The following is a 143,719-nucleotide window of genomic DNA, read 5'->3' on the forward strand; positions in this document are numbered from 1 at the left end:
ATCATGGGCATCAATCACGGGCACCCACCTGTCAAGTTGGCCTGTGGAACTAAACGGAAACACTTGGCAGCCAGGAGGGCTGACCTCCTTGGCAGGGTTGTGCAAGGGAGCCCAGGGTGGTGACCGTCACTGCCTCCCTCCCCCAGGGATGAAAGTGGGGAGGAGAGGAGGACAAGGGGCAAGAGGTGATGGAGAAAGGAAGGGTTAGGCAGGAAGAAAGGAGCTTCGAGGGTGATATTTTGAAGGAACAGCACAACTCAAATCCTTTGGCCACCTCATGAGAAGGAAGAAGGACTCCCTGGAGAAGAGCCTCATGCTGGGAAAGATGGAGGACAAAAGAAGAAGGGGATGGCAGAGAAGGAGGTGGCTGGATGGAGTCACTGAAGCAGCCAGAGTGAGCTTAAATGGACTCCAGAGGATGGTAGAGGACAAGAAGGCCTGGAGGAACGTTCTCCATGGAGTCGCAATCGGACAGACACGACTTCCCAACTAACAACAACAACAAGCATCTAAACAAAAGGTTTTGGACCACAAATCACGTTCTCCCTGCCAGTCAAAAGAGTAACGGCGGTCTAAAATATTTAAAACTGTGGAAGGTGGCATGGGACCGGGAGGGGGGGGTTGAGGGCAGCCCCCTTCCCCCAGCCACAGAATTTGGGGCCACATCCACATCACCCATGAAACTCAACAGAAGAAATTAATAAAGGAGAGTTTAGCTCCTGGTGGACATGAGGGGCTTCTTGGTGCTCTCTGAGCTTGGTGGTTTTCTGTAGATGTTTCATGACCCAACTAGGTAACCTCATCAGTGCTGGAAGGGAGTGGGGTTTGCGGGGGGAAGGAGGAGGAGGAGGAAGACAACTGTGGGGTCATTGATACTTTCTGGACCTGGTGGTTTTTTTCCCCAGACATTTCATTACCCAAGTAGGTAACCTCATCAGTGCCTTTTCTTTCTTTCTTTCTTTCTTTCTTTCTTTCTTTCTTTCTTTCTTTCTTTCTTTCTTTCTTTCTTTCTTTCTTTCTTTCTTTCTTTCCTTTCTTTCTTTCTCTCTCTCTCTTCCATTTCCTTCCTTCCTTCCTTCCTTCCTTCCTTCCTTCCTTCCTTCCTTCCTTCCTTCCTTCCTTCCTTCCTTCCTTCCTTCTTGAATGTCTAGTTGTATAGACCCCAGAAAGGAGAGAGAGGAGACCAGAGCCTCGTGTCTCTCTTCTTCTCTCTCTAAAGTGTCTCCCCTCCCTCCCCGCGGCTCTGTCTTCTATTTCTCCCTCCCCCCCATGCTCCCCCACCCTCTCTAAAACGAGGAAAGTCTATTTGCACCCCCTGAGTCGCTCTCTAGGGCTGGGGCTGCCTGTATCGGCTCAAGGAAGCTTAGGGCCTTGTCTCCTTGGATTTAGACTGAAAATTTTTATTTTCTGCTGCGCTCAGATAAATGTGGAAATCCTGATTGCCAATATTTCCTGTTTATCAGTGAAATGCAGCGCGGGTCCTGCGAAGGGAGGGGCGCTAAGAAAGGGATGGCGTCCTTCCCCCTTTCCTCCGTGTCACCTTTTCCAGCCTCTCCTTCCCGTCTCCATCCTCCCCCCACCCCACATTCCCCCCCCAAAAAAAGCGCTGGTGGAATTCAACTTTAAAGCAGACAAGGGAGCCAGCCGCATACATTTCCGCAGGCAGGGTTTGAACCCACGTAGCTGCCCATCGAGGGGTTCTTGTTTCCACAGGGATCGTTTGGGGGGGGGCTTAGCGGCGGAGTGGGCATGGAGAGAACTCTTTGTGCCAATCTGGAAAGGGGAGGGTTTGGCTCCTTGGGAGGACAACTGTGGGGTCATTGATACTTTCTGGACCTGGGCAGAGGACCTAAAGCAGAAGATTTGGAGAAATGGATGCTTCCTAAATTTTGGGTCATAACATCTGCCCAGAATTTCAGCCTGGTGGATTTGTGGCTTTCTAACTCACGTTTTGTGGATGCTCTTGGGTCAAAACTTTGCTCTGCTCAGCTGTCTCTTTATCGTCAACCATCTTGGTTTGGCATGGATGGGAGGGAGCAGAACTAAGTTGCCCCTGGATGGTCAGCCACACCTCTTCCCCAGAAGTGGGTTTCACATCATTTTACCCCCCAGTTGAACATGCACCGTAAATTTGAGCATGCACAAGCACGCATGCTTTGTGAGCGTGCATACCGGTGATGGGATTCCAAATCTTTTCCTATCGGTTCTATGAGAGCATGAGCATCCTACACGGGCACAGCACGCAAAGACCGCCCTCGGTGTCGGCACTGGTGAGCTGAGCTGTTTTTTTAGCTCAGCTGAGGTGTGCCTATCTGCTCTGCCACACAAATTGGCTGAGCTAACAAACAAGGGAATAGAGGACAGGGAACGACGGGGGCGGGAGAAAGAGGAAGAGAGGAAGAGAGAGAGAAAGGAGAGAGAAAGAGAGAGGAAGAGAGGAAGAGGAAGAGAGAGAAAAAGAAGGACAGAAAGAAAAAGGGAGAAAGAGAGAAAGAGAGAGAAAGAGAGAGACACAAACGACGGGTGCAGGAGGGCGGGATCAGCCAGAGGTGGCATTTGCCAGTTCTCCAAACTACTCAAAAGAGGGAGAGGAAGAGAGAAAGAGAAAGAGAAAAGGACAAGGGAGAAAAAGTGAGAAAAAGAGAAAAACAGAAAGAGAGACAGAAACAGAAAGAGAGAGAGAGAAAGAGGAAGAGAGAGAGAAAGAGAGAGAAAGAGAAAGAGAAAAAGAAAGAGAGAAAAAGGGAGAAAAAGAGAAAGAGAGAGAAAGAGAGAGACCAAAACAACGGGGGTGGGAGGGCGGGGCCAGCCAGAGGTGACATTTGCAAGTTCTCCAAACTACTCAAAAGAGAGAGAGGAAGAGAGAAAGAGAAAGAGAAAAAGACAAGGGAGAAAAAGGGAAAAAAAGAGAAAAAGAGACAGAAACAGAAAGAGGGAGAGAGAAAGAGGAAGAGAGAGAGAGAAAGGAGAGAGAGAGAGAGAGAAAGAAAAAGAAAGACAGAGAAAAAGGGAGAAAAAGAAAAAGAGAGAGAAAGAGAGAGACCAAAACGATGCGGGCGGGAGGGTGGGGCCAGCCAGAGGTGGCATTTGCTGATTCTCCAAACTACTCAAAATTTCCGCTACCAGTTCCCTGAAACCTGTCCGAACTGGCTGAATACCACCTTCCACGCATGCCTGTGGCCTCCTGTGCATGCATGTGCGTGACTTAGAAAACGTGGCTAAATAGGATGGCATTGAGCTGGGGCGGGTGGACAGGCCCATCCGCAGGTTGCCACTACCAAATTTGCTTGAACTGATCTGAACCGGCTGAATACCACCACTGATCTTTTGTACGTACGATCGACGCCTGTCAAAAGGAAGATCTCTCTCTCTTTTTGACCCCCCATGCAAGAAAAGCGAACCTCACCACCACATTTGCAATGTGATGTCCATCTACTGGACAACACAGTGCAGATGGTTGAGTCGTGGTGGCGCAGTGGTTAGAATGCAGTATTGGAGGCGAATTTTACCTACTGTCAACAGTTCGATCCTGACCAGGTCAACCAGGTTGACTCAGCCTTCCATTGTTGCAATATGATGACTCTGTAAACCGCTTAGAGAGAGCTGTATATAAGTCTAAATGCTATTCCTTCCTTCCTTCCTCCCTCCCTCCCTCCCTCCCTCCCTCCCTCCCTCCCTCCCTCCCTCCCTGTACCCCTGACAGCAGTTCGATCTTGACCAGCTCAAGGTTGACTCAGCCTTCCATCCTTCTGAGGTGGGTAAAATGAGGACCCAAATTGTTGGGGGCAATATGCCAACTCTGTAAACCGCTTAGAGAGGGCTGTAAATTCCTGTGAAGTGGTATATAAGTCTAAGTGCTATCCCTCCCTCCCTCTCTCCTTCCCTCCCTCCCTTCCTTCCTTCCTTCCCTGTGCCCCTGCCAGCAGTTCAATCCTGACCGGCTCAAGATTGACTCAGTCTTCCATCCTTCCGAGGTGGGTCAAATGAGGACCCAAATTGTTGGGGGCAATATGCCAACTCTATAAACCACTTAGAAGGGCTGTTAAGCCCTGTGAAGCGGTATATAAGTGCTAATGCTGTTGCTATTACTGATCGTTTTACTGATGCAATCCCCTGGCCAGCCGCAAACCAAACAGCCTCGCTTTACACAACCTGTTCCCTCCATCTCTCCAGCTAACCCTGGTTAAAAGTCCCCCAGCTTCAGAGGTGGTATTCAGCCAGTTCGTACCGGTTCACCCGAACCGATAGTGGAGATTGCGGGTGCGCCCTGGCTCTATGCCATCCTATTTCGGCACATTTTCAAGCCGTGCGCATGCGCGCAAGCCCCGCACACGATCAAAGCACGCCCGCGGAAGGCCGAGCGCATGCATGGATATGGGCAGGCGCGCTCACCGGTAGAGGAAGTAAGTGAATATCACCTCTGCATGCAAAACAGGTTGGCTCCTGCCTGTCTTGTTGGAGGATTCGTGCAGGGGTTGCCCACCCGTGGGAAAGGGCTATTAGCATCGGCTCTTTCCGCGGCAACCCCCCCTCCCAGGTCTTTCTCCGCTCCCCCCCCCCCGACTAAACCCGGAATGCAGGTGTTTCCCTGTGGACAAGGTGAAAGATAATAACTCAGCGCCCGCCCGGCCACCTGCACATTCACCAGCCTTTTTCTTTCTGGCGCATAATTAAACCGTTGCTGGGTTTAAGTGGCAACATCCGACACACCGCATTAGAGGGAGAAAGGAAATGAGGCGGTAGGGAATATTAAAAGAAAAAGGGAAGACGAGTCGGAACAGGGGAGAAACAGGAGGCAGGTGAGCGGGGAGACTCCAGGCAAACTCAGCAACGTCTAATTCTTTGCACGCATGCACACACACACACACACACACACACACAGAGGTGAGGGATTGGAGAGAGAGAGAGAGAGAAACAGAAAGAGAGAGAGAGAAAGAGAGAGAGAGAAAAAGAGAGAGACAGAAAGAGAGTGCGAGAAAGAGAGAGGGGAAGAGAGAAAGAAAAAGAGAAAAAGACAGAGAAAAAGGGAGAAAGAGAGAAAGAGAAAGAGAGAACAAAGGAGGAAGAGAGAAAGAGAGAGAGAAAGGAGAGAGAAAGAGAAAGGAAGAGAGAAAGAGAAAGAGAGAAGACAGAAAAAGGGAGAAAAAGAGAAAGAGAGAGAGAAAGAGGGAGAAAGAGAGAAAGAGAGAAAGGAGAGAGTAAGAAAGAGGAAGAGAGAAAGAGAAAGAGAGAGAAAAAGAAAAATTCAGAGAAAAAGGGAGAAAAAAGAGAGAGAAAGAGAGAGACAGAAAGAGAGAGAGAAAGGGAGAGAGAAAGTGTTTAAGAGAGAGAGAGAGAGAAACAAAGAGAGAAAAGAGAATAAGAGAGTGAAAGAGAGTAAGAGGGAGAAAGAAAGAGAAAGAGAGAAAGAAAGAGAGAGAAAGAAAGAGAGAGAAAGAGTGTTTAAGAGAGAAATAGAGAAAAAGAGAGTGAAAGAGAAAGAAAAAGAAGGAAAGAGAGAGAGAAAGAAAAAGAGAAAAAGAAAAAAGAGACAGAAAGAAAGAGACAGAAAGAGAGAGAAAGGGAGAGAGAAAGAGTGTTTAAGAGAGAGAGAAACAGAGAGAAAGAAAAAAGAGAGTAAGAAAAAGGAGAAAGAAAAAGAGAGAGAGAGAAAGAAAAAAGAGAGAGTTTAAGAGAAACAGAACCAGAAAGAGAAGAGAGAAAAAGAAAAAGAGTGAGAGAAAGAGAGAAAAAAGAAAGAGAAAGAGAGAAAATGAGAGAGAAAAAGAGAGAGACAGAAAGAGAGAGAAAAATAATTTTAAAAAAGGGCTCGGTTGCTCTCCTCGGCAGTTGAAGGCAGCCGCTTCTGAGGGAAAAGCAAGAGAGGTATTAAAAATGAAAAGGGGGGGGGGAGACCCAAGACACCCACGGCTTCCTTATCTCAAGGAGACACTTGTCAGGAATCACTCTGAGTGACTCGTTTTGTGTCGTTTTTTTTTCAATTTTATTTTTTTATTTTTTCCCCCCGCCGTCAAGGGGGCCTCAGGACACGGATCAAAGAAGGAGGCCGCGGAAGACACAGCAAACTTCTGATCCCTCCATGGCAGCAACGGCAGAGGCAGCGGCGGCGGCAGCGATGGGCAGGCGGCTCTCCTCGACATCAAAGGAGGGGAGAACAAATGAGCAGAGGAGGAAAAGGGGGCCTAGTTGGGGCGCAGGGAAGGGACAGGGAGGCGGGGGGGGGGGCTAAGGTGGCACCGGGAGGGGGGCTGGGTGGCATGGGCCGGCATCTCAGAAGGTGGGGATGAAGGTGAAGATGGAGAATGAGGAGATGGAGAAGAAAGGGAAGAAGAGGAAGGAGAGAAAGTGGAGGTGGAAGAAGAGGCGAAGATGGGGGGAAATGAAGGAGAAGGTGGAGGAAGAGGAGAAGATAGAGATTGAGATGGAAGAGGAGAAGGAAGGAACAGAGAAGGAGAAAGGCGGAAGAGAAGAAGATAGGTAGAGAAGAAAGAGAAGGAGGAAGCAGAGACAATAGAGATGGAGATAGAAGAGGAGAAGGAAGGAACAGAGAAAGAAAAGGAGATGGAGAAAGGTGGAAGAGGAGAAGATAGGTAGAGAAGAAAGAGAAGGAAGAAGAGAAGAAAATAGAGATTGAGATAGAAGAGGAGAAGGGAGGAAGAGAAAAAGAGAAGGAGATGGAGAAAGGTGGAAGAGGAGAAGTTAGGGAGAGAAGAAAGAGATGGAGGAAGAGGAGGATAGAAATTGAGATAGAAGAGGAGAAGGAAAGAACAGAGAAGGAGGAAAGTGGAAGAGGAGAAGACGGAGGAGGGGAAGCTAAGATGGAGAAGGACGAGGAGAAGATAGGCAGAGAAGAAAGAGAAGGAGGAAGAGGAGAAGATAGAGATTGAGATAGAAGAGGAGAAGGAAAGAACAGAGAAGGAGGAAGGTGGAAGAGGAGAAGACGGATGAGGGAAAGCTAAGATGGAGAAGGACAAGGAGAAGATAGGTAGAGAAGAAAGAGAAGGAGGAAGAGGAGAAAATAGAGATAGAGATAGAAGAGGAGAAGGGAGGAAGAGAAAAAGAGAAGGAGATGGAGAAAGGTGGAAGAGGAGAAGATAGGTAGAGAAGAAAGAGATGGAGGAAGAGGAGAAAGAGATTGAGATAGAAAAGGAGAAGGAAAGAACAGAGAAGGAGAAAGGTGGAAGAGGAGAAGACGGAGGAGGGGAAGATAAGATGGAGGAGAAGAAGGCGAAGAGACCTCCCTGCAGGTGGGTTTTGGACTCTTGCCAGGAAGAAGAGAGGCCTGCAAATGCTCCAGCCAGGCCTAGAGAGGGAATTCAGCCATCTCCTCACACCAACTGACCTTGGCGGGGCTGCACTGCAACCCAAATCCTGACCTCTTTGGGGATGGACACATCTCTGGATGCAAAAGGGGCCTTTATCAGCCCACAGTCCTACTTTGCACTAAGGAGGTGCCCCCCCTGCGCCCCTTGGGGTTCCCAGGCCCCCATGAGGCAGGCTGGAAGGGGACAGAGGCAGAATGGCCTCAGGGCGATAAAGTGGAGGGGAGTGCAGGGAGTGAGTGGGTGGTTGAATTTAGAACAGAATAGTATAACAAGAGTTGGAAGGGACCTTGGAGGTCCTCTAGTCCAACCCCCTGCCTAAGCAGGAAACCCTACACCACTTCAGACAAATGGTTATCCAACATCTTCTCCAAAACGTCCAGTGTTGGAGCATTCACAGCTTCTGGAGGCAAGTTGTTCCACTGGTTAATTGTTCTAACAACGGTCAGGAAATTTCTCCTTGGTTCTAGCTTGCTTCTCTCCTTGACTAGTTTCCACCCATTGCTTCTTGTCCTGCCTTCAGCTTTGGAGAATAGCTTGACTCCCTCTTCTTTGGGGCAACCCCTGAGATATTGGAAGACTACTATCATGTCTCCCCTAGTCCTTCTCTTCATTAAACTAAACATACCCAGTTCCTGCAACCGTTCTTCGTATGCTTTAACCTCCAGTCCCCTAATCCTCTTGGTTGCTCTTCTCTGCACTCTTTCTAGAGTCTCCGAATCTTTTCTACATCGTGGCGACCGAAAATGAATGGCGTATTCCAAGTGTGGCCTCACCAAGGCCTTATGAAGTGGTATTAACACTTCACGTGATCTTGATTCTGTCCCTCTGTTGATGCCGCCTAGAACTGGGTTGGCTTTTTCTCCATTTGGATGGAGAAAGACAGGCTGGTCTGTGAGTTTTTCTTTTGTGCCACCTGAGTGAGGCTGTTTGGCAAGCCAAAAACAGAAGAAGGGGGCAATTCGTCCCCCGGTGGGAACGAGGGAACCTTGATGCCCCACAGAAAAACAAACAAACGGTGCCCACGCTTGCTTACGGCGACTCGAGATCCCCCTGGCCAAAGACGAGCGGCATTTGATTGCCTTGTTTGCTGTCAGAGATGGGCCTGGGGAGACACACACACACCCCTCCCTCCGCTACCCCTGGCCCTCCCCTCTGCATGGCTGAAAACATTATTCCTTTGTCCCCGGGACTGCCCCTGTTTGTAACCCGCGTGGGGGCTACAGAGCAGAAGCCCGGATGGGGAGGAGGGTTGAGGGGAGGCTGGGTGGGAGAAGCCTGTTTCGGTCCCCTCTGGCTGCAGAGCTGCGATTAAATCGCAGGCCCCCCCCGCTCTCTGCTGGGATTCCCGGGGGAGCCGTGATCCGTTTTCAAGCCCTTATTGACTGCAACGGGATAGGCCTCATCCCTGCGCCCGATAAGCCTTAATACCGGCCTTATCGGGAAAGCTCCAGCTGTCCACACCTTTGATCAGTTTCCCTCCTTTCAGCCTGGCGACCCGTGCGTGCGGGGTGGGTGGGTGGGGGGTGGGCTTCCTTGTCTTGTCTGGCTGGAAAAGGCCCCGTTCTCCTTTGAGGGGAAGAGTCTGGCGCCCCTCCACCCTCTGCTCTTATTTTCAGGGGATGTTGTTTCCCGCAAAACAGCACCCCTTCCCAGCGACATCTCCAACTTGTACGGTGGACAAGTCAGTTTCTCAGTGAAACACTCCACGGTTCCTTCGCACTACATTCTAAGGATAGAGTGCTCTGGAGAAGGGAAGAGGGTGGGACTAGTGGTGAAATTCAATTTTTTTACTACCGGTTCTGTGGGTGTAACTTGGTGGGCGTGGCAGGGGAAGGAAACTGCAAAAGCCCCATTCCCTCCCCACTCCAGGGGGAAGGATACTGCAAAATCCCTATTCTCTCCCCACTCCAGGGGGAAGGATACTGCAAAATCCCATTCCCTCCCCACTCCAGGGGGAAAGATACTGCAAAATTCCCATTCTCTCCCCACTCCAGGGGGAAGGATACTGCAAAATCCCCATTCCCTTCCCACTCCAGGGGGAAGGATACTGCAAAATCCCATTCCCTCCCCACTCCAGGGGGAAGGATACTGCAAAATCCCCACTCCCTTCCCATTCCAGGGGGAAGGATACTGCAAAATCCCCACTCCCTTCCCACTCCAGGGGAAGGATACTGCAAAATCCCCATTCCCTTCCCACTCCAGGGGAAGGATACTGCAAAATCCCCATTCCCTTCCCACTCCAGGGGGAAGGATACTGCAAAATCCCCACTCCCTTCCCACTCCAGGGGGAAGGATACTGCAAAATCCCCACTCCCTTCCCACTCCAGGGGGAAGGATGCTGCAAAATCCCCATTCCCTTCCCACTCCAGGGGAAGGATACTGCAAAATCCCCATTCCCTTCCCACTCCAGGGGAAGGATACTGCAAAATCCCCATTCCCTTCCCACTCCAGGGGGAAGGATACTGCAAAATCCCCATTCCCTTCCCACTCCAGGGGAAGGATACTGCAAAATCCCCATTCCCTTCCCACTCCAGGGGGAAGGATGCTGCAAAATCCCCATTCCCTTCCCATTCCAGGGGGAAGGATACTGCAAAATCCCCACTCCCTTCCCACTCCAGGGGAAGGATACTGCAAAATTCCCATTCTCTCCCCACTCCAGGGGGAAGGATACTGCAAAATCCCATTCCCTCCCCACTCCAGGGGGAAGGATGCTGCAAAATCCCCATTCCCTTCCCATTCCAGGGGGAAGGATACTGCAAAATCCCCTTTCCCTCCCCACTCCAGGGGAAGGATACTGCAAAATCCCCATTCCCTTCCCACTCCAAGGGACAGCCAGAGGTGGTATTTGCCAGTTCTCCAAACTACTGAAAATCTCTGCTACCGGTTCTCCAGAACCCGTCAGAACCTGCTGAATTTCACCCTTGGGCTGTACTTCCATCAAATTCTGCACTGGTTAGAGAATTGGGTCCTGCCCTCTCCTACACTAAGAGGGCGACAGACAATTCAAAGGGACCTCTGTCAATCCTTCTTGGCATCACCATGAGGGTTGCTCACAATTTTGCACCCAGGCTGGGACAATCCACTGGACTTCCTGCCCTGCCTTCTCTTGAGGACCTTCTCAGGGATCGCTCCGCCCCGACAACGCTTTGCAGCTGGTCGTAAGGAGTAACGTCCCTGAAGCCCAGAGGTCACCAGGGGCTTGGCTGCGTTGCTAATTGCTAATTTTCTCTCCTCTCTCAACTCAACTCGTCTCTCCCGGGTTCCCTTATTAATCTTGGAAAGAAGGATAACAAAACAAAAACAAAAAACCAACAACCAGAGGAATATCATTTCAGCATTGCAATTCTCCATGGCCAAGAGCTGTGGACACCGTTAAGACATCTGGGCGTGGAAAAAGACAGAGAGCAACTTGAAGGGACAGGAGGGAATGATGGCAAATTTCTGGGGGGAAGGTTTTCCCCTCCCCCTATTTCAGAGAAGAAGGGACATTTGAACCAGCCGTGAGCGGCAGCTGCCAAAAAAGCCAACACAGTTCTAGACTGCATCAACAGAGGGATAGAATCAAGATCACGTGAAGTGTTGATACCACTTTATAAGGCCTTGGGAAGGCCACACTTGGAATATGGCGTCCAGTTTTGGTTGCCACGATGTAGAAAAGATGTGGAGACTCTAGAAAGAGTGCAGAGAAGAGCAACAAAGAGGATTAGGGGACTGGAGGCTAAAACATAGGAAGAACGGTTGCAGGGATTGGGTTATGTCTAGTTGAATGAAAAGAAGGACTAGGGGAGACATGATAGCAGTCTTCCAATATCTCAGGGGCTTCCACAAAGAAGAGGGAGTCAAGCTATTCTCCCAAGCACCTGAAGGCGGCACAAGAAGCAATGGGTGGAAACTAATCAAGGAGAGAAGCAACCTAGAACTAAGAAGAAATTTCCTGACAGTGAGAACAATTAATCAGTGGAACAACTTGCCTCCAGAAGTTGTGAATGCTCCAATACTGGAAGTTTTTTAAGAAGATGTTGGATATCCACTTGTCTGAAGGGGTGTAGGGTTTCCTGCCTAGGCAGGGGGTTGGACTAGGAGACCTCTAAGGTCCCTTCCAATTCTGTTCTTCTATTCTAAGTTTGAAAGGGTTTAGAAGGCATCTTTGGACAAAACGGGAAATGGTGAATGTGTCAGTGATGTTGGTTGGTTCAAAGTCTTTCAAAAAACCAAGCACAATGCACCAAGAAAACATGACCGCCCCATGAAGGGAGACTGGATGGAAGGAGAAGAGGAGAGATTCTCACGTTTTTGCTCACACTTGGAAAATTTGAGGGCACCTGCTGAAAAAGGCTGGCATTAGAAACCATCCCTGAGCCCTGAATGTTCAGCTACCTCTGATGGTGAGATGTCCACCTCCCTGATTCACCTGGGTCCACTCCTCAACCAACCACTGAACTGCCATTCCTCATTTCCAGAAAGACAGGACCGTTTCTGGAAAAGAAGATAAGATGGTAGAGAGGAGGGATGTTTTGCTACAAACCTGATTCCCTTTACTATTTTTAAAAAAGAGAATAATGGGGCACCTAAGAAGCTGGGTTTGGGCTCCTTCAAACCACCACATTGACAGGAGAAGGGGGTGTTTTTCTTTCTAACTAGAATTCAGGAGCGGCCATTGAGAGTGTCCATCTTAGGGAAAAATCTTTTTCTCTCCACCTTACCTTCAACAAAAGGTTCTTCTCTCCACCCTACCTTTATCAAAAGCTTCTGTTCACTATACCTTCATCAAAAAGTTCTTCTGCCCATCCCACCTTCAACAAAAGGTTCTTTTTTCCATCCTACCTTCATCAAAAGGTTCTTCTCTCCATCCTACATTCATCAAAAGCTTCTGTTCACTATACCTTCATCAAAAGTTCTTCTGCCCATCCTACCTTCATCAAAAGCTCCTTCTCTCCATCCCATCTTCAACAAAAGGTTCTTCTCTCCATCCTACATTCATCAAAAGGTTTTTCTGTCCACCCTGCCTTCATCAAAAAGTTCTTCTGCCCATCCTACCTTCATCAAAAGCTCCTTCTCTCCATCCCACCTTCATCAAAAGGTTCTTCTGTCTACCCTACCTTCATTAAAAGCTTCTTATCTCTACCCTACCTTAAATCAAAAGCTCCTTTTCTCCACTCTACCTTCATCAAAAGCTCCTTCTCTCCACCCTACCTTCATCAAAAGCTCCTTCTCTTCACCCTACCTTCATCAAAATCTTCTTCTCTTGGTTTGGTTTTTGGTTTTATTTGTATTTGTAGGCCGCCCTTTTCCCTGAGGGGACTCAGGGCGGCTCACAGAAAACCAAGGGAGGGGGGAATACAACATTGAGATTACAACACATAATAAAATAGCAAACAACATGCATACTACATTCGGGCGGGGTAACAGTCCTTATCCCCAGGCCTGACGGGCGAGCCAGTTCTTCAAGGCTATGCGGAAGGCCTGGACGGTGGAGAGAGTACGAATCTCTACGGGGAGCTCGTTCCAAAGGGTCGGGGCCACTGCTGAGAAGGCCCTCCTCCTTGTGGTTGCCAGCCGACACTGGCTGGCCGATGGAATACGGATGGAATACTCTTCACCCTACCTTCATCTTATTCTCTCCACCCTATTTTCATTAAAAGCTTCTTCTCTCCACCCTACCTTCATCAAAAGCTGCTTTTCTCCATCCTACCTTCATCAACAGCTTCTTCCCTCCACCCTGCCTTCATTTTTTTCTCTCTACCCTACCTTCATCAAAAGGTTCTTCTGTCCACCCTACCTTCATCAAAAGCTTCTTCCCTCCATCTACCTTCATCTTCTTCTCCCTACCCTACCTTCATCAAAAGCTTCTTCCCTCCACCCTACCTTCATCTTCTTCTCCCTACCCTACCTTCATCAAAAGGTTCGTCTGGCCATCCTACCTCCATGGATGTGCTTTAAACACAAAACCATCCTTCTCTATCTTCACAATCTATTATCCTGACTTTCAACCTGTCCCCAACAGTGACAGGACATTTCTGGGCCTCCGTTATAGGGCTGAAAGTCCTCACAGAGAGAGCTCACCTTGATGTCCTGGAAAATAAATGTCTTTCTCTTTTCACACGAGAAAGCTCATCTTTTTCCCCTCTCCTCTTCCCTCCCCAAGCCTGTAGCTGACACATCGAATTGACAGGAACAGATGGAAGAGGCGGGGTGGGGTGGGGAGGGGTGGGAGAGCGAAGAAATAGCAGCTTTGTGGGATCCTCGAGTTTAATAATTTACCAAACTTTGAGGCACAGCCAGAGAGACTCTGGGAGGAGGGGAGGGTCTGGGGGTAAGGAGAGAGCTGGGGAAAAATAACAACGAAAGGCTAGCTTCCTTTATGGAAGCCCAGTTTCCAAACAAGGAAAAGGAAATAAAGTGTTTTTGTTTTTTACAAAACGCGCAATTAAAAGAGAAGACCTCATCCACACACAGGATGGGTTTGAAAAGAAGTGGATCAAAAACACAAGGCTACAGAGATATTCACGTCTAAGGAACTCTTGTTTTGTAGGAAACACCTTCGGACTCCAGAAGGACACAACTCTTAAAATGTTTCCCTCTAATCACAGGTTTTCCTGGTCTACGGAGACTTTTATGTCGCCTTCCCGAACTAACGGATAAAACTTTTCTTAGAAATCCAGCTAAGCATGTAGCCACAATAATGGCAATGCTTGCAAAAAGCTTTTCGCCTAATGATCGGCGCAGAGAAGCAGGAACGAGGGGATGGGGGGGATAAAGCCAGGAAAAAAAGTATGTAATGTATTATTTGCAAGAGTGGTTTTGTTCAGAACCAAATCGATGCTATTGGCAGTACAGATATCTGCCTGTCTGCCTGCCTGCCTATTTTCTATCTTCATCTATCTGTCTGTCTGTTTGTCTACCTGTTTATCATCTATCTGTCTGTCTGTCTCCCTACAATGTCTGTCTGTCTGTCTGTCCATCTGACTGCCTACCTACCTACCATGTCTGTCTGTCTACCATGTCTGTCTGTCTATCATCTATCTACCATCTCTGGCTGTCTGCCTGTGCCTACCTGCTAATCTTCTATCATCTGTCTGTCAGTTTATCAATCAATCAATCATCTCTGTTTGTCTGTCTATCTATCATCTATCTATCTACTATTTCTGTCTGTCTGTCTGTGCCTGTCTGCTTATCTTCTATCATTTGTCACTCAGTCAGTCAATCAATCAATCAATCAATCAACCATTTCTGTCTGTCTCTCTGTGTCTATCCATCCATCCATCCATCCATCCATCCATCCATCCATCCATCCATCTATCTACCATCTCTGTTTGTCTGTCTGTGCCTGCCTGCTTATCTTCTATCATCTGTCAGTCAAATCAATCAATCAATCAATCAATCAACCATCTGTCTGTCTCTCTGTGTCCATCTGTCCGTCCGTCCGTCCATCCATCCATCCATCCATCCATCCATCCATCTATCTACCATCTCTGTTTGTCTGTCTGTGCCTGCCTGCTCATCTTCTATCATCTGTCTGTCTATCAATCAATCAATCAATCAATCAATCAATCAATCAACCATCTATGTCTGTCTCTCTGTGTCTGTCTGTCTATCATCTATCATCTATCTACCAACTCTGTCTCTCTGTGTCTGTCTGTCTATCATCTATCTATCTATCTATCTATCTATCTATCTATCTATCTATCTATCTATCTATCTATCTATCTATCTATCTATCTATCTATCTATCTATCTATCTACCTACCTACCTACCTACCTACCTACCTACCTACCTACCTACCTACCTACCTACCTATCTATTTAATAATTCTTAGGCTGTGGAACAAGGTTTAACCTGAAACATAAATCGCCCTCATTTACTGAGCATTTTTCAGAAGAGATTCGAGGCTCCCCACCCCAGATGACCGAAAAGACGCACTGCTTATCTCTCCCAATGAAAGACCCAGGATAGACAAAGCCATGTGACAAAATTGTGTGTCCCCCTCATTGACAACCCATCCACACTGTCCCTTCCAAACACCGAACAACCAGGGAAGGGGGGGGGGACACACATCAACCTTTGGGGATTTGGCATCGTTCTGCGTTTTTAAATTTGTTTCGAGGAAGGAAAAGTTTCGAGCCACGTCGTCGGGGGCTGTTTCTCCGCAACTAGAAAACTGATTTTGCCCAGTATTTTAAGAGCGTTAATTACAACTGCGATAAGGCTGGTAACGAGGGAGCAAAAAAGAAAAAAAGAAAAGAAAAGGAGGAGAGAGGGAGGTTGACACTGATGCTTTCGTTCTGCCACCCGTTGCTTGGTTTGGTCCAAGTGTCTAAGTGTATAATAAGCATTTAAAATTAAGTCTTGCCAGACAGGCAGGGAGGGGTGGAATAAGGAGGGGGTGGGGGGGAAAAGAGAGAGAAGGGGAGATTTGGAAAGGAGGAGGAGGAGGAGGGGGGGTGTTAAACAGTGAAGAATGAAGGGGGTGGCGGCGAAGATGCAAATCACTGCTGGAAAAGAAAATTATGTGCAATTACTCCAGAAAAACGGGCAGCTCTGCCCATTCCAGCCAACAAGATCTCATTAATAAGCAGAAAATAAGATTGAAATGGTATGTGAAAGAAGTGGAAAAATGAATTTGAATGCCGCATTTGTCCACAATTACCCCCGCGTTCACACATATTTTATTGCAATTTTTTTTATTATTCTTAATCTTTCCATCCCTCAAAGCAGATTGGGAACATCGCGCGGCATTATGGCGACACAAGGAGAAAGAGGCATTAGAGACCCCGGTGCGCTTGCCAATTTGCAAAAGGCCGGGGCCGGGGGAAGATCACCCTTCGTGGCTCCACCGGCTTAACGCCGTGTAGGTACAAGACTTTTGCAAAGAGAGAGAGAGGGAGGGAGGGAGAGAGAGAGAGAGAGAGAGAGAGAGAGAAAGAGATGCACGCATATCCCCTTCCGAAACCCACACTCTCAACCTTTGGCCGCATGGCTCGAGCCCCCTACCCTTGGAAAGAAAGAGAGGAAATGAAGTTGACATGGACAGAGGCCTGCTGTGGCTGCCAGGTTTACAGGGAAATGGTTCAGCGTCCAATTTAGGAAGAGGTCAAAAGACAACCCAGGAGGAGGATGGTTGAACAACTTGCCCCATCACAGCCAGATAGAGATAGAGATAGAGATAGAGATAGATAGATAGATAGATAGATAGATAGATAGATAGATAGACAGACAGACAGACAGACAGACAGACAGACAGACAGACAGACAGACAGACAGATGCTAATTGCAACAGGAGGATGCAATGAGAGACTTTTCCAGTTCCTCACCGTCTCTGAGAAAAGAGTTCTGTGAAACCTAAAAGCTGGCCATCGGCACGGCTGAATATAACAACAATAACAACAACAACAACAACAACAATAAAATAGCAATGGCAAACTATTTCTGGAGTTGAGTATGCTACACTATAAGTATTGTATACTCTATGGATGATTAATATTAGCGGTAACTTGAACACATAATGCTCAATGATAATAATGTATTTAGTTATGTTTGATGGATAACCAGTGATCTTATTTTTAATTGTAAAAACTGATGCACAGACGTTTGTAACCAAACAACATGCTTGACGAAATTGAGGAAAGTTTTTTGTATGTGTTGTTTTGTTTTTGTTAGTTTTAAAAATAAAAAAATATATTTTTAAAAAATGACAACAATAATAATAATAATTATTATTCATAATACTATGAAAATAAACAGCGTGGGAGCATTTTACTGGGAATAAAAACGCCCTTCATCCCCCGTGGATGGACATTCCCTGCCATCTTTTATCGGGATAAATGATTGGACAGAACTTTTTTTTTCCCCCTCCTAAAGGATTAATCTTCTAATTTCCCGGCAAGCTTTTCTACACCAACCCCGTTTAAAGGTGACCAGCGCTTGAAAGTAGTTTGACGTGAGCGCGAAGGCAGTTTGTAATTTATTTCCTCCTCTTGGCCAAGAAAATATCACAGATATCATCGATTCCCCCCCCCCTCGTCTGTTTTCGAAACAGACCTACCTCTCCGAAGGGTGTGATGCAAAATTGTAAAAGAAAATCTAAAAAAATGTTTTTCTCTTTCTTCCAATTTTGCAGGTTGGATCCCAAGCCCCCGTGTTTTGGAATGAAATTATTCTGATTTTTTTACCCCCTCCTAAATGGAAAATCTGGCAGAACTAGATTGAAAGATTATTTTTCTTACTGGCTAATTGTGTTGAAAAGGATCCCCTCTGCCTTGCAAATCAACTTCTACCGTGTTTCCCCGAAATAAGTGCTTGGCCTTATTTTGAGGGAGGTCTTATTATTTTGGAGGCGCAGGAAGATGGCAAGTGTGGTCACTTCATGGCTGCTGCTGTGTTGCAATGGTTCTGGGGAGGGATTATTTTACCGCATGCACTCAAAAGCCCGATTGGGCTAATTATGTGGGGAGGTCTTATTTTCAGGGGAACAGGGTAGGTGCCCGAAATCAGGAACTAAATTTATTTTTTTCCTATTTGGGGTTCTATTTGATACCTAAACCCTCCCTTCTCTCTTTCTGACTTTTCTCCGGGGTCCTCCTCTGAGCATGGACAGAATGACTTCCCCTCGTTAGAACCCACACACCCTGTTTTCCCGGAAATAAGACCTCCCCAGATAATAATAATAATAAGTCCAATCGGGCTTTTGAGTGCATGTGCTGAAATAAGCCCTCCCCAAAAATATTGCAAATAAGCCCTCCCCCTAAAATAAGACCTCCCCAGATAATAAGCCCAATCGGGTTTTTGAGCGCATGTGCTGAAATAAGCCCTCCCCAAAAATATTGCAATACAGAAGCAGCCATGAAGTGACCCCTCCTGCACCTCAAAAATAATAAAACCTCCCCAGATAATAAGCCCAGTCGGGCTTTTGAGCGCATGCGCTAAAATAAGACCTCCCCCCGAAAATAAACCCTCCCCGAAAATATTGCAATGCAGGAGCAGCCACAAGGTGACCATGCTCACCACCTTCTGCACCTCAAAAATAATGAGACCTCCCCAAAAATAAGGCCTAGCTCTTATTTCCTGGGGGGGGGGTTGCCAAAAGAAAATAAGACTCTGTCTTATTTTCGGGGAAACACGGTAATTAGGAAATTCTAATTTTTTGCACATGAAGAAAGATATTTGACTTTTCCAAAGTAAGGCTTGCAGGGAAGGAAGGTTTTAAAACAAACAAAATATGGATAAAACAGTTTGTACGCACACATTTGTGGTTTCACAGCCCTCCCCCTCATATCCAAACCAGCGCCTAAATTTTGGACCCCTTATTATTTTTATGTATGATTAAATTTCCTTTATTCCTCTTTTTGTAGATTTGCACTATCCCGTCAGATGAAAATAAAACTTGAAGAAGTAAGAAACTAAGAAGGTGTGCTTTTCCCAGTTTGAAAATCAGCAAAAGAAAACAGTTACGACTTTCCTTAGAACGGCAGAAGCGAGTACATCTTTAAATCCGTTACAAGACCATGCAGGAAAATCAAAATAATGTCAGACAAACACATCAAAAGAAGAGACACGTTCAGTGCTGTGGATTTCTCTCTCTCTCTCTCTCTCTCTCTTTCTCTCTCTCTCTCTTTCTCTTTCTCTATCTCTCACACACACACAACTCCATTTCTCTGCTGGCAATGGGGGACCCAAGTTTACTGCTCCATTGATAAACTCTCTACAAATTTGTGCAGGAGTAAAAAAAGGAGATTTAGCCCTGTCTCCAGATCTGATTTTTTCTCATGCCTCGCTCAAAACACCGGTAATAAAGTTTAATGGTGTGTGTAGAAAGCTGTAGAGAGTGGGGGGAGATTTGTTGACATGGGACAAAACAGTGGATGAGTTTTTTTAAAAAAGATTTCTACCTTTGCTGGTTCTGTCAAAGTGGGCCAAAATGGGGTAGGGGATCCCCCCCAAAGAGGCAGGAATCCACAGCTTCTCCCCAATCCCCATTTTCCTGACCAAATTCAAACAGCAGCATGTTTCCAATCTCAACTAAGAGTTTGTGAGTCGCGGGAAATTAAAATACCGGTTTAGGGAGACGTGAGGATTTCTGAAGATAGTAGCAATATCGGCCCAAAGTAAGGGCAAATTTTATTTTTGCAAAATCTGAGCGAAAAACTGAGCCCCTGTTGAGGGGAGCCGGGGAGGCTGATATAAGGAGGAAAAGGACAGGTGACGTCAATGAACAAAATTGATTTTCTACGCTGTTTCCCTGAAAATAAGACCTCCCCGGATAATAAGCCCAATCGAGCTTTTGAGCGCATGTGCTAAAATAAGCCCTTTATGAAAATATTTAAATGCATGCACAGCCAGTCCCCATCATTTCCTTGTTGGGGGGGGGGGAAACATGCCCCATATGCACCTGTCATCCACGTGGAACGGCCTTGCGGTGGCCACTCCCGCAAACCTTAGCTACCGCACCCCTTCTCTTAGTGGCGGCCGCAAAAAAGAGCGGGCAGGCTCAGCGACGCTGAGGCTGATAAGAGTGTGCCATAAACAGAGACAGAACTTCTGGCCCTCTGGATCAGGTTAAGGGACCTCCTGCACCTCCAAAATAATAAGACCTTCCCGAAAATAAGACCGAGCACTTATTTTGCGGGGGCCAAAAGAAAATAAGTCCCTGCCTTATTTTTGGGGAAACACAGTAGGCTCTTTGTAGAGTGCGATGCCTTGTCCACTGTTGCGTTGGTGGGCAAGAATTTAATATATCAGAAAAGCAGTAAGCCACCCCAGTTGTGGCCCTCTGATTCCCACAGCGCCCCATCACTCTTCCATGGGTCCCTGACATCTTTTGCAAATGCCTCGAGAGGAAAGGTAAGAATGACTTACTTGTGGAGACAGGCCATTACTGACGGGATTCATATGGTTGGCTGGAGCTGTGGGGTTCATGAAGCTGTCTGAGTAGCTGGAGAAACTGTGCCGGGCCCCATAGGCAGAGCTGGAGTCAGGGGTGGCTGCCGACAGGCCACCCTGGTGCATGGTGGACGGAGGGAGAGGCTGGGGCCGGTGCACGGTGCTGCCTCCGTCTGTTGGGGAAAGAAGGAGCCGTGAGCAAGAAGCCCCTGCAGTCAAACGCATTTCCTTGGAGAGCTGACTGAAAAGAAGCTGGAGGAGGACTGGAAAGGAGGCCACCGGGATTGGAAGGGAGACCACGAGGAAAGGGATAGGAGACCACCAGGTGCAGAAGGCTAGCTTGAGAATTCAGCGAGGGTAACGATTCAGAAGGGACCGTGCATTTCCTTGAGGATCTGATGGAAAAAAAATAAGGAGAACTGGAAAGGAGACCACCAGGAAAAGATAGGAACACCATCAGGAAAGGGATAGGAGACCACCAGGTACAGAAGGCTAGCTTGAGAATTCAGCGAGGGTAACGATTCAGAAGGGACCGTGCATTTCCTTGAGGATCTGACGGAAAAGAAATAAGGAGAACTGGAAAGGAGACCACCAGGAAAGGATAGGAACACCATCAGGAAAGGGATAGGAGACCACCAGGTACGGAAGGCTAGCTTGAGAAGTCAATGACACCAATAATACAAAAGGGACCATGCATTTCCTTGAGGAGTTGACGGAAAAGAATTAAGGAGAACTGGAAAGGAGACCACCAGGAAAGGGACAGGAGACCGCCAGGATGGTACGCTAGCTTGTGAAGTCAACAACACTAAGCAATTCAGATAGGAATTGCAACGCAATTTTGTGTAAACCCCATACACTTGTCTGAAGGCACAAGTGACCAACAGATTTGAGGCCATCACTCACTTCCTTGGACACCCCCCCCCCCCAACTGTAGTAAGGGGGTTCTTAACTTTGCACAAAGTTTGAGGAGGAAACACACCGGCCTCCTCAAAGCAGCCCATGTTCCTCGGCCTGGCCTGCTTTAAGACGAGCAGATTTCCACTCCCAGAATGCCCCAACCGAGCAAGGGAGTTTCGGCTTCACGCAAGATATGCTGGGTGACTTTTCACAGCTGAAACTCGACCCAAACTCGCAGAGTTGTTGTTTCGGTTTGTAGGAAGGGAAGAAGAGCCGAGGTGGCGCAGTGCTTAAGAGCGCAGCACTGCAGGCTACTTCAGCTGACTGCTAGCTGCAGTTCGGCAGTTCAAATCTCACCAGGCTCCAGGTTGATTCATCCTCCTGTCCTTCCAAGGTGGGTCAAATGAGGACCCAGATTGTTGCGGGCAAGAGGCTGACTCTGTAAACCGCTTCGAGAGGGCTGTGAAGCACTGTGAAGCGGTATATGAGTCTAAGTGCTATTGCTATCTTCCTTCCCTCCCTCCCTCCCTCCCTCCCTCCCTCCCTCCCTCCTAGTGGTTAGAATGCCTTATTGCAGACTAACTCTGCCCAATACCAACAATTCAATCTTGACCGGCTGCAGGTTGACAGCCTTCCATCCTTGGGAAGGTGGGTCAAATGAGGACCCAGATTGTTTGGGGCAAGAGGCTGACTCTGTAAACTGCTTAGAGAGGGCTGTGAAGCAATGTGAAGCGGTCTATAAGTCCAAATGCTATTGCTGTCTTCCTTCCTTCCTTCCTTCCTTTTCCTTCCTCCGTGCAGAGTGGTTAGAATGTAGCATTGCAGGTTAATTCTGCCAATTGCCAGCAGTTTGAATCTCACCAGGTTCAAGGTGGACTCAGCCTTCCATCCTTCCGAGGTGGGTAAAATGAGGACCCAGATTGTTGAGGGCAAGAGGCTGACTCTGTAAACCACTTAGAGAGGGCTGTAAAAGCAACTGTGAAGCGGTATATAAGTGTAAGTGCTATTGCTATTTGATGCCCTGACACCTTGAGTTGTGCAAATCAAAGTGGGCGATGAAACTGATTGTAAATAAAAGAGAAAATGGCACCGATTGCAGGATACGGCAGAACGGGCACCCAGATTCAGGATGTGAGAAAGATGTTGAAAGAAGGGGTGAAGAAATGCTGCTTAAGGGATGATTAGACAAGAAGCAGCATAGCCCTCAGCTGCATAACATTAGGAAAATAGGTGGAACAACAGAATTGGGGGGACCATGGAGGTCCTCTAGTCCAGCGGTCACCAACTGGTGGTCCGTGGACCACTGGTGGTCTGCAACAAAATTTTGGTGGTCCGCAGAAAAAAATTTGCATTTTTTATATTGCACTAAATCAGGGGTCCTCAAACTATGCCCCCTGGGATGGATATGTGCAATGAATGCTTGTGTTGCTGCAGAGAGTCTCCCCCTTCGGGGTCTTTTTGTGCATGTCGGAGGGGGCAGAAATTCCGATTTGGGGTCTGCTTCAGCCTCCTGGTGTGGGGTTTTGGGCAAAGGCTGGAGGGAAGTGTCACTGGTGGCAAAGAGCCGGAGGGCCTCGTTCCAGTGGGGCTGCATCATGGCCTGGAACTGGCTGACCATCTCAGCCCACTGAGCATCCGGGCACCGGTCCCTGGCCTTGCACTCTCGCAGGTCTTCCCTCTGCTTGGAAAGCCTATGCTCCTAGTCCTCAGGGAGGTGCTTCTGCTGAGCCTCCTTCTTGGCCAGATCCAATTTGAACTGAGCTGTTTTGCCAACTCTTTCTCATGGTGGCTGCTTAGCTCCAGCAACTGCTTCCTGTTGGGGCCCTAAGGAGCCTGGGCGGGCAAGGAGTGGCTGGGAGTGAAGGGGCAAGTAGAGGCTGATGAGGTGCCCCTTGACGTGAGTGACATCGAGTTGGCCACGCCCACCCGATCACACGGCCACCTTGCCATGCCCACCCAGCCTGTCATTAGGCATTAGTGGTCCGCGGGATTGAAAAGTATGAATCTAGTGGTCCCTGAGGTCCGAAAAGGTTGGGGACCCCTGTTCTAGTCCAACCTTCTGCTCAAATAGAAGACCCTGTAACAGAGCAGAATTAGCTCGGCCGCTCGTGTTTCCTGTTGGGCCTACCTGGGAAGACTCAAGAGGAGCTCACCTTGGGAGAGAGTGGTGGTCGGATACGTTGAATCGGGCAGCTGGTAGGGTGGCAACGTTGGCATGCCAGTTGGGGGGAAGCCACCGGGCAGAAGGTGGTTGAAAGCGGCCAGTTGGTTAGCCCCAGCCTGCTTGCGCCAACGGGCTCTTCGGTTGCTGAACCACACCTGGGGAGAAAGAGGTGGAGCCTGTTATGGGCTGCGCAACTTGACGGCGCCTGATACATCACCAATGGGACAAAGAAAGGCATCTTCTAACATGGGTCCCAGAATCTTCAGGGAGGCAGAGAATCATGGGAGCTGAAGTCCAGCAGGGCACCAGATAAGGAACGAGAGGCGTTGGTAAAAACACAGAGAGCAGTAACGGAAAATTAGGAAATATGGGTAGGTTTTTTTTTCTTTCTTTGCCATTTTTTGGTCTGGTAGTTGCTGGTCACTGACAAACTCCAATATTTCTCAACCTTGGCAACTTTAAGACATGTGGACTTCAACCCCCAGAATTCCCAGGTGGATTACAACTCAAAGAATTCTGGGCATCAAAATCCTTGTGGGAATTCTAGGCATTGAAAGCTACGTGGGAATTCTGGGTGTTGAAATCCATGTGGGAATTCTGGGAGTTGAAATCCACATGGGAATTCTGGGAGTTAAAATCCACATGGGAATTCTGGCCATTGAAATTCTCATGGGAATTTTGGGAGTTGAAATCCACATGGGAATTCTCGGCATTGAAATCCACATGGGAATTCTGGGAGTTGAAATCCACATGGGAATTCTGGCTATTGAGATCCACATGGGAATTCTGGGAGTTGAAATCCACATGGGAATTCTGGGAGTTGAAATCCACATGGGAATTCTGGCCATTGAGATCCACATAGGAATTTTGGGAGTTGAAATCCACATGGGAATTCTGGCCATTAAAATCCACATGGGAATTCTGGCTGTTGAAATCCACATGGGAATTCTGGCCATTGAGATCCACATAGGAATTCTGGGAGTTGAAATCCACATGGGAATTCTGGCCATTGAGATCCACATAGGAATTTTGGGAGTTGAAATCCACATGGGAATTCTGGCCATTAAAATCCACATGGGAATTCTGGGAGTTGAAATCCACATGGGAATTCTGGCCATTGAGATCCACATAGGAATTCTGGGAGTTGAAATCCACATGGGAATTCTGGCCATTGAGATCCACATAGGAATTCTGGGAGTTGAAATCCACATGGGAATTCTGGCCATTGAGATCCACATAGGAATTCTGGGAGTTGAAATCCACATGGGAATTCTGGCCATTGAGATCCACATAGGAATTTTGGGAGTTGAAATCCACATGGGAATTCTGGCCATTAAAATCCACATGGGAATTCTGGGAGTTGAAGTCCACATGTCTTAAAGTTGCCAAGGTTGAGAAACACTGTTCTAAGGGACAATCAAAGACTTTCCCCCCACATTTGCATAGTGATTTTTAAATAAAATATTAAATACACAATCTGTACGGAAAAATGATGTGCCATTTCTCTGCACCAACGCTGCAACTTCTTTATCAGAATCTGGGCTGGTTCTGTGCAACCACAATCTATAAGGGAAGCTTTAATATTGTTTTTTTCAAACATTGTCAGCCGTAAATTCACACAGTTTGGAGTGGAGGGTGGGTGGGTGGGAAACGGGACGAAGACGAACAATCGGCAAGTTTTAGCTTTTAGGAGTGTCAGCATTGCAGCTGCTTAATATCTCCGAAGGCCTCACAGGATGAGCAACGTGATTAAATTTCAGAGCAACTGGAATTTTTAGGGGGAAGGGGGAATAAACAGGAAAAATAGAAAAGAAATCCGTACTCCAGGAATTGGGAAGTGAGAGAAATTGCTGAGTTGGAGGGGGTGGGGGGTGGGACTGTCACATAAAACCTTTTCTGTTTTGCTGAAGGAGAATTGTTAAGCCAAAGAACGTGTGTGTGTGTGTGTGTGTTGTGTGTGTGTGTATAGGGATAGGGGTGTATATATTACCCCTATGGCTAGAATTTTGGGGTTTGGAGACACCAATTGTATCCATTAGCCCAGGATGCAAGATATTTCTTTCCCCAAATTTCTCCTGGCAAAGATTTTTGATGGATTAGTTGGGGTGGGGGGGAGATGGGGATGGAGTTTCTTCCTTTTGGGGGGGGGGTTGGGCTGGGCTGACATGTAATGGATAAGCCAGGTGCGATGCGGACGATGAAGCTCATCGCATCTGCAGGGGCTTCAGTAGTGGACAGAGAATAATGACGGCATTAATTTAAAATGGCATATATGTCTCTCTCTCTCTCTCTGTGTGTTTGTGTTTGTGTTTGTGTGTGTGTGTGTGTGTGTGTGTGTGTATGTATGTATGTATGTATGTATGTATGTATGTATATGTACTGTATATCTGAGATTTTGGGCCCCTGGGGATATTCTGCTGCTTCCCACACTCTGGGAAGGAATTATTGGTCTTTATATAAGCACACCCAGCCTCTCTTTTCCCCACCAAAACTGGCAGAGTCAAAAAAAAAAAAAAAAAAAGCCCAAATCGGGGCACAAGAAGTTTTCAAAATACAGAATAGCAGAGTTGGAAGGGACCTTGGAGGTCTTCTAGTCCAACCCACTACTCGAGCAAGGGATCCTATATAGACCATTCCGGACAAATCACTGTCCAATCTAGGTTTAAAAACCTGAGATGATATTAAAAGTGCTGAGATTAGAGCCTCCCTATTCAGGTAGAGTATATCCTTGAAACCAACTGTTGGGGGGCCGGGCGAAATCCAGGAAGCCGCTATCTTCCTCCGGATGGGTATTCTAAAAAAATAAAAATTGGCACAGCCACCATCCTTTACTCAGTAATCTTCTCTTCTTCAACTCTGCATCTTCAAATTCATGTATTATACACAGGGAGTCCTCGTTTAACGGCTGCCCTGTTTAGCGATGGCGATGCTGGAAAAGCAACTTGGCATCGGCGTTGGCGCTCGTCACAGCCAGCCTCCAACAAGCGGAGTTAATGGAGGAAACAGCAGTGGAATTGCAAGCCCCAACTAACAAGGTATCTTGCTTAATGACCGCACCACTAAGTGATGGGGCTGCCAACTCCAACTGCGGTCATTCAGCAAGGATTCCCTGCATAGCTTAAGGATAAAAATTGGTGCCCGCTATCCTGTCTCCAGGGGAAGAAGGCCAAGCTAACGAACAGGAGGAATTTAAATGAAATTAGGAGCGTTCCTGGCCGCTTCCTGCCCTCAAAGTTCCACTGCTCCTGTTTATGGAGGCTCCACCTGGCAAATCCCCATAATTTTAACCTTAAACTGTCTACTGTTTACCCTATTCCTAAGAAGTCCTTAAAGGGGGTATGCATAAGCGCACCATTGTGCCTACTATCCCTATCCTACTGTCCTCATTTCATTCATACTCATATTTATTCTTTATTCCTATTATCTTGTAAACGGTTGACAAATCAAATAAAGAAGTAAAATAAAATATCACAACCCTTATCCATCCTTCAAAGGACCGTGTCTCTCAGGGATGTAAAGCAGTATATATAGAGATGATTCAGTTGAAGGTTAACGGAGTTGGAAGGGATCTTGTAGGTCATCTAGTCCAACCCCTCTCCCTGCCCTGTCTACTGCCTTTTTTTTTTTTTAATCATTTTCTCCAGCTTGTATTGTTCTTCCTTTCTCATTTTTTTTCCCAACACAGAAAGGAAAAACTGGAGAGGGGAAAGCGAGGGGAAGAAGAAAGAAGGAAGGATGGAGAGGGGAAAGAGAGGGGAAGAAGAAGTAAGGATGGCAAGGGGAAAGAGAGGGGAAGAAGAAGGAAGGAAGGAAGGAAGGAAGGAAGGAGAGGGGAAGGAGAGGGGAAGAGGAAGGAAGGAAGGATGGAGAGGGGAAGGAGAGGGGAAGAAGAAGGAAGGAAGGAGTGGGGAAAGAGGGGAAGAAGGAAGAAGGAAGGAAGGAGAGGGGAAGGAGAGGGGAAGAAGAAGGAAGGAAGGATGGATGGAGAGGGGAATGAGAGGGGAAGAAGGAAGGAAGGAAAGAGTGGGGAAAGAGGAGAAGAAGAAAGAAGGAAGGATGGAGAGGGGAATGGGAGGGGAAGAAGAAGGAAGGAAGGAGAGGAGAGGAGGAAAAGAGAAGGCAGAAAAGGGAGGTTGAGAAGATGGAAGGAGCAAAATAAGATGGAAGCACGGGGTGGCAAGTAAATGACTCAAACTGTGTTATATATATGTGTGTGTAAAAGTGAGTATAGAGACTAATGGTGAATAGACAAATATTAAATAGCAATTATAAGAATGTATATCTGTGAATGAATTTGAAAGGAGGGAAAAATAAAAAACTTAAAATAAAGACAGAAAGGAGAAAACTGGGGAGTGACAGAGATGGATTCCTTGCCCACTACCCAAAGCCCCCTGCTGTTACTTAGAGAGGTGCGTGTGTCGGTGTGTAAGAAGAAATTGCAGACGATTTAAAATACAGCCCAGCGGTTCGACCATCCGTAATTCCCCCCCTCCCCTTCCCATGCCCCTTCTCCAAACGGTAGCGGACGCCTCTCTCTCTCTCTCTCTCTCTCTCTCTCTCTCTTTTAATGCTTATAAATCATTTTATGGGTGAATAAAATATACAGGCTGGAGCGGAGAGGGTAATGCGAGACCCACTTCAAAGCAAAGCTGTTTTCACTCCATCACTGTTTGAGGTTTTATCAGCCGCTCCGAGGAGCCTCGCCTGCCACCGGGATCCGTTTCGAAAAATAAACAGACTGGCGCTTGGATGGAGAGCCGTGGCTTCCCATGGGGCCCACCCTATGGGGAGAAATAGGAAATGGGGCAGGGGGGGGGGACAGAGCTGCTTGGAGTTGGGCCCCGGCTCCCACCCCAGGGAAAAAAATCGAGGGTCCCCCAGTTGAAGCCTGAGTGGGGAGGTTTCCACCACAACGTTGTCACTACTAAACAGAGTTTTCTCGATGTTCGGACTCCAGCGTCCATCATCCTCCACCACCAGCCCACCTTAAGAGTCACAGCTACTGCCATGCTGAATTTCAGTGGGCTCAAACTCGGTTAAATTCCCCAAAACCAATCCTTCTGTCTAAGGTAGGGAGTGCCACATTACGATGGCACGGGGGGGGGGGGAGTGACTTACGACCGTTTTGTTTCTTTTCGGCATCCCGAAATTCAGATGCTTGGTTCGTATTTACGACCGTTGTACGTGCCTCAGGGTCCCGGGGTCCACTTTTGCGACCTTCTGACCAGTCAGTGGGGAAGCCAGATTCGCTTACTAACTTATCACCTGCAGGGATTCGCTTAACAACGTGGGCGAGAAAGGTGGCAAAACAGGGCTGAACTCACTTAACAAATGTCTCAACAGCAAAAATTTCAATTGTGGTCATAAGTCAAGGACTACTCATAGCCGGGCAAGTCCTTAGCTCCACCCCCTCTCTAAGCTCCGCCTCCCACTTTTTAAAAATAGGAAACAGCCCCCTCATTGACACCCCACCCCCCTCACCCCGTTTCACAATTCTGGTGGAATTCTAACAATTCTACAGGTAGACCTCGAGTTACGACCACAATTGAGGCCAACATTTCTGTTAAGTGAAACATTTGTTAAGTGAGTCCTTCCCCCCCACTCCAATTATACAACCTTTCTTGCCACAGGTGTTAGTGGTTAAGTTAGTCACATGGCTGTTAAGTGTATCCCACTTTCCCCACTGACTTGGCTCATCGCAAATAAGGGGGAATCACGGGACCCCCCGAGGACCCTACGACAGTCACGCTAAAGGAACTGTTGTAAGTCGAGGGCTCACTGTATATATGAGTATGTGCGTGTGTACACGAGTGTGTGTGTGTGTGTGTGTGTGTGTGTGTGTGTGTGTGTGTGTAGAGAGAGAGAATTTATTTATGAAATTTATATTGCAACCTATTTGCACATGGCAACATGGAGACAGACAAATAGATATACACACACTGTTATACCAGCTGTGTACTCACTACTTTACATTGTAGCCAAGTGTCATTTCTTCAGTGTCACATCAAAAGATATACTTAAATATTTACAAAATATGAGTGGGTGTACTCACTTCTATGATTCTCTCTCTCTCTCTCTCTCTCTCTCTCTCTGTGTGTGTGTGTGTGTGTCTCTTTCTGTCTCTCTCTCTGTATCTCTCTCTGTATCTCTCTCTGTCTCCCTCTCTCTCTCTCTCTGTAGCTCTCTCTCTCTGTATCTCTCTCTCTCTTTCTCTCTCTCTTTCTCTCACTCTTTCTTTCTCTCTCTGAATCTCTGTCTCTCTCTCTGTATCTCTCTTTATCTCTGTATCTCTCTCTCTGTATCTCTCTCGCTGCATCTCTCTGTATCTCTCTTTGTCTGTCTCTTTCTCTCTCTGTATCTCTTTCTCCCACTGTCTTTCTCTCTCTCTGTATCTCTCTCTGTCTCTCTTTCTCTCTCTTTCTCTCTCTCTTTCTCTCACTCTTTCTCTCTCTCTGTATCTCTCTCTCTTTCTCTCTGTGTGTATGTATATATGTGTGTGTATATGTATGTATATATGTATATGTACAGGTATGTATGTATGTGTGAATATATATACATACATACATACAAACATATATATATATGTGTGTGTGTGTGTGTGTGTGTGTATGTTTGTCTGTCTGTCTGTTTATATATAGCAAGTGTATATGTGTGTGCATGTATATGTAGGGTTATTTATTTATTTTCTTTTGAGAGCAGACATCAACGTTTCGTTTTGTCGTGCTTGCCAGTGTGTGCACAGAAAAAAGGGACAACAAAGGTATGTCCTTATGTTCTCTTATCCTATCCTTCTCCGTGGCCATCCTACCACCTTCCCTCGCTCCTCCATTCCCAGGTTCAATGTTTAAATCTTAACAAAGCTCTGACTTTTTCAGCGAAGGACTCCAAACATCAGCAAGCAAACTAACAAGCAAGCCCCAGATGCATGGCTAGTTTACAGTTGGGTTCACTTGTCCCTGAGAGAAGGAAAGAGAGAAGGGTGGAAAAAAACCACACCCCACACACCCCTCAGTTTTGGCTCCTTGTTTTTTTCCACGCTGCCATCCAGGACACCTCTGGGGCCAGTAAGAAGATCCTTTTTGATACCCAGAAAATTTTAAAGGGGGCAGAGTGGTGGGAAGATGTGGACAGTGCCAGACGATGGGGGCGACAGATGAGAAAACCATGAGAAACGCAGGGAAACGAACAGCTGCTGGAAGTGGGCTGGCCAAGAAGGATGAACACGGAGGAAGGAATTCTGCAAATTGCAGCTCTGAATTTTGGAGAGAGATCTTCCCCCTTTCCCTACCCATACTCTGGACACTGACAGACTCCCCAAATTATGTGTACTGAAGCAAATGAAATTGCAATCGCAAATCTCTTGGATCACCAAACTAACAGATTTTGTAAGAAGCCTGTGGCCTTCCCGTTTCTTGTGTAACAGGAGAACAACTAAAAAAAAAAAAAAAAAGCTGCCGAAAGAATTAAGGATATAGGAGCACAAAATGATATAGCTATCCTTAGTAAGGTGGGTAACATGAAATGGCTGAGCAAAATACAAACGTCGTTTTCAAGTAGACCCCTGTTTGAAGTTACAACTGCCAAAACATCTTAGGGAGATATTTACGCGAGCGAGATTCGAACAACTTGACACAAGGGTCAGACATGGGAGATTCCATTCTATAGTCTGCAAAGGGCGTCTCTGCATTTGTGGAGCGGCAGAGGTAGAAGGCCTGGCTCACATCCTATTGGATGGTTGCTTGTATAAGCGGGTGAGAGACAGGTGCCTTGCAAGGATGAGCCATCGGGATCCCCATATCAAAACAACTTACCTTAAGTTTGGCCAGAACCTGAAAATAACATTCAACACAGCACAGTACTTAAACCAAAATGGTTTGGTTGAGATCTGCATACGTGGGACTGATTGGGGTAGATTGTAAGTGTTAACACCAAAATATAATTTTATGTCATTTTATTTTCTATTTTCTAAATTTATATATTAAATTATATTGCACCTTATCCTATCACTATTGTATTTTACCCTGCTCTTATTTTAAATGGTTCGTATAGGATTTTATTGGTAATATATGTTTGAACCTTGTGCTTTAATATGGCCTATAGGCTAATCAGTCAAGCTTATTATTATTTCTAGGAATGAAATAAAATAGCATTTTCTGAAACCACACTGTGGACAGTGAAATGTTTCAGGTAGCTGAAACATTCAGAGGCTGCCCTTGCTAAAAACATCCCCTGCCTTTCTCAAAATGGTGAGAAAAAGTTTCATTTCTCATTGACGATCATCTCAAAAACTCCATTAATAGGCCAATAAAGATGCTAGTTAGGTGAATGGCCTTTCAAAACTCCAAAGCACCATTAAATTTAAATTAAACTGAAGTTGCTGTTTTGTTAACCGTCCTGGAATATAACTCTGGAGCCTTCCCACAAGGTGGCAGAGTGAAGACCAAAAAAGTTTTCTCCACCCCACAAAACCCTTTTAGATGAAGAGGGAATTAAATTTATAAGACGCCTGAGTGGCCAAGCTGACATTCCCGTCTTCCGCCTTGCACAAATTCCTTCACTCCAGACAATCATTTCATCATCTGGAATTGTGCCACCTACGGTACGGTCTGACCTAAGGGTAGTACACAAAATTGTCTGCTATAAACGTCCTACCTGTCAACGATGACTTCAGCTTTAACCGCAATAATATTCGGGCAAATAATAGATACAAACTCAAGGTAAACCGCTCCAAACTCGACTGCAGAAAATACGACTTCAGCAACAGAGTGGTCAATGCCTGGAATGCTCTACCTGACTCCATGGTTACATCCTCAAACCCCCCATAACTTTCACTTCAAACTGCCACCGTGGGCCTCACCCCATTCCTAAGAGGTCCGTAAAGGGGGCGTGCATAAGCACACGAGTGTGCCTACCGTCCCTGTCCTACGGACTTACACTTACACCTGTTACCTTCAGAGGTGGGTTGCTACCAGTTTGCACTGGCTCGGGTGAACCGGTAGTGGTAATTGGACTGGGTTGCCAAACCAGTAGGGACGGCAGGCTGGCCACACCCCTAAACCGGTTCCCCAGTCGCCCATGCCATTGTCGGCATGTTTTTTTAGTCATTTTATCATCTGCGCATGCGCAGAACAATGGGCAAGCAGCTGCGCATGTGCAAGCAATGCGCAAAGTGTGCGCAAAGCGAACCGGGAGTAATACCGGCAGCAATCCACCCCTGGTTATATTGTATGTGTTTGACAAACCAAATAAAATAAAATAAAATAAATTCACAATCCTAACGTGTGTGGTGTTTGGACACTAAGGTGAACCCAGAGATTTATCAATCAGATTTTTAAAGTTGGAAAGGGTTGGCCAAATTCTTTCCTTCTCTCTCGGACTTGCGATCTGGCCGCGTCCCTCTATTTTATTTCATTTGATTGTTTTAAAAAATAAATTCCCTGTCATTCTGTTTTGCAGAGAGAAACAGTTCCTAATGCAATAATGAAATATATATATTTTTTCACCCAGGACATGGCGGGGGAAAAAGAAACTGCTCTCCACAATTTTTAAGAGGCTGTTTGCATCTGGGACGTTTCCAGTTTTCAAATTCTTGGCACCCCCATGGCATGCGTGTTCCCACAGCTTCCCTTCCAACCCCAAGGCAGATGTTTTCCGCTGACCTGGACCCGGGCCTCGGTCAGCTTTGTCCTCTGGGCCAGCTCTTCTCGAGTGTATATGTCTGGGTAGTGGGTCCTTTCGAAGGCTTTTTCCAACTCTTCCAGCTGCTCGGCCGTGAAAGTGGTCCGACTCCGGCGTTGTTTGCGCTTCAAAGGGAGGTCCGGTTCGGATTCGACATCGGAGCCGTCATCCAATCTCCCGCCTGATGGGGAGGGGAAAAAAAAAAGGAGAAAAATTGGGTTAAAAATGAGAGACACGGAACGGGGCGTAACTGTTGTGGACAATGGAGAGACAGGTTCACATTGGGGGAAAAAAACCCAAATCATTTCCATTTCAGAGGATGCTCCCTTAGTCACCGAACATCATCATCAGAGGATAATCAGAACCGCAGAAAGAATTAATTACTACCAACCTGCCTTCCATTGAGGGCCTCTATGCGGCACGAGTCAAAAAGAGGGCTGTGAAAATACTTAAGACACCTCACATCATGGATAGAAATTGTCTCCACTTCTACCCTCAAAACGACGCTATAAGACACTGCACACCAGAACAACAAGACACAAGAACAGTTTTCCCCCAAACGCCATTGCTCTGCTAAACAAATAATTCCCACAACACTGTCAAACTATTTACTAAGACTATTAGTATTACTATTATTCTTCTCTTCCTTCCTAGTACCTATCTCTTCCTACTTATGGCTATATCCAGGTTGCTTGCATCTTTACAATTTATATTGTTTTTATTTGTTTCCTAGTACGATCTGATCGCTTATTAGTAACCTTGACTATCACTAAGGGTTGCATCTTTTTATTCTTGACAAATGTATTTTTATTCCCCTTATGTAGATGGAGAGCATCTGCACCAAAGACAAATTCCTTGTGTGTCCAATCACATTTGGCCAATAAAGACTTCTATTCTATTCTATTCTATTCTATTCTATTCACCAAGCCAGTTTCATTAGCTCTTATTAATTAATTAATTAAAAATAAATAAATATTTTTTTTAAAAAAAAGGTTTTGGAAAGAAGAATTAGGGGTGACATGATAGCAGTATTTCAGTATTTGAGGAGCTGCCACAAAGAAGAGGGGGTTAGTTTATTCTCCAAAGCACCAAAGGGCATGATAAATAATGATTGGAAACCATTATCAAAAAGAGAAGCAACCTGAAGTTAAGGAGAAACTTCCTAACAGTGAGGACAATTAACCAGTGGAACAGAAGTTGCCTCCAGAAATCGTGGGCGCTCCATTACTGGATGTTTTTAAGAAGAAACTAGACAGCCATCTCTCTGAGATGGTATGGGGTCTCCTGCATGAACATGGGGCTGGACTAGAAGACCTCCAAGGTCCCTTCCGGTTCTATTCTATTCCATTCCATTCCTATTTCTATTTAATATTATTAATTAATCCATAACATTATTGGAATGCAGCAACACTCCCTGGATTCCCCCCAGATTTTTCCAGGCTACAGGCAGTCCTCGATTTACGACAGTTTAATGAGCGTTCAAAGGTACAAGTGACTTATGACTGGCTTTCACACTTTATGGCCCCTGCTGCGTCACATCATCAAAATTCAAATGCTTGGCAACTGACATGTATTTATGACAGTCAGAGTGTCCTGGAGTTACGTGATCCCCTTTTGCGACCTTCTGACGAGCAAAGTCAATGAGGAAGCCAGATTCACTTAGCGACTGTGTTGACTGTTAAGAGATTTACTTAAGAACTATGGCACGAAAGGTCATAAAATGGGGCAAAACTCACTCTGGTTAAGCAACAAGGCAACCTGCAGTCACCAAATCAGATTCATTGGCTCTTATTAACATTATGAATTAATCCATAATGTTATTGGAATGCAGCGACAACATCCCAATAGATTCATCCCGGCTTTTTCCAAACTAATTCCTCCCAGCCCACGTTACATCAACACTAATTTTGCATTTATATTATTACAAATTATGCAGTTTTATCTTTTAATATTATGAGATGCCCTGAGTGACAGGATGTGGGGGGGAATAAATGTTACAAATAAAATAAGTAAACAATTATGTCAACATCCAAGCCGCCTTGGAATGGGCGGTAAATAAATTTAATAGATTCATAAAAATAAGCCAGGCCAGGAAAATCCCCAGAAATGCAAACCAAAGCAATAAAGAAAAAAAAATGGATGTGAATAGGCAATACGTATAGTCAAAAATAAGAGCTTCCATCCATAATTTTGTTTCTTTACATGTAGTCCTCGACTTATGACTGTAATGGATGGTTGCACGTCATGACAGCTGTTAAGTGGAGCATCTCACTTAACAACCAATCCCTGATATCACCAAAACAAATTTTGTTAAAAGTGAGGCCTTTGGAGGGGGTCTTCAGGCCCAGGCCTGCCTGTCTCAGGCACACACAACCCACCTACCCCCCACTCCTGAGGCACTCGGGGGTCTTTCTATGCCCCTCGGGGTCCCCCTCCAGGCCTTGGCCTTCTCCTTAGCTGGCCATTCGGCCACCCACGGCCTAAGCTAGCGGGGTCCAACCGCAGCAACTTTAAGACCTGTGAAATGTCAACTCCCAGAATTCCCCAGCTGGCATGCAATGGCTGCTGCTAGGGAATTCTGGGAGTTGAAGTCCACAAGTGTTATAAATGGCCAAGGTTGGACCTCCTCGGCCTAAAGCAAAAAATAATAATAAATATTACAGCCTGTGTAGGCCTCGGCCTACTTCCCACCGCACACCCCTTCAGGGTCCCCCTCCAAACCTGGGCCTAAGGCAGCTATTTAGCCAGCCCAAAGAAACTACAAGCCCTTGGAGGGAAGGGCTGTTACAGCCTGTAGGCCTCGGCCTACCTCTACCCCCCCCCCCGGGACCCCAAGGCCTCCCCCTGCCCCTCAGGGTCCCCCCCCCCGTCCAGGGCTCAGCCTGCTTCCAACCTGGGCCTAAGGGAGCCCAAAGCGGAGAATCCCCCCCACCCAAGGGCTTCTTGCAGGCCTCGCCCTGCTCCTGAAGCCCCTCCAGGCCCCACAGCCCCCCCCCCAACTCTTTGTGCAAAAAGCAGCCCCACCGATGTGACGCCAGGCTCAGGTTCCCTCTGCAAGAGCATGTCGGCCTCCTGGCCTCCTTCTGCAGACAGGTGCAATTCTCACCATCGTTTCTTTTTTTAAAATTTTTTAAAAACATTTAATTTAAAACAAACACAATCCTTCTTTACATGCTGTAGAAAGTGTATCAGTTGGTTACAAAAAAGACTTCCATGCATCTCAACTCGCAAACCAGAAGTCCGTTCCCAGGCCAAAATTAGCTGGCCAGCATGCGCATGTGTGCTAGAGCTGACAGGGCCACGCCTCACATGCCCTTATACTATGGAGCCTTATAAATGGCTCCATAGTATTTCTACCTGTATATTCAATAGAGATGGTAGAGATAGTAGCCACTGTTATCGTGAATATAAAAATTTTGTATATAAGAAGAAAAGTGTACAATAAAAATATATCCCCACCCCACTCTCCAAAAAATTACAACAGCACGGAAGAGGATGATTAATAATATAATAAAAGTTTTTCACAATCATGGATAGTTCCATCTGGATCCTTTTCCCCTTCTCTCTAATCCAAGGGTGTCAAACTAGATTTCTTTGAGGGCCACATCAGCATTGTAGTTCTATGCGGACTGGCGGGGGGGACGACAATGATGACGGATGGACAGATGCTTCCTGTAGCACTTTGCCAGCCAAAACAGAGCATGGAGTGGGCCGCGCCCCATTTTGGCTGCCAGAGGCATTGCAGGCCAGTTATTTGTTATTTCCAGGCTGGCCTCACGGACCAGATTCAGGGGTGGACTTTGAAAATTTCAGGAAAGGGCTCTCTGCCCGGTTGCTGGGTGGGCATGGGCAGTGGTGGGCATGGCCTAGTTGACCTCCTGCATCATTGGGGGGGGGTGTTCACCTTCCCCAGGCTCCGGAGGCTTTCCAGAACTTCCAGGAGGTCTGTTTCCCCCCCTCTCCGAACCTCTGCATGGGCCCTACAGTTACCTTGCATCCAAAACAGGCCGTGTGGAGACTCCTGGGAGGGGAGGGGTGGGCGAGGCCAGCCAGGGATGAGATTTGGTGGTGCTCTGAACCGGCCATAATGTCAGCTATAGGAACCCAGGTGAACGTAGCAGCCCACCACGGGCCAGATTTAAACACCCTGCAGGCCAGCTGCGGCCCATGGGCCTTGAGTTTGACACCCCTGCTCTAATCCAACCGAGACTTATAGAAAGCTCTTCCGGATCTATTCCAGAATGTCCCTTCCTCCTGAGTAGCCCTTGCTTTCTCCCTCCATCCAATGTGAGAAGGAATAATTATTCCCCCCCACTCCCTGTCCTCCTTCCCTCTGCTCACACCCGTGCAATGCTTCCCTCACTTCAGAGGGACTCTAACCCTTGAAGTTAAATTAATCAACAGGATTAGGCAGGAATTGGCCACGCTGAGACCCTCCATCTTTCTACTGGCTCTCAAAGAGCACTGAGGAACAGCTTCGTTTCCCCTCAAGAACCCTTCAGAAGGTCTGGAAGGATTTGCCGTCCAGGCTGAACATGGAGCCGCATTCATTAAAGGACGGGGGGGCTCGCGTGTTCAGAGAGGCAGACTCCAGATCCCTTCCTTAGTCTTGCCATCCCCTCACTCTCCTCCCTTTCGGTCCCATCTGGATATCCGCAATGCTTTCCCCCTGAGAATTCCCAACCTGGAGGAGCATGCTTGCCAAATTCCCGATTGGAACAGCCACGCCGGCTGCAGATGTTGGGAGTTGCAATCCGGTGGAAGGGCACACCACGACGATGAGAAACTGGTGCCTGCGCTTTCGAACACATTGGGAAGACTGGATAACTCCCAATCAGGGCCCCCTAAGAATGATCTATCCCACTGATGGCGAACCTTTTCGGCCCAAACTGGAATGTCCATGCATGTGCCAGCATCAGAGTGCCAGAAACCCGAACACCAGCTGGCTAGTGTGTGCATGCTTTTGGGAGGGGGGGCATTTTGGGGGCGTTTTCAGACCATTTTCTAGGCCATTTTCAGGCTACTTTCTGGCGTTTTTCAGGCTGATTTTTTGGCTGTTTCTCAGGCAGGTTTTTGGCTGTAAATTGAACCATTTTCAGTCCATTTCTGGGCCACAAATGGCCCAAAACCAGCCTGAGAACGCCCTGAAAAAGGCCCCCGGAAAACGTCCCTTTTGGGAGCTGTTTTCAGGTTGTGAAGTCCAGCTGGGTTGAGGGCATGAAGAGCAGCTGGCACACGTGCCCACAGAGAGTGCTCTACATGCCACCTCTGGCACGCATGCCATAGGTTCGCCATCACGGATCTACCCTGTTTCCCTGAAAATAAGACCTCCCTGGATAATAACCCCAATCGGGCTTTTGAGCGCATGCACTAAGCCCTCCCCGAAAATATTGCAACACAGCAGCAGCCATGAGGTGACCACGCTCACCGCCTCCTGTAACTCAAAAATAATAAGACCTCCCCAAAAATAAGGCCAAGCGCTTATTTTTTGGGGGGGGAGAAAATAAGACCCTGTCTTATTTTCTGGGAAACATGGGTAGCTTTTGACACTGTTGGAATAATTATGAGTCTGCCCTGCCCTGTAAATGCAGAAGGATCCTCATCATCACAGCTATTATGCTATCCAATGAAAAACAGTGTTTTGGACTAGTGCAGATAATAACTCCCTGCTCTTCCTGCTTTGGTTGCAGGAGTTGGGCACGGTTGCATGGCTAGTCTAGAGAAAAGAAGGACAAGGGGGGATTTGAGGGGCTGCACCGAAGAGGACGAGATCAACTTATTTGCCAAAGCACCAGAAGGCAAGACATGAAACAATGGATGGGAACTAATCAAGGAGAGAAGCAACCTGGAATTCCATTTTATTCCATTTCTTTTCTTTTCATTTCATTCCACTCTATTCTATTTTTTATTCTATTTTCTATTCTGTTCTGTTCTGTTCTCTATTCTATTCTATTCCATTCCATTCCACTCCATTCTCTCTTCTCTTCTCTTCTCTTCTCTTCTCTTCCCTTCCCTTCCCTTCCACTCCACTCCCTTCTCTTCTCTTCCCTTCCCTTCCACTCCATTCCACTCCACTCCATTCTCTCTTCTCTTCCCTTCCATTCTATATTTTCTATTCTATTCTATTCCATTGCACTGCACTGCACTCCATTCTCTCTTCTCTTCTCTTCCCTTCCATTCTATATTTTCTATTCTATTCTATTCTATTCCGTTGCACTGCACTGAACTGCACTGCACTCCATTCTCTCTTCTCTTCTCTTCCCTTCCATTCTATATTTTCTATTCTATTCTATTCTATTCTATTCCACTCCACTCCATTCTCTCTTCTCTTCCCTTCCCTTCCGTTCTCTTCTCTTCCATTCCATTCCATATTTTCTATTCTATTCTATTCTATTCTATTCTATTCTATTCTATTCTATTCCACTCCATTCTCTCTTCCCTTCCCTTCCCTTCCCTTCCATTCCATTGCATTCTTGGTTTGGGGAAGCACAGCAAGGTAGCTACTAAAATGCCCCCGAATGCAAACTAACGGACCTTCTTAAACCGAGCTTCCAACATGAGGGACGGGGTGGCAATCTGGACCGAATGATATTCTGCAAAAATAAAAACAACTCTACACCCCTGACATAGGGTTTTTTTAAAAATAAAACTGCCAAAATGAAGTTCTCGATTGCTAAAAAGAACCCAAATGCATCTTGATTCCTTTCGGCTTCTGCTTCTTCTTCCCCCAACCTCTCCTCCTCCTGCCCTCCAAGCAAGTTTTGATTACAGTTTAACATAGTTTAAGGTTTTGCGCGGCGTGAAACCTGGAGCTGAAGGGGGGCAAAAATAATATATATAGCTGCAGATACAGATATATATATATATATAGTGTAATCGTTGATATGCGTTTTAATCTAGTAATTCAGTTGCAGCAGAATGAGAAGGCATGTTGGCAAGGAGGCCCGAGAATACCAAGCAGACAAGACAGCAAGCCTAGAAAAATGAAAAAAGTCATTTAAAGCTCAGCTGGGGACGAGCGTCAGAGGCGCCTTCTCAATGGCCAATGCAGTGCCTGGAACTAGCCAGCTGTAACCGAAAGCTGCAATGCCCGTGTTGGAGTTTACAACAAGGTTTTGGGTGGAATAGAGTATGTGGTGGAGATGATCATTCTTCTGTCAATAGACAGAAGAGGGTGTCCCCAAGAATAGCACTTAGACTTATATACCGCTTCACACTGCTTCACAGCCCCCTCTAAGCAGAGTCAGCTTCTTGCCCCCAACAATCTGGGTCCTCGCTGTTACCCACCTCAGAAGGATGGAAGGCTGAGTAGCCTAGAGCCAGTAAGAATCGAACTGCTGGCAGGGGCACAGTTATGGAAGGAAGGAAGGAAAGACAGAAGGAAGGAAAGGAAAGGAAAGGAGGAAGGAAGGAAGGAAGGAAGGAAGGAAGGAAGGAAGGAAGGAAGGAATAGCACTTAGACTTATATACCATTTCACAGTGCACAGTCAGCCTCTTGCCCCCAACAATCTGGGTCCTCATTTTACTGACTTCGGAAGGATGGAAGGCTGAGTCAACCTTGAGCCAGTAAGAATCGAACTGCTGGCAGGGACACAGTTATGGAAGGAAGGAAGGAAGGAAGGAAGGAAGGAAGGAAGGAAGGAAGGAAGGAAGGAAGGAAGGAAGGAAGGAAGGAAAAGGAGAGGAGAGGAGAGGAGAGGAAAGAAGGAAGGAAGGAAGGAAGGAAGGAAGGAAGGACAGAAGGAAGGAAAGGAAAGGAGAGGAAAGAAGGAAGAAAGGAAGAAAGGAAGAAAAGAAGGAAGGAAGGAAAGAAGGAATAGCACTTAGACTTATATACCACTTCACAGTGCACAGTCAGCCTCTTGCCCCCAACAATTTGGGTCCTCATTTTACTGACCTTGGAAGGATGGAAGGCTGAGTCAACCTTGAGCTGGTCAGAATCGAACTGCTGGCAGGGGCACAGTTATGAAAGGGAGGAAGGAAGGAAGGGGAAAGGAAAGGAAGGAATAGGATTTATATACCGCTTCACAATGCTTTCCAGCCCTCTCTAAGTGATTTACAGAGTCAACATCTTGCCTCCAACAATCTGGGTCCTCATTTGACCGACCTCGGAACAATGGACGGCTGAATCAACCTTGAGCCAGTCAGAATCGAACGGCTGGCAGTGGGCAGAGTCAGCCTGCAATACCACATTCTAACTACTGCACCTCCGGGGCTCTGTAATCAATTATGTTGCCCCATTGGTGTCCACAGAGAGCGGTTAACCTCTTGTACCCGGGGGCAACTTTGCAAGTGCAGTTCTCAACATAGGCTTGGAGGCTTAGGATCAGGTTGAAATTCTGTCATTTTTGACCCAAATTTTCCTCCAATGGACAGAGAGCTTCTTTTTTCAATCACTTCACTTCCAACTCTCTCCCTGAACCTTTTCCCAAGCCTCCTTGGACTCCTTCAACTGGTGAGTTTCTCATCCAGAGGCCAAAGCTGTAATGAATGGAAGATTGGGATGTGCCTCAAGTAATATATTTATGGATTTTCTTCTTCATGAAAGCAAAGCATTGTTTCTCCACCAGCAGAATCCACACAACATGTCAATCTAAATTGTGTTTTGGGGGAGCTGGATGTACAAACCCAAATCACGGGACTTCTAAATCAAGCTTTAGAGCTTAGGTTGACAGATGAAGGACATCAATTGTGGCTGACCAAGATCTTCCTTTTCTCAATCCTTCTTGCAAAAATATTAAGTGACCACATTTCAGAAGCATGAGTGGAGGGAGGGGGAAAGAATGAACGAATGAATGCATTAATTAATGAATTAATTAATTAATGAGGAGGGAGGGAAGAGGGAAGGAAGAAAAAGGAAGGAAGGAAGGAAGGAGGGAGGGAAGAAATAAAGGAAGGGAAGGAAGAAAATAAAGAAAGGGGGGAAAGAAAGAAAAGAAGGGAGGGAAGAAGGAGGGAAGGAGGGAAAGAAAGAGAAAGAGGAAGGGAAGGGAAGGGAAGAAAGAAAGAGGATGGAAGGAGGGAGGGAAGAAATAAAGGTAGGGAAGGAAGAAAGGGGAAAGGAAGGAAAAGGAGGGAGGGAAGGAGAAGGGAAGGAGGAAAGAAAGAGAAAGAGGGAGGGAGGAAGGAAAGGGAGGAAAGAAAGAGGAAGGAAGGAGGGAGGGAGGGAGGAAAGAAATAAAGGAAGGGAAGGAAAGAAAGAAAGGGGGAAGGAAGGAAAAGGAGTGAGGGAAGAAGGAGGGAAGGAGGGAAAGAAAGAGAAAGAGGGAGGGAGGAAGGAAAGGGAAGAAAGAAAGAGGAAGGAAGGAGGGAGGGAAGAAATAAAGGAAGGGAAGGAAGAAAGGGGAAAGGAAGGAAAAGGAGGAAGGGAAGGAGGAGGGAAGGAGGAAAGAAAGAGAAAGAGGGAGGGAGGAATGGGAAGAAAGAAAGAAAGAAAGAAAGAGAAAGAGGGAGGGAGGAAAGGGAAGAAAAAAAGAAAGAGGAAGGAAGGAAAGGAAGGAAAGAAAGAGGGAGGGAGGGAAGAAAGAAGGAGGAAGGGAGGAAAGGAAAGATAAAAAAGGAAAGAAAAAGGGAGGGAGGAAAGAAAGAAAGAAACAAAAAGAAAAGAAAAGAAAGGCTTACGAAAGGAGCTGGCTTTAAAAGAGAAACAATACCATACAAAGAGAGTGACAGTCCTTGCCATCAAACCCTCCGCCTCTCCTTCCTTCCCAGAGGAAAAAAGCTGGAAAGAAAAAGAGGGAGAAGAGAATGGAAGTGACAGGGAAGAAGAAGAAGAAAAAGAATCGGGGTGCCAAGTGAAAGGAAAGATATTCCTTCGTCGCTGGCCATTTCATCACCCGTCATCTGTTGCTCTTTCTCCCCCGCCTGCATTGTCTCACCTTGGACAAAAAAAGAGAGACACAGAGAGAGAGAGAGAGAAGGACAGAGGGACAGAGAGAGAGAGAGAGATCTCCCCATTTATTTAATTTTTTCTCTCTCTGTTTGGTGCGAATCTCTTTAGAACTGCCTGGACGGGCACCTTAGGGGGCCGCCAGGCACTGAATGTCCCGCTGACAGCTTTGCAAAGTGATATTCAATAAAGTGGGCCATGTCAGCCCCCTCGTTGCGGCTGTGCGGGAGAAGGTACGGCTTGAATATTAAGAGACCCCTTCAGTGGCCTGGAAAAAGGCATTGGGGGGCGGGGGTTGAGGAGGGTCGGTAGAGGGAGAAAAGGAGGAAGAAGGGGGAAACCCCCACTAAGGGGCAAGATAAAAACTTCTTCCGTGTCTGGAACTTAATTTATTTCCAAAACTTCTTTCTCTGCAAAATTAGAAACAAACCCACAAAAAAAGGGGGAAAAAAACCAGACTTTCTCTCTTTGCAGATGTTGACGTCCCCAGAAATGATGCTTTTCAGGGGTTTCCTTGTGAGTCAATTTGCACCCTATCATTCTACCCATCTTTTGACTCCTTAAATTCAGCTCGGCTCCCTGCTATTTTTTTTTTTTTTTGCAAGTTCCTATTTTCCAACCGACTCAAAAAGGACGATGGATATTTTACGTAGCAGATTTACACATCCGTGCAAGCAAGTTAGGGTTTGGGTTGTTTTTTTTTACAATTGTTAAAACAACAAGAACTCCTCCAGAGGTTCCCAACCACACAGAATCTTTATAATTCATCCGTTTTTCAGAAAAATGATGCAAGCAACAAACCTGTTTTCATTTAGATTTTTTTCTCCCAACGCTTAAAAGTCGTTGGAGAATTGCCTATTGACACAGGACTTGTTAATTCTCATTTGGGAGCGCAAACGTGTTTTAAATAGGGGATATTTTGCTAGCCGTCGCAGGAGCAGTGAGTGGGGCAAAATTCAGTCGTAGCAAATAAGCACCTCGGGGGTGCTTCTGTGCTAAAATATTAAATATGATTTTTTTTCTTGATGGCCACATTTGAAAATGATCATTCAGCAGTTGGACTCTTTCAAGAGTCTACGGACACACCTCCTTACTTTATTTTCCTCCAGTCCCCACACTTATGACCATTGCAGCATCCTTGCCAGTTGTCTTCCGGGTGTGATTCAAGGTACTAGTTATGACCTTTAAAGCGCTCCATGGCTTAGGCCCGGGGTACCTGCGAGACCACCTACTGCCACCGGTAGCCTCCCACCGTCCAGTGCGATCCAACAGAGTTGGCCTCCTCAGGGTGCCGTCGGCCAGACAGTGTCGGCTAGACCCCCAGGGGGAGAGCCTTCTCTGTGGGAGCGCCTTCCCTCTGGAATGAGGAATGATCAGTTTCCACTCATTATTCCTTGTCCGGCCTTCAGGTGTTTTAGAAAATAGCTTGACCCCCTCCTCTCTGTTGCAGCCCCTCAAATATTGGAAGATTGCTATCCTGTCTCCACTGATCCTTTTCTTCACTAGACTAGCCAGACCCAGTTCCTGAAACCGTTCTTCGTATGTTTTATTACGTTGCTTACCGACCGAAGTTCCAATCCCAACTGAAATTGTAAGGAGAGTCCAGAAAAAAACAAGAAAGTTGAACGGGCCCTAAAACACATCTTAAGATAGACATTGGAAGTACCTGTACATCAACTGTGCCCATTATTGGTACAATTAAGCTCAAACTGTATATTGGTTAAATGCAAAGTTTTCCCTCACACATAAATGCCAGTCTTTTCCAACTTTAGGGGGCGGTGCTCATCTCCGTTTCAAAGCTGAAGAGCCAGCGCTGCCCGAAGACGTCTCCGTGGTCATGTGACCGGCATGACTAAACACTGAAGGCAGATGGAGCACTGTTACCTTCCCACCAAAGGTGGTTCCTATTTTTCTACTTGCATTTTTTACATGCTTTCGAACTGCTAGGTTGGCAGAAGTTGGGACAAGTCATGGGAGCTCACTCTGTTACACGGTGCTAGGGATTCGAACCACCGAACTGCCGACCTGTCTGATCAACAAGCTCAGCGTCTTAGCCACTGAGCCACTACATTCCCATAACATCTCTCTCTTAGCTATGAAGTAGTAATAATAGTCATAAAATTGGGCATAAAATGTTTTATAGGTAGCATTTGCCACCTGCAAGATTGGCCAAAGTGTATAAGAATTCCTCCACCAAATGAAGGAAATGTAACTAGATTTCAGGAACCTACTACCACATGTGGTGAAGGTGTAGGAAAGCAAGGAATTACTGGGGGGAAATTCATAATTGGTTGGAAATGATAACTGAGCAATATATTGAGTTTAAATCAGAAACATGCCTCTTAGGTATACTATCAGAAAATTATGATAAAGCAACCATATATTTAGTGCTACATATATTGACGGCAGCAAGAATTATATACGCTAAATATTGGCAAAAAGTGAATACCCCTTCGGACGAGGATATAATTAGGAAAATTTGGGATTGTGCCGAAATGGATAGATTAACCTTAAAAATTAAAGAAGACTCGAAATGTTATCAGACATGGAATAAATTTTATGAATGGATAGAGTCAAGAGGTAGAAATGAGAGGGAAAATAAGTTTGTGAATGTGAATAATTGTTACTAATGAAAATAAAGATGTATAAACTGTGATTATAGTAAGGGAAAAATTGTAAACAAACTAATGTAAGTACTAACAGCAGCAAGAATTATATATGCAAAATATTGGAAAAATGTGAATACCCCATCGGACGAGGCTATAATTAGGAAAATTTGGGATTGTGCAGAAATGGATAGATTAACCTTAAAAATTAAAGATAAAGAAGACTTGAAATATTATCGGACATGGAATAAATTTTGTGACTGGATAGACACAAGCGGTAGAAATGAGAGGGAAAATAAGTTAAACGAATGTCAATAATTGTTAGTATGGAAAATAAAGATGTATATAACTACGACTATAGTAAGGGAACAATAGTAAACAGGCTAATAATGTAAGTAGAAATTTAGTTAAAGCTCTTTTTCTTTCCTCTTTTTGATCACACTACTATAATTGCTGTTATTATATTATTGTTATAGTTGCTAGCTTGTGTGTTAAGATTTACTATTAACTTTTCATTGGCTTTGCTTTATAGGGAATTATTATTATCCTGACACATGACTGTTGTTTCAATTAAAATAAAAAATATTTTTTTAAAAAAAATTGACATCCAAGCTGTGGTTGGGCAGTGGTGGGATTCATCCAGTTCATACCACTTTGGGAGAACCGGTTGTTAACTTTCTGAGCAGTTTGGTGAACTGGTTGTTGGAAGAAATTATTAGGGCAGAGAACCGGTTGTTAAATTACTTGAATCCCACCACTGTGGTTGGGGGTGTCTGAGGGCTGCCCTGGGCAATGGGGAGGGGGCTCAAGATCTTCTGGCAGGGGGGGTAAGTCATGTCTGAGCCCTGGGGTCTTGCAACCCAAGCCGAATTTGGGCTTTAACTGTATTTTGCAGGGTGCAAATTCTGATGGTCTGAGAAACATCCTTGCAACTTGCAAAAGGGACTGTGTTTTAGCTTCCCTCCCCCTCTCCACACTGCCCCCTCCCTCTTGGCTCCAATCAATCTTCATCCTGCTCCCCGCCACCCCCTGGCCAGCTCCCTTTTTCCCAGCTGGCCACAGTTCCCAAGCCAAAAAAAAAAAGAGGGAGGGGGAAACGTCACCCCTGCAAGGTGGCGGGCGCAGAGTGTTGGTGGGGGGAACCACGTCGACAAATTTCTGATTTGCAACACTCTGGGACTGGGGTTATTGCTATTGTTTGAGTGCAAATTTATAAATAAAGCCCAACCGAGATTCCAGGGTGAGGCCGGTGAAAAGCAGAAAACGAGAAATTTTATGCCCATAAGTGGCATGGTGTAATGATGATTTTTGAGGCAGCCGACCGTGGTTAGTAAACTCTCTTAAATGATTGCTGCTGAACCAGCCCAGCAACTCATTTCTTAATTAGCGGTACGTATTAAGTCACGCCGACAGATCGTGGCGGCCAGCGGATGTCGCCTTCTAGGTTTGCCAAGCGAAAGTGGGAAGAGGAGGAGGAGGAGGAAATAAGGGGAGAGGGGAAGGCTGAGAGATGGGCTCCTGAAGGGCCAACAGACTCAGGACAGGGCCTTCGACCTATGTTGAGGTCAACATGGGTCTTGTTCTGGAGAAGAACCTCTGGTCCTTCAGAAAGGGGTGAAGTACAGTTCCCAGCATCCTTCATTCGTGGGGGAGATTTCTGAGAGCTGAAATTGCCCACCCCCTTTCTTAAAAGGATGGTCAGTTCCAAGGTTTCAGCCTGGTCAGTTGACCGACAATGGAGACAAAGATCCAGGAGAACATCTGATTCCAAAACAAGGCATGATCTTAAGTGCAGAAGGGAAATCCAAGTTGTGTTTTCCTTTAACTGGTCAATTAGGAACGGTCATATTTCTCTACTCGGGCCAGTAGCCAGCTTTAATGCAAGAAAGAGGACCTCTCTGTATCCAGCTTGTCACAGATTTAAAGACGATTCAGATCAAACATTCTTGTTCTGATCTAGGCTTCTCCAAAAGGCATGACGCAGATTCCTGGTACCAACAAAACCCCTTTTATTAAAGGAATATGAATTCCTCCCATTCACATTCAGCCAAGGCCTGGTAAACAGTCTTTCAAAGGTGAATTTATGACCACAGACCTTATCTAGCTTAGAAAGCTGCCATGTAAATATTTCCCAAATGCAGTGCAGTGCAAGGAAAGACTGGGAGTCTCTGAGATTCACGGACAGATCCTGAAATGAACGAATGAATTGTTTCCTGCAAACTCTCCTCCCCTTTTGCTCCTCTTTATTTCCTATGGGAGGGGCCATTCACTGTCCACTTGTGGCCTTACTCCCAAGGCGACCCTTGTTCCTTAGCTGTTTCCTTCTCCTGGCAGCTCTGCGCATGCGCACACTGGGAACAGGCTCCAGCTGTTCTTCTGCCTCACTGATGTCTGACTATGAAGGCAGCTGATAACTGTCAGACGGCCCTGGCCCCCTCTCTGCCTCCGACACAGAGCCCTCATCAGACCCTTCCCCAGACTCCAGGACTGGCCCATGTTCCTCCCCAACCTCCTCACTGTCCGACTCTGCTGCCAGCTTCCCCGGCAGCCCACAACAATTCCTCAGCCTTCAATCTGAATCGCTTTGCAGGCTCTGGAGAAACAAACATGGATTGACGCTAAACTTTCGCTTTGCAAACTCGGGTTGTCTCCAGAACCCGGGGCAAAGCTCCCAGGAAGAAGTGATTGAAGACCCACTATAAAAATGAAGAGGTCTTGAAATCCAATTCCGATTCCAAATTTTTCCCCATTCTGTTGGCTACTGCTTGGCTATTATCGCTCAGTACAAAAATCAAACCCATTTTTTTTAATGAGGGTTTGTTTGTTTTTCACACTTATGCAAGGCTTGTGGAAAGAGAGCAACTGTTGACTAAAGGTAAAGGTTCCCCTTGCAATATGTGCCAGTCGTTCCCGACTCTAGAGGGCAGTGCTCATCTCCATTTCAAAGCCGAAGAGCCAGCGCTGTCTGAAGACGTCTCCGTGGTCATGTGGCCGGCATGACTAAACGCTGAAGGCGCACGGAACGCTGTTCCTTTCCCACCAAAGGTGGTCCCTATTTTTCAACTTGCATTTTTTACGTGCTTTCCAACTGTTAGGTTGGCAGAAGCTGGGACAAGTCACGGGAGCTCACTCCGTGACGTGGCACTAGGGGTTCGAACTGCCGACCTTTCTGATCGACAAGCTCGGCGTCTTAGCCCCTGAGCCACCGGGTCCCCATAACTGTTGGCTAGAGTGAACTAAAAATCAGAGGCAGCCTTAAAACAGATACTTAATTTTTTAAATGCCTGTGCCTTTTAATAAGATTGTGGAGACAAACAGAGAATTATTTACGAAGTGTGGGAAAGGGCCCTGGGTATAAGGAAGCGTGTTCCTTAAAAAGAAACCCCCCACGCACAAATTCTGCCTTTTTCTCCCCATCCAAATCCCCCCCCCCAAAGTATTTTCTTCTCCTATGGAAACCACTTGCCTCCCAATCTCTGGATGAGCTCCAAAACTTTTGGAGGTAGGAAATCACGTCGAAGCTCAGAAACATTTGAGTCCATCAGGTTCGGGTTAGAAAATTGCAAACAACTGGCCAGGATTTCCATATCTAAAGCATTTCAAATGCTATGCCTCCTCCCCCTCCCCAAAGACCCCCCTCCTCTCACTTATAGGTACATTGGCTTAAGTGAAGCCTGATGGGGCAAGGTGGCTTAAGGAATAAAATAAAAGGAACCCTCGGCACGAAGTTTCACTGTTTCTTGGTCTCCGCCAAGCCCTTACGGCAGTTCTTGGGGACCAGAATAAACCATGTTTTGTTTCAACCGCATGGATGGATTCGTACTTGGCCTCTGCCCAACCTCTCCAGCTGCCTTGCCCACCTGGGACACAGGTGTGCAAGCCTACCTGGATTTTCTGCTCTGGGTGCAAACCAAGAGATGGGTCAGAGACAGAGACGGGGTTAGAAGCTAAGAGCTTTGATAAATTAAGACATGGTTGAAAGAGATGATATAACGATGTATTGAGCTGAAGCCAGAAATATTTCTGTTAGGAATTCTACCTGAAATTTATAATAAAGATAATGTATATCTAATCCTTCATGTATTAACCACAGCTAGAATGGATTTGCACAACATTGGAAAAGTGTAGAGATTCCTATGGATGAGAAGGTGATCTGAATGTACAGAAATGAACAGATTAACATTAGCAATGAAGGAGAAAGAGCAAAAAGTGAATATTATATGATTTGGGAAGTATTTTACCAATGGTTGGAGAATAAAAGAGGAGTTTATAAATGAAGAAAGCTAAAAAATAAATAGACAATACACTTAGAGATATAAATAAGATGAAAACTGTTAGTATGTGTATGATGAGAATAATGAGGCTTAATGTTGATTTGATGTTATTACTAGAAGATATTAAGAAGAAAAATGGAGAGTTCCATAACGTTTAAATGCTCAGCATATTATAATACTAAGCTTAGGGAAATAATATTAATAAGAATGTGAAAGATGTGGCAAATGAGGAACGATGTGGCACAGAGATATTAGTACCCAGTCGACACACTGCATAAGGAAAGATGGAATGTTTCCTCACTTCTCTTCCCCCTTTCCCTTTCCTCCTCGTTGTTCTTTTTATTTACTTTTGTATTTTATAATACTTAATAACTCAATAAAAATGTTTTAAAAAACAAAACTTTCAGGGTAGGGAGGTTTTCTCCTCTGGTGGTCTGAAGTTCATAGAAAGGACCTTGGAGGCCTTCTAGTCTAAGGGTCCCCAACTTTTCGGATCTCAGGGACCACTAAATCCATAATTTTAAATCCCACGGACCACTAATACGATCTGCCTAATGACCGGCTGGGTGGGTGTGGCTAGGTGGTCATGTGACTGGGTGGGCATGGCCAACAATGTCCCTCACGTCGAGGGGCACCTTGCCAGCCACTACTCGCCACTTCTCTCCTGCCTGCCCGGGCTCCTTCGGGCCCCAACAGGAAGCAGTTGCTGGAGCTAAGCAGCCACCAAGGAGAAAGAGTTGGCAAAACAGCTCCCTTCAAATTGGATCTGACGAGAAGGAGGCTCAGCAGAAGCACCTCACTGAGGACTAGGAGCATAGGCTTTCCAAGCAGAGGGAAGACCGGCGGGAGTGCAAGGCCAATGACCGGCGCCTGGAGGCTCAGCGGGCTGAGATGGTCAGCCAGTTCCAGGCCATGGTGCAGTCCCACTGGAACGAGGCCCTCCGGCTCTTCGCCACCAGCGGTGCTTCCTTCCAACCTTCTCCTAAAGACCCACACCAGGAAGCTGAAGCAGACCCCAAGTCGGAATTTCTGCCCCCTTCTAACCCGCACAAAAAGACCCCCAAAGGGGGAGGCCCTCTACAGCAACACAAGCCTTCATTGCACGAATCCGTCCCAAGGGCCGTAGTTTGAGGACCCCTGATTTAGTGCAATATAAAAAATTCGAATAATTTTTCTGCGGACCACCGAAGTTTTCTCGCAAGACCACCAATTGGTGACCACGGTTCTAGTCCAACCCCTTGCACAGAGTAGTAACCATCCTAGACCACGGTCTTCCTGCCGTTGCTTGAAAAATGCCAGAGATGGGCCACTACGATGGCAGGACCTCTATGGCTATGCGCTCCCAACAATGCCTCCTAATTTCAAGTTTGGATCTGGGAAAGCTCCCATCCATTGATTCTTTCCCCTGGTCTTCCAAGGTTGGCTGCTTTTGGATCATCTCCGCTGTTCTCCTCCACTGACGAACGGATTTGCTCCCTTAAATTCTCCAAAACGTTGAGCTTATTTTTCGACTTTGCCCGAAGCTTTTTTCCTGAAAACAATGTTCCCATCAAAGACACGATGGATTCTACTGAAGCTGAAAATTTATTTCCCCCAAATGACAGCAAAGAAGAAGAAGAAGAAGGGGGAAAAAGGCTCAAAGGGAGGAGGAGGAGAGAGAAAGAAAAGCATATTTCTGCCTTCATCCTGCATCTTAAATGGGAGAATTTTGCTTTGATTTTTATCAGCCGACGCGAAGAGAGTGCTCCCCTCCCTCGGAGGCCCCCAACTGCGTTCAAATGATGCTTGTTAATAAACGAGAATAAGACCTAAAGATATAATAACTAGGCTCAGAAAACAAGCAGATCAGTAAAGATCTTTTTAAAAGCAACATGCATAACAGAGTATCAGAGTTGGAAGGGGCCTTGGAGGCCTTCTAGTCCAGCCCCCTTCTCAAGCAGGAGACCCTATACCATTTCAGACAAGTGGCTGTCCAGTCTCTTCTTAAAAGCCTCCAGTGATGAAGCATCTATCCCAGTTCCTTGGGAAGGACTCGATAGGTAGACAACAATGCCAAATAACAGAGTTGGAAGGGACCTTGGAGGCCTTCTAGTCCAGCCCCCTATTCAAGCAGGAGACCCTACATCATTCCAGACAAATGGTTCTCCAACTCCTGGAGGTACAATCTTCTCCATCCTTGGAAACAGAGGTGAAATGTCCAAACTTCCTCTTTTCGGTGAGGAAAACATGGTTTTTAAAACTGCGTTTCTCAAATCTTGGCACAGGGAAGATGGGTGGACTTCAACTCCCAGAATTCCATGCTGGCTGCTGGGGAATTCTGGGAGTTGATGCCCGCGCATCTTCAAGGCGCCAACGTGGAGAAGCTCAACTCTGGAAGATGCAGGAAAGCCACTGGCGCTCATCTGACACCTGAAGACCAGGTTGTCAAATGAGTGCCATTTGGTCATTGGTCAGACAGCTCCCATTTGACCGGCCGGCCAGCCTTATGGGCACTGTAGTCCTACCTAGCCCACTTGGAATAAACAGAGTCATTTATTCCCCTTGCAAAGAAATGACAAGAGGTCGGCAACCTTAAACATGCAAAGAGCTGCAAGGGTCCTAACTGGAAGTCCCCTCTCCGTTCAATTCTGGAGCTGACTGGAAGTCCGGTTCCGCCCCGCATAGAGTCTCCTCCTAGCATGGCATCCTTTTTCCTCTGCGGACCAGAAGGCTGGTGGCCCCACCATAGAGTCTCTTCCTAGCACGGCGTCCTTTTTCCTCTACCTGTCCTAATCGAAAGTCCTAACAATTGTGGAGCTGACCGGCAACAGGGAGCCGCAGCGGAGGGATGAAAGAGCCACATGCGGCTCCAGAGCCGCAGTTTGCTGTCCCCTGATTTTGGCCTTGAGGGGCCACCGCCCCCCCCCGGAAGTCAACTTCCCAGTTTTTGGGAGACCCCCCCCATTTCAGGAATGAAATTCATTCAGGGAAATTAAGGCCAGGAATAGTTGGTGGTAGGGCTGCTGCATCCCTGAATCTGGCCACCCACTTGCAACCCTAATCCTGAGCTCTTTGGGCTGGGGATGATGGCTTCGCAGCCACGTCGATCTTCTCCCTGAGTACCAACAACCTGAAATCTTTTCATTGTTCTCCGGTTTTCCTCCTGCTTGCTGCATTCAATCTTTTGGCGCGGGGTGTTCTCCTTGCCGGCTGTTTGAAGATCTCAGCAGAGTTGGGACCCCTGGGAGCAACTCCAGCAACTAACTGCCCCCCCCCAAGGTTTGCTGCCCCCCACCTGCCACAGGCCCCTTGACGCCAGGGTCAGCCCATGCCCCTTTTGACCTCCTCCAAGGCCTTTGGAAAGCGTGTTAAATGTAGGCCTGGCTGGTTAATTTGAGAACGGTGCCTCTAGCTGCGAGGACTTCTGGTTTTACGTTCAATCTCCTTCCGCCTCCCCCCCCCCACTTTTGCCCTGTTCCCAACCTTCCTCAACACCGTCTTTTAAATATATATATATAGCCTCTCTTTGCCCTGGCAATTGAGACCTTGCTAAGGTCACCTCTCCAGGGGGAAGAGAGGGGGGGCTCTTGTCCCTTTTAAAAGTGCTAAACACAGGTTACGAGGGTCAGATGTCAAATATCTCCCCCGGGGAATGTTGGGCCGGCTTCAGCCAGCCATGAAACAGCTACTGTTCTGGGCAGGAGGAGGAGAAGAAGGATGATGGACTTTCCTTCTCAGTTCTTCAACTCCATCCCTCTGTTTTTTCAATCTGGGAAAAGACCCTTCTCTCTCTCTCCCTCTCTCTTCTTCTTCTTTTTAATTTAACCACAAAAGACACACGGTCTTCTATTTAGCAGACACTTTTGGGGGGGGGAAATGGGCCTGTTTTTGCAAAAAACAGGCCACTTTTGGGAGGTTTGCAGAGTGCAAAACCTTTTTTTTTTCATTTGCAACTTCAAAACCTTGTTGCATCTTATACTCCGGTGCGTCTTATACTCTGAAAAATACATTGATTGTCTCCTGCAAACTCCCCTCCCCTTTCGCTCCTCTTTATTCCCTATGGGAGGGGCCATTCACCATCCACCTGAGCCTTTATTCCCGAGTCGACCCTTGTTCCTTAGCTGTTCCCTTCTTCTGGCAATTTTGTGCATGCGCATATCGGGAACAGGCTCCCGCTGTTTGTCTGCCTCACTGATGTCTGACTCTGAAGGCAGCTGATAACTGGCATACGGCCCTGGCCCTCTCTCTGCTTCCGACACAGAGTCCTCATCAGAGCCTTCCCCAGACTCCAGGACTGGCCCATGTTCCTCCCCAACCTCCTCACTGTCTGACTCTGCCGCCGGCTCCGCTGGCGAGCCTCAACAGAATTCTGCAAAAAAAACATTCTCAATCCTGCTGAGAACATCCGAGACCAGAGACTTATTTGAGGTCTCCCTCCTCGGTTAGATTTTCTCGCCTTCTGCTTATGACCTCGGCATTTTCAGAGGAAACATACTTTCCTTTGAAACAGACCAGGCATACTTGGCCTTTATCCATGTTGCATCTTCCCACAATTCACTCAATATTTTCAACTGGCTCAGCACTAGCTTTCCTTGGTGTGGTTCTGAGTTTGTGTGTGGGCCATTGCATGGCAAGAAGCCGCCACAACTTTCTATGCTCCTACAGGGTAAAAGCTCAAACATGAGTTAATTCCACTAACCAGAGTAATTTATTGCCTCCCGAAATGGGGTTGGAATATAGAATAACAGAGTTGGAAGGGACCTTGAAGGTCATTTAGTCCAACTCCCTGCTTAGGCAGGAAACCCTACACCCCTTCAGACAAATGGATATCCAACATCTTCTTAAAAACGTCCAGTGTTGGGGCATCCACAACTTCTGGAGGCAACTTGTTCTGCTGATTCATTGTTCTAACTGTCAGGAAATTCCTCCTTAGTTCTTAGTGCTTCTCTCCTTGATTAATTTCCACCCATTGCTTCTTGTTCTACCCTCCGGTGCTTTGGAGAATGGCTTGACTCCCTCTTCTTTGGGGCAGCCCCTGAGATATTGGAGCACTGCTATCCTGTCTCCCCTAGTCCTTCTTTTCATTCAACTAGACATACCCAGTTCCTGCAACCGTTCCGCATATGTTTTAGCCTCCAGTCTCCTAATCATCTTGGTTGCTCTCCAGTCCCCTTGTAAGTCGAGGATTCGTACTTACATAGCTGTTTCATCCTGAAGGCCAGAAGGAATAAGTATGAAATATAACCTTTTATCCTCCCATCTTTTGAATGTTTCCTCTAAAATATGAAAGCATCAATTGATCTCCACAGGACGTTATTGCACTCTTATCATCTTGAGGAGGCTGAGATATTATCTCGTATTTATTTACTTTTTAAAATCGTGCTTATATCTCACTCCCCCCCCCCAAAAAAAACCCTCCCAAAACAAACCTCTTAAAAACAAATGCAAGATAAAATGAGACGGCAATTTGTTATGAAAAACAGATGTCGGGCGGCCATCCCCATCACGCCCCCCAAAAAACGATCTACGGTTAAACAGCTGGAGGGCTTCGTATCAGTTCCTGGAAGAAGTGAAGTGTTGGCCATGGAGGTACCAGACATGGTGCTGCCGAAAGTTGAAGGGGAGATGTTCTACTTGGTTGATGAGCCTATCAACTCCGTCAAGGATTCCAGCTTCCAAACTACTAAAAAGGGAAACTATGGGGATTCTCAATCATCCAGGCCATGGTTATCCCAAAGGTGTTTTTTTTTTTTCAAGAGGCAACTGGACATGTATGTATGTATGTATGTATGTATGTATGTATGTATGTATGTACATATATGTTGCATTTTTATTGTCTTGGCAACGTTTCAGCGAGGTCTCACTCGCCACCTTCAGGCTGGGTTTTGGGCTTAAAGTGTGATCGGAGCTGCCTTCTTTCTATAAATCTTGGTGTTGTGTGTGTGGAGTGCTGACTTTGTTTCAGTAAGTGGAATGATTGGTCGTGTGGTTGTATCATGATTGGTTGATTGGTGCTGATTGGTGCTGGCTGTGTGTCTATTGTTGTTTCGTGTTGTATATATATATCACCTTTGGGACTACTAAAAAGCAAATTCTCCTGAGCTCTTCTTCTCCAGGGGTAACCATCCTTGACCAACAACAAGGAGTGATGAGAAGAATGGTCCTCATGGACTTTCTAAGCTAGAGCTACCACAATTTCTTAGGGTCGCTAGTCCCTAAGACACGTGAAACAATCCTCTTAACACAGAGACTTTGCTCATTGGATGCAAAATTGACATTTTTTTGCCTTTCTACCTTATGTCCGTGATTAAAAAGCGCGGGCGGGCTCTCCCATCTTGGGGAAAGGTAGTCCAACAAGAACCGCCGACAGCTCATCCTCAACTTACAACAGCTCGCTTAGTGACCGTTCAAAGTTACAACGCCCCCCCAAGTGACTTATGACAATTTTTCACACAACCATTGCAGCATCTCCACAGTCAGAGGATCAAAATTCAGACACTTGTCAACTGGTTCGTATTTACGACGCACGCAGTGTCCCGCGATTCTCCCTTTTGCGCCCTTCTGACCAGCAAAGTCAATAAGGAAATCAGATTCACTTAACAACCCTTTTGCTAACTTAGCAACCGCAGTGATTCGCTGAACAATGGTGGGCAAGAGAGATCGTAAAATGGGGGTGGGGGAGGGAGAGGAATTCACTTCACAACTGTCTCACTTAGCCATAGAAACGTCAGGCTCAATCGTGTTCATAAATTGAAGAAAACTTATGCATGTTCTTTCTGTATCAACGGCCGCAAAGGTGCCAAGGATGGATGGGCAAAAGGACAGAGTTTCAAACTGCCATTACCTGTTTTCGCTAAAAATTACAACGAAGTAACCAACTTCCTTCCATCCCATTTCCAAAACAGAGAACCGAGGTGGCGCAGTGGTTAGAGTGCAGTATCGCAGGCTACTTCTGCTGACTGCCAGCTGACTGCAATTTGGCAGTGAGAATCTCACCAGGCTCAAGGTTGATTCAGCCTCCCGTCCTTCCAAGTTGGGCATAATGAGGACCCAGGTTTTTTTTGGGGGGGGGCAAGATGCTGACTCTATAAACCACTTAGAGAGGGCTGTGAAGCACTGTAAAGCGGTATATAGCTCCCTTCCTTCCTTCCTTCCTTCCTTCCTTCCTTCCTTCCTTCCTTCCTTCCTTCCTTCTTTTCCTAACAATATTGGTTAGAATGCAGTTATTGCAGGCTGACTCTGTCCACTGTCAGGAGTTCGATCCTGACTGACCAACTCCAGGTTGACTCAGCCTTTCGTCCTTCCAAGGTGAGTAAAATAAGGACCCAGATTATTGGGGGCAAGAGGCCGACTCTATAAACCGCTTAGAGAGGGCTGTAAAGCACTGTGAAGCAGTATATGTCTAAGTGCTCTTCCTTCCTTCCTTCCTTCCTTCCTTCCTTCCTTCCTTCCTTCCTTCCTTCCTTCCTTCTTCCCTCCCTCCCTCCCTTCCTTCTTTCCTTCCTTCTCTTCCTAACAATATTGGTTAGAATGCAGTTATTGCAGGCTGACTCTGCCCACTATCAGGCGTTCGATCCTGACTGACCGGCTCCAGGTTGACTCATCCTTCCATCCTTGGGAAGGTGGGTAAAATGAGCACCCAGATTGTTGGGGGCAAAAGGCTGACTCTGTCAACCGCTTAGAGAGGACTATGAAGCGGTATATAAGTCTAAGTGCTCCTCCTTCCTTCTTTTCCTAACAATGTTGGTTAGAATGCAGTTATTGCAAGCTGACTCTGCCCACTGTCAGGAGTTCGATCCTGACCGACCGACTCCAGGTTGACTCAGCCTTCCATCCTTCCGAGGTGAGTAAAATGAGGACTCAGATTGTTGGGAGGGAGGGAGCAAGAGGCTGACTCTAAGCTGCTTAGAGAGGGCTGTAAAGCAACTGTAAAGCGGTCTATAAGTCTAAGGGCTCCTGCTATTGCCCAGCCGTGCACGGTACCCTCTGCCAGGGAACATGGAAGGATTTATCTGGCCACCCCACGCCGACATGGCAGAAATTTGGGGGAGCCTGATGGGGAACATATGGTGGAGGAGAGAGGGTTGGCCTTGAGGTTGGGGAGGGGAAGGGCGTCCGGAGAAGAGAAAAACGGGGGGGGGGGGTTGTTTCACTGCCCCCCTTCCCTTCTCCAAAACTGCAGATGTCCATTAATGCAGGAGCCATGAAGGGAAGAAGCCAGAAAGGGAGGGAGGGGGAATTCAGAGAGAAAAGAAAAGCCGTACTTTTCCTCCCCCCCTTTTTTTGGGCCTTGTCACTCCAAAGAAATGCCGTCATTGAAAACTACTCAGGCGTCGCTCTTTAAAGCGGACAATGGACCCGAGTCTATAAAACGGACAGGCCTGTGCCAAACCTCTCCGCCTTTGTTTTCGGCTCTCTTAATAAACTTTTTCGGAGAGTTAATCAATCCAGTTGAATAGTCGATACTCTCATTGTCAAAAGACCAACAGAAGGTCTGTTTTATATATATATATACACACACACACACAAAACAGAGGAGGAGGAGAAGAGAAATTTCTGTATGTATAAAAAGAAAAAGGAAGGGTGGGGGGAGTCTTGAAAAGGTTCAGAAAACCGCAGCACCCTTAAACAAAAAATAACAAAGACTTATGTTTGCCTTTCACAAGATCTATTCTGCAGAGAGATGTGTGGAGATAGAATTAACAATCAAGCAAAAAAGAAAGAGAGAGAGAAAATGAAGGAATGAAAAAGAAAGAGAGAGAGAAGGGAGGAAGAAAAAGAAAGAGAGAGAGAAGGGAGGAAGAAAAAGAAAGAGAGAGAGAAGGGAGGAAGAAAAAGAAAGAAAGAGAGAAGGAAGGAAAGAAAAAGAAAGAAAGACAGAGAGAGATAAGGAAGGAAAAAGAAAGAAGGAAGGAAAGAAAAAGAAAGAGAGATAAGGAAGGAAGGAAGGAAAGAAAAAGAATGAAAGAGAGAGAGAAGGAAGAAGAAATAAAAGAAAGAAGAAAGAAGAAAGAGAGAGAAGGAAGGAAAGAAAAAGAAAGAGAGAGAGAGAGAGAAAGGGAAAGAAAAAGAAAGAAGCAGATAAAGAAGGAAAGAAAGAAAAAGAATGAGAAAAAAGGAAGGAAAAAGAAAGAGAGAAAGATGGAAGGAAGGAAGGAAGAAAAAGAAAGAAAGAACCCTTTAGATGTGTTAACAGGAAAGTTGGTTATCTTATTTATTTGAAAAGAGGAGATTTCAGGAAACACTGTAAGGGAAACAGAAATATTTCACACTGCAGTATTCCCTCTGATTTTTTTTCTTATTGGCTACTTTCTTTAATTTTTCTTCAGTGAGGGAAAAATAAAAATTAAATTCATGATTCCGTTAAGAGCAATGCTCTTCATTTATCGTTCTAGTTTATCACTCTATGTTAGGGATAAACCACTATTCTTTCATTATTATAAAAAGTTATCTGCTGCCAATTCTGGGATCGTTTGAATATCAGGCGTTTCCTTTCTCTCAGCTATTTTTCTAGATGCAATTCAATTTTTTAAAAAAATAACAAATTCTTATTTGGCTCCTGCCCGCCTGGAGTCACCAGTGTGTGAATTGGGCAGCCTTATAAAATGTGTTTCATAAATACATTTCATAAGTAAAACCGACCCAAAGGAACTACATCCCTACTAGAATTCAGGACAGTCCAGTTTCCAGCTCAATTTATCCCAACGCACAATAATATCATTTTTTAAAATCCATCTTAGCCAGAATTACTGTTTAAAAACAAAACACAATAGATTTGGTCCTCAATGAAGTTTCTAATCGGAGACTCGGCAGTCTGTGATACGCCAAATTTATCTCACCATGGAAAAGCAGAAAAAGGGATATTATTTTACATAAGACACAATTTTCTCCTTCAATTATCCCCTTGCACATATGTCCTAGTTGTTCTCGACTCTAGAGGGCGGTGATGCTCATCTGTTTCAAAGCCGAAGAGCCAGCGCTGTCTGAAGAACGTCTCCGTGGTCACGTGGCTGGCATGACTCAACACCGAAGGCACATGAAACGCTGTTTCTCTTCCCACCAAAGGTGGTTCCTAATTTTCTACTTGCATTTTTACAGGCTTTCGAACTGCTAGGTTGGCAGAAGCTGGGACAAGCCATGGGAGCTCACTCCGTTAGGCAGCTGTGGATTCGAACCGCCGAACTGCCGACCTTTCTGATCAGCCAGCTCAAACGAACACAGCCCTTGAATAAAGCACAAACGACAAACCCCAAAGGGACATTTGAAGCAAATCTAGAAATATTCCAATTTCTTTTCCCAACAATGTTGGGGCATCAGAATATCAGGCCAGGTCACCACCAGAGTTTAGCAAGCATCCCATCCAAGACGCACGCATGAATTTAGCCAGGAGTGAACGGTTCACCAGCCCTGTAAGATACACACAGACACACAGACTCACACACAGACACACAGATATTAAACCAGTGGTTGCTTGTGTTGACTGTAAAAAATTCTGTTCCTACAAGACAACCGCCGTTCAAAACAACTTTTGGAACAATTGCTTTGCAGGGCACATCTGTGGCTCACTTCCTTGTGTTTGGCACACACATTCCCCCCACCCCCACCCCCATGCCATACAACATTCCTGTGTGAACCGTTGAGCAAGGCAGAGACAGAAAACCGCTGCCTGGTTTGTATACGGAATATTAAGAGACACGGAAGAGGAACAATATTTGGACAGGGTTTTTGAGCATTTCGATGCTTGGATTTGGGCAGGTAAATTCTGGAGAGCTTTTGAAGCAGGAGAACCTGTTTGCACTCATCTTTCCAGCTAATTTCTCTCTCTCTTTCTCTTTTATCTCTCTTTCTCTTTCTCTTTTATCTCTCCCTTTCTCTCTCCTCTCTCTTTCTCTCTGTTTCTCTTCACTCTCTCTTTCATTCTCTCTTTCTATTTTCTCTCTTTCTGTCTCTCTCTTTTTGTCTCTCTTTCTCCCTTTCTCTTTCTTTTCTCTCTCTCTTTCTCTTTTCACTCTTTCTTTCTCTCTCTTTCTCTCTCTCTTTTCTCTCTCTTTCATTCTCTCTTTCCCTCTTTTCTCTTTCTATCTCTCTCTTTCTTTCTTTCTCCCTTTCTCTCTCTCTTTCTTCTCTCTCTCTCTCTCTTTTCTCTCTTTCTCTTTCTCTCTTTCTTTCTCCCTTTCTCTGTCACTCTCCGTCTCTCTTTCTCTCTCCTTTCTCTCTCTCTTTCTCCATTCTCTTTTCTCTCTCTTTCATTCTCTCTTTCATTCTTTCTCTTTTTCTCTTTTTTTCTTTCTTTCTATCTCTCTCTACCCTTCTCTCTATTTCTCTCTTTCTCCCTCCTTTCTCTGTCTCTCTTTCTCTTTTCTCTTTCTTTCATTCTCTCTCTTTTTCTCTTTTCCTCACTCTCGCTTTCTCTCTCTTTCTTTTTCTTTCTCTCTATTTTTCTCTTTTCCTCCCTCCCTCTCTCTCTCTCCCCTTTTTATTCCCTGCTCCACAACGGGAATTGTGTTTCCTCCCCAGCAGCTCCGCGGAGCTATTCCTCTAGTGACTCCAGTTCATCGTTTAAAACCCTTAATGAGTGTTGACAAGTTTAATGAGTTTGTTTTAACGGAGGGGGGGAACACAACCAAGCGGGTCAAGATTTCCGAGTCAAGTCCATTAGGGTGTCTCGTTCCAAAATACATTGACAGCTTGGCCAAAGGCAAGCTTAATTGAGCATTCACGGCGGGCCCAGACGCAGCCCCCCGCCCCCTATTTCCAGACAGAAGCCGAAATCGAGCCCAAGAGGGTGACTCAGGCTTGTGACCATCTGAATCCTCCTTGGTAAACGCTAAACACACGCCCCTATTTATTCTTCTAGAGACGACAGAGAACAAGGACTTTATCAGCCATTGTTAGTGTAACAAGAAACCTGGACTGTCGGAAGAGCCCCGTAAATGAGTTCAAAGGAGGAAAGAGGAAAAATCTAAGCCCCCCCCCGAGCCCACTGTAACAGCATTGCCAAAAAGGCATTAAGAGTTGTTAACCTAATTTTGTGAAGCTTCTTCTCCCGTAACATTGTACTGCAAGCTACAGCATACAAAACCTTTGCCAGACCAATTCTCGAATACAGTTCATTTGCCTGGAATCCATACTGTATATCGCACATTAATACAATCGGGCGAGTCCAGAGGTATTTCACGAGAAGAGTCCTCCACGCCTCTGCTCGCAATAGAATCCCCTTATGCCCCCAGGCTCAAAATTTGGGGCTTAGACAACTTAGAACGACGACGCCTATGGTCTCACCTAAGTGTAGTACGCAAAATTGTCTGTTACAATGTCCTACCTGTCAACGACTACTTCAGCTTCAACCGCAGTAATACACAGGCAAACAATTGATACAAACTCAAGGCAAACCGCTCCAAACTCGATTGCAGAAAATACGATGTCAGCAACAGAGTGGTCAACGCCTGGAATGCTCTACCTGACTCCGTTGTTACATCCCCAATCCCCCCAAAACTTTAACCTTAAACTGTCCACCATGGACCTCACCCCATTCCTAAGAGTTCTGTAAAGGGGGCGTGCATAAGCTCACCATCGTGCCTACCGTCCCTGTCCTACTGTCTCTGTTTATTTGTATTCATTTCCTGAGTTCATGTCCATGTTTATACTTATATCCGTGATCTCCTACATGTTCGACAAACTAACTGAATAAATGAAATAAAAGGGATGAAAACTCTGGCTGAGCAACCCCAGAGCTGCCAAGAGTTATCTTGATGGAGCAATTAAGATGAAGGGATGTTAAACACTCAGGATTTATTTTTTCCTGGATACCGGGAAGCCTAACTAAACAGCCACCTGGGAATTGCACAATAGATCCTCATGTTTTTTGCACACAGCAATTATGAGCGACAAAAAAAAAAAGAAACCCCTCTTGCTTTTTACACCCCATGGGGTATTTAAAAAGTGCTTTTTGAAAGAAAAAAAAAAGAGAGAGAGAGAAGCTGCAAAGGACTGCAGGCTAGGTTGGGGTCTTGGTGACCCCAGGGGATTCCTGAGGAGTGAGTTTGGGGAAGTAAACCCACCCTTCTGATTGGCACCTACTAATGCTTTAGTGCCAGCAAGCCTTTATTAGTAAAATAAAGTTATTTACGAAATAAATAAAGGGTAGGAAAATAAGGCGGGCCAAATCACCGGCTTCCATTCTGATTTTAGGTAAAGGTAAAGGTTTCCCTCGCACCTATGTGCTAGTCGTTCCCGACTCTAGGGGGCGGTGCTCATCTCCGTTTCAAAGCCGAAGAGCTAGCGCTGTCCAAAGACGTCTCCGTGGTCATGTGGCCGGCATGACTCCCGAAGGCACACGGAATGCTGTGACCTTCCCACCAAAAGTGATCCCTATTTTGCTACTTGCATTTTTTAACGTGCTTTCGAACTGCTAGGTCGGCAGAAGCTGGGACAAGTCATGGGAGCTCACTCCGTTATGCGGTGCTAGGGATTCGAACCGCCGAAATGTCGACCTTTCTGATCGACAAACTTAGCGTCTTAGCCACTGAGCCACCTAGGTTCCCTTCCTTAGGGTACAAATAAAACACCTGGAATTTTGACTCAGCTTGCAACATACAGAACAGGAGGCTTGGAATTGTAGTTCCCGATCAGAAAAAAACTGTTAATACAGGATGGAGAAGGAGAAATGCATTTTTATCCGCTATCCGAGGAAGGGAGCCAAATGACTCGGAGAGAAATTAAATCTGTTTTAACCAACGTTCACATCATCGGAGTTTTCTCTGTCTTGGCTGCCCTTTGAGCTTTTCTCCCATTCGCCCCATGGAGACCCCTGCCCTCTTTATGCTCAGAGGGGGAATTTCATTAATGGGATGGGGGGGCAGTTTTGTGCAAGGACACGCATGCAATCCCCCTACACGCACGCACACACACACAGAAATTCAACCAAGGAATGGAAATGACTTCAAGTTGGTTTTAAATCCCGCAGACTAACTTTATGAACTTTGACTCACGCTGATTAGGAGGGGTGTGTGTTTCCTTTTTCCAATCTTGTGCTACTTCCTACGGCCTCCCCATTGTTCCTGCTACAAAAACAGCTGCTAGCAGGGGTAATCTTTTGGCAATCGGGGCGGGGGCAAAATGACACCGTAGATATGTTGTAATCAAGACGCTGCCTGGCTGTGTAGCTGACGAAGAATCAAGAATCAACAAATTCAGCCTCATCCCAACACGGTTTGCCCTTCAAGACTCCCGCTGGGCGTGGGGGTTTGTGCGAGACCCCTCACAAATCAAAATTCCAGGTATTTCAACACCCCCCCCTTCTTAGTGGACCCCGTAAAAGGTTAAACTCTCTGATCTCTTGGGATTAAAGCCAAACATAAAGAATGGAATGGCCAGGAAAAGAAAAGGGAGACTGAACCGTGCAAAAACACGAATTAAATACCTGAAAATCAAGGGACGTTGAAAAGAGGGGAGAGTGGGGGGGAAGAGGAAGCACAGGGGAGGTGATTTTTAGGGTGCTCGGTGAGGCCCCCTGCACTTGGGGGGGGGGGGAGAAGACACTGGAAGAGAAGTCTTGGCCAATTGCTCCAAAAGGCCCGTCCAGAAGTTAAGCAGGGACTTTGATTAGATTCTGTGTAGTTCATCTTAGCTACTCGGTTCTACCTAAAGAGGAGATCAAAACTTGAACCGGAGACCTCGAGGTTAGAAATTATGGAGTCTGGGGGACCTCCTGACTCCACCCCACTTTCTGTCATTCAAGGAAAGCACCCTGTTGGACAGAAGCCCCCAGCTTCCCAACTTCTGCTAAAAGGTAAAGGCTCCCCTCGCACATATGTGCTAGTCCTTCCCGACTCTAGGGGGCGGTGCTCATCTCCGTTCAAAGCTGAAGAGCCAGTGCTGTCTGAAGACATCTCTGTGGTCATGTGGCCGCCATGACTCAACTCCGAAGGCGCACGGAACGCTGTGACCTTCCCACCAAAGGGGGTCCCTGTTTTTCCACTTGCATTTTTTTAAAGTGCTTTAGAATGGCTAGGTTGGCAGAAGCTGGGAGCTCACTCCGTTATGCGGCGCTGGGGATTCGAACCGCCGAACTGCTGACCTTTCTGATCAACAAAACGTCTTAACCACTGAGCCACCTTCTGCTAACTTCTGCTACGCAACCTCAAAACACACCGTTGGACAAAGCCAGAGCCAAGAAACCAAAGTAGCCGTTGTCCTCCGAAATCCAGCCCTGGTTTTAAAAAACCATGAGGACCAGCAGATTTAGATTTCAGAGTAGAAGATATAATAAACCCCTTAGCCTCACGTTTTCAAGTTGAGGGTGCTGGGTCCCATCTTACCTCTCTCCACCTGGCCAGTTCCCCACCCCCACCCCCATCCTTCAGGAAGGGAGGGGAAGAAAAAAAGGATTCTTACATCGCGTGGTTGAAAAGATGCCAGCTGGGCACATTCTTCTACCTTTCTGTTGGCGGAACCTCTGAATGGCATTGTCAGAAAATTCGGACTTCGGCATCCTTTGATAGTCTTGCCTCGCTTTGTATCTGTCCTGCAATCTCTGCTCCCTTTTATTAGTTTATTTAAGAGTTAATCCCTTCACAATTGAGTGCCTGGGCTGGGGGTGCCCCCTCACGCCTCTTGTTTACATCTAATTATGGCTCTGGCCAAAAAAAAAAAAAAAAACCATTGGCGCTAAATCCCCACCTCCCTCCTTTGGTTTTTCCTGTCTTCTTCCTCCCCCTTTCCAGCTTTCGGGTTGCATCCATCAATTAACTAGGTTTTCCCTTCTCGGTTACCGTAAAACCCTCTTCGGAGGAACTACAAGTCAAGGGATTCAGGGAAGTCCCCAAATATGGATGAGCCGTTCAAGATCAGGTTTTGTTTCAACTTCTACCCCCCAAAAAAGGACGCTATAGGGCACTGCACACCAGAACAACTAGACACAAGGACAATTTCCCCCCGAATGCCATCACTCTGCTAAACAACTAATTCCCAGAACACTGTCAAATAATCTACCAAGACTGTATTACTATTATTCTTCTCTTCCTTCCTAGTACCTATCTCTTCCCACTTATGGATGTAACCATGTTGCTTGTATCTGTCCATTTATATTGTCTTTAATTGCTTCCTAATTTGATAGCTTATTAGTACCACTAAGTGTTGTATCTTTCGATTCTTGATAAATGCATTTTATTCTCCTTGTGTCCACGGAGAGCTTATGCACCAAAGACAAATTCCTTGTGCGTCCAATCACACTTGGCCAATGAAGAGTTTTATTCCATTCTACTCTTACTTCCTGCCAGAAGCACAGGACTGCAAGAATGCTGAGTCCGTGTGCTAGCTGAGAATCCTGGAAGGTGTAGTACCTCTACAGTCAGTAGGTGGGAAATCTTGCTAGAAGGAGGCACTCTAATGCTATGGATGCAACTTTTGGGAACTGTTCCATGGAGTTCAGGAGGACTTTATTTATTCATGAGAGAAGCCTACCTCTATTTCTTGCCTCAGTTAAGAGAAGAGAAGAGCAACCAAGATGATTAGGGGACTGGAGGCTGAAACATATGAAGAACGGTTGCAGGAACTGGGCATGGCTAGTTTAATCAAAAGAAGGACTAGGAAAAGTAAGGTTCTACATTTAGGCAAGAAAAAACGAAATGCACAGGTACAGTATAGGTGGTACCTTGCTCAATTGTAGTAACTGTGAGAGGGATCTTGGAGTCCTAGTGGACAACCGTTTAAATAGGAGCCAGCCGTGTGCAGCAGCTGCCAAAAAAGCCAACCCAGTTCTAGGCTGCATCAACAGAGGGATAGAATCAAGATCACGTGAAGTCTTAATGCCACTTTATAAGGCCACACTTGGAATACGGCATCCAGTTTTGGTTGCCACGATGTAAAAACAGATGTGGAGACTCTAGAAAGAGGGCAGAGAAGAGCAACAAAGAGGATTAGGGGACTGGAGGCTAAAACATATGAAGAACGGTTGCAGGAACTGGGTGTGTCTAGTTTAATGAAAATAAGAGCTAGGGGAGAACATGATAGCAGTCTTCCGATATCTCAGGGTCTGCCCCAAAGAAGAGGGAGTCAAGCTATTCTCCAAAGCGCCTCAGGGTAGAGCAAGAAGCAATGGGTGGAAACTAATCAAAGAGAGAAGCAACTTAGAACTAAGGAGAAATTTCCTGACGGTTAGAACAATTAATCAGTGGAACAGAATTTGCCTCCAGAAGCTGTGGATGCTCCAACACTGGAAGTTTTAAAGAAGATGTTGGATAACCATTTGTCTGAAGTGGTGCAGGGTTTCCTACCTGAGCAGGGGGTTGGACTAGAAGACCTCCAAGGTCCCTTCCAACTCTGCTATTCTATTCTATTCTATTCTATTCTATTCTATCCTATCCTATCTTGTTCTCCAAAGCACCAGAAGGCAGGACAAGAAACGAATGGATGGAAATTAATCAACAAGAGAGGCAACCTAGAACTAAGGATAAACCTCCAACCAGTGAGGACAATTAACCAGTGGAAGAGAAGTTGCCTCCAGAAATTGTGGGCGCTCCATCACTGGATGTTTTTCAGACGAGTCTAGAGCAGTGTTTCTCAACCTTGGCAACTTGAAGATGTCCGGACTTCAACTCCCAGAATTCCCCAGCCAGCATTTGCTGGCTGGGGAATTCTGGGAGTTGAAGTCCGGACATCTTCAAGTTGCCAAGGTTGAGAAACACTGCTCTAGAGAGTCACTTATAGTATAGGGTCTTCTGTTGAGCAGGGGGCTGGACTAGAAGACCTCCAAGGTCCCTTCCAGCTCATTCTATTCTATTCTATTTAAGATGGGTGAAGCTCAAAAAAAGGGCAACCAGTTGGAAGACAAAGGGAAGAGAGACGTTGGAAGGATGACTTCTCCCTCTTCTTTCTGGCTTGGTTGCCCCTATTTTCCCCCCCTCCCAAGCTCACCTCCTCTCTGCTTCCCCCACTTCTTTTTTCTTCCTTTCTTTAAAGACCCCAGTGTGTTTGCTTTTGACTTCACCCACTAAGTCAATCGTTTAAAGGGCACCCTCCTTCTGCAAATCACGGCTTCCTTCGCCCTCCCTCCCTCCCTGTTCCTCTTCTTTGGATAATGGTGCCCTTTTGTGGATTAATCAAGCCTCCCAAGGGGTTGGAGACAGAAACAGATTCTCTCCACATTTGTCGGTCAAAATGAAAGATAGATTAGGCGACGGTGGCTGAGCATACCATGGTAAAAACAGACAACTATTTCCCCCCCCCCCCCCATTCAAAGCCCTGCACACTTTCTCGGGAGTTTAGAAAGTTGTTAAAGGCGAAATGCAGCGGGCCCAGCGTAGGCGAAGAGAGTTACAGGGCAAATGAAAAGGAAAGAAAGAGGAACCCCCCCCCCCAAAAAAAACACACACACACCCCAAAAAACCTGCACCATTCAGGGAAAAAGAACGACATTGCAAGATGCACCGTCTCCCTCCCCTTCCTTCTCTAAAAAATGCAGCAAAAGGTTATTTTTAATTTTTACCTTATAAAATATATAAGGTAAAGGTTCCCCTCGCACATTTGTGCTAGTCGTTCCTGACTCTAGGGGATGGTGTTCATCTCCGTTTCAAAGCCGAGGGGCCAGCGCTGTCCGAAGACGTCTCCGTGGTCATGTGGCCGGCATGACTAAACACCAAAGGCGCACGGAATGCTGTTTCTTTCCCACCAAAGGTGGTTCCTATTTTTCTACATGCATTTTTATGTGCTTTTGAACTGCTTAGGTTGGCAGAAGCTGGGACAAATAATGGGAGCTCAGTAGTGCTAGGGATTCGAACCAATATATATATATTCTTCAAAATTAAGCCTTCTTCCTTTCTTCGTATGTCTTTGGCTTTGTACAGTTTTAACACTGTACAGCCTCAACACTATCAAACTATTTATTAAGTCTGCATTACTATTATCATGAATCTTCTCATCGTTCCTATCAGCCATCTCCTCCCACTTAGGACTCTATGAGTGTAACTAAGTTGCTGGTATCCTTGTGATTTACATTGATTGTGTCCTAGTATGATTTGATTGCTTATTTGTACCCTATGACTACCATTAAGTGTTGCACCTTATGATTAATGACAAATGTATCTTTTCTTTTATGTACACTGACAGCATCTGCACCAAAGAAAAATTCCTTGTGTGTCCAATCACACTTGGCCAATAAAGAATTCTATTCTATTCTATTCTATTCTATTCTATTCCTATTCTTTTTCTTTTCTTTCTATTTCTTATTTTATTCTATTCATTCTCTATTCTATTCTTTCTATTTCTATTCTTTCTATTTTCTTATTCTGTTCCATTCTTAATTCTGATATTCTATTCTATTCTTTATTCTGATATTCTATACTTTATTCTGATATTCTATTCTATTCTTTATTCTGATATTCTATTCTTTATTCTGATATTCTATTCTATTCTATTCTATTCTTTATTCTGATATTCTATTCTGTTCAATTCCTATTCTATTCAATTCCTATTCTATTCTATTCCCTCCCATTCTATTCCTATCCTATCCTATCCTATCCTATCCTATCCTATCCTATATGTTGAAGTTAAATATCTATTTAGACATTTCTGTCTCGCCAAAACAGTGACCCTTGCGATTTTGTTCCAAAATAAATTTATTAAAAGTTGTAAAGAACCAGGTGGATAGCCCCCTCATCCTCTCCTTCCTATTCGGGGAGATTTACCTCTGAGTAGGTAAGGGTAAGGTTTGGCATTTCTTCAGCTGAAAAAGTGGAGGCGATGGGAAATGTAATTTAATTCAGGTAGATATTTTAAATGTATGTCTCTCTCTCCCTCTCTCTCTCTCTCTCTCTCTCTCTCTCTCTCTCTCTCTCTCTCTCCCTCCCTCCCTCCCTCCCTCCCTCCCCCTCCTCTCTCTCTCTCTGTTTTTTCCCTAAAATCTGTGAAGGTGGTTAGAATTCACGGAGTCTTTTGAGAGGGGAAAGAATAAACGAGAATACATAAATATATAAATGCTTTTCTTTCAAGGTTCTCCTGTCTAAATGCAGAGTTGAAAGAACGGGAATTGAGGCCTTCCCGCTGTGTGTTTGTTCAACAACGCACCGAGAAGAGCGAGAGAGAAAGAGAGAGAGAGAGGGAGAGAGAGAGGGGGGATGCTCAGCCAGAGATTAAAATAATGGAAGGTTTTAGAGAATTTTGTGCAGATTCAGTGTTTGCACCTCAAGGCGTCCAAGGGTCTAGGGCTGAGAACCCCGGAAAGTCCCCCTGGGAGCTTGTTGACAATAAAGACTTTGCTCTTTTTTTGAAAATAATAAAAATACAGGAATTCTCAAGAATAGGATCGATAGAATAGAATAGAGCAGAACAGAACAGAACAGAATAGAATAGGTAATAAAGTAGAGTAGAGTAGAGTAGAGTAGAGTAGAGTAGAGTAGAGTAGAGTAGAGTAGAGTAGAGTAGAGTAGAGTAGAATAGGCGAAAGAGGGAAGGGAATGGAACGAAACGGAACAGAACAAAATAGTATAGAATAGGGAACAGAGTAGAGTAGAATAGAATAGGAGAAAGAGGGAATGGAATGGAACGAAATGGAACAGAACAGAATAGAATAGGGAGTAGAGTAGAGTAGAGTAGAGTAGAGTAGAGTAGAGTAGAGTAGAGTAGAGTAGAGTAGAATAGGAGAAAGAGGGAATGGAATGGAACGGAACGGAACAGAACAAAATAGTATAGAATAGGGAGTAGAGTAGAGTAGAGTAGAGTAGAGTAGAGTAGAGTAGAGTAGAGTAGAGTAGAGTAGAGTAGAATAGGAGAAAGAGGGAATGGAATGGAACGAAACGGAACAGAACAAAATAGTATAGAATAGGGAACAGAGTAGAGTAGAATAGAATAGGAGAAAGAGGGAATGGAATGGAACGAAATGGAACAGAACAGAATAGAATAGGGAGTAGAGTAGAGTAGAGTAGAGTAGAGTAGAGTAGAGTAGAGTAGAGTAGAGTAGAGTAGAGTAGAGTAGAGTAGAGTAGAGTAGAGTAGAGTAGAGTAGAATAGGAGAAAGAGGGAATGGAATGGAACGGAACGGAACAGAACAAAATAGTATAGAATAGGGAGTAGAGTAGAGTAGAGTAGAGTAGAGTAGAGTAGAGTAGAATAGAATAGGAGAAAGAGGGAATGGAATGGAATGGAATAGAATAGAATGTTGAGTAGAGTAGAGTAGAGTAGAATAGAAGAAAGAGGGAATGGAATGGAACAGAACAGAGCAGAACAGAACAGAACAGAATAGGGAATAGAGTAGAGTTTTCCCCTTCCTGAGCCAAGGTGGCGCAGTGGTTAAATGCAGCACTGCAGGCTACTGCTAGATCAGCAGGTCAGCGGTTCAAATCTCACCGGCTCAGGGTTGACTCAGCCTTCCATCCTTCCGAGGTGGGTAAAATGAGGACCCAGATTGTTGGGGGCAATATGCTGACTCTCTGTAAACCGCTTAGAGAGGCCTGAAAGGCCTATGAAGCGGTATATAAGTCTACTGCTATTGTTATTCCTCAGGTCTTAAAGTTGTCAAGGTTGGACACCCTCCAATGTAGACTGTTGGCAAACCACCAACCCTACTGTGAATGTGGGCAACCCAATACCCAAGATTGTAGCTTCTCAGTCCTTAATCTTTGGTGCAGTTGGGCCAAGGTCTGAAGACTTGACATCATAACTTTGGATCAAGTTTCCTTGAGGGGGGGGGGAAACTGTTGGTTGTTCTAACCCCCAAGGTTTGAGGATGCTCCATTATAAACTACGCCAAAGACCTCCTGTCTGAAATTTTGCCCTGGCCTTTTTCCAATTGGGCGCCCAGCGGAGGGTTAAAAACGGAGTCACCGGTTCTGAAGCGGAGAGCATCTAATAAACCATTTTCAGATGTATCCGCCAGTCCTTAAGAGGGTTTGCCATGCTCCTTGCCCTAGGCGGTTTGTCTTTTTAAGTAGAAAGTGGAGGCCTTTTTTTCCACCCACCCTCCCTCCTGCAACCTCCCTGGGCCCCCCCTCCCGTTTCTAAAATTGGAATGAAGCACTTGGCTTGACCCTTCAAAAAGAGGATAGCGAGCAATGAACTCTCTTTTTTAGGGCTAGCCCACTCATTGCCTCCTTTGTCCGAAGGGCCTAAAGTTCACAGATCAAAGTGACCTTTGGTGACCTCTTCCTCTACAACAAGAAGGGGGGAGGAGGAGGAGGGGAGGAGGAGGAATGGAGGAGGAGAATGAGGAGGGGAGGAGGATGAATGGAGGAGGAGGAAGAAGAAGTGGAAGAAGAGGAGGAGGAAGAAGGGGAGGAAGAAGAGGAGGAGGAGGAGGAGAAGGAGAAGAAGAGGAAGAAGAAGGAGACAGAAGAAGTAGAGGAGGAGGAGGAGAAAGAGGAGGAGGAGGAAGAAGGGGAGGAGGAAGAAGAGGAGGAGGAAGAAGAGGAGGAGGAGGAAGAAGAGGAGGTGGAGGAAGAAAAAGAGGAAGAGGAGGAAGCGGGGGAAGAAGAGGAGGAAGAAGAGGAGGAGGAAGAAGAGGAGGCAGAGGAAGAAGAGGAAGAGACAGAAGAAGTAGAAGAGGAGGGGGAAAGGGAGGAGGAGGAAGAAAGGGAGAAAGAAGAAGTGGAGATGGAAAAAGAGGAAGAGGAGGAAGAAGAGGAGGAGGAGGTATATTCACCACCCTGAGTTATTCATAAAAAAATAAAAATAAAGGTGGGATGAAAAAAAAACCTACGAAAAATTAAAATGAACGAAAGTAAGGGAAAAAAAGGGGGGGAATTCCATCTGTGTTTGCTGGGTTCTCTTCTACTTTTAGCCTTCTGCAAATATTCAGGGATCGGTTCCTTTCTGATCCTGAAGACATTCGAGAGAAGAGCTAAATCGGTTAAGGTTCCCTTTCTCACCGGACACCGCCGCTGTGAAGGTCGGACGTTGGCTTCTTCGGAGGGGTTCAGACCAAGGTTTGAGAAGACGCCTCTTCTGACCCTTCGCACTTTCAGTACCTCCGATCGTTTCGTCACTGCCGCTTTGCCAATAAAGGCAGTGCCACAAAAAATGCCAAGACACGTGGCATCCTTTGGCAGGAGAAGGACAGGGGAGGGTCTCTGAAAAAACTTTGCCTCCGTACCTCTTGGCCTAATCCTGCTCCAGGATTGGAAAAGCAGGAGCTGAAGGTGGGCTGGGTGGGAGAATGGGGGGGGGAGGCTTCGGAACGGATACGCCATTCCTGATTCCCGCCGGCCTTTATTTTTTCAGCCCTTCCTGAAAAGTTATAACGTTTATTTCCTCTGCGCTGGAAGGGTTGCTAATTCATAATGTGATGCAGGCTTTAGAAGCCCCCTCCTCAACCCCAATGCAAGACCTCTAACTTCCAGGTGACTCCCACTCCCCAGAAATTTAGAAGAAAGTTACAAGGCTCGCTCCACCACCGCAGGTACTCCTCGACTTACAAACATCCATTTCGCGATGGTTTGAGGCAAACCGCGGCACTTGCCGTACAACCAGTCCTCGGACTTAAAAACTGACACAGCATGGACCCATGGCCAAAATGCAGACATTGAGTCACTGGAATGAATTTATGAGGGTTCCAAGCGTCCCTGGATCATGGGATCGTCATTGGCGATGGCTTCTGACCAGCAAGGCCAATGGGGAAAGGTTAATGATGTGATTCACTTAACAAACAAAGTTGTAAGGCTGTGCTATCCGCCCTCCATCAGAAAAATCACTTGTTGGTCGCCTTTCTCTGTCCCGGAGTGCAGATCAGTGGTGAGTTGCTGCCGGTGTTACTGCCGGTTCGCTGTGCACTCGCTTTGCATGCCCAGTTTGTCTATAAATTGTTCTGCGCATGTGCGGGACTTAAAAAAAGGACTAAAAAAGGACTAAAAAACATTCCGGGAGCAGCATGGGTGACCCGGGAACTGGTTCAGGGGTGTGGCCAGCCTGATGTCCGTACTGGTTCGGTGATCAAGTCACCATTTCTACAACCGGTTCGCCCGAACCGGTGCGAACCAGTAGCAACCCACCTCTGGCACAGATGCAATAAACAGTCAGCTATGAACTCAATTCTTAAGTGGCATCGACCGTTCCTGCAGTCCAATATTGAAGAACAATACACAGTGAGCTACCGTATTTTTCGGACTAAGGCTTAATTCCAAAGTATATATATTGGTTCAAATCCCTAGCGTCCCGTAACGGAGGGAGCTCCCGTGACTTGTCCCAGCTTCTGCCAACCTAGCAGTTCGAAAGCACGTTAAAAAAAAATGCAGGTAGAAAAATAGGGAGGAAAACAAGAAAAAAAACCCTCTGTCTCCCAGCATCCATCCGGTGTTTTCATCTGGCTTGTTTGCCACAGCCCATTTGCCGTTTGTGACCCGTTATAGGACAACTGATGGGCATCGTATCTCTCACACACACGCTGCAATATTTGCTGTATAAGATGCACAGACATTTCCACCCACTTTTTTTGGGGGGGGAGAGTGTGTCTTATACTCTGAAAAATATGGTACTTTATCCCACCCCAACCAGTGGCAGGCCAAAAAAAAAAGAGGAAAACGATAAGGAATCTAGCCACGGAGATTTGGTCCCATCCTGTCCCAAATGGGCAGCAGATTCTGACATTCCTTGATCTGAAACAGAAGGACAAGCAGGATCCAAACAGAATAATCGCGACATTGGCACAGCCATTCGTTCAAAACGTTTGGTCAAGCTTCTCCCCTCCAGCTAAGGCCTCGTATGTCAACACCTCATTCCCTTATGCCTACTTATCGACCAAATTCTAGAAGGGCCTGCAGGCCGAGGAGAGCTCCATATCTATTCATCGAACAGTGCTGGATTAAAAAGAGGAACGGCTACAGGTGGTTTTTTTTTAAAGAAAGAGGTGTTTGGCATTTCCTTTCTTGAATTTTACCGACGGGGGGAATTCTTGAACGAATTCATGGCCGCTGGAGATTTCCTGCTGGTGACACTTTAGGGCAGAGGTGTTGAACTCAATTTTATTGAGGGCCGCATCAGGGTGGGTTATGTTTGACCTCAGAGGGGCCATAGTGGCCATGACATGGGACTCTTGTCAGGGGAACCTGTGGTGGCCAAGTGCAAAGGGAGACTCTTCCTCACTCTCATTATAATCTCCTTCCTTCCTTTCCTTCCCTCTTCCTTCTCCTTTCTTCTTCCTTCCCCTCATTCCTTCTTCTTCCTTTCTTGCTTTCTTCCCATCTTAGCAATAGCAGTTAGACTTATATACCGCTTCATAGGGCTTTCAGCCCTCTCTAAGCGGTTTACAGAGTCAGCATATCACCCCCCACAGTCTGGGTCCTCATTTCACCCACCTCGGAAGGATGGAAGGCTGAGTCAACCTTGAGCCGGTGAGATTTGAACTGCCGAACTGCAGACTAGCAGTCAGCTGAAGTGGCCTGCAATGCTGCATTCTAACCATTGAGCCACCTCGGCTCTTCCCTTCTTTTTCTTTATCTTTTCTCTTTCCCTTTCTCCTTTCCTGTCCCTTCTTACATGCTCAAATGCAAAATGGGAAAACATTTCTCCTATTGTTTTGATAGCCCTCTGCCGGTGAAAATGGAGCTGGGGGGGAGGGGGAACGCAGGCGGCTGAATATGAGGTGCGGCCGAGCTCCGTTTTCACTGGCAGAGGCACTGTGGGCCGATCCTTTGCTGCTTCCAGGCTGGTCCCGTGGGCTGGATCTAAGCACTCCATGCGGCCCCCCAAGCCTTGAGTTTGACACCTCTGCTTTAGGGAAACCTTACAGGGATGTTTCGAGGATGTTGAAAAAGTGGCCATGACAAAAATTTTGGCCAGAGAGAAAGAGACAAAGCATGGGTTTTTTTTTTTCCCCAGGGAATGTATTCAAGGTAGAAGGCTCCCTGATTTTTTGAACAGATGAATCTATTACTGTTATTGTTAATCTTCAATTCGATTTTTGAAATCTGGGATTTGGAAAAACTTAACAGTTCAAGTCCTAACCAAGGACCTGGGAGCTGTTAAATGCCCGAGTATGTCGGCAGTTCTGAATAAGGTAGGTTTTTTTTTTGCAAAGTCAGGATATTCAGGTCTGATACGTTCAAAATTTCCACGTATCCAGGCAGCCCTTTGCATATTGCTCCAAGGGGTTCTTTTACTATTGGCAAAACCGCTGGTTTCTTCCCCCACAATTGCTCAACTTCAATTTGCAGGTTGCGGTATTTCAATATTTTTTTCCCTAGTTCTTTCTCTTCAATTCGTGCATCGCCTGGCATTGCACTATCAAGGAACCAGAGTTTTTTTTTCTTTTCTTTTCCACAGTAGAGATGCCAGGTGTGTGGAGGGCCAGAGGTCCGGATCCGAAAGTCCCACAGGATCTTGAATCTATTATTATTATTTAAGATGTAATCTTCAATTTGATTGACAGTCTGGGACTGGTAAAAGCTTACCAGTTCAAGTCCTAACCCAGGACCTAGGAGATGTTAAGGTAATGTCTGAGTATATAGGCAGTTCTGAGTAAGATGGGTCAACTCAGCCAACTGAACATTTAAAGATGTGTCACAAACACCACCGACTGGTGCTAATGGTTGATACAGGTATCAACCAAGTATCTTACTGTTATTGCTGTTGTTTTTCCTCCTCCTCCTCCTCCTCCTCCTCCTCCTCCTCCTCCTCCTCCTCCTCCTCCTCCTCCTCCTCCTTTTCCTCCCCCCCCCTTCCCTGGTTTTATCCTTAACACCCAAGTAAGTCTCTTTCAGCTTGCAGGCTAAAAAAAACCCAGGGATATGCGTTAAAACCCCTTCTCTGCAAATTCCACTGGAATTTTTATTTCTTTTTTTGGAAAAGGTGGTGGGGAGGGAGGAAAGGAGCTGAAAGACGGCAGAGGGGGGCTGGGGGGGAAGAGGAGGAGAGGAAGGGAGGTTAATCCGAGTTTAATGCTCTGGTGCAGTCTACGACGAGGAGGTTCGGTGGCGTTATCTCTGTTCAACATTTCGGTCTCCCCGTATTTTACCCAGCCAAATGGCTGTTGGGGGGGGGCGAGGGGGTGTTGGATGTTGGGGAGGGGATTGCGAACGGTGGCAACTCCTGATGCCTGCAGGAAAATATGGCTTTTAATATCTAAATAACTTTAAATTCCCCCTTTCCTTTTCCCCCAATACAGCTTCTAAATCTCTGTTTCCCCCCAACTCTAGAGACAACGATGATGGGGTCTGTTTGAAGTATTTGTCTCATCTTTTGCAGCCCCTCTTCCTCTTCTTTTTCTTTTAAATAACCAAGAAGCGAATGGCAAAAGAGAGAGGGAGAAGAAGGGAAATATATATATATATATGGGTAAATAATATAATTCCTTTAACCACACCGCTGCAGGAAAAGCAGGGGGAGTTTTTTTAAAAAGCAAGCCACCTCCAATTCCTTTTCTTGTCTAAAACACAGAGGAGAGGGAGAGGGAAATGATTGACTTACGGGAAAGAAGAGGGACTCAAATACCCACTTTGCACTACAACACCCAAACTGCTTGTCCTGGCCTGGCTGAGGAAGATGGGTATTCGTTCGAAGGGCAAAGTCTGCCTCGAAGCCCTTTTGATCTATTTTATCATGAAATACTTTTGGTGGCGAACGTAAAATTCCTTTTCTCTCTTTTCTGGCCCTGGCTGGAACTTGGAAGCAAACGGGACTTTGAATAAGCAAATGTATATTTTCAGCCCCAATTCTTGGTGGTAGATTTAAGGAGAAACCCTCCCATACGATCACCTCTTACAATGCTAGACAACACAGTATCAACAGTGGAGACCTTCAAGTTTCTAGGTTCTATCACATCTTAAGACTTAAAAATGGACACCTAACATCAAAAACGTCGCCAAAAAAGCACAACAAGGAATGTTCTTTCTGCGCCAATTCAGAAAGTTCAAACTGCCCAAGGAGCTGCTGATTCAGTTCTACAGAGGAATGATTGAGTCTGTCATCTGCACCTCCATAACTGTCTGGTTTGGCTCTGCAATCCAACAAGACATACCCAGACTTCAATGGATAATTAGAATGGCAGAAAAAACCATTGCTACCAATCTGCCTTCCAATGAGGACCTGGGCACTGCACGAGTCAAAAAGAGGGCTGTGAAAATATCTACAGACCCCTCGCATCCTGGGCATAAATTGTCTTAACTTCTGCCCTCAAAACGACGCTATAGGGCACTGCACACCAAGACGACTAGGCACAAGAACAGTTTTTTCCCCGAATGCCATCACTCTGCTAAACAACTAATTCCCACAACACTGTCAAACTATTTACTAACATTGTACTACTATTATTCTTCTCTTCCTTCCTAGTACCTATCTCTTCCCACTTATGGCTAGAGCCATGTTGCTTGCATCTTTACAATTTATATTGTTTTTATTTGTTTCCTAATACAATTTGATCGCTTATTAGTAACCTTGACTATCACTAAGTGTTGCATCTTTTTATTCTTGATGAATATATTTTTATTCCCCTTATGTACACGGAGAGCATCTGCACCAAAGAAAAAAATTCTTGTGTGTCCAATAAAGACTTCTATTCTATTCTATTCTATTCTATTCTATTCTATTCTATTCTATTCTATTCTATTCTATTCTATTCTATTCACCAAGCCAGTTTCATTAGCTCTTATTAATTAAAAATAAATAAATATATATTTTTTAAAAAGGTTTTAGGTCTGGCTAGTCCAGTGGTTCCCAAACTTGGCAACTTTAAGACTTGTGGACTTCAACTCCCAGAATTCTCCAGCCAGCTGGGGAATTCTGGGAGTTGAAGTCCACAAGTCTTAAAGTTGCCAAGTTTTTGAACCACTGGGCTAGTCTATTCTATTCTACACAACAGGTTTCATACCAGAAGGGGTGGATTTACTCTATGAACACAACTGAGCTGGCAAAATTGAGGTGTGGTTTTGTTAAAAAGGGCACCATCCTGCTAAATGCAACAGAGCTGAGCTAGGTCTATGGATTCTGAGCAAAGGCACCCCCATGACAAAAAGAAGGGACAGGGGTTGCCTCAAAGGAAAGTGAAAAAGGCAAGCTTGGAGCATTTTCTTGCAATCCACCCCACCCCTTCTCTGAATGCAACTTGGTGGGGTTTCTCTGAGACTCAAATCTGCACCCGATATTGTTATCTTCAAAGGTCAAGGTTCCCCTTGCACATATGTTCTAGTCGTTCCTGACTCTAAGGGGCGGTGCTCATCTCCGTTTCAAAGCTGAAGAGCCAGCGCTGTCTGAAGACGTCTCCGTGGTCATGTGGCACCGGCATGACTCAACGCTGAAGGCACACAGAGCACTGTTACCTTCCCACCAAAGGTGGTCCCTATTTTTCCACTTGCATTTTTAACGTGTTTTCGAACTGCTAGGTTGGCAGAAGCTGGGACAAGTCACGGGAGCTCACTCCGTTACGCGGCGCTAGGGATTTGAACCGCCAAACCCCCGACCTTTCTGATCGTGAAGCTCAGTGTCTTAGCCCCTGAGCCACCGCGTCCCTTACTATCTTCAAAACAAGCAAAGAAACAAAAAAAGAGAGGTTCTTTTGCTTATCGGCATTCTCACAACCATTTCCCGCAATCATTCAGTTCCCAATTAGAGTTGGCTCCCCAAATTCTGCATTTCCCTGGAAAGGTTTTGCTGAGGGTTAAAATGTGTGAAGCTGCAGAGTTTTTGGAGAGTGTTTTATTCCAAATTGGAACCATAACTTCAGCTCCAAACGAAATACAAACATCCAGGGAAAAAATATTTTTTTCTTGTTGTTTGGTCAACCTTTCTTGCCATCTTGGTCTGTTTTAGCGCAGTCTCCCCACATATAAAGGTTGGGGGATGAGCCCTGTATTCCTGCCCCCATTTTTCTCTTCTCTTCCTCTTCTCCCTCTCTCTGTTTTTATATCTTTCTTTCTCTCTCTCTGTCTTTCTTTTTCTCTTTCTCTCCTCTTCCTCTTCTCTCTCTTTTTCTCTCTTTCTCTTTCTCTCTTTCTTTTCCTCCTCTTCCTCTTCTCTCTCTTTTTCTCTTTCTCTTTCTCTCTTTCTTTTCCTCTTTCTCTCTTTTCTCTCTTTCTCTTTCTCTCTCTTTCTCCTCTTCCTCTTCTCTCTTTTTCTTTCTCTCTTTCTTTTCCTCTTTCTGCTTCTCTCTCTCTCTCTCTCTCTCTCTCATTTTCTCCCCCCCTCTCTTCCCATGCATGTGACCCCAAGGAAGTCTTTGTGGCCACAGTGGATTCATGAAGATGCCTTATCTACACACACACATGCACACACACACACACACACACACGAACACACCAATTAGTTTATGCAACCTTGCAATACTGACACCCAAATATCTTGCCATTCAAAGTTTCCAAGTTCAGGAGGGAAGGGGAAGGGGGATTTGGCAGGGTGCAAAAGACCCTCTTGATGGGGGCATACAATTGGGTTGGGTCCCTGTTGCCCTTGGCTCTGAGACCCACACCCAATCCTTTCCCTCCTTCCCCCGTGTGCCAACCTTGCTGCCCCCTTGGCTTCCTTCTCCTCCGATGGGGAGAAGGGGTTTATTTGCAACTTCCCTCTCTTGGGGTCTCCAGGGGCTTCTTACCACAACTTGCTAGCCCTGGAGTCAGTGTTAAGACTCTCCATCGGAGGTGTGAATGGAACAATTGGGAGAACTCCAGATGCTTTCCGTAAGGTTCTACCAGTGGTTTTGAAATCTCTCTGCCATCCCGGCTGGGGATAATGGGCACTGCAGTCACATCTCTGGTCCTCCCCCCACTCTCCCCTGCCTGCCTTTGACCCACCCATCCAATTCAGAGTTCGCCACTTGTCTCTTCCTCCGCCATCTGATCTGATCTGGCTCTAAATGCAGAGAGAAGCCAGGGAGAAGGGCTTGTTGCCCTTCAAGTGAGGAGGGGCTCTTGACAGCCCCCTCCCCAGCCCCCCCCCTTTAGGAGAGAAAAAGACAGCAACCAAAGAGGCCTTGCAAAGGAATCCCCCCCCTCACCCTTTTGCAGAAGAAAGGAGATCTTGGATGTCTGTTTAAAAGCAGGGAACTTAGAGCCCGCTCTGCACCAAAGCCACTCTTCCCCAGCTCCTTCTGGGCTGTGGAGGATGGGCATTGTGTTCCAAGGCCACTGGGGTTTAAGGTAGAGGAAAAAGGGGCCTGGAAAGACAGGCAGGTTTGGGCGTTTCCCTTCCTTGCTTTGGATAATAATACAGAGCTGAGGGGCAGCAGTTGTTCACCCCAATTCCAATCTCCTTTTAAAACAACCAGCCCGGATATGCATATTCTGGAGAATAAAGAAGCTGGCTTTATCAGACCACAGATTGGACTTGTGGGCCAAGGAGAAGGGAGCGTGAGTCCAGTTCACCAGAGGTCCAGAAATGGACAGAGACAATTCCAATGGGGGAAGATTTCTGGACCACTGAAAGAATTTGGAAAGGAGGGGGCAGGTGTGTTTGTGTGTGTGTGAGAGAGAGAGAGAGAGAAGGGAAAAAGAAAAAGAAAGAAGGAGAGAGGAGAGAAAGAAAAAGAAAGAGACAAAAGGGAGAGAGAGAAAAAGAGAGAAAGAGAAAGAAAAAAGGTCAAAAGAAAAAGAAAAAGAGAGAGAGGAAAAGAAAAAGAAAAGAGAGAAAGAAAAAGGGAGAAAGAGAAAGGGAGGGAGAGAGAAAGGGAGAGAAAAAGAAAAAAGGGGAAAAGAAAAAAGAGAGAAAGAAAAAGATAAAGAAAAAGGGAGAGAAATGGAGAGAGGAAGAAAAAATGGAAAAAGAAAGAGAAAAAGAAAGAGAGAAAGAAAAAATGAAAAAATAAAGAGAGAAAGAAAAAAAGAAAAGAAAAGAAAAGAAAGAGTGTGAGAGAATGAAAGAGAAAGAAAGAAAGACAGAGAGAGAAGGGAAAAAGAAAGAAAAAGAAAAAGAGGAAGAAAAAGAGAGAGAGAGAAAGGGAGAAAGAAAAAACGGAAAGAGAAAAAGAAAGAGAAAAAGAAAAAGAAAAGAAAAGAAAGCGGAGAGAGAGAAAGAGAGAGAGAAAGAAAAAATGAAAAAAGAAAAAGAGAGAAAGAAAAAAAGGGGAAAAGAAAAAGAGTGTGAGAGAATGAAAGAGAAAGAAAGAAAGACAGAAAAAGAGAGAGAGAGAGAGAAGGGAAAAAGAAAAAGAGAGAGGAGAGGGAGAGAAAGAGAAAGAGAGAAGGATTTAAATTTCCTAATCAGAATTGAAATCCCGCGGATCTTCCATCTCTTCCATCTCCACCTTTTCCCAAGCGGGAAGGATGCTGCGGGGACGCTGGTCCTCAAGGCAGGTGGGAGAGAGGAAGTCCAAAAACTTCGCTGGAGAAGCCCTAGCAGGAGGGGGGGGCGGCGGCTTGAAACTGGAGAAAAAAAGGGGTTTTCTATCGAGAAATCTGCCTGCTTTCGGGGTACTCCCCCCCAAATCCCCCCCACCCCCGTTGCCCCCCACTCGCGGTTCTCCTTAACATCCTTGGACGAAGGAAGCCGAGTCCATTCATTTACTGGGCGGCTGGAGAGGAGCCGAGAACCGCTCGGGGAGGATTTGGGAGGAGGGGGGCGCTTGGAAACAGCTCCTTTTTCTCGGGGGGGGCACCCCAAACGGACTGTCAAATGGGGAGGGCGTGATGGAAGTATTGGGGGCATTATAATGTAATATATAACCACCGTTCGGTTTCTTCCACTTTTCTTACGAACCGATGCGCCTCCGGGAAAGCGCATCGAGGAGAATCGGGGCCCTATTAGAAGCGACCCCCAAAAGGCGGATTGGTGGGGGAGAGGGGGACCGTGCAGACCCCCCCCTCCAGACTCGAGACTCATCCCGGTCCGATAAAAGAGAGAGAAAGAGAGAAAGAGAGAGAGAGATGCCCGGGCGGATCCGCTTACAAAGGCGCCTTTTGCCGGGGCGTCTCGGCGGCCCCCGGGCGGGCGGGCTGGGGGGGAGGAGGAGAGAGAAAGCGCCCCCTCCCCACTCCCGCCCCCCAAACAGACGGCGCGGGCACTCGGACAAAACGGTGGCGGCGGGGGGGGGGGCGCGGAATAATTTACTTCCCTTTCTTTCCCCTGGCTTTTGTTCCCCAACTTTGCTCCGCGCGAGCCTTTGAATGAGAATCAGCGCGACCCCCGCGATCTCCCCCTCCCCAGCCGCCCGCCGACCCCGCTGCGAGAGTAGGAGGTGGGGTGGTGGTGGAAAGAGCCGCTCCCGGGTCCGCCCAGCCTCCCGCTGCCCCGAACAGACGACTCCGGCCGCCCCTCGCCCCGACGTTCAACAACCTGGCGGCGGAGGGGAAGGGGAGAGGAGACCCCCGAGGAAGAGGAAGGGGAGCTCGGCTGCCTCGAGGCTTCCCCCCTCCCCGATGGGCCCGGAGAGACCCTAATGCCGGATTCGCCTCGCTTTCCGACCGGCCGCAAATCGAGAGTAGAAAAGTCACCGAGGGTCGTAGGGGAATTCCTTCCCCGGGGGTCGTTTCAAGCCCGACCCGTCCGGGAGGGTTTCAGTCGGTTAAGCAAGGCTGGTTTAACTGCCCAGACGGGACGGGGGGTTCGGTTGCAACGCTAGACTTTCTCGCCTTTCCCGACTCGGCGGCCGCTTCTTGGCGAGGGTCCCGGCGGCAGAGAGAAGCCCCCCGCCCTGCCGCGGCTTCCGACTCGGCTGCCGGGAAAAGGACGGCCGATGCCTGGGCGCCGCAGCTCACCGTGGCTCGTGAACCCCGCCGAGGCCAGGAGGGAAACCTTCCCTCGCCCACCCGCAAAATCCCTTTCGCGACCCTCGGCTCCGGAGGGGTCGCTCCGGGTATCCCGTAAGGGGATTTTTTCCCCCCAGCCACACCGGCCGGCCGGCGGAACAAAAAAAGCCGGGCGGGCAAACGCGAAATCGCGGCGACGCCTTCCTTCTCTCTCCTCGCTCGTCTCCCCCATCCCAAACGAAATGTGTGGAAGGTGCATTTTTTTTAAAAAGCGGAAAAAAGAGAGAAACGTTTTTTTTTTTTTCTTAAAAAGTAGTTTTCCCCTTTGAGAGAAGCAAAAAAGAAAAAGAGAGAGCGCGAGAGAGAAAAGACACAGAGAGAGAAAGATAGAGAAAAGAGAATGACACACACAGAGAGAAAACAGAGAGAAAGAGAAAAAAGAGAGGCAGAGAGAAAGAAAGGGAAGAGGGAGAAAGAGAGAAAGAAAAAAGAGAGAGGCAGAGAGAGATGGGGGGAAACGAAAGACACAGAAAGAAAGACAGAGAGAGAGAGAAAAAGGGTAAGAGAGAAAGAAAAAAGACAGAAAGACTGAAAGAGAGAAAGAGAGAAAGAAAGAAAGAAAGAGAGAGAGAGAGAGAGAGAGAGAGAGAGAGAAAGGGAAAGAGAGAAAGAAAGAAGACAGAAAGACTGAAAGAGAGAAAGAGAGGAAAGAAAGAAAGAAAGAGAGAGAGAGAGAGAGAGAGATAAGGGGGCTGCGGTTCGATTGCAAGACGACCCCCTTAAATTCGTCTGACCTCCACCACCACCACCCCATGCAGGCAGAAATCCGTTTTGTTTTGTTTTTTAAAAAGAATTTAACGGGGGTCTCTCTCCTGGATTCCCCCCTTCCCCCGAACGATCTTCGCGAATAATTGAATCTGATGTCTGTGTCCCCCCACCCCACCCCCGTCCCCCACCCGCATCCGTCAGCTGTCACGGGGAGGTTTCTGGGGACCGTTTAAAAAGGGGGAGAGAAGCAGGCAGCGGGCATTGATCTCTCTAAAAGAGCCATTTAGGCAGGCGCGCGCGGCGGCTCTCAGAGCAAGTGATCCGTAGTGACTCCGCTTCCCAGCCGAGCCCCCGCCCCCCCCCCGCCGCCCTCTTCTCCCTTTCAACTTTTTTTAAAAAGGGGGGGGAGTCTGAATCCCCCCCTCCCCTTCTGAATCCCCCTCCCCAATTTGAACAACACAAACTTCAGAATGCCTAAGGCAATCGCAACGCATCAACACCTCTCGGGGGTCCCTCCGTCCCCCTTCGCTGGAATTATTTTATAAACACCCCTTTTAATTATTTTTTTATTAGAGGCGTTCGAGATTTGTCTTTAAAGATCAGTCAAGCTTCCTTCCCCCCACCCCCCCAAAAAAATTAAATAAATAAAACGGACAGAGATTTCCCTCTGGGGGGCAATTTGCGTCTCTCCCAATTTTATCTGTCAATTCTCGGGGTGAATTTGTGGGGAAGGGACAAGCCCTTATTTCCCAGCCTTCTTTTTTTTTCTTTTTCCCTTTCTGCTTTTTTTATTTGGAAAATAAAAGACTTACATGTGATTTATTTGGGTTTTGAAAAATAAAATAAAACGACTGGAATTTGATTTATTTGAAGAGGGTTGCAATTCTCAGCGGTGGCAGTTCTCAGCATCGTGTCAAATGTACTTCCGATCCTGTCTTTTGAATCGTTTTATATGATTTATTGTTTGGGGGGCTTTTTTATAAAGAAAACTAAGGTGGAAGTCGATAGGAAAAATCGTGCCTGCCGTTTGTGCATTTGTTAGTATCTAAAACTTATCTCAGGATCTGTGTTTTCTCTCCCTCTCCCCCCCTCCCTCCACCCTCCTCTCTCCCACATTCAAGACTTTAAGAGAGAGTTCATTATAGAGTTTATTATACATATTTAATTTTGTTGGCTCTCCATCATTATGAATTCAAACATGGTTTTTAAAGTGTAAAATAGAATTTTTTTAAAAAAAAATCCCCCCCCCCCACGTTTCTGGGCTTTCTGGCCTAGAACTGGGAAAGGAAATGTAAAAATTTCTAAAATTCCAAATGTTTCAACAACTTATACAGTGCCCCAGCTGAGCAAAAGTGTGTTTAATAACTCAACCGCCAATGCAAAATAAATTATAAAATAATTAATTTTTTAAAATGTATTAATTTCTGCTAAGGGTTTGCTTTTCCTGTTTAACTGGAAAATATACTAACCCTGATGATCTAGAATATGAAACAGGTAGAGAAAGAGGTAAATTAATCTTAAATATACTGTACTTTTTTATTTAAAAAATCTGATATCTTAGAGCTTTAAAATATTGGGGAAAAGTCTTGTATAGATATTACCCAAGATTTTGCATAGTTCCAATTTGGTTAATATTTAGTTAATTCCTTAAAGGTGTCAGAAAAAGACAGCCAAGATTTTATTACTTTCTCAAAGGTCTTATTCTAGCTTAAATGTCACCTGTCTGAGAATGTCTTCATAGATTAAAGCAAACAACTCATTCCCTCAAAAAAAAAGGGGGGGCTAATATATAACATTTTTCAAACTGTGCATTCAAATTGAAATCAAACACACCCCTATGCATACCTGAAATAAACATAATTATTCCTTTTTATCGTTTTACGCAGATTTCTCTTTCGTGAATTTGTAAGCTGCTTGGAGCAGAGACTCAACAATTCCTATCTGGTTTAAATGAAGTTGAACCAGCCACCAGGATGAAATAACACTTGGAAACAAGTATACTTATTTGTGCCACAACAAAACAACAACTTCAACATCGCTACAAAGACATAAAAGCATTGGTTTCTTTGTGTGAAAACTGCCTCTTCCCCAATGGCAGAAAACTAGCCTCTCAGAGAATCCAGTAAAAGGAGAAATCTACATAACTCAAGAGAATTTAATGTAGACTAATAGCAAACTGAATAGAATACAAAACAACAGAGCTGGAAGGGACCTTGGAGGTCTTCTAGTCCACCCCCACTTGCTCAAGCAGGAAACCCTAGACCATTTCAGACAAACGGTTGCCCATTTGTCTTGAGGCATCCATTGCCAAATAAGCAGGGGGGGGGGAACACTTAAGTTTGTAAAAGTGCAGATTTCTTTGCAAGGAAAATCGGGAATGTATCCAGGAAATGGACAGTTATAAAATTTCCACCGATCATTAGGAAGAAAATAAATTAATAGAGTGAAAAGTAGAGCGGCATATATACCGTGTTTCCACGAAAATAAGACGGTCTTATTTTCTCCCCCCCCCTGCCCCAAAATAAGCATTTGGCCTTATTTTAGGGGAGGTCTTACTATTTTTGAGGTACAGGAGACTCCGAGCATGGTAACCTCGTGGCTGCTGCTGTGATGCAATATTTTCGGGGAGGGCTTATTTTCAGGGGAGGGCTTATTTTAGCGCACACGCTCAAAAGCCCGGTTGGGCTTATTATCTGGGGAGGTCTTATTTTGGGGGGGAAACAGGGTAGAAAGCCAAGTGATGTGAATTTCATTTACTCAAGAAGAAACAGTGCAGGGAGAGATAGAAAAGGGGGGGACATCTAGAGATCGGGGGTTCTTTTTAAGCAACGCCTACCTTTGTCACCCAAGATACCATCGATGCTGTGCTTGGCCTTCTTCTCGCAGTCTTCCTCCTTCTTCTCATGGTCCTCCTCTTCCTCTTTCTTCCCGAACTTGATTCGGAGCACACGGCTAATCGAACTCACTAAACCTCGGACAGCCAAAGACAGAAGAAGAACATATAAGCTGCTTTGGAAAGGGAAGGGGGACACAGAAGAGCCCCCCTCCAAAAAAAACCCAGTGGCCTGGAGAAAAAATACGACAAGATTCCAGCTTGATCTAGAGATTTGAGATGGTCACAGCATCTTCTGGGTCAGGGGTTGGTAACCTTAAACACTCAAAGAGCCACAAAGGTCCTAAACAGAAGCCGCCCCACCCCATTTAATTCTGGAGCCAACCAGAAGTCCGGTTCTCCCACCATAAAGTCTCCTCCTAGCTCAGTGTCCTTTTTCCTCTGCCTGTCCTAACTGAAAGCCTTATCAGTTGTGGAGCTGACCAGCGACAGGGAGCCGCAGCAGAGGGATAAAAGAGCCACATGCGGCTCCAGAGCCACAGATTGCCAATCCATGTTCTGGGTGCTGGTTTGCCCGTTACGCCAGAAACATTTAACATGGCTGACCAATTTGGGGTTGTTGGGCTGGCAGCTTGTGGGATAACAAGGCCTGTCCTCTAGCTGAAGAGCTGAAGCAACCAAGGAATTCGTTCCATGGCCAACCCAAATGGATTGGTTCCCTTCTACTCCTGGTTCCTTGCCTTCCTGTCCAGAGGCTACCTCCAAGACCCTGTGAAAAAAGCAGGTCACCTCAATCCATTTGGCTGAAGGCCACCTTCTCTCAGAAGCCCATCATTCTCAGCTAGCATGCTGACTGAAAACAATTCCATGCCAAAAAAACCTGAACAAACAAGGATGCATTGTTTAATTCATCCATAGCATTTCCTAAAATGACCGTGTCTGGAAGCTGAGGAGGTATTCCCACAAGCAAGTTTAAGAGAAACACTAGGTTTGCTCCTGGTTTGGAGGCTTCTATGGGGGTTTCCATGAATGCAGAGGACTTCAAGGATGCCACCAGTCTCTAAAGCTGCCGTTTCAGTGACACTCAAAAGAATTTAGAATTTACTGAATATCATCCATGCCTCTTTGGAGACTCCTTCACCCTTAAGAGTTAAACTCGTCAAACTTTGGGGCAAATCGAGGTAAAATCCAGCAGGTTCTGACAGGTTCTGGAGTGGAAATTTTGAGTAGTTTGGAGAACTGGCAAATACCACCTCTGGCTGGGCCCAGAGTGGGGAGGGAATGGAGATTTTGTAGTATCCTTCTCCCAGGAGTGGGGAGGGAATGGGGAGTTTGCAGCATCCTTCCCCTGGAATGGGGAGGGAATGGGGAGTTTGCAGCATCCTTCTCCCAGGAGTGGGGAGGGAATAGAGATTTTGCAATATCCTTCCCCTGCCACGCCCACCAAGCCATGCCCTCCAAGCTACACCCACAGAACCAATAGTAAAAAAAATTCACCCCTGGGCCAAATGCTGAACTCAGAATCCCTGGAGGGAGGGAGGTGGGCAACCAATGGGAACATATTTTGACTTCTCTGTTTTGTAATTCTGTTTTGTTTTATTTTAAACCGAGTTGCCCCATGGAATTGTAAGCCAACCCAGAGTCACGCTGCAGTCACACAACTCCAGATCCTTCAAACCTACATGCATGCCCACGAGAAAAAACGGTGCTCCAGACGCAAACAACTCAAAGGACGAGCCGGAAACCAAACTAGATAGGTAAACAAAAACCCACTGAAATTCACGCCAGGCCTAAGTGCTGCGGCTGCCCATTTAATTGTGATGGATTAATACACGCCTGCACTTCTATAAACGCCCTTACACATTGCTGTTTAATCCCCTGCCGCGTTGAAGGCTAATTCCTTCTGAGTCAACACGGTGCTTTCTTGGACATTACAATATTATCTCTTCCTGTGTCAAGAGGCTCAGGAGGGCGCGCTTATTTATTTATTTATGTCCCACAATTAATAGTCCAGCTGCAACGCTAACGAAGGAATTGATGGCAGCAACAGGAGTGCCTGGTTTGAAATGCACTGCAGGCACACGCACGGCAGCCCAAACTCTGCAAAGTGAATCTTTTTTTTTTCCCCCCCAACAGGCTACTTGCTACAGGATTCCCCCTGCCTGCAAGTGATTATTTTCAGGATAAAAAGCAGAACCATGAAACAAACTGGGGAGGTGGGGGGGGGGGAATGAAGACCCCAGAAGGGCTATCAAGGCCTAGAGAAAATTGAAAAAACAACAACAACAGAGAACTGTAAAAGCTTGGAGCATCGCAGAAAACTCTTCCTGCCTTTGCAAAACCTCCTATCCTAATAAATACATCAGCGGGATGGAGACCACAAGTTGGGCTCATATTTTTGGCTGTCAGTTAAGATTACTGTTTGTTTTTTTTAAAACATTCTGCTTACTGTCGACAGGTAAGATAGCTCTTGCATGGATCACCGAACACCTAGATTAATAATCAAAGGAGTTTTCTTTTCCTATTTCTTAAGGGTGGTGGGAAGCGAGCGATCCATCTTTAATTGTAAAACAAAAGCAAGAACGCACGTTGTAAAGAGACCTGTTCAGCAGACAATTTCCTGCAAGGAAATTATCTTGAAACATTATGTGGGTGATGTTTATATGCATCAGACTAAGCCTGGGCCTTATGTCCGTTTTCCCAGCCTGACCATTTCTTGCAGGATCCCAGAAATTTCCTGAGCCTCTTTCTCATGCCAGGCCTGCTTTTCTTTCAATGATTTCTCCTTTTTCTCTTTATTTCCTTTTCTTACAAGGAGAACAAATTAAAACATGTTAAAAGGAGGTTTTTTTGTTTCCAGCAAGGGCATTCTTCCAATGGCTGTGATAAAAATGTGTGTGTGTGTGTGTGTGTGTGTGTGTGTGTGAGTGTGTGAAATCTTGCCATTTTGATATACTGCACTGAAGTTCAGGCTAATTGTTGGCCATTTAAAATGTCAACCATAACCAAAGTTGGTCTTCTTCAATAAAGAAGAAGAGGAAGCTGAAATGGTTTCTAGAGTCAATTTCTTCTGATGTTAAGAGTCATGTCTGAATGCTGCCCTATGCCATGTCTACCAAGAATTGTCCCAGTTTGGTCCAGGGATGTGAAGATTCACCAGAAAATCTACGGCTAAAGGAAAATTCTTCTTCCCATGCTGAAATGGTACAGCCCAAATCTGTGATACCTGTATTGTTGAATCATCCTCATTGCATCAGCTTGCAGCTTACAACCTTACATCAGTTGGCAGCTATTAAATCCTCATTACCTGACATCTTCAATTAACCCAATATCCTGAGCCTACCCAAAATTAAACATATGGTTTGGGTTAGTACACAAAGTGGAATTCCAGAGGTGCAAACCCAGTTCTTGTGGCTTGTTTAGACTTGGCTATAGTCACAAAGTTGGGTTAAACGAAGTGAAGTCCAGTTAGAAGGTTTCCTCTTTAAGCTGAAGGATGTTGGCCACTGTGGAGCTGTGGGCCAGGAAATACAGAATTTAAAAGCCTTAACTCTTGTGCTCTGGCTTCCTTCTCACCTGAAGGGACCGTGGTCCTGTCACAGTGACCGTCTTTGAGTAGCCGATCTCGGATCTCCCAGCTAAACATGCCAGGATTCTCTCGCTTGTATTCCTCAATTTTTTTCTCCACGTCTGGAGTGGCAACCTGCTTTTGGGGTCAAGAGGAAGGAAGGAAGGAAGGAAGGAAGGAAGGAAGGAAGGAAAGAGGAAGAGAGGGAGAAACAGAGGGAGAACAGAGAAAAGAGTGAGGAAGAAAGGCAGGAGGGAAAGAGGAAGAGATGGAGGGAGAACAGTGGAAAGAGAGAGGAAGGAAGGAAGGAAAGAGGAAGAGAAAGGAAGAAATTGAGGGAGAATAGAGAAAAGAGGAAGGAAGGAAGGAAGAAAGAAGGGGGAGAAACAGAGGGAGCAGAGAAAAGAGGAAGGAAGGAAAGAGGGATAAATTAAGGGAGAACAGAGAAAAGAGAGAAGAAGGAAGGAAGGAAAGAGGAAGAGAAAGAGAGGAAGAAATTGAGGGAGAACAGAGAAAAGAGAGAGGAAGGAAGGGTGAAGAGGAAGAGAGGGAGAAACAGAGGAAGAAGAAAGAAAAGAGAGAGGGAGGGAGGGAGGGAGAAAGGGAGGGAGGGAGGCAGAGAACAAAAATGCACTTTTAAATTCAAGTTCTACAGTTTGCCAATGGACTGCCAAGCTGGTTTTGATCTCGGGAAGTCCATTCCATGCTCAACTTAGAAGGCCAACTTCTCAAGAAGGTTGGCTAGCAACGTATGGGATGGAAGCAGGAAGCTGTTCCATCATCTGAGCTTATCTTCCTCCAAGGGCCACTCTCCAACTCTCCCTGCCAATCAAAGGCGAGGAAGTGGCACAAAACCCAGAAGGGCCCCCTCCTCACCTGGCTGCTCAACTCCTGGGGTCATTGTCCTTCTCCCTCCCTCACTCACCCTGGGCTTGCTGCCGCCGATGGCTCCCGGCCGGATGGATCCTGTCTCTTGGTACCGGCAGAGGATCTTGGAGACGCAGCCGTGAGAGACCCGCAGCTGGCGAGAGATGACACAGGGCCGGATGCCGTGGTGCGCCATCTCTACGATCTTATGGCGGATGTGGTTGGGCAGGGGGCGCCCATTGATGAAGACGCCTCCAAGCTGGTTGACGCGCCCTTGGCCCAGCGGGGTGGAGACTGCGGGGAGGGTGGGAGGAAAGGGGAAAAGGAGGTCAAGGCATCACCTGCCCAGTCAACAAGGGCTGCCCCCTTCTTAGAGCTAGACTACACCACATCAACCATCCCCAACCCCTTGGCAAAACCTGTTAAGGTTGAAAATTGGTAAGGAAAGGCTGCTTCTCCAGTTGGAGATGGCTCTGTTCGCTCAGCTTCTGGCCTGAGAATTGGGGAGGGGGTCCAGTCAAGACCCCGGAGACACCCCCCCTTGCATCAGGAAGCCTCCTTCTGAAGACCACAACACCTCTCGGCAGTGGGCTTCCGATGGCAGCTCAATCATTTTGCGGCAAAGCTGATGATGAAGGACACAGAAGCAAGACCCCCTCCTGGGGAGCAGCCAACATTTGCTTCCCCCTGCCCACTTTTACCGGGGTGGGGTATTTGTCAGCTCTTCCAGGTGGAAAGCTACAAATGGGGTCGGGGGTCTCCTCTCCCCTCTGCTCCTCCTTGGAGGGATTCTCCAGAAAGGAAAAAGGGGCGCGAGGAAGCAGCTGTGTCCTCACCAATCCTTGGGAAAATGAGAGGGGGCAGCTTAAATTTCCAGAACACGCCCCCCCTCCCCTCCTTTCTAGTTTGGCTACCCGGTTTCTGCTAGTTGTGTTTCCCATCCACCCGCACACACTTTGCATTATCTTTTTGGGAGGGCAGAACGGAGTCCAGGCGGCTGGAGTCCAGTAACCAGTACTGGTTGTACCAGGTGGATGCAGACACCCCCCCTCTCTCCTTTCTCTCTTTCTCTCCTTTCTCTCTCTCTCTTTCTGTCTCTCTCCTTTCTCTCTCTCTTTCTCCTTCTCTCCCTCTCCCTTCTCTCTTTCTCTCTCTTTTTCTCTCTCTCTCCTTTCTCTCTCTTTCCCCCTCTCTCCCTCTCCTTTCTCCCTCTCTCTTTCTCTCCCCTTTCTCTCTCTCTTTCTCCCCCTCTCTCCTTTCTTTCCCTCCCTCTCCCTCCTTAGAGGGAACGGGGATTAGAGACAATTGGGGGATGAAGTGGGGCTGTGCAGTTGCAGTCATTAAAAGCCCCCTGATTAATGGCTTGGGCGGCGGCGGGGGGGGGGGGGAAATGTCTCCCTTCCTTGCTCCCAGGGGTCTCCTCTTCCTACCAAACACAGAGGAGGGGGGTGGGACTGGACGACACCCGCACCTCAAACTCTTGTGTATGCCGCCCCCTTCCAGAGCCTGCTTTTAAGAGTTGGCACTCCGGGTGCGACGGCTGAGTCCTGGCAATTCCGCCATTCTTTTTCCATGGGTGTCCCACCGGGGGAGCTGCACGGGGGACAGGGGGGCGGGGGGGGGGAAGTCTCTCCTGTCTGTCCGAAGTCTGTTTTTGGAGAAGAAATCTCATATCGGCATCCCGTTAAAGTCGGCCGTGTGGAGTCTGAGGGATCCTCACATGAGAAACGCAGAGCTAGCCAGCGGGGGCCCAATCCACCAACGCTGGTAGTTCGGTGCGCAGTGTGTGTGTGTGTGGGGGGGGGAGGACATCCAGCCGCTGAATCGACTACAACTGGACAAAACAAAAAACGCGTTGGAGGAGTAAATTGGTTGATTTGCTAAATTTTTGCAAACCCCAAACGCGGGACCCACGGACCGGCATCAATAAACGGGAGCGTGGAAACGTAAACGTGGCAAAATAGATCTCCCCTTTCAAAGAAAAAGGGGTGGGGTGGGGTGGGGGACCGATTCTGTTTGTTTTGCAACCTGCAATGAAACCCCCCCTCTCTTTGGGAAAATTAAAATGCCCAATCACAGATTTAAAAAGGGGAAATTGTGAAAACTTTCTGCCACAAGTAGCTTTTCGGCATGCGATCCCTTACAATGATAAGCCAATAATAATAATAATAATAATAATAATAATAATAATAATAATAATAATAATAATAATAATAATAATAATTATTATTATTATTATTATTATTATTATTCCTAGATCCTTGGTTAGGGCTCGAGCTGTTGAACTACCAACCAGCCCCAAAGGCTGTGAATCTCACGAAAGATTAACCACATAATAATAATAATAATAATAATAATAATAATAATAATAATAATAGTGTCATAATAATAAATCAAAATAAGTCAAAATATAATATCTGATCAAAAATGACATTTTATTGGTCATAAGTCATAATATAATAATATCTGATATAATATGACATATTATTAGTTATAATAATAAATCATCATAATAAGTCATAATATAATAATAATATCTGCTATATGGCATTATTATTACTTATTATTATAAGTAATAATAATGCCATATAGCAGATATTATTATTATAACATTATTATCTCTTTTATTCATTAAACATGAAACTCAGTCAACGGAACATCTGATATAATATATAATATAATATAATTGATATAATATTATTTACAATAATAAGTACTTCCATTCTGTGACGATACCTGTAACACCGTCAAACATCTAGATTTACCTATCCCACTAGATAGGTAGACAAAAATGCCAAACATTGATGATGATGATGATGATGATGATGATGATGATGATGGTGACAACAACAACAATAATAATATTCCAGGTTGTTGGGAAGGACTCAATAGGTGGACAGAATCCAGTCTAAACATTTGGCTGATTGTACTATGGACCATTACTTCGCCTCACTTTATGCCAGGATGCTGAATGCTGTTATGTCCAAGATGCTCACTCTTTTAAGTAAACCAGCGTGTATACACTGACCACTATCTAGTTTAATTGGTGTGAGTGTGTAAAACTGCCTTTTCATGGGTCCCTCCACTACCCTAGTGTCACTTCGGTTTGTGACACAAATTCAACCAAGTGTGGTTTATTTAAGAAACGCCCGTTAAGTATCTGGTGTTTTATTGCCTTCTCCCTTAGCATCTCCCGCTCTGCTTTTCGCCTAAATATAAAGGTTTATAAAGGTTCTCTTTCAGGCTTTTTTTTGCCCCCTTCCTCCAGATGCGCACCCAGCGTTTACATCTGGTTGCTGTTTTTCTAACACCTTGTTCGGTGGGGAAGTTGGACATCCTAAAACACGAAATGAAAAAGCTTTCCCCCCAATATACGGATACAATTCCGCCGCCGCCCCCCCAAATATTTGAAAAGAATCTTCTTGTCCCTCTGAAACCTTCCCTCGCCCTGGTTTTTTCCCCTAACTTTAGGCAACTAGCAAAAGCGCACAATTTTCTTTGTCCCGGCTCCGGTTTAAAATCAAGATTTCCCTAATCTTAAAATTTAAGATTTTCGTAACGGCCTTCACTTTCTTAATTTCATTTCCCCCCCCCTAAAATTAAAACGGACGGCCACACCATCAGCGCACAATTAAAATAAATTTTAAAAACCGCCAACGGAGCCTAACTTCCTTTCTGGGTTTTTAAAGGAGAGCCTCCTTTCGGAGTTAAATTTATCCCGTGTTGTTTGTGTGTTTGTGTGTGTGTGTGTGTGTGTGTGTGTGTGTGTGTGTGTGTGTGTGTGTGTTTTTCATCCACACCCAGGAGAAATCTCGATTTTTCCACCCCTTTGAGATAGAGAAAGTCTGTCCGATTAATCGAGCGGCTTGTTCGTAATGATGATGATGATAATGATGTATACTTCATTCGTTAAGCATGAAACTCAGTCAACTGAACATTTAAAATGTGTCACAAATACCATTGATGATGATGATATACTTTATTCATTAAACATGGAATGTTCAGTTGACTGAGTTTCATGCTTAATGAATGAAGTATATATATCATCATCATCAATGGTATTTGTGACACATTTTTAAATGTTCAGTTGACTGAGTTTCATGTTTAACGAATAAAAGTATATTAACGACAATAACAATAATAACAATAAAAAACTCAATCACCTGAACATTTAAAAATGTGTCACAAATACCATTGATGATGATGATTATATACTTCATTCATTAAACATTGAATGTTCAGTTGACTGAGTTTCATGCTTGATGCATAAAGTATATAATAATAATGGTAATAATAATAATAACAACAACAATAAATGGTATTTGTGATATATTTTAAATGTTCAGTTGACCAAGTTTCATGTTTAATGAAGAAAGTATACAATCATCATCATCAATGGTATTTGTGACACATTTTAAATGGTCAGTTGACTGAGTTTCATGTTTAATGAATAAAAGAAATAATACTACTAATACTACTACTATTAATCTTTTTTTTAAAAAAAAAAGAAATGACGGTTTGTTTGTCCCTCTGCCCCTTTTGACGCGGTTCCCTGCACGCAGAGAGTCGGCCCCAGACCTCGCGCGGCTGTTTAATCAAGAATCACGCGCCACTAATTCGAAGTCGCTCGGAGTGATACCTCATTAGCCACGGCTAAGCCTAGAGTGGACCATCAGCCGCCGCTGCCGACGCGCGGTCATTATTCTCCATCACGATGTACAAATATTTTGGTAATCCTTTGATCCCCTTTTCTTTTTCCACCCCGGACTGTTTCCCTTCCATTCGCTACACAGAAGAGCCACTTCACGCCAATCCTCGGCCCGCCTGTGTGTTTTTCGCGGCCGGCGTGGCTCCCCTCCTTCCTGCCACCTTTCCCGGCGCCCACTTGAGCACGCTTTAGGGGCACCCAATTTGCTTTAATAAATGCAGAAAGGGACGCCCGAGTTTGTTTTAATTCCGCAGCGGAGCAGCAGCCAAGAAAAGGGTCGGAGGATTTTTTTTGGGGGGGGGAGGGAGGGAGGAAGAGAAGCGAGGCGGACAACAGGAAAAGTCTCCTTCCGATTAATTAATATCCCCCCCCCCCTTTTCCAGATTATTTTTTTTCGGAGAGAGGGAAAGCCGGGCGAGAAAACCAACTGCACTTTATTTTATTTTTTTGGGGAGGGGAAGCCCCCGCGCGCCGCTTTTGCGCTCCGTTTCTTGTGCCATCAAAGCAGTAAAACAAAACCGCAATGCCAGTCATTAAGAATAAACACTATCGTGGGGAAAAAAATCGCGATTAAGAAACAGATGGGCAGCAATCAAAACTCTTCTGCGTCTCTCTCTCCCGTCCCCCCCCCAAAAAAAACAGCAAAGGCAAGGTTTTGCGCATCCCCTCCGTTCTTCTCACCCGCCGGAATCGAAATCAAGCGGCTCAGCTCGTCTACAATGGGCAGGAAGAGGGGCTCGGGGAGGGCGTCCGAAGCCCAAAGCTGCCTCCTCCCCGCCCAGGTTGGAGAGACCCCCGTTCTCCCCGAAAAGAAGCCCACACCGGCTCTTCCCCCCCCCAAAAAAAAGCAGCGTTCCCCGGGCTTTCCCGCGGCTTCTTCGGGAGTCCGCTGGGAATTTCGAAGGACGCGCTAACTTTTTGGGGAGTTTTCTTCCCTAAGAAGTGTGGGGGGAGGACTCGGCGACCCCCCCTTTCCCTGGCCCATTTGAGGAGCGAAAGGCCGGTTGCAGAGGCAAAAACTTGGGAAGGGGCTTCTCCCCCCCTCCCCCGCCCCGGAGTTCCACGTACCTTCCAGGGGGAATCCGGTGCGGGGATAATTCTGCCCGGGCGCCGGGCGCATCATCCTGGGTACGGTCCCGGGCAGGGCGGCCATGCTCCAGTCCAGGTTGCCGGGCTCGGTGGAGAAGCGGCGGGGAAGGCGAAGGCGAAAGCAGCGCCGGAGTCTTGGCCCCCTAGTCGAGACGGAGCGGCGAGGCGAGGGTGGGGGGCTGCAGAGCGACCCTCCCCGAGCCTCTTCCCTCTTCCCAGCGCCAGCACGGGCGGCAGGCTTTCCTTAAGCAGGTGGGGGGTGGGTGGGAAGCGCCCCAATTCAGCAGCTGGCACCGGGGGCGCACCCGGGAAAAGAGTGGGGGTCGCGCACACGCAGCCCCCCGCCGGTCTCTCTCTCTCCCGAAAAAAGGCTCCCCGAGCTCGGCTCTCTTTGATTTTGTGCTACTTTGGGGGCGGGAGGCGGGAGGGAGAAGGTGGGGGGGACTGCTGGAAAAAAAAGAGAAAAGAAAGCGTGGTCGGGAAAGGGAGAGGGGGAAAAAACACCCAGGGAACTTTCGGCCAGGCTGGGCGGTTGGAGGAGTCTGCCGGGATGGGCGTCCGGAGGTTGCCTCTCCTTTCTTGCCCCCCCCCCCTTCCTCTCTCTTTCCAAGCCTCTTTTTATTCATGAGCCGAAGGCAGGGAGAGATGGCAGTCAGAAGCCAAGGAGGGAGGGGGCAGGCTAAGGAGGGCGCCCCCCCCGTCCCCGTTTGCGCCTTCCTCTGCAGGGCTGCCCCGAGATCGCGGATCTCGCTTGAAGGAGACCTCAGCGGGGTCTTCCCCGTTTATCCCCCCCGCCGACGCGCCCTGCTTCTTGTGGCAAAGTTGAGGCGGCGGGGACGGGGAGAGGGGGCGCCTCCCCTCCCTCTCCCCGCACCCCACCCCTCCCCTCCCCCAAAGCTCAGAGGGAGGGGGAGAATCAGGAAGAGGCCGAGGCGCAGCGGCTCCTGTTCCCCACCCCGGAGGGTGTCCCCATCATCCGCAGCTCAGCTGAGGAGGATGGGATCTACAAAGGGACGCCTCCGAGGCTGGGGGCTCTGAGTCTTCTTGGGGTCGGTGCGGTGGGGCTTGTGGAGGGTCTGGCTAAATAAAGCCCACGGGGCCTGGAACCCCAATTGGCGGTTCAGCTGGGATGGGGGGCGGCTTCTCCCCGCAGGCTCCTTTTTGGTCGCGCAAGACCCCCTTTCTCCTCCCCAAAATTAAGAGAGTCGGGGGCGACTGGGGAGCTGTGGATTGGGGGGGGGGAGGACGCCCGCGGGCGCTTTCCCGAAGTCACAGCCCGCTCCTGGGGCTCCTTTTCCTGCAAGGAGGCGCCCCCCACCCAAGACCGATCCCCGCCGCAAAGTGGGCGCTCAAGGCAGACCCGGCGCAACCCCTACTTTCGCTCAGCCCATCTTTCGCCTTGGGCCCATCCAGCGCAGCCCAAAACTCCGGGGAAGGGGGGGGGCAGGTGCGCTCAGATCTCTAAACCCCCCCACGTCTGCCGAGGGGAGCGGCGGGGGTCAACCTTCTTGGACGCTCGCCTCATCCTCCCCCACTCCGGGGCCCTCCGTTTGCACCTGGGGGGGGGGGGGCGGAATCTCAGCATTTGACAGCCTTTTCCAAAGGGAAGGTGAGTGGGAGACCCTTCTCGCTGATTTGGGGTGGGGGGAGGAAATGAAAGCCCTCCCCCCATAAGCATCCTCTCGGGGCCCCCGTTCTCTGTCCGGCCTCCCCACTTTAAAAACCACAACCGAGAGTGGAGAAGAGGTTGAAGGAGGATGGTGTGATGATTTAAAAAAAAACACCATTTTTTAAAAAGCACCTTGGCTGCTCCAGGTTTCCAAGCGTGGTGCCCACCGCCTCAAAATTTGTTATGCCTTCCGAACAAAACCAGAGTGGGTGGCATGTAGCGATCCCCCACCCCCCCAAAAAGATATATGGAAGAGGACTAGAGGCTGGCCTGGCCTTTAAGGTAGGAAGGAAAAGTGAGCAGGGTAGGTGCAGAATCTGCAGAGAGGCAGTAAAAAGAGGTTCCAGGAACTGGCAGCTTTTCTGTCTTTGGGGGACAACCCTGGGGCCCCATGTTTCCCAGCCGGCATGGCCCAGACTCTGTTCTTGAAAAGCACAGCATCTCCTGTCATTCCCCCCCCCCTCCTCGCAAGGCTACAGGGATCCCAGCAAGAATCGTTTCCACCTTCCCCAATTTTCCAGAAACTGGATTGGAACTCCAGATTTCTTCTCCATGGAAAAAGGGGTGAGCCCACTCCATCCCACTCCCTTTCCCATCGGCCCCTGCTCCCCTGGTGGAGCAGGAAGAGGATGGGAAATGCAGTCGCAAACCCTCCCCTCCCTGTACACATAGACAGACAGACACACACACACACACACACCGCACTCCATAGGACACAAATCCCCCCTGCAGTCAAACCAAGCACCAGACAATACACCAGATCTGCGGATAGCTGTGTTGAAGGAGGCTCAACACACTACACACAAAGGAAGTGCATTCCTGGCACGCACAACCCATCTTTCAAACAACTCAACGTACAACATCAGCCCCAACCACCACCGCCCCCCGCTTGCCCTCCCCAAGTCTGACCAAGTCAGGAGTCTTTTTACCTGCAAGAGGGGGGAAAAACAGCCATCTATCCAGGCCAGGGGTCCTCAAACTATGGCCCACGGGCCAGATACGACCCACCGAAGCCATTAGGCTTTGCCATTTGCACCTCTCCTATTTCCTCTGGGAGGGGCCATTCACCATCCACCTGTGGCGTTACTCCCAAGTCGACCCCTGTTCTTTAGCTGTTCCCTTCGTCTGGCAACTCTGCGCATGCGCACTCTGGGAACAGGCTCCAGCTGTTCTTCTGCCCCACTGATCTCCGACTCTGAAGGCAGCTGATAACTGTCCGACGGCTCTGGACCCCTCTCTGCCTCAGACACAGAGCCCTCATCAGAGCCTTCCCCAGACTCCAGGACTCAACCTCCTCACTGTTGGAATGTGTGTGGGCCACAACACACACAAGTCTTGTGTGGATTTGCAAAGAGATGGATATTTACACCCTCAAACCTTTGAGCCAAGCACTGTTTTTCACCAAACCCATTAAATTGGGGAGGGGAGGGGAACATGGGGCTTGGAGATTTCTTAGGAATGCAGTTGAGAGGCTCAGAACCAGATGAGTTTCCCTTCTCTAGAACAAGGGTCTCCAACCTTTCGGACCCCAGGGACCACTAAATTCATAATTCTAAATCCCGCGGACCACTAACAGGATCTGCCTAATGGTCAGCTGGGTGGGCATAGCTACGTAGTCATGTGATGGGGTGGGCGTGGTCAACTTCATGTCATTCACATGACAGCCTCTACTCACCCCTCCCCTCCCAGGCACTCCTTGCCTGCCTGCCTGCCCAGGCTCCTTCGGGCCCCAACAGGAAGCAATTGCTGGAGCTAAGTAGCCACCAGGAGAAAGAGTTGGCAAAACAGCTCCTTTCAAATTGGATCTGACTGAGAAGCAGCAGAAGCACCTCACTGAGGACTAGGAGCATAGGCTTTCCAAGCAGAGGGAAGACCTGCGGGAGTGCAAGGCCAATGACCGGCGCCTGGAGGCTCAGCGGGCTGAGATGGTCAACCAGTTCCAGGCCATGATGCAGTCCCACTGGAACGAGGCCCTCCGGCTCTTTGCCACCAGCGGCTCTTCCCTCTAGCCTTCGCCCAAAGCCCCCCACCAGGAGGCCGAAGCAGACCCCAAGTTGGGATTTCTGCCCCCCTCTGACCTGCACAAAAAGACCCCGAAGGGGGAGGCTCTCTGCAGCAACACAAGCGTTCATTGCATGTATCCGTTCCAGAGAGCATAGTTTGAGGACTCCTGATTTAGTGCAATGTAAAAAATGCAAATAATTTTTCTGTGGACCACCAACATTTTCTCACAAACCACCAGTGGTCCACGGACCACCAGTTGGTGCCTTCTGCTCTAGAAGATCTGCCGTGTATGGCTCCAAAGCTTGTTCCTTTTTTGGGATAGAAAGACTACTTATGATGATAATCCTTCCCTTGTTTCCATGGCTTCCTCACCTGTTCATTTCTATGGGAACCAGAGGTGAAATCCCATCCCTACCAACCTCTCTGAGATGTCCTCTTTAAGTTTTTGGCTCACCTGGGAGAAAAAGGGACATCCTTCCCATGGCTTCCTTGACGATGGATGGAGTAGAGATGGATTCCTCTCATCGTCACCAAAGACCCTTTTGAGAAGAAGAGGTTCTCAGCACCTTCCACCTTGGGCGTTGGCCGATAGACATGGTGAACGTTGGAAGCTTCAAGACAAAGAAGGTCCTGGTTGGTCATCCTCTGGGCAGGGAAGTTGGGTGCACCCAAAATTGCCTCTTAGATCTACCTGATGGTCTGCTGACATGAGTCTCATCAGCAAGAAATGGAGTGAGCATCTTTCTCCTTTGAACCTTCTACCACCAATGAGCCGCGGTGGTGCAGTGGTTAGAGTGCAGTGCTGCAGGCTCCTTCTGCTGACTGTCGGCTGCCTGCAATTTGGCAGTTCGAATCTCACCCGGCTCAAGGTTGACTCAGCCTTCCGTCCTTCCGAGGTGAGTAAAATGAGGACCCAGATTGTTGGGGGGGGGGGGGGAGAGACAAGATGCTGACTCTGTAAACGTCTTAAAGAAGGCTGTAAAGCAGTATATAAGTCTAAGTGCTACTGCTGGCTAACTCTGCCCCACTGCCAACAGTTCAATCCTTGACTCAGCCTTCCATCCTTCCTAGGAGGTAAAATGAGGACCCAGATTGTTGGGGGCAAGAGGCTGACTTTGTAAACCGCTTAGAGAGGGCTGTAAAGCACTGTGAAGCAGTATATGAGTCTAATCGCTATTGCAAGCTAACTCTGCCCACTGCCAACAATTCGATCCTGACCGGCTGCAGGTTGACTCAGCCTTCCATCCTTCCAAGGTGGGTAAAATAAGGACCCAGATTGTTGGGGGCAAAAGGCTGACTCTGTAAACCACTTAGAGAGGGCTGTGAAGCACTGTGAACCGGTATATGAGTCTAGCTGGAGAATCATATGACCCCCTCTGGAGTGGACAATTGCAGTACCACCCTCCAGCCAGGGGTAGTGCTAAAGTGCCAGCTTGTCTTCGTTTTCCTCTTCATCCTTGTCCTCTGTGGCATGCCTTAGGCATGCTGGACCACAACTTCCATTCTTCCCAGTGGCACATTTCTCCTCTGCTGGGCGTTTCATCTGAAAAAAGAGGAGGAAAATAAAGACAAACCATTATTTTATGGCCGTGCGCTAACGAAAGACACACCACAAAAACCAGATTTGAATATTTGCGGGTATATTTTAAAAAATACAATTTCCAAGGACTTTTGTAGTCTACATTAATGCGTTTTATTAGATTAAAAAATAGGGCCTTTTTCTGGTTACAGAGGAATTTCCCCCATCAATTTAAATATCAAGGAATATTATAAAAGAGAAATATTATTTCTCTTTTTATATTTAATTCACCTGGACTCGGTTCTATTTTATTTTAGGGTTTTGGACTTTCGTTCTTTCATTGTGGGAAATGAAATTAATTCTCTTTCGGGGGAGTTCAGAGAGATCAAAAAAACCTGCACAAAAGCATTTTTTTCCCTGCACCTCGTCTGCTCCATCACTGTCTCATTATGTCCTTCACTCTCTTGTGTCTCCAGGAGGACACCTCCTGCCTCCCCCCTTCATTTTAGACTAGAGACGGCTTTCATCTTTCCTAAATAGCAAAGAGATAGGAAAGGAAAAAGATGTATTTTAAGAAGGGCCTTCCTCATTAGGGACTAGAAGCATGAGAGGGCACTTTAAGCTGGCTTACAAACCAACAGAGTCAGGAGAATGTTGATTTCCCCTTTCCTCAGTATGGTCCAAGACACAAGGCGGTACGAATTAGTGGTTGGAAACTATTTTATGCCACTGAAAAATTCCAGTCAAGGTAGTCCTCGTTTAGCGACTACCTCGTGCCCACCACTGTTTATAGTTATGACGGAGATGCAAAAGGTACTTTATGACCCATCCTCGTGTCGACGACCTTAGGGAGGGTATAAAAAAACAGGAAAGCAGATCATAGGCACAGTTGCAGTTCCATTTAGCAACTGATCACTTAATGACCAAATTCTCAGTCGCAAACAGTGGTCACTAAACAAGGAGTACCCGTAGTTTTCTTTTCCCCCCCCTTTCTAATCTAGGGTTTGCTTAGATGCGTTCAAATATTCCAGTGGTCTATGGGTATTCTTGTTTCCTGTTTACCTGTTTTATTTTCCTATGTACACTGAGAGCTTCTGCACCAGAGACAAATTCCTTGTGTGTCCAATCACACTTGGCCAACAAAGAATTCTATTCTATCCCATCCCATCCCATTCCATATTTTCTATTCTATTCTATTCTATTCTTCATTCCATTGCATTCCATGTATTCTATTCTATTCTATTCTATTCTATTCTATCCTATCCTATTCTTCATTGCATTGCATTGCATTCCATATTTTCTATTCTATTCTTCATTCCATTGCATTCCATATATTCTATTGTTCTGTTCTATTCTATTCCATATATTCTATTCTATCTTATCCTATCCTGTCCTGTCCTGTCTCGCCCCATTCCATATGTTCTGTTCTGTTCTGTTCTGTTCTATTCTATTCATTCCATTGCATTCTATTCTATTCTTCATTCCATTGCATTCCATATATTCTATTCTATTCTAGCCTATCCTATTCTATTCTTCATTGCATTGCATTGCATTGCATTGCATTCCATATTTTCTATTCTATTCTTCATTCCATTGCATTCCATATATTCTATTGTTCTGTTCTATTCTATTCCATTCCATATATTCTATCCTATCTTATCCTATCCTATCCTGTCCCGTCCCATTCCATATGTTCTGTTCTATTCTATTCTTCATTCCATTGCATTCCATCTATTCTATTCTATTCTATTCTTCATTGCATTGCATTGCATTGCATATTTTCTATTCTATTCTATTCTTCATTCCATTGCATTCCATATATTCTATTCTATTCCCATTCCATATATTCTATTCTATTCTATTCTATTCCATTCTATATTCCTTATTCTATTCTGTTCCATTCTGTTCTGTTCCATTGTATTCCTTAATTCTATTCCTTATTCCTATTCTATTCTATTCTATTCTATTCTACTCTATTCTTCATTCTATTCCATTGCATTCCATAATTGAAACAGAAGTAGAAAACCCAGCTGTTTTTTTTTCAAATCCACATGTCCCCCACCCCCACCCATCCCCAAAATTGGAACACGGAGCATGTGCAAAGAATGGGCTTCTTGCTCTTAAGGTCTCTTCCAACCTGGGAAACAATATCATCCTTTCCCAAAAACACACCAAAGTTTTGGTTCCCCACAATGCCTGAGTGCAGCTGTTTCCCAAACTGTCCTACCTGAAAGGTTTGTCGGGTGACCACTACCAAGCCCCTTCCTTCCTTCCTTCCTTCCTTCCTTCCTTCCTTCCTTCCTTCCTTCCTTCCTTCCTTCCTTCCTTCCTTCCTTCCCTCCCTCCCTCCCTCCCTCCCTCCCTGGCAACTCTCTGGCATTCATGGTCCAAGGCACTTTTCACCAAGTGGGAAGTTGGGAAATTAAAATCACCCTCCCGGCAAGAACAAGAACCATTTGCAGAGGAATTGAAATCCGACAACGTTCCGAAATTCTCCAAGCAAAGGATAAGCCTAGAGAACACCCTCACCTGTGCCTTTTATTTTATAGAGCCAAGGTGGCGCAGTGGTTAAATGCAGCACTGCAGGCTACTGCTAGATCAGCAGGTCAGCGGTTCAAATCTCACCGGCTCAGGGTTGACTCAGCCTTCCATCCTTCCGAGGTGGGTAAAATGAGGACCCAGATTGTTGGGGGCAATATGCTGACTCTCTGTAAACCGCTTAGAGAGGCCTGAAAGGCCTATGAAGCGGTATATAAGTCCACTGCTATTGCTATTGCTATTTTAGCCCAGGCCTTCCAGATGTTTCTTGAACTTTGACTCCCAGCATCCTTCAGGGTTTAGAAAGGCCGGCTGGGGTTAGTGGCCCGACACATCTGGCGATAGGGCAGGCTGCTCACATCTGTTCAAGTCTCCAGAATGAATTCGAGGCAGCAGGGTGAGAAGTTTTCGTCCCTTCTCCCCTCTCCCTTTATTTCTCTCCTGGAAATCACTTTCCTGTAAATTAACTCACCCAAATCCTCTAACAGAAATTTAGCCTCAAATCTTCTATATTTGCATATGCACAAACTCTATGCTTCTGAATAATGTTCCTAAAATTTGTTTCTGCGGCTTATTAGCCCCACTGCCAGCAAACTTTTCTGATCGCTCTTGATTTCTTGCTCAATGTTTTCCTTCCTTCCTTCCTTCCTTCCTTCCTTCCTTCCTTCCTTCCTTCCTTCCTTCCTTCCTTCCTTCTCTCTTCTGATTTCCTGACTTTTCTTTCTTTCTTCTTCCTTTCTTTCTTTCTTTTTCTCTCTCTCCCTCTCTCCTGACTTCCTGACTTTTCTTTCTTTCTCTTTCTTTCTTCCCTCCTTTCTTTTTCTCTTTTCTTCCTTCTTTCTTTCTCTCTTCTGACTTCTGGCTTTTCTTTCTTTCTCTCTCTCCTGACTTCTCTTTCTTTCTTCTTTCTTTTTCTTTCTTTTTCTCTCTCCCCCTCTCTCCTGACTTTTCTTTCTTTCTCTTTCTTTCGTCCCTCCTTTCTTTTTCTCTTTTCTTCCTTCTTTCTTTCTCTCTCGTCTGACTTTCTGGCTTTTCTTTATTTCTCTCTCTCCTGTCTTCTCTTTCTTTCTTCTTTCTTTTTCTCTCTCCCCCTCTCTCCTGACTTTTCTTTCTTTCTCTTTCTTTCGTCCCTCCTTTCTTTTTCTCTTTTCTTCCTTCTTTCTTTCTCTCTCTTCTGACTTTCTGGCTTTTCTTTCTCTCTCTCTCTCCTGTCTTCTCTTTTTCTTTCCTTCTTTCTCTCCTTCCTTCCCCTTTTTTCCCTCAAGAAATAATGCATGCGTTGCCAATTGAAACTTAACTCTCTTGCTGCAATATCAATTTGTTATATGAAATGTCAAATGTCCCTCCTTAAACGGGGTGTCAAAACAAGCATGGTATCAGAATGTCATTCCATACAAGTGACCGTGTCAAGTCTCTTCTTAAAAACCTCCAGTGATGGAGTGTCCAGAACTTCTGGAGGTAACTGCTGTCCCACTGTTTAATTGTCCTCACTGTTTGGAAGTTTCTCCTTAACTCCAAGTTGCTTCTTTCTTTCCTTGATTAGTTTCTACCCATTGTTTCTTGTTCTGCCTTGAGGTGCTTTGGAAAAAAATAAGTCCACCCCCTCTTGTGAGAGCCTCTCAAATATAGGAAGACTGCTATCATGTCTCCCCTAATCCTTCTTTTCATTAAACTCCACATACCCAGTTCCTGTATGTTTTAGTCTCCAGCCCCCTCATCGTCTTTGTTGCTCTTCTCTGCTCTCTTTCTAGAGTTTCAACATCTTTTTAATATTGTACATTTGGGTGTGCTGCCATCAAAGAGGAAGTACAGGCAAAGACCCGATGGCTTTTCTCCTCCTTCTCAGGCTGGGAGGAAGGGGAAAGCCCCTCCCCACCCTGTCTTGATGGTACCCCATAGGGAGAACTTCAAATTTCTGGGGTCCACTTCCTTGCTTCTGGCAACCTAATTGAGAAACCCAAGGGGTTCCCCATTTAATTCTTTTTTTTTTGCAAAGACACTAATTAGGAAGGGCGAGCCCAAGTCCCCGTTTGCAGTTCATCCTGGATTAGGACATTTCCCCCCCCCCCTACCCTGCCTTTCGACACACCTATCTACTCCTCCGCTTTGAACCCCCAGCTGTTTGAATCTCCCCTGAATAAGAATAGAAGGGTGATTGGCTTCGGAGGGAGCCTGCCTGCCCCACCATTTCCAGCCCAGCCCTCCCTTTGAAGAGAGAGAGAGAGAGAAAAAAATGTGAGGGGATAAAACCAGAGACTTTCATTTGCAGGAACACGGAAGGTTTTAATCAACGGCCTGAAAAATCTGGTCCCTTTATGTCCAGGGATAATTAAATTTGAAACCGCCAGATTATCAGGGTGTTTTTTTTCTAGACGCTGTCATTTGGAAATTGGTGTCCTTGGGTAATATTTCTGCTGACAAAATGTACTCAACGTGTAGTCCTTAATGGGTCTAAGCCTATATGAAGGGACGTAAGCAGTGGGGTACCACAAGGTTCTGTCTTAGGCCCGGGATTCTTCAATTGCTTCATAAACCACTTAGATGAGGGAATAGAAGGGGAACTTACCAAATTTGCAGACGATGCTAAGCTGGCAGGAACAACAACACCCTAGAACAGTGTTTCTCAACCTTAGCAACTTGAAGATGTCCGGACTTCAACTCCCAGAATTCCCCAGCCAGCGAATGCTGGCTGGGGAATTCTGGGAGTTGAAGTCCGGACACCTTCAAGTTGCCAAGGTTGAGAAACACTGCCCTAGAAGATAGACTCAAGATCCAGAAGGATCTTGACAGACTTGAACACTGGGCCCTACCTAGCAAAATGAAATTCAATGTAGAGAAAAGTAAAGTCCTACACTTAGGCAAGACAAAAAGCAAAAGGAAACATACAGACCGGGTGAAACCAGGCTTAATAGTAGTGACTGTGAGATGGATTCTGGAGTCTTAGTTGACATTCAGCTAAATATGAACTAGAAGTGTGCAGCGGCAGCCAAAAAAAGCCAATGCAATCCTAAATTGCATCAACAGAGGGATACAATCAAGATCAAGGGAGGTTCAAACACCACTCTGTAAAGCCCTAGTAAGAACACACTGCATCCAGTTTGGTCACCACACTATAAAAAAGATGAGAAAGAGAGCAGAGAAGAGCAACCAGGATGGTTAGGGGACTGGAGGGTAAAACATAGGATGAACGGTTGCAGGAACTGGGCATGGCTAGTCTAGAGAAGAGAAGGACCAGGGGAGACAGGATAGCATCTTCCACTATTTGAGGGGCTGTCATAGAGAGGATGAGGGGGGCGGGGTCAAGCTATTCTCCAAAGCAACCGAAGGCCAGAAAGGGAATAATGGATGGGAACTGAACAAGGAGAGATTCAACCTAGAAATAAGGAAAAATTTCCTGACAGGGAGAACAATTCACCAAAGGAACAGAAGTTGCCTTCGGAAGTTGTGGGAGCTCCATCCCTGGAAGCTTTCAAGAAGAGTCTGGATTGCCATCCGTCAGAAATGGTGCAAGGTCTCCTGCTTGAGCGATGGGTTGGACTAGATGACCTATAAAGTCCCTTCCAACTCTGTTAATTTGTTAAAAAGATTCTTCCTTTTTCTCCCCTCCTTGCTCCGCAGGACCCCCAAAATAGCAAAGTTGAAAACTAAAGGAATACTTTCAAACCAGCTTGCTGATTTGGGGATATGTAGGTTCTCAGTCGGTCAGAAAGTTCACTTTTCCTAATTCACAATTTCTTAATTCTAATCAGGGAAAGCTTAAATTCTTCCCGTCCTGTTTATGGAAGAAATCTGCGTTCTTAGGTTGCTTCTCGCACAAGTAAGCAAATTAAATTCATCTCCGTCAGTCCAAATTCTAAAGTGAATAATAAAGAAGAGACTGGACAGCCATTTCTCTCCAACGGTTTAGGCCAGGGTCTCCTGCTTGAGTAGGGGGTTGGACTAGAAGGCCTCTAAGGTCTTGTTATTCTATTATTTGGCATTTGAGTCTGTTCTCAGCCAGGCTTCCTTAGAAAGCACGAAGCAGAGACTTGGTCCGGACAAAACCCCTTTTATGAATTCCTTTCATTCACAGTCAGCAAGGCTTAGCAAACAGTCTTTCAGAGGAATGTTTATCCACACGAACCTTATCTCGCTCGGAGAGCTGCCAGATAACTAGTTTCCAAGCACAGGGCAAGGCAAAACTTGGCACAGAGTCTCTTATAGTAACACACAGAACTTTCCACTCTTGAAACAATCGAAGGAATGAATTGTTTCCTGCAAAAGGACCCTCTCCTTTCGCTCCTCTTTTGTTTCCTATGGAAGGGGACAATCACCTCTAAGTTGTGGCTTTACTCCCAAGTCAACCCTGCTTTCTGAGTTGTTCTTGTCTTCCGGCAGCTCTGCGCAGGCGCACACTGGGAACAGGCTCCAGCTGTTCTTCTGCCTCACTGCTGTCTAGCTCCCTCTCTGCCTCCGACGCAGAGCCCTCATCTGAGCTTTCCTCAGCCCCCCGGAATGGCCCATGTTGCTCCCCAACCTCTTCACTGTCCGACTCTGCTGCCAGCTCCGTTGGCTGCCGGTGGGCCACCACAGAATCCTTCCCATGGTGCTCTTTTACTTAACGCTTTTAAGAAGAGCCTGGACAGACACTTTCCTGAAATGGAATAGGGTCTCCTGCTTGAACAGCGGGTTGGACTAGAAGACCTCCAAGGTCCCTTCCAACTCTGTGATTCCGTTATTCATTCTCAGCATGGAAAAAGTTTAAACCACCATCAGCCAGCCAGGAAAAACAAACTCATATTATGACTGAATATAGGAAGATCTGAATTTTGAAGCACACCTAACAACTCTTCAACCTGCAAGGTTAAATGAGAATTTGGCTCTTCGCTTGCAAATCGATATTTTTCATTTTAAATGTCATACATTTCATTCATGATAAATAAAAAACACGAATACCAGGGCAAGGTCCTATATACAAAGGATGCCAGAGCTAATTTTCACGCAACCTCCTGCATCACAAAATAAAAAGAAAAGGATAGAAAGGTATACATTCCTTCAAAAGGCAGGTAGGAGAAAACTAAAGGTTTGTAAGTCTGTGGAGATTCTCCTGGTTCCTGTAGTCTGTAATTTTGTCTCTCCGGAAATCCCTTCCTAATCCCCCACCATTCCAAGGGTCTTCATCCCAAATTGTACATCTAAAAGTCTGTAGAGATTCTCAGTCATCCAGGTCATGGTTGTCCCAAAGGTGCTTTTTCAGGAGGCAACTGGACTTTTTTTTTTTCTTTTGAAGACATTTCGCTTCTCATCCAAGAAGCTTCTTCAGGATGGTGGGGAAGGGACAGTGATGGGTTTCAATTTTTTTTAGAACCTCTTCTGTAGGTGTGGCCTTCTTTGTGGGAGTGGCTTGTTGACCATGTGACCGGGTGGGAGTAGCTTGCTGGCCATGTGACCGAGTGGGAGTGGCTTGGCAGACATGGGTGGGTGTGGCCAACTTATAAAATGTGGTGAAACTCACTTAACAACGCTCTTGCTTAGCAACCGAAATGTTGCCTCAGAAACTCTGGCATTTGAAGCGTGCAAGCCTTAAAGCTGTCAAGTTACAAGACCCTTGCACCCCTAACCCTTTAGGGAAAAAAAACCCCAGGGGTGTTCAAACTTGACAGCTTTAAGACTTGTGGATTTCAACTCCCAGAATTCCTCCTCTCGCTCTTGATGATGTGCAGACGGGCGGGGGGAGGGAGCTGGAACCGGTTCTAAACGGCACTGTAGATTTGTGGAACCTCTTCTATAGAAGAGGTCAGAACTGGCAGGAACCCACCCCTGGGAATGGAAGGATTGATACTCCTTGCAGACCGCTGATCCTTTGCATCCTTTTTAGAGAGTCCTTGAGGCCACTTGGAGGTTTATCTGTGTCCTCAGGGTCACTTAAGTGGTGCAAATGGGTGTGGAGCCTTCTTGGCCGCTCTTTTGAAGACAGCAAAGTCCACATTTTGGTCAGAGAGGACCGCTGGTTTGAAAGAAGAGGCGTCAAAGAGGCCATCTATGTCCAAATTGAACAGCCCTCTCCCAGCAGAGGGGGAGGGATATGACATCCTCTATCTCCGGTCTACAATACAGTCCTTTCAGCAGCTCCAAGAAGGCTCCGCACCCATTCGCACCACTCAGCTGACCCTGAGCACAGAGATGAACCTCCAAGTGGCCTCAACGACCCTCTGAAAAGGATGCAAAGGACCAGCTGTCTGCAAGGAGTATAAATCCTTCCCTTCCCCACCGTCCAGTCAGAGCTGAAGAAGCTTCTTGGATGAGAAGCGAAACGCCTTCAAAGAAAAAGAAAGGAAGTCCAGCAGCCTCTTGAAACAAGAAGCACCTTTGGGATAAAAGTTGGCAATTTAATGCAGCCAAGCCTCTTCCTAAAGGGAGGTCCTGCCCCCTAGTGGCCAAAGAATGAAATTGATGTCCAGAGGCTGGCTGTGAATGGATGGTTGTGAAGAAGGTTGGACCCTAAGGAAGGCTGAGCGCCAAAGAATGGAGGCCTTTGAACTCTGGTGCTGGAGAAGAAGACTCCTGCACTGAGTCCCTTGGACTGCAAGGCCATCCAACCGGTCAGTCCTAGAGGAGATCAACCCTGATTGCTCTTTAGAAGGCCGGATCCTGAAGAGGGAGCTCATGTACTTTGGCCACCTCATGAGAAGGAAGAAGGACTCCCTGGAGTAGAGCCTCACGCTGGGAACAATGGAGGGCAAAAGAAGAAGAGGACAGAAGAGAATGAGGTGGATGGATGGAGTCACCGAAGCAGTCGGCGTGAGCTTGAATGGACTCCAGAGGATGGTAGAGGACAGGAAGGCCTGGAGGAACGTCATCTATGGGGTCACGATGGGTTGGACATGACTTTACAGCTAACAACAAGTCTGGAGTCTTTGATGATCCTTCTGCTTGCTTCTTTGAGGGCCACTGGAGAGGTATCTTCAGTACCACCAACTCAGGAGATCTGAACCTCCATTTAGACTAGAATAACAGAAGGGACCTTGGAGGTCTTGTGGTCCAACCTCCTGCTTAGACAGGGAGCCCTGTCCCACTTCAGAAAAATGGCTGCCCAACATCTTCTTAAAAACATCCAGTGTTGGAGCATTCACAACTTCTGGAGGCAAGTTGTTCCACTGGTTGATTGTCTTCATTGTCAGGGAGTTTCTCCTTAGTTCTAAGATGATCCCCTCCTTGATTAGTTTCCACCCATTTCTTGATCAGAGATGGAAATTGCAAAGGAAGGTGATTTTACGAGAGACCTAGAAGGTGTCAGTGATAAGGACTTTCAAAGAACTGGTGGGTTCTTTCTTCAAAAAGTTTGGAAACAAAGACTTGAGAAGGAGAAGAAGTTGAATGAAGACTCCTTACCAACCCTGGGGTCAGTCCATGTGAAGGCGGTCATCCCTGGACTGGCATTTGGTTGACAGAAGAAGAGAAGGAGGAGGAGAAGACCATGGTGATACCATTGTTGGGCAATTAAGGGCAAGGGAGAAAAACCTTTATATCTCACCACACCCTGAAATAAATGGTATTTATAGCTTCCATTTTCATCCCGCTATTCTTTGGGAGCCGAAAGCAGTACAGGGAGTCCTCGACTTACAACATTTTGTTTAGCGGCTGTTCGATGTTACGGCGGCACGAGAAGAAGTGGCTTACGACCGTTTTTTCACACTTACGACCGTTGCAGCATCCCCGTGGTCAGGGGATTTACATTCGGACGCTTGGCAAACTGACTCACGTTTACAACAGTCGCAGTGTCCTCGGGAGTCACACGTGGACTAGATGACCTACAAGGTCCCTTCCAACTCTGTTAATCTACATATATATAAATGGCTGTGTGTGTGTGTGTGTGTTCCAGCATAACTCTGGAATGCCTCAAGCGTTCAACCAATTTCAATTTCAACCAAACCTGGCACACAGATGACTTTCTCTCTGGAAACAAATACCATGGGGGTTAAGACACTCCTAACACCCCTCGGGGTGTGTGTTCTGTTAAGATACAGCCTATTGTGCCTTAAAATGGCTTCTACTGTACTGCTGTAAAATGGCTTCTACTGTGCTGCTGGAAAATGGCTTCTACTGTACTGCTGTAAAATGGCTTCTACTGTACAGCGCAGTGGTGTTGCCAAGGTAACGCCTTCACAGTACCCCACAAGGGGGCTCCCTCTGGTAAGGGGGAAAATCCAACATTAGAAATTACGTTTGGTCCGGATATTGTCCCCCAATAAATAAATACTCAGGCAATGCCAGGTAATTGGCTAGTTTGTATACAAAAAAACTCGTCTGGCTGGAAGGGAGGGATTGAAGCCAAAATACACCAGGCTGCACCCAGATCTGAGGGTGGGTAGAACTGGGGATGTCTCGGCAGCCAACTGAAAATCTTGTTTGCCACGCCACGAATGGCCAAACTTCAGCCTGTTGGACTGGAAACAGGAACAGGGAAACAGATATGTGACTTCACCATCAAAGTTTTGGTGATTCCTCTTTCAAAATGTTATGCAATACCCCCCCCCCCACAACCTTCTGTGGATGAGATTCGGCTTGCGATGTTACCATCCCCTTACGTCGTAAAGTGGGGTTTTTCCTCTCCCCACCCCATTTTTACTAGAATCAGCAAGTTTCTTCTGACAGAATCGGGGATTAACGGTTGGCCTACAGCCTTCCCGAACTGTCCACGGGATGATAACTCAACGAGACTGGCAGCAACAGGTGCGGCCATCTTGAAGGGGGCCCCCTCGGTAAATGTTTTATGGGGCTTTCTCCCCCCCCCTCCCCCCTGCAATGGGCACTTTCTCAGCAGCGAAGAGACAGAAAAAAAAATCTCCGATAATCCTTCGAGCTCCCCTCCGAGACGTGTGGGAAAGAGGCGAGGCTAACAAAAGTTGGACTTCCAACTTCGGGAACCAATGGGATAGAAGGGATGGCAGGCTCCACCCCCCTCCCCACCACCTCAAGGGCTAGGACGGTGCCACCTTAACAGAGGGCTTCAAGCACAACCGACATAAATTAGACCCCCTTCTTTTCTTTTTTTTTATAAGGAGCCTGGAAAACAGCACTCCGCGTGATTGTTTTTCAAACAACTGTGAGTTTCACAACCTGTGCCCTCCAGCAAGAATGAGGGAATAGAAGGGGAATTTACCAAATTTGCAGATGATACTAAGCTGGCAGGGAACAGCCAACGCCCTAGAAGATAGGCTCAAGATCCAGATGGATCTTGACAGAATTGAACACTGGGCCCTATCTAGCAAAATGAAATTCAATGTAGAGAAAAGTAAAGTCCGACACTTAGGTAAGAAAAACTGTAGACTGGGTGAAACTTAATAGCAGAGGCTGGGAGAGGGATCTTGGAGTCTTAGTGGACAACCAGCTTAAATAGGAGCCAGCAGTGTGCAGTGTCAGCCAAAAAAGCCAATGCAATCCTCAGTTGCATTAACAGAGAGATACAATCCAGATCAAGTGATGTTGTAACACCACTGTATAAAATAAGACCCCAGCTAGAGAACTGCATCCAGTTTTGGTCCCCACACTATTAAAAAGATGTTGAGATTCTAGAAAGAGTGCAGAGAAGAGCAACCAGGATGATTAGGAGACTGGGGGCTAAAGCATACGATGAACGGTTGCAGGAACTGGGCATGGCTGGTCTAGGGAAGAGAAGGCCCAGGGGAGATAGGATAGCAATCCTCCAATATTTGAGGGGCTGCCACAGGGAGGAGGGAGTCAAGCTGTTTTCCACAGCACCCAAAGGCCAGGCAAGGAAGAATGGATGGAAACTGATCAAGGAGAGATTCAACCTGGAAATAAGGAGGAACTTTCTGACAGAGAGTACAATCAACCCGTGGAACAGAAGTTGCCTTCGGAAGTTGTGGGGGCTTCATCAATTGAGACTTTCAAGAAGAGATTGGACTGCCATTTGTCAGAAATGGTGTAGGGTCTCCTGCGTGAGCGGGGGGGGGGCTGGACTAGATGACCTATAAGGTCCCTTCCAACTCTGTTAATCTGTTATTAATCTGTTATAAACACCCCACTGACCCTTCCCAACCATTCCAGAGCAGGCCAGGCAGGGCGGTTTTTCCTTCGCTTCCCATGTTGTGAAGCTGCGTGCTTGTTATTTCCGAAGTTAAAAGTCCCACTTTTATTGCTTTGGAATCTTTAAATCCACTTTATTGCTTTGAAAAGACACTTTCCTGGCTCCGAAAAGAATCTACGTGGTTCTTCGTTGCCCTCTAGTGGTGCAGGAACAGAAGTATGCCTTGTCTCTGGTATGGTAGTTACTGGAAATAATGGTCCCTTCCATTTGTTTTCTGCATTCCTTTGCTCGGCTTGTCGTTTTCTTAAAGTTTGGGCTGGCAACAGGGCGCCCACCCCAGAACTTACAAGCGGGTAATGGAAAGCACGCTTTAAAATTCCCCTTTGCCTTGATTGCCCATCAACCCCAATTCACAGTTCTCCGATGTAGCTTTTGAAAGATTTCGATACTGTTATTTCCTTGCAAAGCAGGAAAGGTTCGCCATCCCAGGGAGTGGTAGGGGAGGAACGAGGGGGCCCTCTCCGCTACATAGTCAAATATCTAGATCAGGGGTGTCGAACTCGATTTCATCGGGGGCTGCATCAGCAGGGGTGAAATGCTACCGGTTCGGACTGGTTCACCGAACCGGTATTTCCGACCATCACCGGGGCGATGATCAGCTGTGGCGCGCAATTTTCTATCAGCTAGAATCGTCGGATTTCCTGCTTTCTAGCTAATCTAAACTGTGTGGCACAGCGGATTTTCCCCCTTCCCCCCGCTGTTCTATTTACCTTTGCAGACTTGGAAGGCTTCAAAATGTTCCTTTTTTTAGCGGTGAACAGGTAGTGGTGGCAGTGGGAGGCTCTGCCCACCTGCCTGGACGCTTCAGCGCATGTGCAGAAGCGTCGCGCGTATGCGAGCATGTCTGAACTGCAACACGCCTCTAGCGCGCTCGGTAGCAGACTCACCAAACCAACAGCAGAGTTTAGAGGTTTACAGTGCTGTGCGTCGGGGTTGTATTGGACCCTGGGGAGGCTGGGGTGGGCATGGCCAGCTCAACATCACTCATGCCGGGGAGGGCTGTGCTGACCCGAGCCCTCTGCCAGTGAAAACGGGCTCCCGAGCTCCGTTTTCAGCCGCGATGGCCGCCTGCAACTCTCTTTCAGTGAAAACGGGCTCCCGAGCTCCATTTTCAGCCGCGATGGCCGCCTGCAACTCTCTTTCAGTGAAAATGGGCTCCCGAGCTCCGTTTTCAGCCGCGATGGCCGCCTGCCCCTCTCTTTTCACTGAAAACGGGCTCCCGAGCTCCATTTTCAGCCGCGATGGCTGCCTGCAACTCTCTTTTCAGTGAAAACGGGCTCCCGAGCTCCGTTTTCAGCCGCGATGGCCACCTGCAACTCTCTTTCAGTGAAAACGGGCTCCCAAGCTCCGTTTTCAGCCACGATGGCCGCCTGCCACTCTCTTTTCACTGAAAACGGGCTCCCGAGCTCCATTTTCAGCCGCGATGGCCGCCTGCAACTCTCTTTTCACTGAAAACAGGCTCCCGAGCTCCGTTTTCAGCCGCGATGGCCGCCTGCAACTCTCTTTTCAGTGAAAACGGGCTCCCGAGCTGTTTTCAGCTGCGATGGCCGCCTGCAGCCCTCTGCCAACGAAAACAGGCTCCCGAGCTCCGTTTTCAGCTGCGATGGCCGCCTGCAACCCTCTGCCAGCGAAAATGGAGCTCGGGGGCCACCTGCGTCCCTCCCGATCTCCGTTTTTGATGACAGAGACACCGCGGGGTGCTCCTTTGCTGTTTCCATGGTGGCCCGTGGGCCAGATCTAAGCATCCCGCGGGATGGATCCAGCCTTGAGTTTGATACTCCTGATCTAGATGTTAGATAAGTTGTGACGCAAAAAAACCAACCAACCCCAAGGTGCAGAAGATGTAGAGTTTGTTAAGTTTGTGTCAGGATTCTCAATGTAGATTTGAGCATCCGGGATAGCAAATTGGATTTGATGAAGATGGACATCCATGAGCTGGTGGTATTTTCTGGCTCCTCTTCGGGACCAGATAACCAGGAAATGCGATTTGACCTTCTCTCTTTCTCTCCCCACACGCCCCGACTCGGATTTTGATGATGATCACAAGATGATAATTGAATTTCACCCTCTGCTCCCAGTTGACCTTTTTGTGAAAGTCAAGTCAAGGATCTTGCCCATCACATGAACATCCTCACGAATGGATCCAGAAGATGCAGATCTGGGGTCCCATTTTTTTTTCCTCTCCCCTCCGAACGATCTGGAATGATCCTAGTGGCTGCTAAGACCGGAAACCTTTTTCCCGTTCAGATATCCGTGACCCACTCCATTAGATAAGGCAAAACGGTCTAAGGTGGTTCTCCCCAGCCCCATTCTCCTCCTCCGTTTTTCATAAATTGCAAACTTTATAAATTTTACTACTGCAGAATAAACAGCTTTTGAACTGTTACACATTTTATTCTCCTTTAGGTCTCCTCCTACGCTTGGGGTCCCCCCCCCCACCAAAAAATACTTTTTAAAATCGTTCCTTAAAATGGGCGGTGATGGTCCTTCAAACACGTCCACAACTCCTAGGTTGATTCTTGGGAGTTGCTGAAACACACAGAATGAAGTTGGGATTCCATGTATAACTGCCTAGCTATTAAAACAGACACCAATAGCAATGCAATGCAATGCAATGCAATGCAATGCAATGCAATGCAATACAATACAATACAATACAATACAATAGCAGAGTTGGAAGGGACCTTGGAGGTCTTCCAGTCCAACCCCCTGCCTAGGCAGGAAACCCTATACCGTTTCAGACTGATGGCTATCCAACATATTCTTAAAGACTTGCAGTGTTGGGGCATTCACAACTTGTGGAGGCAACCTCTGTTCCACTGATTAATTGTTCTCACTGTCAGGAAATTTCTCCTCAGTTCTAAGCACTTAGACTTATATACCACTTTACAGGAGTTCACAGCCTTCTCTAAGCAGTTTTCCTTGGTAAGGATGAGTCTCTCAACATCACTCCAAAGACGGAGGGCATAATTCATTGTCATAATTTTTCTAGTCTTCTTTTCCAGGGCTTAAGTCCAATCCACAGAGGGAATACAATCAAGATCAAGGGAGGTACTAATACCACCTTATAAAGCCGCAGTAAGACCACACCTAGAGTACTGCATGCAGTTTTGGTCCCCACACTGTAAAAAGATGTTGAGACTCTAGAAAAAGTGCAGAGAAGAACAACTAGGATGATGAAGGGACTGGAGGCTAAAACATACGAATGAACGGTTGCAGGAACTAGGCATGGCTACTCTAGTGAAGAGAAGGACCAGGGGAGACAGGATAGCAGCCTTCCAATACTTGAGGGGCTACCACAGAGGGGAAAGTCTCAAGCTATTTCCCAAAGCACCCGAAGGCCAGACAGGGAATAATGGATGGAAACTGAACATGGAGAGATTCAACCTAGAATAAGGAGCAATTTTCCTGACCAATGGAACAGAAGTTGCCTTTGGAAGTTGTGGGAGCTTCATCCCTGGAGACTTTCAAGAAGAGTCTGGACTGCCATTTGTCAGGAATGATGTAGGGTCTCCTGCTTGGGCGGGGGGTTGGAATAGATGACCTATAAGGTCCCTTCCAACACTGTTAATCTGAATCGATCTCAGATGACCAAAGGCCTGGAGATTAAAATGGTTGCAGGAACTGGGCATGGCTGGTCTGGTGAAGAGAAGGACCAGGGGAGACAGGATAGCAGCCTTCCAGTATTTGAGGGGCTGCCACAGAGAGGAGGAGCTCAAGCTATTCTCCAAAGCACCAGAAGGCCAGACAGAGAATAATGGATGGAAACTGATCAAGGAGAGATTCAACTTGGAAATACGGAGAAACTTTCTGACTGTGAGAACAATCAACCCCATGGAACAGAAGTTGCCTTCGCAAGTTGTGGGAGCTTCATCCCTGGAAGCTTTCAAGAAGAGACTGGACTGCCATCTGTCAGGAATGGTATAGGGCCATGATGACGAACCTATGGCACGCATGCCTGAGGTGGCACGCAGAGCCCTCTCTGTGGGCACATGCGCCATTGGCAGCTGTTCTCTTCCAGGTTCTGGCATTCCGGCGCATGCACGCCTCCAGTTTCGGCACTCGGTGACGAAAAGGTTAACCATCACTGGTGTATGGTCTCCTGCTTCGGTAGGGTGGTGGTGGACTAGATCAGTGTTTTTCAACCTTGGCAACTTGAAGATGTCTGGACTTCAACTCCCAGAATTCCCCAGCCAGCGAATGCTGGCTGGGGAATTCTGGGAGTTGAAGTCCAGACATCTTCAAGTTGCCAAGGTTGAAAAACACTGGACTAGATGACCTACAAGCAATGTTCCCCCTAAGCTGCGCGCCTGCGCGTCCACGCACATAACATGCCGCGCAGTGATTTTCAATGTCATGTTTCCCGTTAGATGAGAGGCCACTCTCCACTCCCGGTGCTAACTTTTGCGCTCCTGGGCTTTCTTTGCACAACGGCTGGAGTCCCTGCTGATTCTGCTCCAAGCTGCGGAGCACCCAGGGTGATTTCTGTCACAGAAGTTATACCTCTCCACTCTCGGGGCGGAGGCTGGGAAAGTTTTGGTCTGTGGTTGGTTGCACAGCCGGGCTTAGGTGATGGGAGAGAGAAAGTGGGCATCTCCCACCCTCTCTTGCTTGCACTTGCCGGTTACCAGGACAATCTAGAGCCAGCAGGGAACGAGTGACGGCTGTTGGCTGCCATTCGGATTGGATTGCGCCCACCCCCTCCTGGCAGAGTCTTCACTTGACTGAAGCGGGGAAGCTCATTAACCGGCCGCTTTGGGGGGTTCTGGCTGGTTTTTGCCGCACAGTGGTATGGGGCACCGAGTGGAGAAGGCGCCTCTTTCCTTGTTCCTCTTGGTGTTGTTGGGTGAATCTTGGGGAGAGAGGAGGAAAAGTGGCTGCAGAAAGGAATAATGCCGGTATGCACTGAGACGGGAGGGGGAGATTTTAGTGGGTGTGAGATCATGCTTTTTGCAAGACGGAGGGTGAGGGTCTGGAGCCCTCAATAAACTAATAAACAATAAACACTCCCTGCCCCCTCCCTCCTTAGCAATGAATTAAAAACATTTATCTTGAGTTTTCACATTTCAGTAAAATGGTTAAAAAATGGGTATTTGCAACGGCTCTTTTAAGAGGTTAGTGCGTATAATTATTGTGAACTTTCCAGTTGAAAGATTTTTAAGAGACGGGGAGGGAATGTTATCATTTTTGTTCCTGCTATGCTTTGGGTAGTGTCTCCCCCAATATAGAATACTCAGTTTTTGTGCACAACGTGCAAAATACTAATTACTATCAATTACTTAACTGTCTTTAAAAAGCACAATCACTTACCGTATTTATTTGCCAACTGCAAATAGTTGTAAAATGTACTGAGTGTCAAGACAAATATTGAAATTAGGAGACACAAGCAACAATAATAGCTTTAGAATAATTGGTCATCCTCTGCGGAAGTTAGCAGATATAAATATGAACTATTATTCATAAATACTAGGAAAATGTCCCTTCATGAAAAATTACTTTTTCAGTCAACTCTGCCTGGCATTAGTTGGGGGAACAGAAATATTAGTTGGCCAATTCTAAAAGAGAGAATTTAAAGATTTTTTTAAGAGAGCTGGGTTTTTCATTTATATTATATGTATGAACAGAATTAACACAAATTGCAGATGCCGATCAAAAATAAAGAAAAGAGAATGAAATAATGCTCATTTTAAAAAACTCAATGAAAACCCTAACCCTAAACTTAACACTGAACCTAACCCTGAACCTAACCCTAAACCTAACCCTGATCCTAATCCTTACCTTAACTTAAATGGTGCTTCTGTCGGCGCGCTGTTGTCGGCGCGCTGTTGTGGGCCGTTGATGACGTTGCGGTTTTCGCGCCACGGTTTTGTAGGCGCGCTTTTGTCGTGCGTGCATTTGTCGAGTCACGAGGAGGTGGCAAACTGGTTGTGATTTGATCTCTTCGGGGGATCCAGGGGAATCCCCTATACAACTATTTTAATATTGCAGAGTTGCAGTATTATAAGTGATACTGATATTATTTTTAATTAAGCGGGTCCCTTGAATAAACATAACTTTGAGTTTCAAATAACCCTGATTTCATTGTTGTCTTGGGTGACATCCGTGAAAAAAATTCAGGTGCTCAGGCATGAAAATGTGCCGCTGAAACGCTATCCTTTTCCGGTCACACTGAAAAAAAATTAGAGGGAACATTGCCTACAAGGCCCCTTCCAACACAGAGACACACACACACACCAGTATAACATGAAAGGAAAACTTGTGTGGACCAGAAACAAGGAGAAGGACTATCAGCGCTTGTTCTCCTGGCTACATAATTTGAAAAGGGAACTCGTGATGTGAAAGGAGGGTTAAGAAACGGCAACATCACAAGGGATAATACAAGTCCAGAGAAGCTGGAAAAGAGCAGATTAACTGGTTGGGTCCAGCCTTCTGCTCCGACCAACTCAACTGCTGGATACACTGCTCCTGTTTTTCTTCCTTTGACCACACAACCCCCTTTTTTTTGGGGGGTGGGGGGAAGATTGGCTGGAAATTACCATGCTGCCTGCTGAACAAACAATCTTTGTGTGTTGTATTCTGAGCCGAAGGTTTGAGTGACAGATCACCCGCCTCAAGAAAAGGAAGAGAAATCTTATGCCTTAGAAGAGAGATCTGGAATTTGCCCCAGGTCCAAAGAGAACGGAAGGAAATGACACCAGAACACGGACACAGAAAGATCTGTCTTCCCGCTGTAAGACAGCCAAGGGGCGCGGGCGGCCTCAGTGTTGGGACTACAAAGTCTGTAGTCCTTCTATGGGGGAATGGGACGCAGAGGATGTGTCTCAAAGGAGCAAGGGACCCATGGCTGGCTTTGATGGTTAGGCTCTTTGCTTCCCCCCGCAAATTCTTCAGGCCCGTTTAAATGGGGAGTTGCGGGTGAAGATGGAGGCCACTTCCACACACCTTCACGCACTTACGTAATTGTAATTCAGATTAGCAGGGTTGGAAGGGATCTTGTAGTCAGCCATCTAGCCCAAGCGGGAGACCCTACACCATTTCTGACAAATGGCAGTCCAGTCTCTTCTTGAAAGCCTCAAGTGATGAAGCTCCCACAACTTCCAAAGGCAACTTTGGTTGCATCAATTGATTGTTCTCACTGTCTCTCCTTATTTCTAGGTGGAATCTTTCCTTGTTTAGTTTCCATCCATCCTCCCTTCGCTTCGCCTTCTAGCAGCTTGCTGCTTCCCTCAGGTAAGCAACTAAGCGCAAGGTGAGGGGGGGAGGTCCCTTCCAACTCTGTTATTCTAATTCTCTGCATGCTGGGAATCACCAATCTGAACACACCAAAGGGAGATTCATCTCCACTTCAAAATACCAAAGGACATTCTGTGCAGATATTTTGGTTTGTTCTTGTCCAAAAGAGGACAAGTAACGTAGTTATGGACCTTCAAAACGTCTTCGGCTTTGGCCTTAAATAAAATCCCTCCACGAAAGAAGTGGAATAGTTCAATGGCAGAAGGTAGCACCATCTAAGGCCATCTGGTGGCACTAAGGCTTCACAGAAAAGTGGTTTATGAGTTGGTTAAAAAAAAAACCACTGTGGTCGGGAGAGAAGGTAGCTTGTTGATGGACACCACAATCCTGGGAACCAAATCCAGAAATAAACCTTTCATTTTCACCTTCTATGCCCCTTGACCACAAAGACACTGGGCACCTGCAACTGGGCACCAAGAGTAACAAACAGAGCAACCAATTAGGGCAACAAACATCGATGTGATTCTTTTCATGCCACCAAAATAGGGCACTGAGACGCTGATGATGACAAGTGGTGGATGGTTTCCTGCCTAAGCAGGGGGTTGGACTAGAAGACCTCCAAGGTTCCTTCAAATGTTGATTGAATGTTGAATGTTGATTTTATTTATATGCTGCCCTTTTCCCCCGAAGGGGACTCAGGGCGGCTCACAACTCAACCAGGGAAGGGGGATACAAACAAGAATTTAAAACGACATAAAAAACAATGCATGATTAAAACACAACAGTCATACCAATTCGAGACGGGGGCAACAGTTCTTTAGCCCCAGGCCTGTCGGAACAGCCAGGTTTTAAAGGCTTTGCGGAAGGCCTGGAGGGTGGTGAGGGTTCGAATCTCCACGGGGAGTTCGTTCCAGAGGGTCGGAGCAGCCACAGAGAAGGCTCTCCTCCGAGTAGTCGCCAGTCGACACTGGCCGGCGGATGGAATTCGGAGGAGGCCTAATCTGTGGGAATCTAATCGGTCTAGTGGAGGTAATTGGCAGCAGGCGGTCTCTCAAGTACCCAGGTCCAATACCATGAAGGGCTTTATAAGTGACGACTAGCGACTCTGCTATTCTATTCTATTCTATTCTATTCTATTCTATTTCTATTCTATTTCTATTCTATCCAATCCTATTAAAAAAGACACCATCTAACCATCTCATCCTGTGACGTCCCCTCCTCCTCTTGCCTTCCAACTTTCCTAACTTCACGGTGTTCTCCAAAGAATCCTCATTTGGTGGCCAAAGTATTGGGGATCTGCCTCTGTCAAGAGCAGCCAGGGTTGATTTCCTTCAACATCGACTGACTGGATCTTGCAGTCAAGGGCCTTCTCCGACATCACAGTTCGAAAGCACCAATAAAAACCTATTTTAATCATACATGTGCTAACCGCAGCTAGAATTGTATTTGCACAAAACTGGAAGAGTGAAGAGATCCCAGCAGTGATTATGAAAATATTAGAATGTGCAGAAATGAACACATTAACGCTGGCTATCCAGGAGAAAGAACAAACTGAATATTATACAACATGGCAGCTATCAAGCACTGGAGTATAAGACACACCAAAGTTTTGAAGAGGCAAATAAAAACAAATGGGGGGGCGGACTCACGTCGCGACGATACAACATGTGATGTTAGAGTTCCAAGATCGCCATTGATATCTCTGCCGCTGGACGGTCCTTTTGGACCTAAACTGTCCTATACAAATGGTGATAGAGAAGGGCACATTCTGCTGATCTCAGGGACATCGCAATGTCTTTGATTGATCCAGGAGAAGCTCTTTTTTCCGGTGACAGAGAAGCAGCCATTGAAGCTGCTGAAGTTGGGACAGCTCCAGAATGGAAGGAAAGCAGTAAAGAAGTGTGTGTCGAATTGGTGAGATAAATTTTATTATTAGAGAAGAGATCACCCCAAAAACCCAAAAGTTAAATTAAAATTGAAGATAGAAGAGAGTAAGCGGCAAGATTAAGCCAGAATTAAACTTAGTGTGTTATCTTTTTTTATTTTATTTTTTTACGGATGGAATTTTTACAAATGTTTCACTTTTTAAATTGGATTGGTTAATTTTTCTTCTTCTATTTTTCACTCTTTTTTCATACTTATGGATTAAGAATTTCTTTTTTTTTACAATGCTTGATTGGATTGTTTTTCTTTTAAGAACTTTTCTCCTTAAGTTTGGAATACAAAGAGGGAAGTAAAAGCAGAGGAAAAGAAATAACTTAGAGGCTGGAGGGTTGGAAACATTGTTTTCTTCTTTTCTCGTTGAACATTTGACTTATATCTCAAGGCTTCTTTGAAGTGATAGTGGGAAGAGCAATGGTTGTTTATACAGGTACTCTTTTGGAGCACTATCATAGCTGAACTGGAGTGAAGAGAAAGCCTTGACTTGAAAGATTATAATGAACCTGCTTGAAATTTAACAAAAAAGCCTTGGATGTTATAGTAGTAGTGTTTATAAGTTGGAAGAATGGCACAACAGAGAATATTGAGAAGAGAATGGAGAATATAGAACACAGAACAGGAAAAATAGATGGAAAAATTGAGGGTACTTATCGAACGATGATGGAAGTTGAGGACAGAGTTCTAAAAATTGAAGAAAAGGATGAACAAAGAGATAAGAAAATTGTTGATATTGACAGTAAACTGAGCATGGTTGGAAACGGCAAGAGTGGAATATGGAAAGGGGAGATCAACGGATTGGAACTCTATTTCAGACCTCAAAATATAGAAGAAGAAAAGGGAGAAAATTTGATAGAAGTAATGAGAGAAATTTTGGCAGAAGCATCGGTGATAACCAAAGGCAAGCTGATGGAAGGAACAGGTGGAGGGTTTCGAGTTTTTACAAGATATGTAATGAGCAACACGTTGCTGAGAGAAATCCATATAGGATTTACCAAGAAAACAATTGGAATACTAATATTACAAATGGCAAGAGATATAAGATTGCACTACTACTGGAAGGACACAGGATGATGTAATGAAAGGTCATAATAAAAATTAAGTTAAACATAGTTAAATTTAGAGTATTATGCATTATGTAGTTATAGTCAAATAAATGAGTAACAATGATAATAATGCATATATATACACCAGATTGATAATATGAAACTTTATACAAATTGTAAGTGAGGACTATGGAGAGGATGTTTAAAAGCGTTGTTATTAAATATAAACATTTTTTAATATAGAATATAGTATAAAGATGTAATATTATTGGATGATTTTAGGAGGATGTAATGAAATGCCATAATATAGATTTACTTTAAATTTAGAATATTTTATATAAAAGGATGTAATAACATAGTCAAATGAATGTTTAATAATCATTGTATGTATGTATGTATGTATGTATGTATGTATGTATGTATGTATGTATGGCTAGCTGATGAGAGCTAAATAGCTTGAAATAGATGTATACTAGTCTCCCTTTATTTATTTATCAGCACAAATATAACACAAATATAACAAAGGCAACAGTAAAAATGTTGGGTTTCTGTCGTGATGGACTCTTGTGATGAGCCGATTGACAAATAATGGAAGCAGTAAGCTTCCTCCCATAATTGGGGCATATCAGGGGTTGTGACACTAAATAAACACACACACACACACACACACACACACACACACACACACACACACACACACACATATATATATATATATATATATATATATATATATATATATATATATATATATATATGAATTTGTGTAAATTGCAAGCGGGGACTATTGTGAGGAAGCACAAAGCTTTGTAACCAATCGACATACTGTATGTAACTGGAGGATGATTTTTATGTATTGTGTGTGTCTATGGCTATTTGTTTTATGTTTGTTTAAAAATAAAAAAAATAAAAAATGTTTTTGCACTCTGCAAACCTCCCAAAAAGGCCCATTTTTTGCAAAAACGGACCCGTTTATTCCCCCGAAAAAGGCACAAATAGCCTTTAGGAAGCTTATAGAGTGCTCATGGTGGCTGGGGAGGTAAAATATCTGCCCTCCCCAGCCCCCCAGGAGCACTCTAAAAGCTTCCTAGAGGCTATGCATGGCCATTTTGGTGAAGGGGGCGGGGTTTCGGGAGACAAAAAATGTTGTATTCAGTGTATAAGACGCACCCAGATTTTCAGCCTCTTTTTTGAGGGGAATAAGGTGCGTTCTTATACTCTGAAAAATACGGTATTTTATGGATGGTTGGAGAACAAAAACAGAAGTTAGAAATAAATGGAGATCAGTGAAATATAGAAAATATGTTAAGACAGAGATATATGCAATATTGGCAATAAAAATCAGAGCGCCAAATACAAGCTGGGAGGATACGACCTCGTAGATAACCCTCACTCTGTCAAGGGCCTAGGAGTAAGCTCAAACGAACTAAGCCCCCGAGCTCACTGTAACAGCATTACCAAAAACACATTAAGAGTTGTTAACCTAATTTTGTGAAGCTTCTTCTCCCGGAACATTGTACTGCTAACTAGGGCATGCAAAACCTTTGCCAGACCAATCCTCGAATACAGCTCGTCTGCCTGGAATCTACACTGTATATCGGACATTAGTACGAATGAGCGAGTCCAGAGGTATTTCACGAGAAGAGTCCCTCACTCCTCTGCTCGCAATAGAATCCCTTATGCCACCAGGCTCAAAATTTTGGGCTTGGACAACCTGGAACTGCGCTGCCTACTATCTGACCTAAGCATAGTACACAAAATTGTCTGCTACAACGTCCTACCTGTCAATAACTACTTCAGCTTCAACCGCAATAATACACGGGCAAACAATAGATACAAGCTCAAGGTAAACAACTCCAAACTTGATTGCAGAAAATACGACTTCAGCAACAGAGTGGTCAACGCCTGGAATGCTCTACCCGACTCATTAACCTTAAACTGTCTACCGTGGACTTCACCCCATTCCTAAGAGGTCCATAAAATGGGCATGCATAGGCACACCAGCGTGCCTACCGTCCCTGTCGTACTGTCTCCATTTATCTGTATTTACTTCCTTTGTTCATGTTTATGTTCATACCAATACTTGTTATCTTCTACATGTTTGGCAAACAAACAAACAAATAAATATTATGATTCTTACAGATACGACTGTTAAGACTATTGTGTTTAATATTACTATTATATTCTTATCAGAAGATATGTTAATGAATAGGATTTTTATGCTTATCATTATTATCATTGTCATAAGATTAGAGAATTACCGTATTTTTCGGAGTATAAGACGCACTCTTTTCCCTCAAAAAAGAGGCTGAAAATCTGGGTGCATCTTATACACTAAATACAGCATTTTTTGCCTCCCAAAACCCCGCCCCCTTTACCAAAATGGCCACGGATAGCCTTTAGGAGCCTTGCAGAGTACTCCTGGGGGCTGGGGAGGGCAGAAATGAGCGAAAAACTGCCTGTTTTTTGCTCAATTTTGCCCCCCCCCAGCCCCCAGGAGCACTCCCTAAGCCTTCTAAAAGCTATCCATGCCCTTTTTTTTAACGAAAAACAGGTCCATTTTGGGGAGGTTTGTAGTGTGCAAAACCTTTTTTTTTAATTTGCCTCTTCAAAACCTTGGTACGTCTTATACTCCGGTGTGTCTTATATTCCGAAAAATAAGGTAATATCAATGTAATGAATACTGTAAATTCTGATTTCACAGAGATATTTGTACCCAGATGACACACTGTTTAAATGGAAGATGAAATGTTCAAAATAAATAATAATAGTAATAATAATTTTTACAACACTATTTTTTTCCCCAACCTAACATTTCCCCCTTTGACCATAGGCCTTGAATGTCTTACCAACAATGACTTCCCTAGAAGCTTCATCACATGAGCCGCGGAGTGGCGCAGTGGTGAGAGTGCAGTACTGCAGGCTGCTTCTGCCGGCTGCCGGCTGCCTGCAATTTGGCAGTTCGCATCTCACCAGGCTCAAGGTTGACTCAGCCTCCCATCCTTCCGAGGAGGGTAAAATGAGGACCCAGATTGTTGGGGGCCAACAGGATGACTCTGTAAACCGCTTAGAGAGGGCTATAAAGCGGTATATTAAGTGCTTATTGCTTATTATTATTATTATTCTCAGGCCTCAAAGGTTTCTTGGTCGAGTTTTCATCCATCTTTCTTTAAGGAGGTGGGGCGCTTTTTAGAACTTTTGGGTTGGCCCTGCCGGAGGAATGAGGCGGAATGAACTAGAAAAAGATATGCAGCAGGCAAGTCCATTCCCCTTCAATACATGTGACCGAGTCTGTTTATTCAGATAGACCCATTATTGTAGAGTTTTAGTCACGGAGGAAACTTCTAACAGTAATTAGACACATGACAAAAAGATGTTATACTGGGTCTTCAAAGGTCTTCAACAGAACGCTCTTGTTCACCAGACACCACTGAAGGTTCTTCTTTTTGTCCTTCTGGTGTTTTTTTTTTCCTTTCCAGAATACGTTGCTTGAACCATAAAGAAAAGTAGCATAAAATACGAAACAGCAGGCCCCAGCCTTAGATAATTTCATGCACCAACATTTTGAACAAAGCATGGAACATCGGAACGTCTTAAAAAAGGACTCCCGTAAGGGTTTGCGGAGAATGACGTGCTCCGTCTGAAGCTGAAACGCGGTGCAAGAAGTGGGGAAAAAATAAAAGGTTATTTGGGGTAAAATTTGAGAACAGCTGGTTGTCAGGTCACTGTTGTGCGTGTGTGTGGGGGTGTGTGCATGCAGGGGGACCATGTGTACATGTGGGGGTGGCGGGGCGCATGCAGGAGGTGGATATTGCGTTTTGCAGGTTCGGCCTCACTTGGGGCACTCGCTCCAGAAAAGGTTAGCCATCCCTGGGCTAGGCCAAGGCATGGCATCATCCCTCCTTGGAAGGCTTTTCAAAAGCTGGAGAAGCATTGTGACACCTACAGGCAGCTCCTGGCTTCCAGCTGAGCCTCAAATTTATGCTGCAAAGGCAGACATGGGTTAAGGGAGGTTTTTCCTCCCATGTTACGATCTTTCTTGCCACAGATGTTAAGTGAATCGTTGCAATTGTTAAGTGAGTGGCATGGTTGTTAAGTGAATCTGGATTATCTCATGGACTTCTCTTGTCATGGGGTCACAAAAGGAGATCACGTGGCCCCACCTGGGAAACAGAAATAGTCAAAAAATATCTATCTATCCATCCATCCATCCATCCATCTACCTATCCATCCACCCACCTATCCACCTATCCATCCATCCATCCATCCATCCCTCCACCCATCCATCTACCCATCCATCTTTCCATTCATCCATCCACCCACCCACCCACTCATCTATCCATCCATCCCCTCATCTACCCATCCATCCCCCCATCCACCTATCCATCCACCCATACCCCACCCACCCATCCCTCAATCCATCCCTCCACCTAACCATCCCTCTACCCATCCATCTCCCCATCCACCTATCCATTCACCCATCCACCCACTCATCTATCCATCCATCTCCCCATCCAATAGCAGCAATAGCAGTAGACTTATATACCACTTCATAGGCCTTTCAGGCCTCTCTAAGCGGTTTACAGAGAGTCAGCATATTGCCCCCAACAATCTGGGTCCTCATTTTACCCACCTCGGAAGGATGGAAGGCTGAGTCAACCCTGAGCCGGTGAGATTTGAACCGCTGACCTGCTGATCTAGCAGTAGCCTGCAGTGCTGCATTTAACCACTGTGCCACCTTGGCTCTTATCATTCATCCATCCACCCACACACCCACTCATCCATCCATCCCCCACCAATCCATCTACCCATCCATCCATCCATCCACCCATCCATCCACGTATCCATTCATGCATCCACCAACCCACCCACTCATCTATCCATCCATCCATCCATCCATCCATCCATCCATCCATCCATCCATCCATCCATCCATCTACCCATCCACTTATCCATCCATCCATCCACCCACCCACCCTCCACCCACTCATCCATACATCCACCCACCCATCCATCTACCCATCCCCCATCCATCCATCCATCCACCCATCCACCTATCCATCCATCTACCCATCCACCTATCCATCGATCCATCCATCCACCCATCCATCCATCTACCGATCCACATATCCATCCACTCATCCATCCATCCCCCATCCACCTATTCATCCATCTACCCATCCACCTATCCATCCATCCATCTACCTATCTACCTATCCATCCATCCATCTATCCATCCATCCATCCATCCACCTATTCATCTATGCACCCATCCACCTGCCCATCCATCCATCCACCTGCCCATCCATCCATCCATCCATCCATCCATCCATCCATCCATCCATCCACCTATTCATCTATGCACCCATCCACCTGCCCATCCATCCATCTACCCATCCATCCATCCATCCATCCACCCATGCACCTATCCATTCATGCATCCACCCACCCACCCACTCATCTATCCATCCATCTATCCATCCATCCACAGATCCAACTCACCCACCCACACAACTCACCCACCCCATCCATCCATATATCCATTCACCAACCCATTTATCCATCCACCTATGTATCCACGCATCTATCCATCTATCATCTCTCTCTCTCTTCCAGGTTCAATTATAAATCAAACAAGTTTCCATTTCATTGATTTTATGCTTTCTTTATGCCCCAGAATGATTTAGGTTTCAATTTTGCTCCCAAAGGGAGCCGGTTACAAATACAAGCCAATCATTTTGCTCCATCTAATGCAGAAGGAACTTTTTGTCCACCCAGAGGAGAAGACAGGAATGATTTTCCTGTTCACAATCTTCTCTTCAAGACCAACCCAATTAATCCAGATTCTTTTGATAAAAGGAACCATTTAATATGCCGTGAACAACTAGCCAAGGGAGTCTGAATAAGACCACTGTATTATTTTATTTATATTTTTTCTTGCCTTGGCAAACACATACATTTCAGGACTTATGCAAACATTGAAATGTATTTATGGTTCCCCCTAGTGCAGGCTGTACAGCCCTCAACCGGCTCCATCAGACATCAAAATGTCGGCTATGAAAATGTCACATTGTGAAGTTATCGCTCCTGGGTGATGGACTTATCTTCTCCGCCTATTCAGATGAGAGACGAGAAGGGAAATAGAACTATTTGGGGTTATCCCTGGGCTTCAATTAAAGGAAACCCTGCACAGATAATCCAAAGATAAGAGGTTGGAGGAGTGAGCCCCCCGCCTGTGCACCCCACCCTCTGCAAATGCACCTGTGACCCTCCTGCGCTACTGCCTACTCCTGCGCATGAGTGCACAATCCCCCCATGGCCCATTCTGCGGCTATCAGGTCTTCCTGCAGTCTCCTGGGACCAAAAATGCGGCATTGGGGAGGGGCACCGCATCCTGCTGTGCTCCTCCCGTGCATGTGTGCATGTCTCCCACATGCTCCCCACCCCCTGCCATGCGTGGTGTAGACCTGCAAACCCACTGGCCGACGGGAGGCGTGCGCGCATCAGAGGTGGTATTCAGTTAATTCTGACAGGGGTCAACTTGTAAAGCGTTTCCATGACTATTATCAAGTTGACATAAAAAAGAGAGAAAAGGGAGGAGAATGCCATGCATACTTTGGCCAAAGTCAGGTCTCATATTTCTACAGCTAGCATGTGAAATGCGCACGTTCATAGCCTGCCACAGAACCTTGTTGGTGGATGTGATTTATGACACAGACAGAAGGGAGGGGATACAGGCGTAAAATTCAGAAACCATTAAGTGGAAATCAGTTTCGGCTCCACAGAAGAACATGCCAAAATGTTGATCCTAATAAATGACTGGATTTCTTTTGAACTTTTGTCTTGAGGCTCGTAAATTAATTAGGTCATCTTTTGGAAACTTCACAACAGGTTCTGCAGAAATTTTGAGTAGTTCGGAGAACCGGCAAATAGGCTGGCCATGCCCTCGCTGCCTCCCAGCCGAACTTCTTTTGTTGCCCTGAATAGGAGAACAGAGCTGGAAAGCAGGATAGTGGGGTGGGGAGGGAATGGGGATTTTGCAGTATCCTTCCCCCAGGAGTGGAGAGGGAATGGGGATTTTGTAGTATCCTTTCCCTGCCATGCCCACAGAGCCACGCCCACGAAGCTGCACCATGCCCACAAAGCCACGCCCACAGAACCGGTAGTAAAAAAAAATTGAATCCCACCACTGGTGCACATCCGTGGTGGAACTGTGCTGGGGTGACGGCTCACGTGCCCGCAGAGATGGCTCCACATGCCACCTGCGGCATGCGTGCCATAGGCTCACCATCATGGGGCTAGGGGAAACGTTTTTCAAAAGCTGGCATGTTCAACAAAAATACAGACAAGAAATCTGCACTTTTAAAGGAACCTACAGAAGAATAAGTAAGGACACAATTATGGGAATTAATTAAAAAAAAACACCCCTCGAGTTAATATGAGACTCAGATAACACAATCTTGTGTTGTCGCAGTGGAAAAACGAGGGATTCAAACAGTCAGGTTTTGCAAAAAATGAGAAACGGAGGAATTAAAACATGCAGATTCGCCCATAAGTATTACGGGAAGCAGTTAAAAGACACAGAGAGAGAGAGAGAGAGAGAGAGGGAGGGAGGGAGGGAGGGAGGGAGAGGGAGAGAGAGGGGGGGAGAGAGAGAAAGAGGGAGGGAGAGAGTGGGAGGGAGAGAGAGAGGGAAAGAGAGAGAGAGAGGACCACTTACAAATAGAATTTATTACAGGTGGTCCTCAACTTACGACCATAACGGAGCCTGTGTCCATGATGTTTGTAAGTTGGGATTGTCATACAGCAGGTCACCTCACATGATCGTTGATTTTATGACTGTTTTCGCAGCGGTTATAAAGCAATTGTTGCGGTCATTAAGTGAACCCTTTGGAATGGAATCGTAAGTACCCCTGGGGATGCCTGCCTAACTTCAGACGGTCACTAAATGGCCGGTTGTAAGTCGAGAACTGCCCCTGCTTGGATTGATTTGGGTCTACGCCATTGGGTTATCTGCAAACTTTGAGGCGATGATGTGTTTCTTTGAGTTTAATTCATTTAATTTTTGTTTTTTTTAAACACAAACATGTAGAAGTGGTTTCCTGCCTAAGCAGAGGGCTGGATTAGAGGATCTCCAAGGTCCCTTCCACCTTCTAGTCTCGTCTCGTCTCTTCTCTTCTCTCTTTTCTTTTTTCTTTTCTTTTCATTCTATTTCTATTCCTATGTCTATTTCTATTTCTCATTTAACCTCTTTTGTTGGGACAAAATACTTTTGCTTATACAGTGTATTAGAACTCTGTTATTCTATAAATCTAGGGGAAAAAGGCAAACATTTAACAATTAAGTAAGCGATGGAGCCTCGTCCAGTGTCCCCCCCCCTTCCATCTGGGGGATTCAAAAGATAAAAGTTTGAAGCCACGAGTTAAAAAAATATATTCCTTTTTATCAGGACATTTTTATCTGCTCTTTGTGCTGCGTTTTCCTAGAGTATTTATCTTCATTTCATCCAAAAGAATGTCAGTCGTTCTTTTGTTTTTCTCTAAAAAGAAAGGGTCGATGCCTTCTTTTACTTCGTGCTGAGATGTGAACAGAAAAAAAAAGAACAAACAAACCAGAATTGTTTCTTTTGATTTTCCTCAAGTCCCCTTTTCTACGTTTCATTTCATTTCAAGTGTTTTCCACAATCTGAGAGGAGACGAAATGCTATTTTCCCTGAGATGTGTACTTCAGTATGTATTTTACATCTATCAAGAGGGCATTTCCTAGGAATAAATATTTAAATGCAACTTTTGATCGGCATAAAAGTGCACTACAGCATTTTAAGAAGTGTGTTCTCTGAAAGGTAAATAAATTTTGAACTGCTTGTTTAAAATGTTGACTATTTTCTTCAAAAGGTATGTGTTGTGGCCCAGCAGGAGCCGTTGGAGCTGCAAACAGACTCCGATAGCGAGGGACCCTATGACTCGGCTCTGTAAGATGTGGAGGACCCTGGACAGGGTTCAGACTCCAAGCAGGGACCAGAGTGGCTGGTTGGCCACCAGGAGGTGCCAGAGGCATGGAGCAGCGGTGAAAGCCAAAGGGAGTTTGTCCCTGACGTCAGGCCCTGGAGCAGTGGGGAGGAGCTAAGGGAGGTGGTCCTGGACGCCAGGCAAAGACGGGCAGATAAGCGCTGACAGCAACTACGGATATGTAGAAGATAATTGGGGCCAGGTGGTTGTGATTAGGCTCCTCCCAAGAGAGTATATAAGAAGAGACTTTGGGAGGAGGCTTTTTGCAGGACACAACTATTATACTAAAGCTGGAGAAGCTCGTGTCTGTATTTCTTATCTGTGGAAGTCTGGGTTGCTCCCAAAGTCTTGTCGGTGTGTTAATTTACTGTGAATAAATTGTCTAGCAGTAATCTTGTGTCGGCATGACTCACTGTACGGAGGGGGGTCAGAACAGGTATGTATGTATGTATGAACACATATGTATGTTTGCATTTTTGCTGATAAATAAATGAAGGGAGACTAGTATAGATCTATTTCAAGCTATTTAGCTCTCATCAGTTAGCCATATCCTTACTGGGTTTCGAACCTGGACAATTTTTATATATTAGGCAATTATATTAACCTCTAAGCCACAAGCTCTCCTCCCTTATCAGCTGAGCCAAGGAACTGATTAACTGTTAAATGTTATTTGGGCATACTAGATGCTTTTGACATAATACTTATGTGTGTGTCTGTGTCTGTGTGTGTGTGTGTACGTACATACGTACACTGGCAAAAAAGCCAACACAGTTCTAGAATCAAGATCACGTGAAGTGTTAATACCACTTTATAAGGCCTTGGTAAGGCCACACTTGGAATACTGCATTCAGTTTTGGTCGCCACAATGTAAGAAAGATGTGGAGACTCTGGAAAGAGTGCAGAGAAGAGCAACAAAGAGGATTAGGGGACTGGAGGCTAAAACATATGAAGAACAGTTGCAGGAACTGGGTATGTCTAGTTTAATGAAGAGAAGGACTAGGGGAGACATGACAGCAGTCTTCCAATATCTCAGGGGCTGTCCCAAAGAAGAGGGAGTCAAACTATTCTCCAAAGCATCTGAGGGTAGAACAAGAAGCAATGGGTGGAAACTAATCAAGGAGAGAAGCAACCTAGAACTAAGGAGAAATTTCCTGACAGTGAGAACAATTAATCAGTGGAACAACTTGCCTCCAGAAGTTGTGAAAGTCCCAACACTGGAAGTCTTTAAGAAAATGCTGGATAACCATTTGTTTGAAGTGGTGTAGGGTTTCCTGCCTAAGCAGGGGGTCGGACTAGAAGACCTCCGAGGTCCCTTCCAACTCTGTTATTCTAATTCTCTGCAGGCTGGGAATCACTAATCTGAACACACCAAAGGGAGATTCATCTCAGCTTCAAAATACCAAAGGACGTTCTGCGCAGATATTCTGGTTTGTTCTTGTCCAAAAGAGGACAAGTAACGTAGTTATGGACCTTTAAAACGTCTTCGGCTTTGGCCTTAAATAAAATCCCTCCACGAAAGAAGTGGAATAGTTCAATGGCAGAAGGTAGCACCATCTAAGGCCATCTGGTGGCACTAAGGCTTCACGGAAAAGTGGTTTATGAGTTGGTTAAAAAAAACCCACTGTGGTCGGGAGAGAAGGTAGCTTGGTGATGGACACCACAATCCTGAGAACGTCCGACCAAATCCAGAAATAAACCTTTCATTTTCACCTTCTATGCCCCTTGACCACAAAGACACTGGGCACCAAGAGTAACAAACAGAGCAACCAATTAGGGCAACAAACATCAACGTGATTCTTTTCATGCCACCAAAATAGGGCACTGAGACGCTGATGATGACAATAGAAGAACAAGGACCAAATAAAATGAAAAAAATAAAACACAACAGGTTGTACGGTAGACGTTTTCTGAACGTGGGTTTTGGATTGCAGATGTTTCATTAGCCAAGTAAGTAACATCAACACCTACTGTTCATCAGTTGTTCCAATAGTTGACTGAGGACAATTAACCAGTGGAACAGCTTGCCACCAGAAGTTTTAGGTGCTCCATCACTGGAAAGTTTTAAGAAAAGACTGGACAGGCACCTGTTTGAAATGGTGTAGGGTCTCCTGCTTGAGCAAAGGGTTGGAGTAGAAGATCTCCAAGCTACAAGCTACAACTAATTTTGAGGGGGCCTCTTCCGTCTCCCCATCCGCCTTGCAAATATTTATTTTATTCGTTTACTTACTGTACCTGTATGCCTCATTCCAGTTTACCACCTGGCCCGTGGCAGTTTAGCAACTCAACCAATATAACCACCACTGGGATCAAATATGAAAACAAGAGACACCCTGAATGAAAACATTAACAGCATGAGATGTTCTAAAGTCATCAGTCATCAGAAAGTCACATCAATGACCCAGAGTACTAAGGACTCCTGGGTGAGTGGATGGGGAGGAGGAGGAGGAGGAGGAGGAGGAGGAGGAGGAAGAGGAGGAGGAGGAGGAGGAGGAGGAGGAGGAGGAGGAGGAGGAGGAAAGGTTCCAGCAGTTTCCCCGAGCTACTGAAATGCCAAAGTGAGTGGAGACTCGAGACGAGGCTTGCAAAAAGTATCAGGTTTTATTTATGGCCATAGCAAAACCTGGGTGACAAAACGATATCCAAAACATACAAACAAATGCATCAGGGGTGGGTTTCTCGCCCCGCTCCAACCGGTTCGGTTGGAATGGGGCCAGCGGCGTCCTCGTGCATGCGCGCAGCACACGCATGCGTACTAGCGTCTGTGCGATGCTCCAGCTGCTCCTGGAGGATCGCACAGGTGCTGTATGCGTCCTGCGCATGCGTGGAAGCGTAGAACTTGTCAAAACCGGGTAAGGAATGCGGGCGGGCGGGTGCGCCCTTCGCCGTTCCCGGAAGTTACTTACTTCCGGGTTCGCCAACCAACCGGTTCGCGGGGACTGCCGCGAACCGGTTGAAACCCACCCCTGAAATGCATGTAAGGAATAGCCGCACCCTGCAAGAGGGGATCAGAGTATTATATACATTTTAGGCAGATAGAAACAAAAATTATCCAATCAGAGATAAAGATTCGTTACCAACGTGATCTTTAAAGTGTTCTTTGGTTCAAGCTCCTATCTCTGTCTACCTTATCTGTTGTGGCCCGGCAGGAGCCGTTGGAGCTGCCGCTAGACTCCGACAGTGAGGGGTCTTGTGAGTTGGCCTTGGAGGAGGAGGAGGACCCTGGACAGGGTGTCGACTCCGAGCAGGGTGAGGAGAGACTGGTTGGCCACCAGGTGGCGGCAGAGCATTGGATCAAAGGGAATGTTCAGGAAAACATTTGGGAGTTGTATCAGGATGCATGCAGGCACAGGGCTACTCGGCGTAAAGAACAACGGAGTAACTACAGGAGGTGATTACGAACAGCTGATGCTGATCAAGATCCCCTCCTGCTGATAAAAGAGACTGCTGGTGCCACGCCCTGGTTGCAGAAGTCAACGTTCTTGTTCTTGTTCGCGTTCACAAACCGAGAGAAGCCAACTTGGATAAGTGGCTTGATAAGAGAAGCCGGTTTGCAGTGTTGTGTGAGTTATAGGACTTTCTGCCAGAGCTATTATCTTTGTTTATTTGGGCTTGCAGCAAACAAGAGCTTGGACTGATTAAAACATTGTTTTGTACGTCTGTTTGGCTTTCGTTCCTGAACGGAGAAGGGGGGTCAGAACACTTATCTATGGAGGATGCCTATAGCCTTGTGTAGGGGGGTGGGGGGGTGGCAGCAGAATGCTTTAAGGATTTATGAGCCAGGAAAACTCCCTAGTTTGGTTCCTTTATCTATGGGGGCCTGATATTCCCGTGCAACAATTTCTTCTATATTTTCAAGAATGTACTGATGAAAGAAATATCCTTCTGGGTTCGGCTCCAAGTGGGGAAAAAGACACTGGAGGCATGGAGGCTGCTTGGAAAGATGGTTTACTGTTGGACAGGACCGCATGGCTTGAGCCCTGAACAGAAAAGGGGGATCACATGCTTCAATGTTGGTGGAGAAGAAGAGAAGGAAGGATTGAGATGCTGAGTCCCTGGTTTTATGCCCTCTCTGGCCTTTGATCTTGAGCTTGTATTCTGGTTGGTTGTCAGACTCCCATGGGGCCATGCAGGGGCAACTCTCTAGGCTGCATTTTGAATCCAGGTTTGGTTGAGTTCTCAGATGCCATGTCGGTGAGTTGGGTAAATGGCCAATATTATCATGCCTTAATCCCATCACTCTGGAGCCGAAGTGGAGAAGTCTTTATTATGTAAAGTGGACTAGCTTGGCCTTCTTAATGGCCCATTGACAAAGTGGGGATGGGCAGGAAGCTGCAGGCAGCTATTCTGTCTTTTAAAACATGTTTCTTTCTTTTCACATCCAGAGAAATATTCTGCCTTTTCAATATTTCCTAGGATATTTCATTTTTCTGGGAGAGGGCTGGGTGTTAACTTCCTACAGTACCTAGCTTTGAAGCCAAGAATAGAAGCGAGACGCAGCAGTGAAATAACATTTGCAGTCCAGTATTAAGGTTACAATTTGCTAGGCTAGAAAACAGTTGTTTTCTGACAGTCTACAACAATATAAGCAGAAGCCAATAACAATTCTTAACAATTGATTTCTAGCAGAATGTCATATCAGAGGCAAACAGCAAATATTGGTTTAATCAGTAACAATTATATAGTCACATAAGCAATTCCTAATAAAAGCAAATAGCCAATATTGATTCATTTGCTGCTTCTGAATAAAAGTGAGGTTTTAAGGATTTCTTCTTTAAAGCGTGACAAAAAGAAGAAGGAAAAAATTCCAGAATTCTTAGAGAAGCGATTTGTACCACCAGAAACCCCTGGGGTATAAACATTGCAATGTCTGGCACAACTTTGGGGCAAACATGTGAGTAAGTTTGAAAGCAAAGCGACCCATGCCAACCTCCGGCTCGCTTGCAAAACGAAATCTCCATTTTTCATGGTTTTTTTGAACACTGAGATCCCTTCTGTGGCCACGATCCGCGTTGTCCCCAAATCAGGGATGGTTATTTCAAGGCCTTTTGCAACAGCTTCGGCTGTTAATTTAAAAACTGAGGAGACCTGCTGGTTGGCTGGCCCATGGGTGCATGAGAATTCCTTTGCTTTGACCGTCAAGATAATTTAAAAGGTTTTTCTTTTAATTCATCTTGGGCAATCATGGGATTTTGAGGTTGTGCATGATACAGAACATTTTTCCAGTTGTTATGGATGCGTGTGGAAGATGGACCATGAGGAAGGCTGAGTGCCAAAGAACGGAGGCCTTTGAACTCTGGTGCTGGAGAAGAAGACTCCTGCATTGAGTCCCTTGGACTGCAAGGCCATCCAACCGGTCAGTCCTAGAGGAGATCAATCCTGGCTGTTCTTTAGAAGGCCAGATCCTGAAGAGGAAACTCCAATACTTTGGCCACCTCATGAGAAGGAAGAAGGGCTCCCTGGAGAAGAGCCTCATGCTGGGAACGATGGTGTCAGGCCTGCAGTCATATTCCTTTTAGGATTTTTGGCCTGCCACTCTCTCTCTATTATTTTACTCTGCTGTTTCATTAGTGGGGCAATTGGGAGGGGGAATAGTAAGGAGTACAATTGTAGAATGTGTTGTTGTCAAAATAAAACATTCGTTTCTAGAAGCCCAAGGTCATCCTTTGTCTCTGCACCTCTGCACCTGACTGGAACTAGATGGGTGGAAATGCCAGCGTGGCAGAGGAAGATTGGATCATGTGATGGACTTGTGGGTGTGGGGGCAAGGCCTTGAACTTTCAACTGGGTGGGAAACCAAAAAGCTTTCAGATTCGAGTTTTCCACAGTTTGTACCAACATGTCTCTCTTATTAAATTGGAACTTGGATGAAAGCTATGCCTTGGACTCTGATTTAATTCTGGATGATACTTGGAACGCTGAGAGATGGAGGGCAAAAGAAGAAGGGGACGACGGAGAAGGAGGTGGCTGGATGGAGTCACCGAAGCAGCTGGCGTGAGCTTCAGTAGACTACGGAAGATGGGAGAAGACAGGAAGGCCTGGAGGAACGTGGTCCATGGGGTCACGATGGGTCGGACACGACTTCGCAACTAACAACAACAACAACAGAAAGGTCTCGCCTTAGGACCACAATTGAGTCCAGCATTCCTGTTGTTAACTGAAATATTTGTTTAGTGAATTTTGCCCCATTTTACGACTCTTTTTGCCCCGGTTGTTAAGTGAACCACCAAAGTTGGCAAGTTAGCAACCTGGTTGTTAAATGAATCTGGCTTCCCCATTAACTTTGAGGGGTCAGGAGGTCGCCAATCATGTTTACCTGACCCCTGGGACATTATGACCGTCGTAAGTATGAAGACTGTGGCCAAGCATCTGACTTTAGATCACGTGGCCACAGGCATGCAGCAACGGTCATAAGTGTGAAAAACGGTCACTTTTTTCCAATCCCGGCGTAACTTCGAATGGTCACTAAATGAATTTGAGGACTGCCTCTAACTTACCGACGTTATTGTAGGCGCAAAGATTTAGCATTAGCTTCAGTGGGTGAAGATGATGGAACTGAGGTGACAAAATTGACTTCTTTTAACCCAGAAAAGACAATCTATATCTATATTTGTGGCTGGCCAGAAACCCCTTCTTCTCTTTTTGCATGAAACAGGGAAAAATTGGACTTATGGTTTATGGTTCTGATGAGTCAACAGATTGGATTATAGAAAGAAGAAGAGTTATGTTCTAACCGTAAAGAGGTATATTTATAATGGTATTTATAACTGCTGTCAAGAAGATCTATAACTATTTTACTTTTCTTTCCTTCTCGCTCTTCTTCCTTCCTTCCCTTCCTTCCCAGTTGCCTTCCCTTCCCTCTTTTCTCTTTCTTTCTTTTTCTTTCTTTCTTTCTTTCTTTTTCTTCCCTCCTTCGCTTCCTCTGCACTTGCCTTCCTTCCTTCTTTCTTTCTTCCTTCCCTCCCTTCTTTATTCTCCTCCCTCCTTCCTTTCTCTATCTTCCTCCCTCCCTTCTTCCCTCCCTCCTTTCCTTCCTCCCCACTTTTCTTCCTTCCCTTTCTTATTCTATCGTCCTCCCTTCCTTCCATCCCTCCCTTCTTCCTTTATTCTCCTCCCTCTCTCCTCCCTCTATGCTCCTCCCTCCCTTCCATCCTCCCTCCCCACTTGGCTCCCTTCTCCTCCCTCCCTCCCTACTTTTCTTCCCTCTTTCTTTCTTTCTTTCTTTCTTTCTTTCTTTCTTTCTTTCTTTCTTTCTTTCTTTCTTTCTTTTCTTCTTCCTTTATTCTCCTCCCTCTCTCCTTCCGTCATCCTTATTCCTAAGTGGTCTGTAAGGGGTATGCATAAGCACATCAGCGTGCCTACCACCCCTGTCCTACTGTCTCCATTTATTCATACCTATTTACTGTGTTCACATTTATGTTTATACTTACACTTATTATCTTTTACATGTTTGACAAACTAAATAAATAAAATAAATAAATTTTCCATCCCTCTCCACCTTCCTTCCTTCCTTCCTTTCTTCCGTCTGTCTGTCCTTCCTATTTTCTTTCCTCGCTCCCCTCTCTATATCCTCCCTCCCTCTCTTCTTTCCCTCACCATATTAGTTCATATTCGGTTTTTCCTCCTTTTTAAAAAAAACATCTTATTACATAAAATCCCCCGCTTTTCTCAGATTCCGGTGGCATTCATTTTCCCACTCAACGAATCATCGATGCGTGGAAGGGGGACGCTGAGTTTTTATGTCTTTATAAGCTACCACAGGCTCCGTCAATCTGCGCTCAGCAAATTTTATTGGTCATAAATTCATACGCAGCAGCATTTTATTGTCCTGGTTTGCAGACAGGTAGCTGACCTTTTTAAACTACCTTTAAAATATTGTGTTTCTTAACCAGCGTGCGGGACCTGTGAGCCATCCTTCCTCTCCGCTAAACGCAGGGCTTGATATACAAGTGACTTTTCTTCCTAAGGTGAAATTGCAAGGAATTGGGGTCTCCCTGATACCAAGTCACAGAAATAACAAATTGACATCGTTCAGAAGGAGAGTTGTGGATTGAAATAAATAAATAAATACACCAGGCCAGTGATAAAATTCTTTTTTTTAAACTACCGGTTCTGTGGGCGTGGCTTGTTGGGTGTGGCAGGGAAAGGATACTGCAAAATCTCCATTCCCTCCCCACTCTGGGGACAGCCAGAGGTGGTATTTGCCAGTTCTCCGAACTACTCAAAATTTCCGCTACCGGTTCTCCAGAACCTGTCAGAACCTGTTGAATTTCACCCCTGCTCCTGCCCCCTAAATACACCACTCAAATCTGAAGCCAACTGGTTTTCTTTTCGCTGTCTTATTGTCTTCAAAATTTTAACTAAATTTTTTTGGACAGCAAGTTGGTTTTTTTTAAAGGGAAAAAAAAACTCCTTCGACTTGAGCGATGAATCTCTTTTGTTTTAATTGGGAATCTGGATGGGCTAATTGAAGAGTAGAATCTCATCATTTCTCTATTGGCTTCGTAAAAATTAAGCTTCAAAACCATTATTATCATTGATTTTTTTTTTTAAAAAAGTAGGACGTTATTTAAACGCCCAGCAGCATTTCACTAATAGAGCAAAGCTGCTATTTTTTTTTAAAACAATAAAACCGTCTTCTTTAGGATATTCCACGCAGAAGAAATTGCTCTCCGGAGACTTAAGGTCACCAAGTCACTCAAATGAAATTTTTTGGCTAATTTTTCGGTACCCTTGGCATCACCACCGAGGCACGAGACAGATGTGAACAGGAGGGGGCGCTCCAGGCCTTCTTGAAAACCGGGTTGCAGGCTCCCCCCCTCCCCAACAAATCTAAGAAATGGAAAGGTTCGGCATAAAAAGCCAGCATAAACTAAAAAGAATGTTTTTTCATAGTTCGGCGGCTTCCAGCACCTTGCTGGAGCCCACTGTTTCAGGGACAGTCTACCTGTGAATAATTCTTGCTGGGCAGGTTTGTTTTGCTAAATCCTAAATTGTATCAACAGAGGGATACAATCAAGATCAAGGAAAGTACTAATACCACTCTATAAGGCTTTAGTAAGGCCACACCTAGAATCCTGTATCCAGTTTTGGTCCCCACACTATAAAAAAGATGTTGAGACTCTAGAGAAGAGAAACAAAGATGATTAGGGGACTGGAGGCTAAAACATATAAAGAACAATTGCAGGAACTGGGCATGGCTAGTCTAGAGAAGAGAAGGACCAGGAGAGACATGATAGCATGCTCCAATATTTGAGGGGCTTCCACAGAGAGGAGGGGGTCAAGCTATTTTCCAAGGCACCTGAAGGCCAGACGAGGAATAATGATGGTGGTGTGGCCTAGCATGGCAGGACTCTTGTGCCACAAAGAAGAGGGAGTCAAGCTATTCTCCAAGGGCAGAACAAGAAGCAATGGGTGGAAACTAATCAAGGAGAGAAGCAACTTAGAACTGAGGAGAAATTTCCTGACAGTTAGAACAATCAATCAGTGGAACAACTTGCCTCCAGAAGTTGCGAATGCCCCAACACTGGAAGTCTTTAAGAAGATGTTGGATAGCCATTTG

The 143,719-nt window shown here is 46.1% G+C and overlaps 1 protein-coding gene and 1 pseudogene across 1 annotated transcript; one reads left to right on the forward strand and one right to left on the reverse strand.

Annotated features, from left to right (window-relative positions):
• Positions 1–19,810: 19,810 nt before the first annotated feature.
• PAX7 (paired box 7) lies at positions 19,811–97,179 on the reverse strand. Its single transcript, XM_087702433.1, has 8 exons — positions 97,095–97,179; positions 91,377–91,612; positions 90,460–90,589; positions 86,887–87,021; positions 32,923–33,122; positions 23,253–23,418; positions 20,179–20,375; positions 19,811–19,825 (listed from the first exon to the last, which is right to left on the reverse strand). The coding sequence occupies exons 1-8, from the start codon at positions 97,177–97,179 to the stop codon at positions 19,811–19,813; spliced, it is 1,164 nt and encodes a 387-aa protein (XP_087558559.1).
• Positions 97,180–125,860: 28,681 nt separating this feature from the next.
• On the forward strand, positions 125,861–131,054 carry LOC148042559 (uncharacterized; annotated as a pseudogene).
• Positions 131,055–143,719: the final 12,665 nt, after the last annotated feature.

The sequence above is a fragment of the Thamnophis sirtalis genome, unplaced genomic scaffold (assembly GCF_051295495.1).
Source record: "Thamnophis sirtalis isolate CommonGarterSnake01/CBP01778 unplaced genomic scaffold, rThaSir2_p1.2 scaffold_15, whole genome shotgun sequence".
In the NCBI taxonomy this organism is placed as follows: Eukaryota; Metazoa; Chordata; class Lepidosauria; order Squamata; family Natricidae; genus Thamnophis; species Thamnophis sirtalis.

Excerpts from the sequence above, each read along its gene's own strand:
- PAX7 (XM_087702433.1), bottom strand. The coding sequence starts at position 97,179 with ATGGCCGCCCTGCCCGGGACCGTACCCAGGATGATGCGCCCGGCGCCC. Across the intron at positions 90,590-91,376 it reads TCGGCGGCAGCAAGCCCAGG|CAGGTTGCCACTCCAGACGT; the intron begins GTGAGTGAGGGA and ends TGACCCCAAAAG. Across the intron at positions 33,123-86,886 it reads TGGTATCTTGGGTGACAAAG|GCGGGAGATTGGATGACGGC; the intron begins GTAGGCGTTGCT and ends CCTCCCCATCAG.